The sequence below is a fragment of the Orbicella faveolata genome, unplaced genomic scaffold, assembly GCF_042242905.1.
Source record: "Orbicella faveolata isolate gen_17 unplaced genomic scaffold, um_ofav_v1 contig_3, whole genome shotgun sequence".
NCBI lineage: Eukaryota > Metazoa > Cnidaria > Anthozoa > Scleractinia > Merulinidae > Orbicella > Orbicella faveolata.
This window is the reverse complement of record NW_028301558.1, coordinates 18,555,580-18,680,000: the sequence shown is the minus strand read 5'-3', so window position 1 is coordinate 18,680,000 and position 124,421 is coordinate 18,555,580. Positions and strand designations below refer to the sequence as shown.

General features: G+C 39.3%; 9 protein-coding genes, 1 non-coding gene and 1 pseudogene across 15 annotated transcripts in view; 7 read left to right on the top strand and 4 right to left on the bottom strand.

The window, feature by feature from the left end:
• Positions 1–3,480: 3,480 nt before the first annotated feature.
• Positions 3,481–7,224, top strand: LOC149106743 (uncharacterized). The gene is made up of 2 exons (XM_089298198.1): positions 3,481–4,945; positions 5,172–7,224. Exons 1-2 carry the CDS (start codon positions 4,616–4,618, stop codon positions 6,954–6,956), a joined length of 2,115 nt encoding a protein of 704 aa, XP_089154324.1. The 5' UTR covers positions 3,481–4,615; the 3' UTR covers positions 6,957–7,224.
• LOC149106742 (uncharacterized) lies at positions 7,217–9,080 on the bottom strand. Its single transcript, XM_089298197.1, has one exon. It carries the CDS (start codon positions 8,795–8,797, stop codon positions 7,217–7,219), a length of 1,581 nt encoding a protein of 526 aa, XP_089154323.1. The 5' UTR covers positions 8,798–9,080.
• A 6,587-nt stretch (positions 9,081–15,667) lies between these two features.
• Positions 15,668–34,572, top strand: LOC110057473 (uncharacterized). The gene is made up of 17 exons (XM_020764063.2): positions 15,668–15,800; positions 19,002–19,023; positions 19,323–19,411; positions 20,957–21,013; positions 21,547–21,640; positions 22,647–23,084; positions 23,388–23,672; positions 23,940–24,119; positions 24,414–24,620; positions 25,069–25,470; positions 25,784–26,155; positions 26,715–26,918; positions 27,358–27,552; positions 27,749–28,141; positions 28,673–29,371; positions 29,677–29,697; positions 29,848–34,572. The coding sequence occupies exons 1-17, from the start codon at positions 15,798–15,800 to the stop codon at positions 34,266–34,268; spliced, it is 8,082 nt and encodes a 2,693-aa protein (XP_020619722.2). The 5' UTR covers positions 15,668–15,797; the 3' UTR covers positions 34,269–34,572.
• Positions 34,573–34,724: 152 nt separating this feature from the next.
• Positions 34,725–41,265, top strand: LOC110057402 (uncharacterized). The gene is made up of 3 exons (XM_089297499.1): positions 34,725–36,744; positions 37,411–37,492; positions 39,253–41,265. The coding sequence occupies exon 3, from the start codon at positions 39,262–39,264 to the stop codon at positions 41,056–41,058; it is 1,797 nt and encodes a 598-aa protein (XP_089153625.1). The 5' UTR covers positions 34,725–36,744; positions 37,411–37,492; positions 39,253–39,261; the 3' UTR covers positions 41,059–41,265.
• Positions 41,266–41,567: 302 nt separating this feature from the next.
• Trnat-ggu (transfer RNA threonine (anticodon GGU)) lies at positions 41,568–41,640 on the bottom strand. Its single transcript has one exon. It is a non-coding gene; the product is annotated as a tRNA-Thr (tRNA).
• Positions 41,641–45,626: 3,986 nt separating this feature from the next.
• Positions 45,627–49,716, top strand: LOC110057371 (uncharacterized). Its single transcript, XM_020763955.2, has 2 exons — positions 45,627–46,579; positions 47,257–49,716. The coding sequence occupies exons 1-2, from the start codon at positions 46,272–46,274 to the stop codon at positions 48,362–48,364; spliced, it is 1,416 nt and encodes a 471-aa protein (XP_020619614.2). The 5' UTR covers positions 45,627–46,271; the 3' UTR covers positions 48,365–49,716.
• A 4,524-nt stretch (positions 49,717–54,240) lies between these two features.
• On the top strand, positions 54,241–65,759 carry LOC110057453 (PC3-like endoprotease variant B). Its single transcript, XM_020764039.2, has 5 exons — positions 54,241–54,813; positions 58,501–58,726; positions 59,752–59,990; positions 60,349–60,654; positions 62,249–65,759. Exons 1-5 carry the CDS (start codon positions 54,432–54,434, stop codon positions 63,352–63,354), a joined length of 2,259 nt encoding a protein of 752 aa, XP_020619698.2. The 5' UTR covers positions 54,241–54,431; the 3' UTR covers positions 63,355–65,759.
• Positions 65,760–68,569: 2,810 nt separating this feature from the next.
• Positions 68,570–69,450, bottom strand: LOC110057459 (actin-related protein 2/3 complex subunit 4). The gene has a single exon (XM_020764044.2). The coding sequence runs from the start codon at positions 69,433–69,435 to the stop codon at positions 68,824–68,826; it is 612 nt and encodes a 203-aa protein (XP_020619703.2). The 5' UTR covers positions 69,436–69,450; the 3' UTR covers positions 68,570–68,823.
• A 24-nt stretch (positions 69,451–69,474) lies between these two features.
• LOC110057404 (CCR4-NOT transcription complex subunit 1-like) lies at positions 69,475–104,369 on the top strand. 2 transcript variants are annotated; one of them, XM_089298330.1, is made up of 58 exons: positions 69,475–69,821; positions 70,262–70,369; positions 72,687–72,854; positions 74,372–74,426; positions 74,578–74,634; positions 74,939–75,085; positions 75,473–75,548; positions 76,503–76,539; positions 77,308–77,363; positions 77,654–77,730; positions 78,668–78,717; positions 78,927–79,034; positions 79,192–79,359; positions 80,149–80,276; positions 82,022–82,154; positions 82,291–82,398; positions 82,895–83,011; positions 83,180–83,302; positions 83,449–83,597; positions 84,108–84,261; positions 84,691–85,159; positions 85,808–85,992; positions 86,675–86,799; positions 87,786–87,896; positions 88,054–88,189; positions 88,735–88,969; positions 89,411–89,583; positions 89,837–90,016; positions 90,107–90,223; positions 90,429–90,479; positions 90,617–90,754; positions 90,928–90,984; positions 91,066–91,153; positions 91,385–91,533; positions 92,127–92,267; positions 92,688–92,843; positions 93,528–93,668; positions 94,509–94,613; positions 94,819–94,971; positions 95,471–95,656; positions 95,943–96,091; positions 96,509–96,617; positions 96,750–96,845; positions 97,203–97,267; positions 97,590–97,767; positions 98,031–98,123; positions 98,209–98,313; positions 98,978–99,109; positions 99,500–99,663; positions 99,917–100,034; positions 100,262–100,363; positions 100,882–101,055; positions 101,356–101,439; positions 101,525–101,593; positions 102,044–102,224; positions 102,562–102,694; positions 103,432–103,566; positions 104,125–104,369. In XM_089298330.1, exons 1-58 carry the CDS (start codon positions 69,714–69,716, stop codon positions 104,201–104,203), a joined length of 7,389 nt encoding a protein of 2,462 aa, XP_089154456.1. In that variant the 5' UTR covers positions 69,475–69,713; the 3' UTR covers positions 104,204–104,369. The 2 variants fall into 2 exon arrangements, with proteins under 2 accessions (XP_089154456.1, XP_089154455.1); XM_089298329.1 differs by having other exon boundaries at positions 91,382–91,533.
• Positions 104,370–105,084: 715 nt separating this feature from the next.
• LOC110057457 (glutathione peroxidase 1-like) lies at positions 105,085–110,890 on the bottom strand (annotated as a pseudogene). 3 transcript variants are annotated; one of them, XR_016209918.1, is made up of 3 exons: positions 110,809–110,890; positions 108,810–108,971; positions 105,085–106,803 (listed from the first exon to the last, which is right to left on the bottom strand). The product of XR_016209918.1 is annotated as a glutathione peroxidase 1-like, transcript variant X3 (transcript). The 3 variants fall into 3 exon arrangements; XR_016209917.1 differs by having other exon boundaries at positions 108,810–109,022; positions 110,809–110,873; XR_016209916.1 differs by lacking the exon at positions 110,809–110,890 and adding an exon at positions 109,072–109,225.
• A 97-nt stretch (positions 110,891–110,987) lies between these two features.
• Positions 110,988–124,421, top strand: part of LOC110057405 (uncharacterized) — a 32,677-nt gene continuing 19,243 nt past the window's right edge. The window contains exons 1-16 of one of the 2 annotated variants that reach the window (XM_089298331.1): positions 110,988–111,627; positions 113,206–113,270; positions 114,216–114,454; positions 114,953–115,004; positions 115,328–115,422; positions 116,158–116,307; positions 116,710–116,805; positions 118,348–118,440; positions 118,822–118,942; positions 119,399–119,674; positions 120,059–120,166; positions 120,538–120,730; positions 121,775–121,822; positions 122,589–122,703; positions 123,875–123,969; positions 124,247–124,379. In XM_089298331.1, the coding sequence (XP_089154457.1) occupies positions 111,191–111,627; positions 113,206–113,270; positions 114,216–114,454; positions 114,953–115,004; positions 115,328–115,422; positions 116,158–116,307; positions 116,710–116,805; positions 118,348–118,440; positions 118,822–118,942; positions 119,399–119,674; positions 120,059–120,166; positions 120,538–120,730; positions 121,775–121,822; positions 122,589–122,703; positions 123,875–123,969; positions 124,247–124,379 (2,316 nt within the window). In that variant the 5' untranslated portion in view covers positions 110,988–111,190. The remainder of the gene's footprint in view (positions 111,628–113,205; positions 113,271–114,215; positions 114,455–114,952; positions 115,005–115,327; positions 115,423–116,157; positions 116,308–116,709; positions 116,806–118,347; positions 118,441–118,821; positions 118,943–119,398; positions 119,675–120,058; positions 120,167–120,537; positions 120,731–121,774; positions 121,823–122,588; positions 122,704–123,874; positions 123,970–124,246; positions 124,380–124,421) is intronic. The other variant, XM_089298332.1, reaches the window with a different exon arrangement.

Genomic DNA, 124,421 nt, shown 5'->3' with positions numbered 1-124,421 from the left:
TTCAACTACAAAAATTGAGATTTGTGTTTTAAGTTTGTTTGGGTAAGCGACCGGACGACGAGAGCGCTTTTAAGGAGGATATTGCTATTTAAAGTAGAGGGGAGGGGGGTGGGGGATACACATATCACTGGTCGCCATTTTGGAGGGGATACACATATCACTAGTGATATGTGTGCGGGGATACACATATCACGGGGATACACATATCACTGTGACACCGGTGTCACAGTGATATGTGTATCCCCGTGATATGTGTATCCCCGCACACATATCACTAGTGATATGTGTATCCCCCGTGGGGATACACAAAACACTGATACGCACCTGGACATTCAACGAACAAAATGGCGACTCGGTTGCGAGGTTCCGACGAGCGCTGTAAAGAGTAGAAGAAACCAGAAATGAATTCGCGCCCAACGGAGCAGATTAGGATTTCTTGAGTTTGGTTGAGTTCCAACCGACTCGATTGTATATCTGACTAAAACTTCGAACAGCGGATACGCATATCACTAATTATTTCATGGCGCAGTGATCTCAGTGTGTATCCCCTAAACACAGCCGTTAGATTGGCTATCTACCTGATCGAAGAAAATGGCCAATTATTGCCGAAACGTGCTGGCTGCTTACTCGCTACGACGTTTATACCCAGGTTGAGGTTTGCGGAGTTTGCAACTCGAATGTCTAAATATCTGAACTGAAATCGCGTGCAGGGGATACACATATCACTAATTATTTCATGGCGCAGTGATATGTGTATCCCCAGAAACACAACTGTTATAATATAGCGCATCAACCCTGTCAAAACTGCAGGCAATATTAGCACCCGACGTTTTTACACGGCTTGGGTTCACTGAAGTTTGAAACTCGATAATTCCACTAAGAACGCGTGCACGCGTGCACGGGATAATAAGGGATACACATATCACTGATTATTTCATGAACTAGTGATATGTGTATCCCCATGGACACAGCTGTTATATTGGCTTTCTACCCAAGAAGAAAAATGCCCATAACATTTGCATTGTCAAAACTGGCTTGCTAGAAATATTCACACCCGCATTTATTCATAGCTTGGGATTTCTGGAGTTTCACTGACCTCGGTTGTACACCGTCGCCGACCGCATGCAGGGGATACACATATCACTAATTATTACATGGCGCAGTGATATGTGTATCCCCTGAAGACAGCCGTAATCTAGGCTAACTGCCGAAGAATAAACGTCGAATATTGTGAAACGTGCTAGCAATATTCGCAGTATAGCAATGTATACAGCTTGAGACTTAACATATCTTACAAAAAGTCGAACTGAAAAGCGGGTGCAGGGGATACACGAGTGCCACTAATCATTTTATGGCGATCGGGTCGAAGCCGTGATATGTGTTTCACTCCACGAATAATTCAGATGCAAACAAGGCGATGAACAGTGGAGAATATGCGTTACTCGAGGGGTGAGAATGCACCGCACAATTAATATCGTCCTAGAAATCCGGTGCCGTGAAACTCAAATTGAAATATATCTAGATCCATTTGGTGTTCAACTTCAAATTCATTATATCCTGCTCGCAGAAAACCAGTTAGGATCAAGAACACAATTCCAGCAGCAGATACGTAAACTTTTTCAACTACAAAAATTGAGATTTGTGTTTTACTGAAGCCTGTTTGGGTTAGTCGTTCGTCCAGTAAGCGACCGGACGACGAGAGCGCTTTCAAGGAGAATATTGCTTTTTAAAGTAGAGGGGAGGGGGGTGGGGGATACACATATCACTGGTCGCCATTTTGGAGGGGATACACATATCACTAGTGATATGTGTGCGGGGATACACATATCACGGGGATACACATATCACTGTGACACCGGCAGCATGATCACTGATTCCTGATGGTTAGCTTTCTTCGATTCAGAGCTTTGTATCGTGCGCTGCGGAGATGAATTTGGCTTGGAATTTAACTGCAAGGGAGCGCTTAAACCTGTACTATGATTCTGCGGCGGAACTGGGGCGGCTGGCGGGATTTCAGTGTTTTTTTTTTTCGCTTCGAGCGGGGGTCAGCACAGAATCGAGTGTGTAGCCTTTACTCTTTCTTAGTAGAGGAAAACTAAAAAGCGACAACTTGCTTAAAAGGCTTCGGATCGAGCTGAGAAGCGAGATGACAATAGAAAAGGCAACAAGGCATTGAGGTGAGTCATTTTTATTGCAAAAATACCAAAATTTCAGCTATAATGTCGATTACCGTTTTTCCCCATACAAACCTTTATAAATTCAAACCGTTGTAACACAACACCACCACATACTGCAAGGCGAAGGTCACGTTTCGCGTAACCAAACTCGGTCGTTATGTAATAGTAGATGTCGGCGGTAACCGTGTCACGTTTCGCGCGCTGAACGTTTGCATAAAGATTAAAAAAAAAAAAACTCCTCGCATTGTGAGCTTGGGCCGCCTGTGTGTCAACCTATTATTTGGAGTATGGCCGCCGTGTTCCGCGACTCCGTCGTCGTCGTCGTCGTCGCCGTCGTGCGTACGCGCCCACGAGCAATACCGCTAGCCATGACAACCATGAGAAAATCAACTCATGGTTTCCTTTCTTTTCCTCCGCTTAGCGGCTCTTCGGGCCGCCGGAGCTCCGCTATTAATTATGTAGGTACTTGACTAAAGCAGCAAGGAAACTTAAATGCGAGAGAAATAATAGTTTCAGCGTAAGAGCGTAAGATTGAATTCGTTTGCGTGAGTCTCATACTCAAAGCGTGAGACTTGAGAGCTCTGTGTCAGTTTTTTCTTAAAACGAACAAAGATATTATGATGCATTATACATGTAGCTTTGTTTCAATCGAAAAAGGTCAAATTTCCCGACACAACTCCTCTGAGACGAAATTCCGACAAGCGCAATAGGAACCTTGAGACATAGCCGCTCACGAAATTCAGGCAGGGGAAATGGACACCACCACCACCCCCCCTCCCCCTAACAGGGCCTCTTTAACATGCCAGGATGTGATTCAGAGCGTAAATTTGTGGCGCGAAAAATGCGATTGGTATCCCATTTCTCATGCGTTCCGCGAGCGATTGTCACGAAATCAGACGTGACGCCCACGAAAACTTTTCGAGAGTGATCCCATCCCTTAGCTCGAAGGAGATTGTTTGTATAGAGTGCGGAGATGTAACATTGCAATACTAAAAGATCACCCCAATGCACACAGGCAACTTTTATCCCTGGGAAGGACGGAAGGGGCGTTTATTCACTCAAGCCCTCATTGAGAAGACAACACTATCGTCCATCTTTCTCAGTTGAATAAATATTGTATGATGGCTTTGATGGCTTTCTAGGAAGTGAAAGCCTGTCCCAGACACATTTCTCAGAAATGAGAACAATACAACCTCGTTCCCAGGCTCTCTCCCCTCTGCCTTCCATGGTTGCGGCGTGTCACGTGACCATCCAGACTCTGGGTGGTAAAAATTCTGTTGGGTGGGAGGAGTGGCAGAGTGTTTTGATTGTTGCTGTGACAAACTTTGTAGGTTTCAAAACCTCGAGCAGTCGCTAAAAACTACCCGCTTTATCGGGATTCAAAGTCGAATTTTGCCGATGAAGAATGCCACATTATTTCTGCCGTCTCAGAAATAGAAAATGCTTTCGCTCACAAAGAAATTTGGCAGCCAAATGGAGTACAAACGTCTCGACGATGAGCACATGTAAAACGTCACGTGTAGAATCGAAGTGAAATATTGAATCTTTGACTTCGGAGGTAATTTATTTTCTTCTTTGTGCGGTATTTTTGATGTTAAAAAGTATTTCTGTCACACGCGCGAGTATTTTGACTTACATTTGATTTACAGCAGTGCAAAATGATTTACAGTTTTGTTGACATAACCCCGCGCTGATATTTCATCTGCATCAGGTTTATGTAAGTTTATATTTAGGCGGATGCTTGACACGGTCAAGAATTATATTTTGCAAAGCAAATTGGTAAATAAAACACCGCTTTATATAGCGAACAATGTGCCGTGAGGATAATTCAGGCAACATGAAACAGCGAAACAGCTTTACTTCTTGAATTCGACTGACTGGAATTGAAATCATCAGAGTGATACTTCAATGCGCTGGATATATATGTAGTGAAAAACATGGCCGAGGGTTGATTAGAGTCGAACTGTTGCGATGCTTGGGCTCGCTCTTGGCTTATCGGAGCACACTCGCGGAGTGGAACACACTCAACTGCTGTACAATCAACTGAATCTACTTTATTGCTTGAATCAACGTCCTTATATACATGATGGTAGCTAACTAATACGTGATAGAAAATACAAAGGATACAAGGAGTTTCCTTTGGGATAATTTGGGATTTACGACATAGCGACACGTACTCAAATAGTTTCACGCCTACTTAACCAAGGATCAGACAAAGATCATATTACCGGTTATTATTGTGTAATCAATGTTGTTCTAAAATTATATGTCACGCTTCGTCACGCTTTCGTAGACTTTACTACATATATAAATATATTTCGTTTAACCATTGCCCAATTTCAAACCGAGAGAGACTGGCACTAATTTAATTTTATCCGGACGGAAGTGGCCTTTTGGCTTTTCTTTCGTGACCTTATGACTTGCCTTTTCTCGACAACATGGAAAGCAAATCAAGTAAAAAGACCGCGAAAAAGGAAAGCCAGCCCGAAATTTCCCTTGGAGAAGTTAAAACGAAGGTTATTTCCGAGGATCCATCGAAGTGGAGCGTAGAATGCCTTCAGAAGTGCTTACTTAAACTTGGGCAAAGTGTGTCTGGATCGAAGGAACTCTTGGTCAAGAGAATCGTTAACCTAAAAAAAAACCTACTGATCTTGGATAAGATTATATTAAGGAGAAAGAAATCCTTCAAGTTCAAATCACGGCTCTTAGTACGCAACATTCCGCCACCAGAAGCAACCTGGACATCAGATTCAAGTCATTATCCAAAGGTAATTCATTTTTGTTTTGTTTTGTTTTTTTTTCACTTTTAATGTTTGCGTGAACAAATGAGTCTTACCTGTTTCTTATTTTGATTTTTTTTTTCTAACCAAGAATTCCCATTGAAAATAAACTGTTGTAAGTTCTATTTAGACTGGTAATTTGCGAGCTGGGACTCAATGAAGTTTATTTTAAGTATAGCTGTTCAATGTATAATGGGTAGAATTTTTGTTTTAGGTTACAGGTGCCATGATCAAAAATTATCAAGCTCTCAAGCGCCAAGGTAGCCTAGGTCAGTACCGGAAAGCTCTCCGCATGTTCAACAGCAGGAAAGTTAAAACCGTTAAAGTCTGCAAAGAAGGAAGTTCTATTTTCGTAAAAGCACATATATTTAAAAGTTTTACACCTACAAACAATGGAGTAACAAGACCTGCAGTTGTTCTGTTCCAGGATGGTACACCTATTAAGGGCCACTGTGAATGTGCAGTGGGACTTTCAGGGTTATGCTGTCATGTTGTTTGCTTACTGATATATCTGCAGCATTACACCAGCCATGGAGTTAAATTTCTTGCTCTTACTTGCACTCAGAAAATTCAAAAGTGGCACAGAAAGGGTGTAACAAAGCAAACTGAGCTGTGTCATGTACCTCTGTCCCAACTCCGAAATGTGCGATCATCCAGAAAGACACTGGACAGTTCACGCCCAAAAAGAAAGTTGAATGTTTCAAATGACCAAGCCTTGTCAGATGAGTCATTGGAGAAAAATGATTGGTCGAAACGTGATATCGATGGAATGGTATCTAGAATCAGAAATGGGATTCAAGAAACTAAGGTTAACATTGAGAGCCATGTCTATGACCAGCTAAAGAAATATGATGTGAAATCTGGGCTTTTTGAGCAGCTGCATTACAATTATAATTACAGATTAAAACAAGCCCTTCAAGATCACAACTATGCAAAGGACTGCTTTCATGATGAGCAAGTGCTAAAGCCAAGATTTTCTGCGAATGATTGTGATGTTTGGCATGCACCTTTGCTATTGACTGATAACATTGTTGAAGATCCAAACACTGAAGATGATCAGCTTGTCACAGGAATGTTAGCCCCAGCTGAGGATCAACATGCCCCTGGTGCTTCAGTGGCAAAGAATCAAACTATGTATGAACATGAAACAGTACATTTGTATGTTAAGCAGTTAGAAGGTATTGTTGAGGCTGCTAAGGGTAATCTTGTTAGTGAGGGGGACAAAAATACCAAAGTTCTGTCCATATCAGTTCCTCCCTTGAAACCAGTTTATGCATTTGGCTTTAATTACCATGAAGTCAAACAAAATACCCAAGAATGGTTTCATCTCCGTATTGGAAAAGTAACCTGCAGTATAATAGGTAATCTGATTGGACTTGCTGGAGAGAAAGAGCACTTGCATTATTTATTATGTGTCAAAAACAAAATAGATCCTAATAAAGTTAACCCAAAGAAATTTGCTAGTTTTACCAGAGGTAGACAGTTTGAGGGTGAAGCTGTTGAAGCTTTTGTAACAGCAACAAAACTGCCAGTCACTTCATGTGGTTTTTTTGCCCACCCAAGTGATATTAACTATGGGGGAAGCCCAGATGGTGTTGGCCTGGGTTTTTTATTGGAAGTTAAAACAAGGGTGGCAGGGAGTGAGGGACCTCTCATCGCTATAACAGCTAACCATCTTCTCCAGACAAATTACCAGATGGCAATCACTGGAGCAACTATTGTGTTTTTGCAATCCTATCATCCTGAAACAAAAAGCTTCAATCTATTTTTAATACAGAAAAACAACTTGCTTCTCACTGTTACAAAAACCATCATTGATCACATGATCACTGAAAGTATTATCTGTGAATGGCCTCATGAAGAGAACAAACTCCTTAAAAAGCTGGGTGAGCTGAATGTTGGCAGGGTGCCAACCTTTCAAAGCACAAAACCATTGAGATCATGGGTAAAAGAAGAAGCCAAAAAAGTAATGAAAATCGACATAAATTCTTCAGATTAATAATCTCAAATTTGTCTTAAAAATAGCTGTGAAGGACATAAGCAAGCTGACAGAGATTATTGTTGGGTCACAAACATGAGCTCTTATTTGTTCTCTGACCATCTGCAGCTCATTTGCATTATGCTACAAATATAGTACTTGTACAAAATGTTAATTTAGAAATCAAATATTAAAACTGTAAAGTGTTTTCTGTTTATGAAGATAGCATGTCTTGTAACAATGCCTGTTAGCAGGATATCGAGTTGTATTTAAATGTCATTTTACTGCACTTTGCTGTCTTGTGTTTCCTTGGGACCAACAGGTTTCTTAGTCAAGTTAACAATGTGTGCCAGTGCAATCCAACAAATTCCAAGAAGGTCAACTCTCCCTGAAGGCCAGCATTTGTTCAAGATTGACCAGTCACGAATTCTCCCAATTGCATTTTCATTATAAATGCAAAGGGTTGCAATATCAAAATTTAGATTTATGTCATTTTCATCATACCGACAATTGTTCTTCAATGGTGGCCTGTTGTGATGTACTCCCATTTCATGACATAAATCACTAATTGCAAAGCCCTTATCAGTCATAACCACCTTTCCCTTAGGACAGTAGTCTATAACTCCAAGTTGTTCAGTGAGTTGTTCATCTGAGATTGACCCAGGAAAAGCATCAGAGCATTTGCATAAAGCACCATGAGGAAAAATCCACACAGATACTTTACCAGTTGTGTGATTTTTGTAATGGCTGAAGGTGAGGTTATTCAACTCAAAATTCTCCGATTGAGCAATCCAGGTCTCTGTGTTGTCCCCAAGAATTCCACAGTCAGCATACCCTGCATCAACAAAAACTCTAGGGAGGAAAGCTTCTATAAAGCCAGGCAATGGCTTCAGATTAACTTCGTCTAGCACACAGCGAAGGAAAACCATCCAAGCAACAAACACTCTTGAAATAGTTGAGGAACTTCCACCTACTAACTTGGCCATAATGACTAGATCCACTGCATGTCTTGCCACAGTCAGTGTGACAAGGAGTTCTGTTCTGTTGTCAAGAAGTTTATTATGTGAATCTAATTTTTCCAAAGTTTGAACACAGTCAGGATACAAAATCAGATGTAAGAAAGGAATCACACATGCAAAAAGACAGTCAAATTCATTCACAGTGAGTCCACACATGTCAAAGAATTCCTTTTCCCTGTTCTTCAAGCAGTCATAGGTGAATCTTCTCTTATTAAGGTCGAATTTCATTTCTTTTATTTTCTTTTCGAAAGAATCTATCTCAAACTTCATTTTGTCTTGTAAGGCTATCATTTCCGTTTGAAGCTTTCTTAGCTCTTGTTGCAATTTGTCAATACAACTATTTTTCTGCTCGAGTTCTTTAGTTAAACTCTCAACCTGGCATTTTAAGCTGGAATTCTCAGCTTCCAGTTTCTCTGATAAAATTTTCCTTTTCTTAACAGGGCGTGAAGGAAGCGGCGTCCTACTTGCAGGGGCTTTCCTCGGAGTACTCCTCACGGTATTGGCATTCGACGAAGCAAGAACCGTTTTTGTACAGTCAATCTTCCTTTTCAATTCCCTAGATGGTTTTTGGGAGTACTCTTTTTCCAGATTAGCAGCATATTCTTTTGTACAAATTATGTCTGGCAATTGATTCTTGTTCTCTCGTTTCCCCGAGCTCCAGTGAGCGCTACATATAACATGTTTTCTCCAGTTAATATTTTCGTTCATAAGAACTTTCCTATATCCTTTTTGAAGCTCAGGATCGCTGGGCAAAGTGTAGTACGTTATTCCTTTAGTTCTGTAATTATTCGTACACAAAGAACTGGCACAATTCCAATGCCAAGTTTTCGTGTAAGTCGCCATCTCTACGCCATCAAACTGAAGTGCACTTCCGTCCGGCAAAACCGATAACTTGTGCCAGGCTCCCACGGTATGAAATCAGGCAATTGTGAAAGAGTAATTAATAGCTGGTTTTCACATGACGTCATCAAAATTCGAACTACAAAACTATTGATCCTCCTGAGATTTTACTTAAATGATGTATAAGAGCAGCTGAAAACTAATATTCATACAACTTTTCGCTCCGAATGGGTTCTTGGTTTTGTGATACAGTACGCTTGAATTTCTAAGCTTTTGCGTAACGCGGCATTTACATGACCGTGATGACGGCCTAGAGAACTGTCGTGATGGTTAAAAAAGGGACTTATTTCGGGGAACTTGGCTACCTGAACAGTTTATGTCTTTAAAAAAAGTATTATTTTCATGTTTTAGAGTTCCTCGAGGGATAAATTCACGCTTTTGTGGCAAAACTCAGTGACAGATGTTTCTGTTGGTTTCCGGCGGCCATGTTGGTGCCCATACGGATGGGCACCATGGCGTCTCCATACAAATCTCTATAAATTTGGGTAAAAAATTTCTCCGCATATCTCGCATAAGAAAAATTGCCGTGACCAGAATTTTGGCGAGAGTCTTTGCATATTTACCTTCTTTCATTTCCCAGATTCTGGACTTCATCTATTGACCGGTTTTGATTTTTATTTTGATGTATTTTGAATTGCATGACCCTGAAAACCAGCAATAACTGGATAATTTCAAAGGTGTATTTGCCCGTGTGAGGTTAATTTAGCGATCTTTCGCGTCAGTTGAGATCGACAAAAATTATTCGTTGACTCTACCCTGGTGGAAAAGTTTGTGTCACAAGTGGTCACGTGACCAGCCGCAACCAGGGCCTTTCTCCCAACGAACAAGGGAGGCAGAGGAGAGAGAAGCAATAGACTGCAAGGCTGATACTACGTGAAAAACGCTTCGAGACACCAACATGACAAGAACCGATAAAGTAGGATCGCAACAGTGGACAGCTGTTTCGCCCTTCTTGGGGCTCGTCAGCACTGTGTAGCGAAGATATGTAACGCCAGCCCAGAGGAGGTTGGACACGCGCCGAACTGCATTATGGTAGAGGTAATTAACCAATCAGGAGCGTCTATTTTCTTGCAAGTCGATTTGGAAGGAATCGTCGCTCGGCGAGGGAAGAGGAGGATTTCTTGAGGTGTTTTCTCGGCATTAACGAGTTCAGTGATCCAGTGATAACAATGGGGTGACAGGCCTACACAACTCATATCCACGTGTAACAGCCGCTTTGAATTGAGAGTTTTGCCATGATCATAAACGTCATCAAATAGTGATGCGTAAAAGCCGAGCTGTCCCGTACGCTTTGACATATTACTCCAAAGAGGATTCTAATAACTGAATACTCGAACCTGGGCCTTTTAAATGTTTTGATCAATTAAAACGGTTCCAATTTTGAATAATTATCTCACACATGCAGTGGACAACAATGCTCACTCAGGCGTAAGACGCGCTGCGTGCCTTTGCTTTTTTGTTCGGCTCTGGATTTCAAACAGAAATGTCATTTATTTTCCCCTTCATCTTTCGAATAGATAAAGACCTGTGTTGTCTTTTAAGTCCTCGATCAACGACAGACTACGTAAACCGATCGAGTAAAAGACTACGTCTGGTGAACTGCTTTGACCGGTCGAGTAAAAGAGGACAACGATGAAGTAGAAGAAAGTTTTATGCGCACCGTTCTTTCAATTTGGCAACGCTTTGGAAGAAGAATTTTTTGTGGGAGAACTTTTGGCTCCCGCGCTCAAACCATTTCGAGTGTGACTTGTCAACAAAAAAAGTGAGAATGTCGCTGCACACGACTTTGTTGACAAAAGTCTTTGTGAAGAGCGCAGGCCGCCTTTAAATTAGAGCGCTTTTGTTAGCTTATTACACCTTGGGATTTACTTCACACATCAGACCGTTTGATTGACAGCCGCCGATTCATTGACGAGAGCAGTCGGAATACCGACAGCTAATATTTGTAATTATTATTCCGCGCATTGAAAAAATGAGCACTGCAAGTATATGTCGCGAAAGACAATAGAATTCTGCGCGATGCGAACTAGTATATCTTTGCGGATCTGCCCCTTTTGTATTGTACGATAGGGGGATCTTTGAATATTTCGCTAAGCAATAATCCTGTTTTTAGGAGGACATTTCACCAGAGTAGAGCCGTTAGAGGTCATAGGTCTGCGTGGTTTCCGCTGTCATCCGCATGTAATTTGTTGAGTTTGACACCTCTGTTTTTGGCCACGAGCTACTTTTTTTGGCTCATTTGATTGCAAGCTATGTTTTAAGCTCTCTAAATATTAGCTCTGGAGGAACAAAGTTTGAAATATTCCGTGAGCATGTTGGTTACTTGCATTCTGTATTATTACGCCGGGCCCGGCTGTTTGATTTACTGTTGCAAGTTATGCTGCTTGTTATCACGGGTGTCATATTTATCTTTGTCCGGCTTCGCCAGAGATAGCTGTAGCTTTCCTTGTTGAAAGCTATGAGTCTGTCTTAGAGAGACGTTCTTATGCATCTTGCATCAATTTCATCGAGCTTTTTGTCCTTCCAGTTTGTTCGTTCTGGAACTGCAAATGTAGGTGTTCACGCGCAAGTCTGTGGGCTGTTTTGCGTGTTGTTTATGATATTGTGTGATTTTGTTCAGGCAAAAGCTCTGAATTTAGGAGTTCTTCCTATGATTGTTCATCCAGCTCCACGTTGTGGTTGTCATTGCTTTTATTTGCGATGTTGTCAGGTTTTCTTGAGACTATTAATAGTCCCTCTTTTGTTAGGAGGCTCGTAGCCTTGTAGATCAGGCAAGACCGCGGTTTCGATCCTTCTGGATCTCATCAGTTGCCGATAACAGGGAGTGGTAGAGACCAATGCTCGGTAACACACCGCACCTGGCATATTTTTTCGGTATTATATACTCGTTCGGCGGATCGAGAATTCTTGATTGTGATTGGTAGTTTTGCCACCAGCGAATGGTGAGCATGAAGTCTTCGATCCTATTGTACACAGCTTGACACTGTGTTTTATATGATGGCTATACCGCTTATTTTCTCCAGCATGTATGATTTGAATTTGAGGATAAAGCGTAAGGTAGTTATGCGTTGCATTTATACGGCATATCCCCAAGTTTAGGAGGGTTGCGTAGAGTATTTTGCACGCATTTCGTGTGGTTATCCTGTGTACACCTTGGACTCACATGCTGTGATTGGATTAAGTTTGTACTCGCACGTGATAGGACGGGGCCCGCCTGGTAAAAATCATATGTCTCTATGTTGTAACTTTGTGTATGCTTGATGAGTTTTCCTTTATGAGGAGAAAAGTTCTAGTATCAATGATTTACTTTCATGTTGTGGAAACCTGTTCTCCAAAATGTTATAATTTTAGCATATGGTTGTTTAATGATGCATTTCTTGACTACCAGTTTTAGACTGTAATATAATGTTGATAATAAAATAATTTCAATTAAAGATATTGCTTTGTATTGTTTTGTTTCTGTAATGTACAGCTATTTGTTTGATGTCATCTGTTTTGCTTATGTGCATGTGTTATACACGTATCTCATATTGGTACAAGGCCCGCTGCAAAATCATCACTTTTGTGGTTGTCCAGAATCACCGAATGATTATTGATGTTTTCTGAAAGGACAGCCCAATTTGTCAAGGAAATTGAGGCCCAAGATAAACCCTATATAATAGTCAACTCAAGGTTTTTTGTGAAATACTGTGTATATCTTACAACTTTTTCTCATTGTTATGGTAACTATTCGGTCCTGAGTCTATAAACTTTATGGCATTAAACAAAGACAATGTGAACCCACTCCACAGTCAATATTGAAACTCTGCATTACAATAATGTTAAGTTTTCTTTCACAAGGTTATTCTTAGGCTCATCTAGACACAAAAATCGATTTCCAACCCTAATATACAGATAAAGTGGTGGGATAGCTTGTTCCAATAATTGTCTTTTTTATACTAAGAATGAACTGAAGTGTAAATGGGCCTTGAATGCGAGCATGATAATCACTGTTTTGTTGCAAAATTATTATTTGATGCCCTATTCTCTCCAAGGACGGACCAGGATTTTCATTTCAAAACAAAGTGACCATTTCAGAACTTTGGTGTGGTAAGGCTGCCTAGACTCAATTTTATTATAATATTATAACATTTTTTTAGCTACTGAAAGATGTATAATTTCAGTGCACCGATAATTGGGTACATGTAGTGATACACTAGTGAGCAACCAATCGTTGTGACAAACCATAATACCCTCATCATTTAGGAAAATATCTTCTGCTCATAATATATCAAGGACCACCCTTTGGGATGCCTACATGTCCTAGCTAGAGTGTGTTTGTCATCAAATTGAGCTTTCTCTCGCACACATTGTGAACTAACCAGCTATGATATTGGAATTTTGTGAAAATATGCAAAAACAATATTCATTGCCACAAAATTTGAAATAATTCGTAACAGTTAGATGTAAAGCCTGGTTTCTCAATTAATTAATTGAGTACTTCACTGCTGATGACCTGTTTCATAAGTATTTTTGCAAAGTGTTCCAAATCATACGAGAGTTTCACCCCATTGACCAGTTATGAGAGAGGAGTATGCAGACAATTTTTCGGTGGTACAGTAAGGTACTGCACTATAATCTCAGGCTATGACACAGATATGACATACGTTGACACAGTGCACAAAAAGTCTGACAAATTCCGATTAAATAAACTATATCTCTTCAGTTCACTGTAAAATAATAAAGCACAATTTTCAAGCCATAAGCAAAAATGTAAACAATAACACGCAGTCAGAAGAAGTTGCATTCAAGCTTTCGTATACTGAATATATTATTGGCTGAGAAGCGTAAAGCTGCAGTACTCGAGAGAACAATTATTCAAGAATCGATATAAGATGTTACAAGGAAGGATATATGGAGGAAATACGTGCAAATATCCATCTCTGTGTGTGTAGTATTGATCGATCGATCTCGCGTGGACTCATCTTCACTCTGGGACTCGATCGCAAAAAACCCCCACGTTTTCATAGTCTTTATCGATCATCATCTGTAGGTAAGGTAATCCATGGAGTTGAGGAGCAAAATAACGTTCAATGTTCAGTATTTACACCGAAAAGACGAAAGAAATTCAGCTTTTAACGGATCTTCGGTCGCCATTCCAGAGATCCGAACAGCATGAGAGAACGTGTAAACTGAAGCACATTGTGATATTTACCCAAACTGCAGTTCGGCGCGTGACCAACCTCCTCTGACGCCAGCCCAAAAGCCAACGCACATATAAAATTGCAAAATGACCCGTGCACTATATCAAGTTCCGTACTTTGAACTCACTTGCGCGTTGCCACATCATGTGTTTCGGGGCGCAAGGAGACAAAGTGTCAAGATTGGTGTCTCGAAAAGCAAAAGAATAAATGTGGCTGGACAAGGCACGCCTAAACATTTAAACATTCAACCGCATGGCCAGTACCATGCTTAAAAAAACGCAGCGTATCGGATCTGAAAAGACCTACGGTCCGAAAATAAATGAGAGGAGAGAGAGCCTGGGAGCGAGGTTGAGAACAATAGTTACGTTGTTTTACTTCTTAATGTTACGGTCGACTATCCAAGTCGAAACGTCCTCTAATTTCGTTTTCAAAATGCAGCTTTGAACTGAAACAATTTAACTTTCATAGCAGCTTATTTCAAGAGTAAATCACTTAATTAAAATCGAGTCTCTCGTGGCCCCGCGTCGGGCTTTGCTTTCTACTATTCATTTGCAGGTTCCTGCGAATATACACGAAGGTCAAAAATGCAATCCGTAGACCCAAACCATTAAAATGTTTTCGAGTATCAAGTCACTGAAGTCACGAAGATCGCATGAGTAGATCGTTTGAGAGAGACTGCAGTTATTTTGTCGAGTTGTGCATTAGTTTGATTGATACACTTCAGTCACATGGAGTTGCTTCAAGACGTATTTCTGTGCCCGCCAAAATTAATGAAGTCACCCAGCAAACAAACGCGTATCGTTTGGAACCTTACGGTATAGTTGTACTGCTGTCTTACAAAATAATGAAAATCATAAGAGAAAACCATTTTGTGTAATGTGCAAACTTGCCATTTTGATGAACTACTGTTAATAAACGCTGAGTGCAATTTCATTAGTTCCTTTCAGGGACTTGCATTGAGATTGGAGTTTCAACAACGCTCCTCATTTTAAGGCTTAATGCATTGCCGTGTTATGACGTAATCGGCATGAACCAATAAGAAACACGATACTATTCGAGACCCCTCTGGTATATTCTGTGCCAGAAGGTTCTCGAAAAGAAGTGGAATCTCACTAAAAGTGGTTTGTCACCGAGTATACAATAAATTGAGTTAAAACAGTCATATATCAAATAAATTCCCATAGTTTATACGCGATACAATGATTTTGAAGTACTCAAAATTCATATAATCTGACTTGTGGATGTCCTGAGTTCGTAAACTGTCTGGCAAATTAAACAGGGTTTTCAAGACGGAAATGTGCGGTTAGTGGAAACTTAAATTTTACTGATTCTTAACCTGCCTACCAATATCTTAAGGCTAACATTCCCAATCATGATAGAGTGAACTATATAGCGAGAAACTGATGCTTTATATCTCGAGGCTGTTCTGTGCTTACGGTTATGCTTTCGTGGCATGTAGATGAGATTGTGTTTCAAATCACGCGTGACTAAATCATTTTGTAGTGAACCTCAGACCGGTTTTCCGAGAAGACTAAAATTAAGAACATTCCGATTGGTTACTGGTGACATCATTAGTCTGTCAGTCCCATATTAAGAGAACGGGGAATACCCCACCAGAAAAAGTCTGATAACTAATTGCTGATGCAACCGATGGGTCAAGGCAAAGTTATTACTCAGCGACGGCCGCGTTAGGCTTCAAGAAAATGACGGATGAAAGAGAAAATACCATGGGCTGATGGCGTGATATTTTGGCTTAAGACATGGTGAGTTTTTGAAAATCACAATAACAACGGATTTCAAGGAATTAGGATTTCGTTTATAAGGGTTTCTTAGAATTCTTGTCGTTTGAACCATTCCAAATAAGATAGCTCAGCTGCACTCAAGGGCAAACAATTTTATTCGCCATATTAAATTAAACAGCAAAGATTGCTTGAGATTGTTTAAACACCTAAAACCACCACCGATTCTCGCACAGTTGCGAAAATCATTGTCACCTTCTGTATCAAAATGATTGTTCAGTAACGACAAAATGGAATCGTGCAATTGTTTATTTTCTGTCTGCATTAAATGTAAATTTCTCTATTTGTTGATACTCTGCGCGCTTGACTACCGTTGCATTGCATTCTGTTCTTTGAACGATACTGCATCATTTCCCTCATCATTCGAACCTCTATCTGAAAGTTTAACTGTCCATTCTTACTAAACTTAGAGGAAAGTTAATTTAATCAAAGTGGTTGTGAGCCACTGAACTTGGAAAATCGATTATGAAAGGGTGTAATGAGGCATTGCTCATTAAGGAACTACTTGTGATGTGAGGGCAGCCTCGCTTTCGAACAAGCCCGTTAATAAAAGCCTTCTTCCATTCAAGAGTGAGTTGTGATATTTGCAAAATGAAACAGTTCAATTTTAAGAAACCATTTGTTACTCAGGCCTGCCTACACGGTTTACATTCGCTCACCTTTTCTATACCAAATGTTATATTTGGAAAGTTTGAATTGAGAGTAGCCAAGTTAGATTTTGGTATTGAAGTTCTTACATTTAGAGCTTGTCAAGGTAACTTATGGTATTTCTCGAACAAGGTAAAATTCCCTCATTTTTGTAGGTCGAAACTTTCGGTCGCTCACGACTTTCAGGTACTGGTGCTTGGCCTAAAAGTACAATGAATCAAGAGCTTAGATATTTTCCTGCGCGGAGAACATAATGCACCAGTATGCACCAGCAGATTTCTGCCGTTTCCTCTGAACGAAAATTTCCTCTTTTTTTTACTGTTTAACGGCTGTGCTATTGAGGTCACACATGTCGGGTTGAGCATTCACGTCTCACATTTTTCAACTCTCTTTGAAAAATTTTATTTCTTGCTCACAAGAGGTTTAATTCTGTGTTCTCCTAGAACAAGGAAAACCCTATTTAAGACGACACGTTCTTGAAAGTTATCAATTGCACGTCAAAAGCATTTCAGTTTTACCGCATCGAAGGTGTTATTTGTTTGTACTGCAGTACTGATTCTGATGTCACAGTACGCGGTAGTTCTTTCAAATAATTTCTCTGCCTTTTTCATCCGTTTAGTTGACTTTAGTGACGAGATATGAGGAACTGCTATTTTTGGTCTGTGAATTATTTAGGTCCTGTTCTATCCCAGTGGAAGCTCATGAGGCAATAATGGTTTTCTGCCATGTTGCCAGGTTTGTTTGTTTTATATTATTTTCATGACTGTACACTGTAAGTCATATTGAAATGTTTTATTCTAAAACTGTATTTGTAGGCATACAGCTAGCTTAACATCTATAATTTTTTGGGAGGATTGGGAAGTTGGTGCAAAACTTCAATGAAGTTCAAATGATTTTTATTCATATTTGCAAGAGTTTTTTATAGAAGCATTTTATCAAAATCTGCCTGGCATTGGTAGTGGTAATATAGGTTCTGGCTATTGGCCATTGATGTCAAATTGTAAATGAAGATGTATTATGAAATGACACAATGTCTGTTTACATCTTGTACTTAATATACTTTTTCAATAACCTCAAAGAATTGTTGTTGCCGTATTTCAAACAATGTCACGACTGCATCATCTAAACAGTTCATCTTTAAAACTGTTCATATCCTGGCTGATCAAGCATCAAAGGGTAAGATTAAATTCTTAGTCTGACGAAAGCCTCCCAACACACCTTGTCATGTTACTTTCAATTTTAGCTTGTATCTCTGAATAAAAAACAAATAATTTGATTATAAACCGGTTCTGCTATCAGCGTGGTACCATTAATGAAGAGCAGTTAACTAACATGGTAGGTGTATATGTCGTAGGTCAAAATGAAATTCGGGTTAAAATGAAACATATTAAAAATTTATAAAATCGTTCACTGACTATGTAGAGTTAAAACTTCGGGCTTTCGGCTGTCAGACTACAGCCTTCGATGGATAACGAAAAAAAATAGGCTGTACTCTGGCAGCCAAAAGCCCGAAAGTTTTAACTCTATATAGTCAGTGAACGTTTCTATACATTTTTAAAAGAAATTTAAGGGCATCGTATTTAGCCAAGAATCAAGACGAGGGTTTCGTCATTGTTGCAGGCTGGATGCATTTACTTTCGTCTCACTCTATCCCACCGGCCTTCTTTCTGCTTTCTAGTTGTTGTGAAGCGGAGAAGACAATTGCCTGCTAAACTCGAGGCTTTAATCAGCTAATCTCATACTAACGTACAACACAAAAACACGAGCTCCTAACGAAGCATACATAATTTATACATTACATAATTATACCGCTGAGTGCAATCGCAAGCTCGTGAACACATGTGATGTAACCTACTTTACAATTTCCGTGAGTGCACACAATGTCTTCGACTTAGTTCTTGTTCTGGGGTTTAATTATATTACACTGGTCTCTTTCTCCATCTTTTGTCCAGGTAAAACGCACTTTTCACAAAAACCCTCCTTCCTCCATGCTGCCATTGCATAAAGTACCGCAGCGCACATCACTATGACAACATGTATACAATAATTCATAACAGTAATACGCAGATATGAACAGACGGATGGATGAATTTTCTTAGGGTCTTTTAGGAAGTAAATCCCAAAGCCAGTAGCCTTGTCACTCAGTCAAAGTTGGACTAAAATTCATTATTTCCAATGAAGACTAAATGTTTTGTCGCCAAAACACAAAAGCATTTAATTGCTTTGTTGTTTTTAAAAGTGCAAACTCTTGAAATTTAGACAAATTAAGTGCATTGAATTTTAATTACCGAAGAAACTAGTATTTCGCCGCTGGATCTTTTCTCGTCAATGAAGATAGCGGGAGGTGTTCAAAAATAGGTAACTTCCTTAACTTATCCTTCGACCAAGTGCCCTTACTTTGGAAATTACTTTCAACTCCTACACTTGCCTGAACGCACGAGAACATTATTAATAATTTTGAAGTAATTGATATCACGTTTGTGTAATAATAACTGAGTGACTTTATTTTCATTGTAGGAGTCAAAGAACCAAGAGTCAGGTAACCCAGTTTTTGTGAAACATTTGCATTTGGTTGAGGTGGAATAGACTCAGAAAATTCTCACTAAAACATCATACATAAAAAGGTTAAAATTTAAAATTTTGGAAAATTTTTGGTGAAGTAGAAGTTTAGTATTTACCTTTCGAAATCCAAGCGCTTGATTCGGAAACTTTAACAATGTTCAATTGACGAGAACTTCCGTTCGATCAAAACTCTGTCATAGTATGAGTAAATTTTATAGCATATCAGGCCATCCCTCACTTTTTCGTTGAAATTACTTGTCTTGTTAACTTCCGCAGATGATTTCGAGTACCAGTCGGCCTTTGCTGCCCTGGATGAACTCAGACTCGGTAGCTTAAAACCATTTTTCAAGGAGCAATTTTTGCAGGTAACTGAAATTATTATTTATGATTGATTGAAAATACTTTCTCTGGAATATGCTATTTGCCTAAGAGCTTCCTATAGACAAAAAAGGAAAAATTGATTTTTCCATCGACTTCTGCCACCCTATGTTTGACAATTAGAGAAATTCACTCTTAAGCGGTGTATATGCTGTTGTAAGTGCTATCAGTGTTAACCTTAAATGTGAGCCTCCAGCATTCTGAATTGAAGAAAGAATTAATAGGATTAGAATATTTCACATTTGAATCAACTCAATTCCAAATAGATCGCTGAATTTAGTCTTTTAGGCTCAGTGTCCATTACTTGTGATGACGGTTGTCTACTTAGTTAATGAAAATTTCATTTTTAGGTATTGTAATAAACGTGGCCTTTTTATTGGTACCGTTAGCTATTTACACTTTCTTACTTGTTTTTCTGGTACCAAAGTGCCTTTCAAAGTGGCTATCGACAAGACTGATTTCAAGTTAAGTTTTCAATGTTTGTCAATAGACAGTCATACAGTTGTACATTAGCTTCAATGGGAACGGTCTTCTTCTTTATCGCTGTGAGTACTAGTTTTTACTCTTCTGTGAACTCATACCGAGAAATCATTGTTCATATAAGTTCTTTGTTAGTTCTCATTACATTTCGTGCAATTTTTCAAAATATGGTAAGAGCAGGAACAACCAGTAGCGAGTGTAACCATGGTAACAGTTCAATCTCGAACGAGATTCATTTCCTCTTGAAAATGTCACATTTATAGCAGCCATGCCGATTTTCAAATGCCTTGTTTTATCGGTTTCTAACCTTTTTATTTCAAACTCTTTCTAGTACCGTGATATTTTTGTATTTATCGCCGGGTGAACTGAAAATTTCCCGTGACGAAACGAACCATATCGTGTTAAATCGTGAATTTCAGATTATTTCAGTCGGTATATCATGGCAGACTTTGGTAGCTAATGGTATAAGCTCAACTCTTTTTTTGTGTGTAGGTATCTGCTGCTTGAATGATTAAGTTATCCTTGTGTTATAGAATGAATGGTGAAGATTTCTCTTATACATGTATTGACCCAGCGTAGTGACCACGAAGTTAACTTAGCTGAAACTCATGCATGTATATTAGTAGCCTAAAGACCTAAGCAGCACGTCTATCAGTTATAAATAACATCATGAACTGAAATAAACACGTCTTGTATTGATACTGAGTGATATGACGTATGTTTCGGTTGCTCTAGCTAAGAGTAGACCTTCACTATTTGAAACAACGACAAGTCAACTACATACACCCTATGCAAATGTGGTGGACCTCTCGGTCGTCGCCCGGGACGAGTTGTATGAAAGCGAGACTAGTTGGGCCTCGCTGTTTTGTTTTGACAATGCCAACAGAAGGGAATGAAATCTTTCACAGGAGAGAAAGTTTTCTTTTCAGTGGTGAGTAGTCCGCCATATTTGCATATGGTGTATTACTGTGTTTTGATCAGCTGACTGGTAAGTCTACAAAGATGCTCTTGGAATGAATTACCATCATTCATTTTATTGTATTTCATTTTAGGATGACACTTTGTTTTTTATGAATTCCGAAGAAGAACTCAGAAACTTTCTTATCAAGGTAAGAAAACAAGAACATTTGCCTTAATAGCAAGTAAAGACTAATTCTCACCTGGGATGAGTTGAGCGGGTGTGTTTGAACTCACATTTCAAATTAATGAATTACCTTAGCATATTTTGGGTATACCTCAAAACAATACCTTACTTTGGAGCTCTTGGAGTGGGATTTTATCAGATAGTTTTCACTTGACCATAAGATATGAAAAGTTACAAAACTTGAGGGGTTGGTTTAGGAGTTATGAGTTTGTGCTTCCATTATGCAGATCTCTCAAAGAACATTTTGTCGTCGGAAGATCCGATAAAAAATAACCGAATTTCATACTTAATATAGCATTTTGCACCATATCGGACAATCGGGGCTTAAAGGGATAAAAACGTCAGAGTTTTACCGACAAGGCCGATAGTTTTCTTCAGAAGCTGAACGTCTACCAGCAACTCCGACTGGAACGGATCAGCGAGGGATCAATTATGCCATACAGTGTAATAGCTAGTATCTATCCATAACTAATTTATTTATTCCATTTCATGCGACAGGAATTAAGGTTGCCCTTTGGTCAAGGTTTTAAGTTCAGCAGATTTTGGTTCACCAAGTATCATAAACGTGGAGGTCAGAACGTTTTTCTTAGAGGTGACAAATATAAATTACGCACGTACAAAATATCAATTTGTTCGATTATTTGCTTTCCTTTTATTTGTTCTTTCGTCCGTTCATGCAATAATTCGTCCATTGATCTTTCCGGTCAACCGAAATAAATAAATAAAATAAATATACATTTATATAGCGCCATTTTCCACTAATTGTCCATGGCGCTTTACAATACTTTAAAATTAAAATCCTAATTCTTTAAAAACCTAAAATCCTAAATCCTAAAAGTTAAAATCCTAAGAATCAAATACGCTATATAATACAATTAGGCTACAAATAAAAAGTAAAAACTACAAATCAAATGCACGCTTAAAAAGATAAGTCTTAAGATTAGCCTTAAAAACTGCCTCTGATGATGAAAGTCTGATCTGGAGGGGTAGTTTATTCCAGAGCCTTGGTGCCGCCACGGAAAAAGCCCTTCACCATACGTTTTAAGATTTGCTCTAGGCTCATCAAGCAACCTGTTGTTTGAAGATCTTAGTGTCCGACCAGAAATGTTAAATCGCTGTAGGTCTCTAATGTAATCAGGGGCCAGTCCATTCAGAGCTTTGTAAGTTAACAACAATATTTTGAAAATAATCCTAAAATGAACTGGCAACCAATGTAAGCTCCTTAGTATTGGTGTGATGTGTTCCTACCTTCTAGTCAAGGTAACAAGGCGAGCTGCTGAGTTCTGTACAAGCTGAAGTCTATTAATCAGATACTTTGGGAGACCGTACAGTAGGGCGTTACAATAGTCCAAACGCGATGTTATGTAAGCGTGAACAATAGTCTCAGTAGTACTCTGGGATAGGTATCGCCTAATTTTAGCTATACTACGAATGCGGAAAAATGCACTCTTGCAGGTTATTTTAACATGTTCTTCTAACCGAAAGATCTGGTGTGTAATTGTACAGTACAGTATTGAATTGTACAATATAATTCACGTTATTCAGGAAGAGAACGCCAGCTGAAAATAAAGCAAATTTCTGCGTTTATATATCAACAGAAACGTTAGATGCCCCCACAATAGAAACATCCGGCCCACCTCAGGACAATGTACAGGTTCCTGTAAAGTCTGGAGATGTTACAACCTTTAAGAACGTCCCGAAGAAAGAAGACATCAGTGGTAGTCCATTTAACCTGGCTCCAGCCAGCCTAAAGAATGAAGACTCTACACAAATAAAAGAGCCTCCGATATCCCATCAGGTCACTGAAACTATCAGTGAAAGGTCGAATACTGCGACAACCTTGCGACAACCGGAAAAGGAAGATGAAACTGCCGTCCAGTGTACACTTAAAGAGACTAACAAAATTCCTCGGGAAACAGCACTGAGTGTTTCCATGCTAAGTCCAGCCGGACACCACCTTACACAAGAGCTTGGAGAGAATCAGCAAGACCTCACAGGTGTTCAACATGACAGATCCAACCAGAAGTGTCAGTCTGGTAAGTTGAATAAAAAAGCATACCGATAGGCTAACATTACGTAACCAAGCAGAGCCGTAGCTAGAGATGAAATTTAAAGTATAACTTGCCATCATAAATCAAGTCGTGCCTTTGTTCTGGGTTCGAAATACTTAGTACGTTTCCCTTCTGGGACACAGCTAGCATTGCATGCAACAACGGTCCATTAAAGTGTTGTTGCTTCAGCTACTGCTGCTGCTGCTGCTGCTGCTACTGTTACTGTAGGTGTTGTTGCTGTTGTAATGCGTTTGTTAAAACTGGTAACAAAACTTTTCTTATTAGCAGAACTGGAGGAAATGTCCCCTCCAACGACACCCAAAACAGACAGCACCTTAATCATTGCAAGTAGAAATGACGAACCTGAAAACACGCATTTTACTGGACACAAAACTCCCAACGAGGCTTTTAAAGATGGACATGAAACCTGTGAGGTTATTCAAGAGACTGATAAAGTCCTGTGTGACGAAAACAGCGATTCCATTGAACAAGAAAACGCTCATGGAGATCTTCTAAGTTCGTCGGCTGCTACAGAAGACACTGTTGCTGTTGACATGCTCACCCACCAGACAGGTATTTCTAATAGATACAGGAGTTTTGTATATGCAGGAGTTTGAAGTCTACAAATTATATTATATTCTCAAGTTGAGCCCTCTCTCTTGCAAGTGCAAGACCTCTCTATCTAAGCTTTGGGATAAATTCCACTAGTGTTAGTGAATTTGCCATTTAGCTGCCATTAATTACCATTTTCTTGTATTCTCTTGAAGGCTAACGAAATTATACCCACTTCAGAAATTGCAAAATTCCAGTTTGATTTCCAGTATTTTATTGACTTGATAGATCTCGCCATTCCAGCAGCAGGCAATGCTTACAAAAAAGAGAGCAGGGACGAAAATCTAACTAATTGTGCTCAACGTGAAGAGGCTGTCCTTGAAAGGCTTGAAGATGATGATCGGGCTCAAGAAGAAGCATGCAAAACGGAAGACCACGAGCGCGAGGTTTCCAGACTTAATAAAAGAGGTGGGTTGGGTGGGTATGGGAATCTCTTCACGAAGAAATATAGAGCAGAGCTACTCCCCTCCATCCTCGAGACCTCTTAAAATTTATATGACTCCTTGAATCAATGAGGAGTTAAAAGCACTATATTGCTGTGGTTTTTCACTATTTGTCCTGATGCCGTACCCACGTACAATAACAATTGAACTGAAAATGCCAGGCAAATTTGGTCGACGCAATTCACGGCCGCCGCGTATGCATCGCCTTCCCCCTAATGGGGTCTACATCTTATGAAAATTTTGTTGCTTTACACAACAGATCACAAAGCCCAAGATTCTGACAGTACAATTTCCTTCAGCAAATCCCAAGAAGAGACCATAGAGAAAGAAGCGCCATCTTCATTTCTAAAAGAGGGATTCTTGAAAGTAGAGTCTGTTGTTGTCGCCCACCCTGAAGATGAAACAAGTAAATTTGATGGACTTGATGAAGATTTCAAGACAGCAACAGACTGGAGTAATGTTCCAGGTTAGTTTCACTCATGAGAAGTTAGTGAGTTAAGCTGTGGTTTCCTCGGCTGAAACATGTCCTACTAGTTTCATTGCAATGGGTTCCACACAGGTGTAGAGAAATGAGGTCCAGCTCAACGTTAGGGTAGCGTAACAAATGTTGGAGAGTACCCTGCGATCGAGTACAAACCTATCCGTGATAAGGAGGAATACTTGATTCCCTTTAACTCAGTGCCATTTTAAAGCTCCACATATTCTTGCAAGCTATATAATTACTACTAAGCAATATTTCAATTTGGGGATTTCATTTTATCTGCTTGCCAACTGAATGTTGTCTTGCACAAGGAACGACTGACATGTTTTGATTTAGTATCATTCAGTCTAATTCCCTTATCGCTATGTAAGGCATACCCTTTAACGAAGGTTCCTTTCAGAAATAACCATTTTCGTTTCATATGACTTGATAGAGCATGCAGCCCTAAGTTGGAGCGATGCTACAGCAACTGAGAGTCAAGAAAATATCACAAAAGTAGACGTCGCGAATGAGCTCAAAGAAGAAGATATCAGTGACAGTCCATGTGCTGCCACTCCAGCCAACACTAAGGGTGGTGACAATGCACCCACAGAGAGGTCTCCAATATCCGACCAAGTCATCGAAACTACCAGTAGAAGGTTGGATACTGACAAATTTACCATGCGACAACCGGAAAAGGAAGAGGAAGCTGCTGTCCAGTCCATTCCTCGTGAAACAGCAATGAATGTTTCCGTGCTGAGTCCAGTTGAAAGCCGCCTTACACAAGAGCTTCTAAGGAATAAGCAAGACTCCACAAGTGTTCAAAATGACAGATCCAACCAAAAGTGTCAGTCTGGTAAGTTCAAAGAAATGCACGACATGCGATCGGTAAACTAACAACAACCAAAGAACTGACGTAACTACAGACTACATGCAGAGTCTGCATAATTTATCATCTAAAACCAAAGTGGTGCCATTAATTGTTGTGGGATCGAAGCACTTATTACGTTTCCTGCTTGCTACACTGCATTGCCCTTTACACTGACAAAACCGTATCGATGTTGCTGTTGTTGTTGTTATTATGGTGGCTGTTGTTGTTGTTGTTGTTGTTGTTTGTTGCTGTTGTAATGCGTTTGTTAAAACAGTTAACGATCCTTTTTAATCAACAGGACTGGAGGAAATGTTCACTCAAACAACGCCAAAGACAGACAGTATCGTTGTCACTGACAACATAAATGACGAACCTGAGAACACACATTTTTCTATACAACTGAGCCCCAAATCTCCGACCGAGGTTTTCAAAGACGGACAAACCTTAGAGGTTATTCAAGAGGCCTCTAAAGTTTTTCGTGACGAAAACAGCACCGTTGATAGCTGCATCAGTGATTCCATGAAATTACTGATCAAACCAAAGGAACAAGAAAATGGTCAGGGAGATTTACTGAGTTCATCGCCTACTACAGAGGACACCGATGTTGTGACAGCAAACAACGATCCTCCCCCATCAGACGATGATGTTGAAATACTCATCCATCAGACAGGTATTTCAGACAAGTAAAGTCTAAATGTATATATGTCTATCATGATGAAATTTCCAAGTAGAGCTCTCTTACAGTTGCAAGACCTCTCTTGTAAACTACGCTTTGGAAAAATTCACATACAAGTAATTTCAATCGCCCATTGGCAAGCATTTCTTTTCCTTTTATTCTTTCGAAGGCTAACAAAATTTAATCCCCCCAAAGTTTTATAGCTTGATTTCCAGTTTACGGACTGAACAAATCTCGCCGTTCCAGCAGCCACACCTTTTCAACGGGCCGCGTAGGGTGGCTATGGGAATCTCTTCACGGGGAATTATAGGGTAGCTCTGTTCCCCTCAATCATAAAGAACTCTCCTAATTTCTGACTTCTTGAATAAATGGAGAGATAAAAGCACTGCATCACTATGGTTTTTCAGTATTGTTACTTACGCTCTACCTACCTACAGCAACAATTAATTGAAATGAAAAATGGCAGACAAATCTACCGACGCAATTCACGGTCAGATATGCATCGTCCTATTGTTCATAAACTATATCAGAAGTTTGTTGTTTTTCCCAACAGATCAACAAGTCCAAGATCTTAAGGGTACTTCGTTCAGGAAATCCCTAAAAGAAAACCAAGAGAAAGACGTGCCACCTTTAGCTGTAAATAAGAGGTTTCTGGAAGTGGACTCTGTTGCTTTCGATCACTGTGAAGATGAAACGAGTAAACCTCATAAGGTTGACAAAGATTTCAAGGCGACAGTAAACCAGGCAGATCTTTCAGGTTAGTTTCACTAATGAGGAATTAGGGATTAAAATTGAAGTTTCCCCCGATGTAACATGCCCAACTGGTTTCATTGCATAATGCTCCAACACAGGTGTAGAAATGAGTTCTAGCTCAACACATGCCGAAGGGTACCCTGCGATCGAGTACGGAGCTATCTATCAGAAGTAGTAATACTTGATTTTTCTTCTTTGAAAACCCGTCTCATATTAGAGCTCTATATATTTTTGTAATCCATATATTCACTACGGAATATTTTAGTTTAGGATTCCATTGTATTTGCTTGTCCATGCACCAAAGGTTTTCTTGTAGAATAACGAACGACAATTTTAACTGATTAAGTTTAACGCACCGCAACTCAGTTTTCGCTGCGTAACGCATGACTGATCATGAAATTCTTTCACAAATAACCATTTTCTCTTTTTTTATGAATTGGTAGACCTTGAAGTCCAGAGAGCGGGTGATGCTGGAGCAAACGAGAGTCAGGAAAGTGCCGCAAAAGAAACCGAAGCTAGCGAAACGGTGGCTGCCGATAATGAGCCTGAAGATAAGACGTCCTCAGATCCGGAAACGGGCTCCTCCAATGGAACAATTGCAACGGAGCATCGTGCATTGTTGTCCGATACACGGCACGGTACGGTTTGGTATTGTATTGCATTGTTGGTGTTGGCGATCATGGCCAATTTTATTTAGAGCTCTTATTTAGGTATTCTTAATTCATATGCGTCTGATTCTGAACGTTCACTTTCTGATTGGAAGAACCGTTTTACTCTTGATTTACAAACGAATGGACGAATAAATGGGTATATTTTTTCCTATTTTTCACAAAGGCTTGGCAACGAATGATTCTGACAGTTTCGCCCAAGAACGTGAGAATGAGCTTGACATTAAACAGGAAGATAAAATGGGCGATATGTTAGGAGGGTACACCAGTTTGATTGACGAAAACGGCAATATTCCAAAACGTAACCCAACCACCATGACAAAGACCTCAGCAAGTGACGTGGCTATTTCCGACGTAGCGGAACCATTAGTTTCAAAAGAAAAAGATTCTGGTTCAGAAAAAATACAGCCTGGCAAATTGGTTTCCAGTCACAATGCAAAGGAAAGTAGTGGCACGTTCTTGAAACAAGAAATTTCCAACCAGGGAATCGGAGCAGAAGGAAAAAATGATTTGCTGGAGATACACAACTGTAAGGAGGTTTCTGAACCAGTTTTAAAGTGTAAGTATGCATATGCAATCATCCTTTAAAAGTCCTTCCCACGTATTACTAATTCTCATGTTTTCAGTTTCAAACTCAGAGGGGTCGGGATAATTTATATAATTAAGACAATACATTATATTTGGCGATGAACCTTCCGACTTTCTGACTGCATCCTAAGGAGAGCAAATGATGTCCAATTTAAATATGCTAGCACATAAGTAGGCGATTATATCAGGTGAAGACGCTTAATCGGGAAAACAAGTTTTGCAGTTGCAAGCTACCTTTTTTTTAGAAAAGAAAAAAAAAAGAATCAAAGCTAACTTTGATGTTTTGATTTTGCTTTGATTGGTGTATGTTTAATTAAAGACGTTCAAGCATCTGAACAAGCAGCAAAAACAGAAGGTCGTCACTCGTGTAAGATTATTTCATATCACAGGTTTTTCTAATTAGAAGCTTTTCTCGCGACTAGTGTACGTAAAAGTGACAAAATTTCTAATTTTATGCTACTAATTAAAAACTATATTTTAAATTATGTCAACTTTGATGCAGGCGTCCCAAGACCATTTGGAGTCAAAGGCAAGGACACATCTTATCCAAAGGGCTTTGTCCTCGATGCAGAAGAGAACAGGGAGGTGGAATTTAAATCTCTTACGAGTGCACAGCCTTCATCACTTCCTTGGAAAATCATGGACAAAGCAAAAAAGTTCATCTGCGCCTGCTTAAATGCTGATAGAAAAGGCATCATTTATTTTGGAGTTGGAGACTGTCAAGAACAGAATTCAAGGTTTAAACGAGGTGAGATTCTCGGGCTTGACGTGGAAGATGTAATAGATGACATAATGAAGGCTTTTCAATTCGTCCTTGATGATCACATTAAGAGTGATGATGGCCCCCTCAAAAAAGGAGGAGATCAGAGCTGCGTCAACATAGAGTTCATTCCTGTAACGAGTGAGGGAAACCGCACAAACTTGTGTGTCGTTGAAATCGAGGTCTCTCGTGACTGGAAATTGTGTAAAGACAATGTTTACTATAGCAAATGTTGGACTGAGAAACGAGGAGTCAAGATTGAGAAGGATCTATGTACAAAGAAACTCAGTGACTTTTACAAAGTGTACAAAGATGAATCTGATGACGTTGCCATTCGAACCAGTGGCGCATCCAGCAGTGTGAAGCAGCATGAAGTTAACAGACAGGTGAAAGAACCTCTGACGGCAAAGTATAAAGAATGGAAGAGGGAGACAAAACACGGTAAGTGTGTTTGCTTTCTACTTGTGATCTCATATGGTGGTTGGTGGATATATAGATGCTACACTCTAAGATCTAAAATGGTAGAACGGAAAAACCTACCAGTAGCAGAATTAAACCATGTTTTGGCAAGCTTTTTCTTTTATCCCAAATGTTCGATTAGCAACTAAATAATACGAGAGAGTTTGATGCCTAACAGTTTAAAGGCATTCATTCATGTAACAGTGCGAGTTATTTTCAAGATTAAATAGGTGGTTACCGTGGTTTCAAGTCCAAATCAGTGGTTTACTTTGGGTTTTTTCTTCTAGGTATCAGTGAATCACTCGAAGGTAAGCACATTTAGTAGTTTGTAAAGTCAAATAAATAAAAAAAACCGGTTTTATTTTCATATCTGTACAAATTACCTCTTATTACATTTCTCCGTAGCAAATTAGATTCAGAATAAAAGGTATTATCGAGTCGTCTTGTTATTGTCACAGGCCCAATCCCGGATATCGATGATTCTGACGTCAAGAGATTCAGTACATTGGTAAGAGACCGATTGCGTGACGTGAACTCTAAAGACTTCGGCTACATTTTAATTGCCAACAAGTTGCCTCCCCAGTACAGAGGAACACCACATCTGGCTTTCCTGCAAAACATCCCTTGGCTTGCAGTATTTGATTTGTTTGATGCTGCTTCCAAAAAGGATGGCCTGCACTATGTTTGGAACGAAACAACCGATGCACCAAGAGCAAAACTCAGAAGCCTCGATGACTTCAAAGAAGTTTCATCTGATTGGATATCTGGTAACGATTTCACCCTTCCAACAAGAGGGACCACCTGGATTTTGAATAACGAAGAAATGCAAAAAGGAGGCTGGATAAAATGTTGTAGAGACTGTGTTTATCAAGCTCTCTCCGCTTACAAACGTTGTTTTCCTCCCGGACGGCTTTTGTGCGTCTTTCTTGGCCTTAGTGAGTGCGCCGTTAAAGAGATGGTAGACATCATGGAGTGCTGTTTCAGTATCTTCGGAAATTCGGCAAGTAACTGTGTCACCATTATAAGTGAAAGCAAGCTTGTTGCAGAGGCATTTATAAAGTCTTCCGAACCTTCACTGCAGAAAGAACTTAGAGAATGTTCCGTTTCCGGAATTCCTTGGAGCCTGCTGAAAGAAATCGTCCGTGAAATGGTTGGGCCGACTAAGTTTGAAGAGAGAGGAGCAACAACTGAACTCCCGTATTTCAGTGGTCAGCTCAAAGAAGTCCTTAACAAAGTGATCCATTCATGGGATGATCTTGAAGTTTACATTCCAAATCCTAGACTGCCGAGTTCAGCAGAGGACATCGAGAAAGCAAGGAATGCCTTTTACAAGGGCGCCCAAGCAAGCCAAACCAACTTATTTCATAACCATTGCATCCCAAGAACACTTGAAGAGGAGACGAACCTGAAAATTGAGCATGCACTGAAGTCGTTGTCTAAACCTGGTAAGGACCCGGGCTGTCACGTCAAGACTGTCACTGTTCCCTATGAACCGGGATCAGGTGCAACGACCCTGTGTCGCAGAATCCTGTGGAACAAACGAGAAGAATATCGTTGTGCTGTCGTTAAGGCAATAACACCGGCTACAGATTATCAAATCGAGCAACTGCAAGGAATCATTTACGAAGAAAAGAACATTAACTTTTCACTTCCTGCTCTAGTTCTGGTTGATAACTTCCCTGAGAATGAAACCAGACGTTTAACGGAGAAGATTGAAAAAAGACAGACCAAGTGCGTCATTCTGTCAACTTTCCCGATTGGAAAACTGAGTACTAACACAGACTTCGACATAACTTCATTGCGACAATTAGATGACAAGGAGATGAGCCTTGTGAAAGATATCCTAATCAACATCACAAGTGACAGTGAACGAAGAAGAGGAGCAGAAGAAGTTCTTGAAAGGGAAAAGCGTTTCATTTGGTTCGGGTTGGAGCTTTTCGGACGCGACTATGACAAGATCGAGAAAAGGCTTCAGAACCATATCAACAGTACCCTCGACTTTTTGGGAGATTCCCAAGAAATTCATGAGATGGTCCTTAATTTCTGCTGCTTTCTGCATTATTACAGCGATGGACGCGCTATCCTTCCCCATCCAGTTGCCAGTGACTTTCTTTATGAAGCTAGTGATGAAACAGGCGAAGAGTGCGCGTTAATGGAAAACATTCACAGGATCTTTGGAGGACTTCTCCTGGAAGGATACAATGAAACAAATGGTTACCACGGCTGGAGGCCAGCACATTCTCTGGTCAGTGAGGTTGTAAAGTCTAGAATAAACATCGAAGACACTGCGATTCTACTTTTGGAAAAGATTCACAAAGGAAAAGCCTACGTGAACAAATTCTTGAAGGAGCAAGTTTTCAAGCTATTCTTGGATCGCAAGAGAATTTCCGATACAGTTGTTCTGGAGGATCTGGCACAAGATGATGGTAGTATTGATTCTGATATTGAGGCCGAAGTTGTTGGCTTCTATGAAGTGCGCACCAGGTATTCTCCTTTGATAGTGGACATCTTGGAGGGGGACAGTGGTATTCGAGGAGCCCTCCGATTACTCATCGCAATTTGCCAGAAGGCATCCCAAACTGAGGAGAAGGCATATGCTTGGCAACAGTTGGCTCGGTTCATGGGTTATGAGATGCGTGCGAAAGAAATGGACTCAAAGGATGACCTGCATCATCGTCTCTACTCCACTATGAACAAGGAAGCAGACGTCAAACTGCCAATGCCAGAAACATGTATCGAGGCAGCACACGTTGCGGTAGATATCGCCATAAATCAGCAGCCTAAGTACAGTCATCACTACGTGACAAAAGGAGTTCTGTACCTTCTGCAGCTTAGAGACTTCAAGCCAGAGGAACTGCCTAACCTTCCCTGCTCGTTGCCTGTAGTGATCGATATATGTCGAAAAGCACTGGAAGTGTATGACAAAGCACTTAGCACGACGAATACTCTCAATCACTACTCCATGATTGGAAAAATTCAAGCCATGGTCTCCCTTCTTGAAATTGTAAAAGGATTACCATGTTTTCGTCTCGAGAGTGAAAGATTCACAAGGTATTTAAAGAAATTCGAAATTCCAAGAGAAATGGAAGACACACTGAGGCAAGAAGAACACAGCTATGTCCAGGAACTCAGTACTGGCACACTTGCTCTCTTCAACGAACTCTTCCGAGATGTTAAGCTCCGAATGACCACGTACGACGAGAACGAGATCAGAGGCCTAAGTAATGCAAAAATAAGGGCGTCAAAACTGCGGCGAACCTTTTACGAAGTTACCGGTTTCGACAGAAGTGAGCTCAGTGAAGAGGACGTTCCGATCCTTTCATCCCCTTTGACGAGAGATGCACCTGCTCTTTACCAACAGATTGTTCAAGACATTCTTTTCAAGCACGATGAGACTCCGTACAGCTCCTGGGCCAACTTAGGAGATGGAGATGTGTCACTGATTTACAATCTGCTTAAACCACTTTGTCTTCGTGGTTTTGGGAGCCAAGACGATCTCCTAATTTGCTGCAAGGCCTGCTTGCGTATGAAGGAAAGACCATCCGTTGATGAGCTTGACAAAATTGTGAGCAAATGGGTTGTCAGGTATCCCAGTTCGGAATGGGCTCACCTTTTCAACTACATGATCCACTTTCCTACTCCTAATGGAAGCCTTGCTGCTTTCAGTCATTCTGCAAAGTTGTCCATTAAAAAGTGCGACAAAATTGTACGAGACAAGACGGGAAAAGGATTTCGGAAATCGGCCGCTGAGTACTTCCTTGGAAAGGGAATCGGGTTGTACGCCTTTGTAACCAGCCAAGAATTTCAGACAAAGTGGGAAAATAAGACCGACTTTTGGAGAAGTAAGGATATCTCTGAGAAGCTGGAACGAGTGTGCGGTCAAAAAGACGTCAATTTCAAAGGTGTCATAACGTACCAAGGAATTCAGCTACGCTTTGACGACACACGTTATCCATATGAAAGCAAAGATGACTTGTGGTTCTACATTGGCTTTTCTGTTGCCGGTCCTTATGCGTATGATCCCGTCGACAACGACACCTACGCCATTTTGAGCCGCGAGGCGGCAAATCACAAAGACAACTATGGCACGCCTGTCTCTAAAAGGGGAAAATTCCGTGAGCCGAAGTATTCAGCAACGAAAAGAAGTCAAGAGCCAGATGTGACAAAAGCTGAGAACCTAGATGTCCTATCAGCTGACTTTTCCGGCTTTCCTTGCAGTATTCCTGTATATCAAGAGGAAAAACCGATCAGCTCGTCCATGCCACATAACCTTAACGCTGTACCCAGTAGCTGTCGTGACAAACCAACAATGGTCCCAAATCCCAAGTTGTCTTCAAGTTCCGAAGGTTTTTCAACTAGTATGCTATCGTGGGCCAGTGTTGATGACCTTCATCACCAAACTGTACCAAAGTGGGCGTCGTACGCTTCTGCCCTACAACTTGGAAGCTCAAGACGAGAGGAACAAATGACAAAATCTACGACTAAACAGCAGCAGGGTGTAGCTTGCAATTCGTTGCCTACAAAAGGTCGCACCTGGAAAAGCGTACAAGGGACTCGTGAGAGAGGAAAGCAAAAACAAGTATTTAAACCCAGGTACGTTGACAAAACAGGAAAACTTCACCATGGTTCATGGGTTCTTGGTGTTGAGAAGTCGAGAGAATGCAAGATTCACACAAAACGAACCTGTGACATTAGATCAACAAGTCGCTGTCCCTTTGCACATTCGTGGAGAGGGGATACTCTCCAGTATGTGTGTACCATGTGCACACGAAATACCAAGCCTGTTTGCAAAGAAAGGAACAATCACGAAATGTATATTTGGAATTTAGGTCCATACTATAAGGAGGATGGGACGATTTGGAAAGACCCGCCACAATAACTCCTGAAGTTTGCACTTTGACTTTGAACCATTGCACAAGATGGGTGCATAAAAAAGTCATTTGTCAGACAGAATTCAAATTGGATTAGTATGACCACGAATTAAATGAAGTATTTTAAGCATACGCATTTTTAGAACAATTTTTCTGGTTGTTGGTAAATTCATATCTGTTCCTTGAAATAATCTATGTTAGATGTCATTGAGAAACATTTTGTGTATTTTGACACACTTGGTAACTATTTTGTCACTACTAACAGTGGTTTTGCAATTTAAAATAAACTTTACCAAAACGGGTGTTAAAAAATACCGTAGTTGCAGTCAGGCATGATAATAGTAAGAATTAAAAATTGTTGACACTCACTAAAAACTCTTTGTGTGAACGTTTCGGTTAAAAATACAATAACCTTCTTCAGCATAAATGGGTGTTTACGTACATTTATTCATTGAGCCTAACCATTGTTCATTATTCATCTCCAAACTGGATGCTTTCGACTTTGCTAATTCACAGCATGCAGGACCCGTTTCAATATAAACATAGTGAATAACTTTGCTCACCGACAGTAGCTATAAGTTTCTCACTCCCTTCATAACTCAGTCGGTATCTGGAAGTCTAAACATTTGAAGGACAGAACTGAGGAAGAGCATATGGAAGCCCGCAATCCCGAAGAGTAGCTGCTAGAGATGGCTGGTAGATTAACCTGCATTGTTATAGCGTAAATATCTGCTCCCTCAAAGCTTTTCGCTCTGTCGCGGGTCAAGCTGACAAACTCGATGCGATGAAGTCGATTAAGGCGACGGAGTCGATATTCCCATGTGTGTACCGGAGCAAGACTTCCTGAAGATATGACTGAATTATCGCAGGTATGTAAATGACTTAATTAGGCAGTTGTGAAAATAGAGCCTGACAAGAATCTGTCAGGAGGTGTTTCTGGCAGACATCGAAGGATACTCGTTCGACTTTGCAATACGGGTGAACTGACGAGTCACAGACCATACTCTGTGCAGTGTTACACCAGTTGATCTGACGTCCTTTGCAAAGTGATCCTGGCTTTTGTAATCGGATACTTTTTCCAAATCGAATACAACTCCGTCAAAAAAAATTCACTTTGTCTGTTTTGTGAATCTCGAATACTTTGAGGAAGGAGAAAGACTGCAATTATATGAATATTATACTTAGAACAAAAAAAAAAACATTCAGTCCAGCTAGCTTGAAATTCCTTTCTTTTGGAAGTCCCACTCCAGTCACCCTGATAACTTGACTTTCATCAATCACCGAGCGACAACTGCATGGTAATTAATGGCTACTGGAGCTGTCAATAACTAGCGAAGGAATTGTGCTAAAAAACAACTAGTTTTCAAATTTTTAGCTGTACGTTGTTGGCAACATCCTATAGTGTTTGTTGTTGGCAGTTTTGGCGCCAACACATGCACTGACGATCCCTAGTTGCCACAGCTCTCGTGGAAGAAAATTAGTTATCGATAACTTTGGTCTCCAGTAAATAGAAAGGTTCTATCGAACTTCGATATGATCTCATGTTTGATTTCAATATAAATTATGGTACGTAGAACTTCGCTAAGGTGAATTTAAATAATGTTTGAATAATGTTTTTTTTTTATTTAACTTTTTACATTCTGGTCCTTGTTTTCGCTGTCTTACATGTAAGGTTTTCCTTCTTAGGTTCTTCTCTTCAAACACGCTCTTCAGGCACATATGTACATATCGTCCTTTTCACCAGCGCTCGGCCGAGCATAATGATGTTTCCACGTCTATTAAAATAAATATTTTTATCTAAATCTTCTACCATAATTTATATTCAAGCCGTATTTTCACTACAAACACAGAAGACGTTTTTAAATTTACAAAAACCACACGATGTGTTTTGATAACCTATACGGTCAGCTTTCTTGCCTAGCGATCAAAGTGTTTTGCATCTTCAACAGTAAACACGTCTCGACCTTTTTTAAACACTTTTCCATTTACGGCTGGGAGTTGACAGTAGACTACGAGTAGTCCCTCTTTCGCTTAGTCCGTCGTACGTGACGCGAAACAAACTTTACTTCGCAATTGCTTCCACCGTCAATAGCTTGTTGCTATGTATGCGTAACCTTGGAAACACGGGATACATTTCCGCCTCGATCTTACACTATGTTAGTTTAGAATCACTTATATAGCCGCAGTGATTAGCCTGGTGAAAAAGATCTATTATTCGAACCCAGCTTCCAAGTGCGTTATTGGCAACTAAGAGAAAACTATTAACTGGACAAAGAAATTAACGATGCAATTTCATTTCTTGACACTTGTAAACAATTCCTTTTAGTCATTTAAATGCATCAGAAATTTCCATATGGTACTCGTCTTGACATCGCGAACGGAAATAATCAGCCATGTTGGATCGTGAAAAGTGATCGAGTCGAGTGAAAATAGCGAAAAGAAGAATTTCTACCTCTTGTAAATCAGCAGTGAATCATTGAAAAGGTAGGTAAAGCTAGAATCTTTTTTTCCTATATAGTTAATAATATATGTTCCATTTCTGTCCGGGATTTCTGTGTCGTTCTTTTGAAATAATTGTATTTTGGAAACGACGTTATAAACACGAATGCATGTAAATTGGTTACAAAATTATAGGACAGCATAGTGAAAATTATTGCCTTGCATAGCCCTCTCACAAACCTAGGTTACAAGTTCACTTGTATCTGCTCCACACCAAATAAAAATGGTTAAATTTGAAACGAGAAGGATTACACTTGTTGATTTATTACTTGGCAAATCGCAGTGCAATAAGTTCAAATAACGACCGCTTCGTGGTGATCAATCATAATGGATGATGTTAGTGTTTTCAAGCGTATACTAAAATAGAACAAAAATAATTTTGACGTTGCTTTCTTTCCGGTTAAAGGTCCGGCCAAATGATCGGACTTCCCGTCACAAAAAAAGTAACATTACGGGAACAAATGAGAATATTGATGCTTTGCTTGAAATCGACTGCACTTTATAAATTGTGTTTGCGGTCAAATCGTTTTTCGTGGAACAGCTGAAGAAAATCTTTTTTATTACGTCATCACCACGGTAACATCTCTTTATCGGTAGGAATTCAAAATCGATAATTCAATTCACTTTTATTTTTGTTGTCATTTTATTTAGCTTGCCAAACTTTGAAGCCGGAGACCGTTCAAACACGCCGGCTGACAAGAAGGAGAGATTTGGTGCTTGGCATTCGGACAAGGTAAGTGTTCAGTTAAGCTTTAAGTTACGCCAAAATAAAAACATCGGTGAATTTGCATGGATTGTTCTTAATAGCGCTGCATCTCCACGAATCAAAACTGGCATCGGTTGTCATTTGGTTAACAGTGTAATATATCTTTTCCTTACTAAATAATTAATGCGGTCAAAACGCTTGTTATGAACATTTTCCACAGGAACATTAGACTATTGAGACTTACGGAGGGATTTGTAAACTACAAATTCCCTTTAGGAGTCAATTAAACGATTTCAACTACTCATTTAGCTTCATTTGGGTTTTATTTCATAGTAACGCACTAGAGAGCTTCCATTAACAAACTGAAACTGTGGTTACCCGGTGAGAAATTGCTCTTTTAAAACCTGTTGATAACAACCTTTATTCCAAGGCAGGTAGAACTTTGTTAGTGAAGTTTAAAATTCCCTGCTTCGTCATCTGTTATGATTAAACTTTGCTTGGAGATTCAGGAACGAGAGAAAACAGGCTGTTTACACTTCCTATACGGCAAATGTCAATCAGGCAGCCGAATATTTATTTGTTTCTAGCTCTCTGAACAATTTTCAACAGCAAAGAAACTCACCTAAGGGCGCAGGATTGACTGCAAGTTACTTGAAGAACTCTCAAAAGATCGATCGTCGCCTTCATCATTGATACAAAACTATTTGACTTCAATGTTCAGTCATGTCAAACCAGTTTTCAGTATCACAAAGAGTAACTCAAGAATATTTGCATAACACATAAAATTGAGTAGTAAATTTGAACCACTTCAAATATCATAGTGCTCCAATGTCGGTTTGCTATAACATTCTGCTTTCGTCATTCAAGAGCTTGCTCTCTCAAGTTAGCCAGTTGGTTCAGTAGTCGTGACATTTTAAAGAAACTTCAGCGCTAAAACAACTGTTTTAACTTTTAAGTTTCAGTAAAACCACTTCAATTTAACTCTAGCAGGGGAGAGCGAGTTGAGAATAGTTCCTCTGACATGCGCAATACCTCTTCACTCGCACACTCGGCTGCACACTACTTGTGTTGTAGTGTTGTATCTCTGCCATTCCTGACAACCGGTTAAGGGTCGTATTGATCAAAAGATCATGTCTGATGGTACAAGTGCTACAATTTACAAACAATTTACGAGAACCAGGCAAGTTACTGTTATTTGCTTGAAGGAATATTGATGGAAGTAAAGGAATTGCCAAGCGTCCTGAGAAAGTCACTGCCTGAGAAATCACTGTTCATGTGCTTGTACAAAAGTCATTTGTAGTATGAAAATTTTGGTATTCACAAACTGTATAGCCTCGGATTAGCTTTGTTCTAGAGAAACCGTGACAAATCAAGATGTGGGTTTTGCGGTAACCCAGATTACTTGTCCCTCACGTGACATGGGCATCATTGCAGATTTCAATCAAAGCGCACGAATTGTATAACACACTGAACATATTTTGCAAAAGCAATACGCACTCAGTAAAATCTTACCATGGCTATCTTGGTAGAAGAAACAACTGTTACCCTTCTTTTAGAGTAAAAAAAAGAGTACTTTTATCAAAACGGCGGCCACTATGTGTATAACTTTTTCGCTACTTGGGATATCTACACAAAATCTTGGTCCCATTGTTTTTACCTATGAATAACCTGCTTACAAATACGAAACGCGCTCAGATTTAGAAATAGACTTTATTTCCTTTCCATGTCTTATAAGCTGAGTCGAGTTTGCTTACTGATCAATATGCATTGAACCTCTCTCTTAACAGACACCCAGAATGGCAGCAGTTGCGTCCAATTTTGCTCCGACAGTCACAGTAAAAGTGTACAAGAATGGAAACCGCAACTTTCTTGGTAAAACGCTTGTTATCAACAGACGTCACATCCGGACAATGGACGCCCTGTATGATGAAGTTACGGCGCACATTGCGGCGTTTAATGCTGTGAGGAAAATTTGTACACCCATCGGCGGTCGACCAATCCAGAGCTTGGAGAATATTCAAAACAAGAGCGTCTACGTGGCGGCAGGACGAGAAGAGTTTAAAAAGCTGAACTACGCCGATCTGGGCATTTCAAAGCGGCGTCCGCCTCGTAAGACGAACAATTCTCCAAAGAAAATGGTCATTGTGACGGAGGGAAGACATAAGATGGATTACGAGTGGGGCAAACGAGAGTTGAAAATCATTCACGTGTTCTGTAATGGAGATGTGTTCAGACCGAGTGTGAAAATCGTACTTCAAAAGCGATTGCAGCAAAGTATGGAACAAATTTTAAACATTGTGCAAGAGCACGTTTTCGTGGCGGCCGCCATCGCTGCGCTATATACAATCGACGGCAAGCTGCTGCTAGCCCCCTCGCAGTTAGTCTCGGGACAAAATTACGTGGCTGTCGAACGAGGGAAGTTTTTTAAACGAGCCAATTATGGCGGTGCAGCGTCTTCACTATCAAGGAGTCCCCGAGCACCATTTTTACCTCAAATCGGTAACGGTCAATTGACCAACAAAGAAGGACGATTGCCAAAGAAGAATAACTCGAAACGGAAACCAAGGGTTCATCTTGCAAAAACTAATGTCGAAAACAAAAGCAATGAACTCTTGCCACGTGACCAGTCAAAAACTGTCAAAACTGAGTCTGTCGAGTCACCGCGTGACATAGTATCCAACTTGTCCCCAGACCTCACAACCTTTACTCGTGGGCTCCGAGTATCTCAAGATAATTTCACAATATCTGCTTCGCCGCCTACACAGCTTGAAAACGAGACTCCAGTACAAGAATACGCAGGACTTAAAGAGGAAGATAACAAGGAAGATAGTTTAACAGTTGGTAATGTGTTTAAGGCCAGCGGCTTGCTCCAGGAGAAGGCGGCTGAAGTGAAAGACACACATCAAACAAAGGAGGAAAAGCCAATCGATCTACTTCCGGCGGAAGAAGTTTTGGAGGAAGTACTTGAACAGGTCGAAGACTTAAGGAAGAGTTCCGGCGATAAAGACCAGGACACCGAAGGCAGGCATGAGGGAAATGAAGACTTTGAAGACATTGAGACTGTGGAAGATAATTCAAAGTTGAATCAAGCCAAGGACAATAAAGAGAAGCCGCAAATACAAGCCTGGCAGCATGAAGATTTAGAATCACGGGCAGCTGCGGAGAGCTCCAAAGAGACGGAGCTGAATTCTCGGCTCTCACCCAACGATAAACGCCAGGAACCTTCAACCTCGTCAAACGTGGACGATGATAAATCTACCCATGTTGAAGCACCGAGTGAGGAAGAGAAAAAACAAGATGATGGTTCAAGGAGAGAGACTTCATCTCCAGAAAAGGCAGCAAGTCCCGCGGCCAGAGAGAAGGATGAAGACACGCCACCAAGCTCCGAGCCAGAGAAATCTGATGAAGAAGATTCTGAGGATTCTGAGGAAGATGATGACGATGATGATGACGAAGAGGAGAAACAAGAAAACCAAAATGAGTCTGACAATCCAGCAAACGAATCAGAATCAAATAATGTTGATAAAAACTCTGCGGCTGATAAAGGTTCTAATGATGCGCAGAACAGTGACAAAACCAGCTACATTTCATAAAAAAGTGACCTTAAGTTTCATACGTCTGAGAGATCATTATTGTGAAATAAGGATATAGATGTGATTTGATTTCATATATATTTTATGTGTACATTATTATATGCTTGTTGTTCCATAGCAAATGTTTCGAAATTAATTTGTTGACGCATTTGTTGTATCTGTTATGGACTAAATGAAGAGAATTATACGCATTTCCTGAACAAGAAACGTTTCAGATTTTAACGTCTATGATTTTTTTTTTCGAGCTCTTGAGGGCTACCAGCCATCAAACGAGGTCATTCTTTGTGGTATGAATTTATGTTTTATGCTGACATGTGATGAGAGCTAAATAGCCCCAATTTCGGGTTTTGTTTTTTTTTTTGTTTTTTGTAGTTTATGCCCGAAACTGTCTCGCATCCACGTTGAATTACATTGTAATGCAAATAAGAAAAGTTAATGAAAGTGAAGAATGATCATCACAGTAAATTTTCCAATTTAAGCAATTGAAAAGAAGAAGCCTGAAAAAATCATGGCTTCAACGGGATTCGAACCCGTGACCTCCGCGATACCGGTGCGATGCTCTACCAACTGAGCTATGAAGCCACACATTGGGAGCGAGGTCAATTAATTGAGTTCATATCTTCCCGTGAGGAGTGAAATGATGTGAAGTATATACGAAATAATTCATATTTGAAGCCCTGATTTTTTCAGGCTTCTTCTTTCCAATTGCTTAAATTGGAAAATTTACTGCGATGATCATTCTTCACTTTCATCTACAACCGTAGTTCAAATATGAATTATTTCATATATACTTCACATCATTTCACTCCTCACGGGAAGATATGAACTCAATTAATTGACCTCGCTCCCAATGTTTGGCTTCAAAGCTCAGTTGGTAGAGCATCGCACCGGTATCGCGGAGGTCACGGGTTCGAATCCCGTTGAAGCTCTGATTTTTTCAGGCTTCTTCTTTCCAATTGCTTAAATTGGATAATTTATTGGGATGATCAATCTTCACTTTCATCTACAACCGCAGTTCAAATATGAATTATTTCATATATACTTCACATCATTAAGAAAAGTTAATCGTGAAAAGGTTTTGATCACGGCATCCAGCCATCCCCTGGCAATAATTCATTACAAGTTGCTGCTTGAGACTTTACGTTTCAGTTCGAAGTTATGGCCTCAATAATCCAGCCCGTTTTTGTGTCGTAGTTCCAACCTTGCGTGCAGTTTTGATTATTAAAGCCTGGTTTTCACTAGCGACGCAAGCACAAGCGCTAGCACAAACGCAAGCAATAGATAACCCAAGTGAAAACGAAATTCGACGCAAACACAAGCACAAGCAAAATCACCAGAATCTTCCGCCACTTTGGAAAACTGTTTAGGCGCGAGGTTACGACAAAGGAAGAGAGGGGCACTGTGAGATTAAGATGTCTTGCCCATGAACACGTCGCAAAGACCCGGAATCGAGCAAGCGAACTAAAGATTTCGCATCTCGCATGGTGAATCAAACTCATTTATTATGTGGTGGTCCGATTGGGTCCCGGTCGAGTTCTTATATAGACCTCTAAGAAACATATACATTCTTCAGAAGTCAGGCTATTTTTTTATATATATTTTGGCTTTGGTACAAAAATGACGAATCGAATTTTCGTCTTGATTTGTTAAAAGTGAATATTTTATTTGAAGCGCTTCCGTTTATAGAATATGCTTCAAAGAAATCAGTTAAAAGGAGGAAAATACTGCAAAATAAAATAATTATCAATGTTATTCAAATCAAATTTGCGTAAAAAACAGAAGTAGACGGCAAAATAAACATGACAATCTTTTCTCTGTAAGAATGATTACAAACTTTCCCAGAGAATGCAGAACGAAAAATAAAACAAAATTGTTTTGAAAAACAAGGGAAACCTTTTCCTGTCATGTTCGATTTTCCTAATTTACAGAAATACTGTGTTTATCAATCAAGGACAGCTGGCTTGGCTATTTCGAGGGATTTAGTCGAAAACAATAAACATCTTGAGTGGTTTGGCTAATAAATTTCGATTTTAGTTACATTTACCTGTTACCAAACGAAAACAGCTCACTGTGACGATGCCACGTAAAGAAAGCATTGAACTGTGCGTTACCTCTACTGCACAAAAAATGCGTGCATCAACAGTTTTTAGCGTGAAGATAACAAAAGAAAATGAAAGTCGCTTCAGAGAGGAATCAGTGGATATATTTAGAGTGAAAAACGCTGCAAAGCGCTCATTTTTGTGCAAGGATCGACGCGAATTTGGTTCACTTCAATCCACATTAAGAGATCTCCAAAAAACTAGCGAAACCAGGATAAAAGAATATGAAGATAACAAACGGAATCTGCATTGGGTTCTGTACAATCTACGCCACGAGAAAACAGGTAAATAGGCAACTGGTTCATAGAGAAAATGCATCATGCAAACTATGGCTCCGTCCACAATACGCCAGAGAAATATCAAAACGCAGCTTTATTTGCACGGTTTATTTCTACACTAATTCTTCACGAAAACGGAGCTTTTCGCAAACTTTCTTCAAACCAGATTAAACCATTTTAAAGACGGAACTTTTCGAAAACGACGATGTTACGATTACCATGTGAGTTTTCCCGAAACACAAATCCAAAATAACCAGTGATTGTTGCGTTTTCAAATTTCTCCGGCTTACGTAGTGTGGACGGAAAACATTTGATGCGCGTTTTCAGAGTGAAACCTCCGTTTTCAAATTTCTTGGGCAAAGTGTGGACGCGGTCTATGCCGTCTTTTATGGATAATTCAGGTGACTAAATTCTTCAACGAAATTGTGGTCAGGTTTTAACCAACAGACTAACTAAGCAATTTATCTTGTTCCATTGTGATGTACTGAGAAAAAAATCAAACTCTCGCGCTTTATAAGAAGCACGGTTGAGCGAAATGACTTTCGTGCTCAAAAGTGAAAGATTTCGGGTTAATTAGTTATTCCGGTGGGTGTTAAGTTTGTTAACATCTTTCCCAAATCATGATCCAAAACCATTTCCGATCCATAAACCCATGTACTGATTTGCATCCAACGCCAAACACTGAAACATTTTAAGCCCGCCAAGTCTGATAGATAAAAGTTACACCTACATTATTGAGCTTAAGGAATCTGACTGACTCGCGCCCTGTTTACAATAAATTGTTTTTCTTCAATGCTATACCTGAACCCATTCGACACAAAATCGGAAATTGAATTAGCAGGATAAACGAAATCGCAAGCAACGGAAGCTCGGCAGATCTAGGGAGATTTGTTGCGGAATTCTCTGCTGTCTTAATATGCGAGAGGCGGCGACATATTCTCGTTGCACGCTAAAAGCCTTTACTTGTTTAGTTCTGAATGTTTACCGACATAACAGTTTTTCCTGATATTATATATTGCATGATTGCATGTATGGAGATGAGTAACAATGCAATTGAAATATTCATGAATTCAATCTTAACACTTAACCTTAATTACCAAAAGTGTTACCATTATATTAATTCTAAATTTAAATTTACTCAGTGAGTCAGTGAAAGAAATGATGAAATGGATAACTCTTTCCCGTAACTAATGACCATTCCGTGGTAAACATGTTGAAAATTTTCGCGTCTATATTAAACTTCGGAGTCCAGGGGTCCTTTTATCGGAGTGCTACTTTAAAACAGCCATTACGCATGTTTGGGTCCCGTCGATTTTTGCACTTACCAACACCATTCAAGTGCTACTTTCAATCCACATACAAAAGAGACATTGTGTACCTCATTAAATTAGCGATAATGGAATTTCCACAAGCCGTATATAAGAATCTTACCCGGCTCTCTGGACTAATTTGCGCAAAGCATATAGAGACGAGTATTTATGCTTAACCGGTTCTAGAATCAGTTTTAAACTCACATTTCCTGAGGGATTACTCAGAAAAAAGTGGTGACAGAGATTGAAAAGTGTTTTATGTTGCTAAAAGCTTGCAAAATTCACTCCTTTAAGCTGAAAAATCCACGCGTTTATAATACATGTAAATAGATCGAAGTGTTTTCATTATTTCAATTAAACGCTTTTAAAAAGTGTTTTTGCGATTTCTTTTCTCGCTTTCCACGCTGCTTTCAGTTCAGATCACAAAACAACACATACAACTATTCAACCGGCCAATCACAATATAAACGCTTTCTTCTCTCTATGAAGCAAATTAGCACTCTATGGGACAAGACTGAAGTACATCTACGCGAAAATTTTCAAAACTTATCAATGCTGTTTGAGTATGTCTTCCAGTAGACAAGCGTATGTTCTGCCTAGCGACAGTATCGCTGACACAACAAGAAGGCTATGTTATGGGAAGATTCGTAGAGAAAACACTGCCTTGCTACGAACCATTGAAGGGTTGAACGAAGAAGAGGAAATCCGTAAGAGGAGACATAGAGACGAGAAAAGCAACCTTCAACAGATAATATATCACTTGAATTATCAAAGAGAAGGTAAAGGAGAAAACTTAAACTGGCACGGCTTAGGTCAATTTCTAAAACCGAATGGTGTGAGACCAGCAATTACGGGTGTAATTTTTAAAAGGCTTAGTAGTACTTAAAGGCATTCGGTTCGCCTCGGGAAATGTTATGTTTCGAAAAGCCGTGCTTTCTCAGCAGGGATGATTTGATCAGTAGTGTGTTTAGAAAATGAGAAAGCAGAAAATAAATGGAATAGTAGCTAGCAGCTTATGACAGATTAACATTTCGAGGTATTACGCAAGACTAGAGCCTTAAACTAGCTTACTATGATAAACTAGGGAAGCTATTTCTGTGACCTTTTGCCGTAAGGAATTCGAAGTTGCCTTTTTTTCCAGTTCCTCATTCCTATTCCATGCAGAAGATACGCCCAACGTGATTTTTTGTTCAGTTATTTTTTTTTTTAATCAGTTGGCAAGAATTCCAGTCGGTGCGTAAGGCCCTACCTCAATTTTAGGGCCAAGATTATGGTTCGCACAAATGGCGAACGATTCAATTGCACTCATTACCAAGCCAATTTGATAACTATGTACTAAAACCAGGAACGCTAGTAAAGACCCATATCCGACCTTAAAATTTCTCAAAACGAATTTTACAAGAACTGCATAGAATACAGAGAAGAGCATTGGAATTGAAACTGACCTTACCAAGTCCCCAACAGGTTTGTCTCCTTCAGGAAGCATAATTGCTGGTGATACACATCGCCTCGCTTCCACGCGCGGAATGCAAGCTGAGAGTGACTGTCGTGAGATAAAGAGCATACGCCGGCCCCTTGCTCCCCAGAGCACTAGAGATCATGGAAACAGACCTGCTTTGCGACCTAACCTGCAATCCAAGGAGGGCTCCGTTATTCCTCGAACAGTCGAACGCGAGATTCTCAAACGACAAACTGTGCGTTTGAAAACCAAAGACCAGGAGCGACAAGAAGGCGTGAAACAAAGAGAAATGCAGCTGGAAGACATGGTGGGTGTGTACACCAGGATAAACATGGTGAAGGGAAGTTTAAACTACAACGGAAAGCCGAGACGTAGGTATGTGAAGTCTAGAAGGTTCACAGTTTAAGCTGTGATCCTCATTTTGATGATCACCGCTGAGATGAAATTTGGATCGTCATCATCATTATCATCATCATTATTATCAACTTCATTGAAGTGTCGGGGGTAGTTAGCTAGGTGGCTAATTGGGGACACTAAGGGAGATCAGACTGGTCAGGGCGATCTTGGATTTGAATCTGGAGAAAAACTGACAAAACCAATGCAAAATGCACCAAAGTTTGGATCGTACCCACAAGCAATATTCCTTACGTCGTCTTTGAACTCAGCGTCCACACTTATCTCACTGTCCATGTTTATCAGTTGAACAGTACGGATATGCAAACAAACGTTGTCTTGTCTTGCATTATTCAGTCAGTTCTGTCTTGTCCATGAGATAACTGCAGTAACTGCGTGGAAAATATGGACTTTAACTCCTTACAAATGGTTTCCAGCGAAATAATTCAGTTCCTTAAATTACGGACGAATCGTCATCATCAACGTTTATTTCTCTTAACGGAATTAAAATAAAATTTATATTGGCTTAGACAGGGCTAAGAGACCTCAAGGCATGTCAAGACGCACTTGCGTACTGATACTTTATTGACCCATTGAGTGTACGTTAACTTGTCATTAAAGAACGAAGTGATATATCATTTCTCTTTTTTCTTTCACAGCACAGATGAAACCAAAATAAGTGGTGCGTATATAACATCCGGCTGGAAATATCGGTATAATTCAAGTTCTGTAGAAGTCGAGCAGGCTGCAGAGAGCTTGTCGACAAAAGAAGCTGGTTGGGACCTGCGCGACAGCACTTATAAAGTATTTCTGACAAATGGTAGCAAACATAAGGTTGTTCCGTCAGTGCAAGATAAGGTAAAGAAAGTGTCCAGTATTATTCCAAAAGAATCTAGAAATAATGTGAAACGAAGATTAGCAATACCCAGAGTAAACAACGTGGTTCATGAAGCAGCAAACCTGAGTGATTATAAAGATAGCGAAATAGAGGAATTGGAGCACTCTGAAGGTTATAAGGTGCTTCCTTGTGAAGAATTGAAGGAAAATCGAAAAGGAACATTTGAGAAGATTTCTGCGCGAATTGATGCAGTAGAGGAGACCTCCGACGAAGTAAACGATACGAAAACGAGAGGAAACGGCCACGAATTTGCGAGAGTTACTTCAGAAAAAACACCAAACTCCTCGGGTAAAGCCTTTGGAGAAAATGGTGCTAAAAGGTGGGTTTGTGCTGTCAAGAACAAAGTCCTTCTGCCGTTGAGATTTCGGCCACAAACAACTGCAAGGCGTGGAAACAGAACGGATTTACAAGCTTCAGATCGCAGGGATAGTTATGTCAAAGATAGCGACAGTATCACGAAAGCAAATATAAGGGAAAAGACATTAATGCCTCCAACTGAGGAGCACAATGCTATGGTTGAGGAGAAACCCAGTTCATTAAGTGCCGGCAAGTTGCAAAAACTGATAAGAGAGAAAGTGCTCAGCCAATCACAGAAGAGTAACAAGCGAGCCAATAAGAAATCAGTGCTGCTCGGCGACTACATGTGCACGCTCCAGAAACACATGGGGATCAAAGATGAGGTCCTAGAAAGTAATTCCCCTGATTTCAGCGGAACGCCGTTCATAGCGGCAGAAAAGAGATCCAGGTATGAAGACAAGCAAGATAGAGAACCTCGAGCGGTTGATAGGCGGTTAGAAATCCTACAAAGGCAGATTGTCAGGCTTCCTGGCTCATTCACATTACTAGATAGTGACTTGCTAGAAGATTGACGAAAATTATTCTGTGACTTGCACCTGTGTATAAAGGCATCCTAAGGCTGGAGGAAAAAGACCATTTGAGATAGGATTTTGTTTAACTTTATATGTGCAACATAGTTTGGATCGTACGCGCTCTGTATCGCATCCGCTCAAAGTAATCAGTGCTTTCGGAGTACACCGTAAAACACTGAAAATCACTTTCTATTTGTTTCTGTCGTACTGTTTTACGCGTGAAAACAAACCTAATATAATGAAGCCAAAGTCATGTGTTACTATCATTAAACAATCCAGTCATTAATTTCGTGAACAGCTACGAAATGTAGGAAACACTCGACTACGACGCGCAAGTATCACACTGCGTTTTACGTTTCCCTTAATTTTGTTCTCAACAGCTTCTACTGCACATGTTTTGTTTAAAACAGCAAAATATATTTATGGGGGGAGGGGTACTCCCATATAAAAAGGACAGAGTTGCTCGTCAGAAATTTTGATAAGAACCTCTAAGAGGTACCAAAATCTTGTTAGTGGGCGTGGCTATTTTTTTTTTTTTTTTTTTTACCTCTCAGAAGTACCAATTCTAAAACAACAAATTATCCTGTCATATTTTTTTCGGCTCAGTACCCTAAAAGGTACCGCAATAGTTACCGCTGTAGACTTTTTGAAGCGGGACACCCTAAGAGGAACCAAGCCGCGTTTTCAACCCCTGAAAGGTATGACGAGCACCCCCGTCTTTTTTATATGAGAGTCTCCCCCCCATCCCCCTCCCCCTCCGCGCGGGAATACATTGCGGCATAGAGCAATACCTCCGTTGTTTTTTTTTGCATGCATCGTTTGATGATTAGTTGGTGTAAAATTGACCTAATTAAATTGCAGTTTTAATTTTTTATTAATAATAGGTTATAAATAAAAGGCATAGCGGTCATTCTTAGCCCATATAAGTCCAAAATAGTTCGAATTGTTTCACGCACAGCCGTTTACAAAGATATGGCAAGATCACACATAAGCAGCTGTCCACTCCAGATTAATTACAAATTTGCCTATTTAGTCATTACTGACTTACTTAATTTTAAGAGCATCTTTCTTTTTCTTTTCTTTTCTTTTTTTTTTCTTTTTTTTTTTTTTGCCCTAACAGTACTTCTTTTCAGTATTTCTTTGCGAATTAGCGTGGTTGGGTTTTTTTAATTAGCTGATAGGTGAGACCTGAGATCTGCAAAATAGTTGAGAAATGGGCTAATATTTTAACTAACGAATATCTGTGAAATCACCGAAAATTTTACTGATAACTGATTTTCTAGAACCCTATCTAGACCCTCTTGTATGTATTCCATGAATATGCTGCAAAATAAAGGTCGATAAACAGTGAATTAGATTAAAGTTTTGAATATATAACATGCCCTCAGTCCATGAAGTTACCTCTTTTAGAATTCGTTTGTTTGTTTGTTTGTAGAAGGAGCTAGTTGGGTCGGAGCCAGAGGAAATAGATGAACGTGATTATGGTGTCTTTTGGTTTTCATCCGTGTTAGTGGAGAGCATAGTAGAAAATTCCAAACATGCAATTTAGACCGTTCTAGAAAAAACATTACGTGATCGACAGTCGGTATTGCACAAGCGTCGTTTTCGAATGATATCGCTTAGTCAGTGAAACAGGTTTCGTATTGTAATTTGCAGTGATTGGATCAGCTTACTCTTGTTACGTCGATCTGTCATCGGACGAGATTTGTAGTAAAATCCAAGTTATTTCGAACCAAAAACAAATACAAGTCGCAACACACAACTGATGTAACAAACACAGCTGAATACACGTTCTGTAGATCACTGCAAGAGTACTCTGGTGTGAACAAAGTATTTATAAATACTTCTATCTTTAAGACCCCTCAGCGACGAAACAGTCCAGCTGCCAATTTTAACCATGAAGAGCCTATTCGCATTCCCTGAGCCTCAAGTACAGTTCACTTTATCGGTGAGTCAACTGTACCACTGAAGCCTTCAATTGTCATTGCTTCACGTGCTGATTGCACAGAAAACATCATTACGACATACTGACTCCCTGTTGTTCCAGTGAAGTTATCTGATTGAAAACCCACAGAGAACCTGCGGACACCACCAAACGAAAACTAGTCGGGCAAAATATGTTTACGGGCAAGCAATAGAAACCTTGCAAACAGTAGAGCAGGCGGCAAAAAATAATCTGCCCAAATTTTAGTCAGTTGTGTTGTGATTCTCATAACCAAATAAATCAGTGGAATTAGAAAATTGGAAATTTCGGCTGTTTGATAGCGGGGCATAGCGACTGTCGTCCGAAGTTCGAGAGCACCAGAACTTACAGAGATTGTTCCATCGGCATTATTGGTTTTCTTGATGTTGCTTGTATATTTTTGAGATATTGAAGAGTTTTCAAAATAATTTTAAAGCCGTTGATTTATTTATGTGTGTGTGTGAGAGAGATAGCAAGTTGAGCTGAACCTAGCAACCAACTTAAGAACATTTCATCTCCACAACAAAGGACTAATTGCGTACCAACCATATCGCAACAAAGTGTTTTTTTTTTTTTTTTTTAAGATTCGTATCACTGATATCTAGAACTGGACTGTATCAGGACGTAACATTTTCACGATGACGTTTGACGTTACGGACCAATAACTTTCTCGCGTGGTTCGGAAGCCGCTGACCAATCGTTTCGTGTCATTTTGAGATACAGGTCGCCCATCCGAACTTAATTATAATAATTTCTTTCACATCCTCGACGAATTTTTTCAAACTGAAATAATCTATGCCAATTAACCAATCTCGACAAGCTGCCCTCTCATGGTTATTGAGTTTAAGCAAAATACACCCTTAATTCCCTTTACATTTTCGACATTTTTTTTTCAAAGTGAAATGAAATAATCTAGTCCAATCAGGCTTGAAAGTGATGGCAAAGATCTTGCTTCTCCTGTATCTTTATTTTATTCCTTTTTAGACGCGGAAATTAGCGCTGATTTCCGGGTATGAAAATGAAATCAAAACATCTCTGGGATTTCCAGAGAGGGATAACGCGAAACAGCTTTACAATTCAAACTTACAATCAGTGCTGAAATAAATCTGTTTAGAATTTAGAAAATTCAAATCTTCCTAGATAATCTAAGATCTGGAACCCGTAATTGACCATAATTGAATAAAGGGAGTAGGGAGAAAATAAATGTGGCTGTCTTATTTAAAACGTTGAAAAGTTTAACTGCATGTGATAAAGTGTAGCTCTGTCGCTTTACGCCTGTTGTTCTTCGGGGTTCTATTTTACAAGATAGGCTCACAGATCCATGTAGGTCACAAAAAAAGCTAACGTTCGTTTTCTGCCGACGAACTTTTCAACAAAGTCTGGAGTAAATATTATGGCCCAGAACAATGTAGCGTTCAGGCACTGCGTTCAGGTTTTCTCTGTTATTCTGTATTGAAACCTGTATTGTCAATTATTTCTTATCGTACCAAGTTTCAGCAACATTGGTGCTAAATAAATTTGGTTAAATCAAGTTCAGCAGCGTTGATTCATTTAGAAAACAGATTGGTAAACCACGTCAAGGTAACATGTAACCGAATCAAAACTCCAAAGACAAAAATAAACTTTCCTGTTTTTAACATAGAGACAGTTCCTTCAGCCAGTTTTAATATCTTTTCAGTCCTATTTTTATGAATGCGCAATATTTCTTGCGAGCTGCAAAATTATCGCCTCATCGAATAACTCCCTTCAAGAGAGTTTTGTGTAAGATGCGCCCGTGTGGGTTATCATTTCGGTTCAGCTTCCCAGCTGTGTGTAGGAAGTCTACCTTTACTCTGATGGGAAATATAAATAGCTGGGTCAGTCTTGTTTACTAACTACCAGAACGTTGTAGCAGATACCCCGAGGCACAATATAGATATTGGTCAAAACGTCTTAGCATGGCACTTCAATTTAAGAGCAGGCGCAAGACTTCAAGTTGTAGTTAAAATATCGTGATTTTTATTTGCCCCTTTGAATAACGATGAAATAGCAATTTCAATCTCTGCGCATTAAGAACAGTTAGTCAACGCAAACACAATTAGAAAGGCATATATCGGAACCCAACTGAATAGACAATTGAATTAACAGCTCTCCCGCGCTGGCCCAGGAGAAATTTCAAAGGGAAAACGTAAACATTTTTAGGGGTAATGAAAACCTTTTCATACCGTCTTCAAATCAAAAAGGTCTCAGAACAATGTTACATTTTGGCAAAAGGGATGCGAAAGGCATATGGTTGTCATGTTCGTATCAGCATCTCTTACCAATGAGGTATAGAATTTAGCCGGCAATCTCACGGCCTTGACCTTGTGACGATCACAAATTGCGCCATGGGTCGATGGATGTTTTTAATTCATCAGTGTCTATTTAAAGGTACAAATCCCTTCCTCTTAATAACATTCACCAAAACTGCTATTTTCGCTTTCCACTGATCTCATTAGTTTGAGTTTTATGGAATGAATTTGGTCCACATTAAGGAAATATTGTATTGCGCGCAACTTTCATTAGAACATTGGATGAGGAAGATAAGAAGAGCAATTTATAAATTCCTCGGGCAGTGATCTTCGATCAAGCCAATAACTGTTTGAAGACTGAACTAATTACTGTTACTTCGCCGTGCGATAATTTCTTATCAGATGACTCGTGCCTCCATTTTGCGATATCGAGCTTAGCGTGCACGGAAACACAAAATGTAAGAAAAAACCTTGCGCCGCTCTTTTGAAGGGAGGATTAAAAACCACTGTATATTATCAGTTGATTCCTTTCAGCATGACAACACCATTAAACTCTGGACTCGGTGGTTAGTATCCTCGTCCCACGCGTGATATCAACATGAAGACCCGAAGGGTAAAAACACGCGAGAAAGAGTCAGGGATGTACCCATGGATCACACACGGACCCGCGAGCGTCCCGCCCACGCCCGTTTCTCCTCCGCTGGGCTCGCCAGTCTGGTGCTCCAGATCCAGCTTTCGAAACACAAACCAGGACTTGGCGGTTACACCGCGTGAATTTAATTTTTATCCGCTTAGTTATAACTTGCGCTTCTGGGCGGGGTTAAAAGCACGTATCTCGTTTTCCAAAACCGGCAAATCTGATTAAATATAACAAACGTGCTTTTATATCTCACTTAGCACCTTCCCTAAGGCCCAGAGATATCGCTGACTTGTTTATTTTGGGTTTATTACACATAAGAACAGCGACCGGCCGACTTAAGGGTTATGCCGTTTATTTGTTCAGTGGAGACACGAAATTCAAACACACACAAAGGATCAAGTGGGCCGCCACATCCCTAAGAGTTTGGAATGTTAGTTTTTGTAAAAAGCGCCGTTTTGTGCGCTCTTGGGATCATACCACCGCTTTCGGTTTGTTTGTTCGGTCGGTGTACTTTTGAACTGAGATGAACTTGTGATCAGAAGAGGAAGTGTAACCAAATGAAGATCGTTTTATTCTCCACGCCGAAAAAAGATAAATAAAGTAGTAAGAGCAACTATTAATTGATGCTTGGAACTATGTGCCCATGGATCTCTCTTGAGTCGGGCTTGGCGGGGGTGACGAGCGGGTTTTAGGAAGACGGATGTGGAGAGAGCCGCGGCGAAGGAAATACAGCATCGCGAATAATATGAAAGGAAATCGCATTTGTTTGTTAATTTGTGTCACTCAGCGTACTTTGACAATCTTCAAAAACGAAAAATTAATTTACACGTTTGTTGTGGAGCTTAGTCACAATAATTCAACCTTAAAATCTTTAAAACGAAAATGCTCAGCTTTTTATACGCTTTGAAAAAACACGCGCGTGTTTTGCATTACTCACGCGTGGTCGACGATATCATGTCGCATTGCGTGCGTGGGTGTCAGATGACAGGCAAGAATCATGGGAAGTGTGTCGCGAATCTGCGGACGGTTTCTTTGTGCATACTAAACGCAGGATTTTATTTGTCGCTTGATGCCGAAGAGGCTTAGCTAACCATTACTCTCGTTGTCTCTTCTCGATCAGAAATCACCAAATCAACCATGACTCTTTAGAAACAAGCTGCTAAAGTGCCATATAACTGCGTGTATTTCAAGAAAATGACTTTTGCTTTCAAGGGAGGGCTACTTTTAGCGTGTGTTGTTTTAAACTCAGTAGCCTTGAAGCCGAGAAGTAGAAGAGATGTTTACGGCAACTCATGGGTGGTCTACGTCGAGAGAGAAAAGCGATTTGTCGACGATTTAGCAGAGAGGAATGGTTTTATAAACAGAGGAGAGATTGCAGGCTTCAGCGGACACTATTTGCTTGAACACAAAACTCTTGGAAGGCGCCGCTTTCGACGGGATACTGCGGAACACACAGGCAATCTCTTGCGTGAGCCTCATGTAAAATTTGCTCTGCAGCAGAAGATTTTGAGAAGAACTAAACGGGGATATTTTTTAGACCCTTACTATAAAGATCAATGGTATTTGAACAACTCAGGTAAGCGAACCACATTTATAATTTTCTGGTAATTTTTGGCAGGGATGTAGGTTGACTTATCGTAGTTTACGGTGGAGTTAGATTGGGATATTGCTGTGTGGGTATTGTTTTGGAGCAGTATTCAACAGAATTATGTTGGGAAGGATCACGAAAGTAAAAAAAAATCAAGCATTAGAGAACCTTGTCATTCACTTCTGTGGGAAGAAATCGACTATTAGTAAATTGTTAATTATTTTGTGTGAAAATTTCACGTTAGCTATCGAGTATTGATGTAAGCTTACGTTTTGTTTCTTCACATCAGGCAGCGCATTTCGTTTGGGACGACTCTAAGCTTTCTAATACACTGGAAATTAGTACAGCCTCTTATTCAATCAAGTAATTGAACATTTATTCAGGAAAGCACTGAATATCAAGTGTTTGAAAAGTGGAACTCGCTTGTAAGTTGTCGAAAAATTTTGTGCGATCCCGCGAGTGTAATTTAAAATCTGTCATCTTCGATCAAAATCCACATAAAAGGAGGTGAAGCATAAAATTCCACGAGTATTTTATTCTGCTTCCTGTGCAGTTAATGTAGTTGTTATTTAAACTTTGACGTCGTTATCCGGTCGTTTACTATATTGCCTGTTTTTTAGTACGAGCTTTTCTACAGAACGAATTGATGTTAGCGCAATTTTCATTTCATACATGTATTCAAATGTGTTTTACAGGCGTTTTGTCAGTGGCTTCAAATTTCAGTCCTTGTGATTCTTTATCTTATCGAGGCTGTGCAGTTACGTACCGGAGATTGGATTTTGCTGGTATCTGTCTTGAAGGAAAGACATTCACACAACCTCTCGAGAACACAAAGGGAGTTGTTAGCATTTAATTATCGACATAGCGAAGTATCTTTATTCGTGTTTTCCCTATTACTGTCAGCTGCGCTGTTGTAAAACGAAACAAAAACCGAAACCAATGTAAAGTTCACTTTTGAATGCAGCTGTATATATTTAAGTTGAATGTCAAATGTTGTGCTCTGTCACATTTGAAAATGAATTTTCTCTCCCAGTGAAGTGCTGGGTATATAGTTTTCACCTAAAAAATGTAACATTTTGCTATTCTGTTTACGACTGTCCTGTCAATCAGTTGTGATCAGTGGATTAGAGGATGTGAGCAATGATGTCAAAAATTCTTTTGAGGTAATTTTGTTAAAGATTTCCCTGGCCTTGGCTCAAGGGTGAAATTTGATGTGGTTATACATGTATGGTATCTATGTCCCTCATTTGGCAAAGCCTTAATGTAGCTCGTTTGAAGTGCCTTTATGTGCAAATTTGTCCCTCTCTGAGGAATGCACACATTTTCTTTAGAAAGCTCGTAATGGCACTTTAGCAGTAATTAATGCCCTGGTGTTCTGAGAAGATATGGATCAATGCTCTGGGATAATTGTTTTTCTTTGGCAGCCCCATAATAACTTGTTGGTTAATGTTGTCTTATTTGTGACAGGCAACATTTTCCAATAAGCAGATGTCTTCAGGCAGATAACAGCTGTTTAACTTCAGGACGTATTTATCAGCTTACATCAGTCATGCAGGCATTGTGCTGTATGAATTTTCTTAATCCATTTCAAAGTATGGTTGTTTTTGTATGCCATGGCATATTTGTGTAGTGGAATTCCTTCCTTATTTATTATTTGGCTGAGAACTAATTTTTGCAATCATAGAGCTACATGTACCCTTAATCTGTAGATCCATGCGGCTATGGAATAAACCGTTTACCTTTATGATTATTAGTAAACATGTATTAAATACCTATCTTGCCTACAGCACAATATTATGATAGGGAATTTGCTACATCATAGTCTGATCTAATACACAAGAAAAACACATGTAGAAAAAGGAAAAATTATGCAAGTGAATTAAAAGTAAAGTTAGCGATTTAACAGTACCTAAGTCACTGTTATCACAATGAAAAATTTTAATCCTCTTTTCTCTATTATTCTGCTCTTTTTTTATATTATTATATTCGATTCTCAGTGAATTTTTTTTGTGTCTTGTAAGGCATTATTATTATGTTACTGCTTCTTGATGGCACATACTGGCTAGATCTTGACGATAAATCTTGCTTGCCTTGAACTGTGAATCCTTACGACAACCAGTGAAACAATATCACTGTGGTTTCATAGCTATAGCCTGTCAATAAAAGCAATCTGGAATGGGAGCTATATGCAGCTACATGTTTTTTAATACTTCTTGAAATAACCAGGCAGTTAAATATCGTGGAAAAGGCGCCTGCTCCTTGAGTTTGAAGTCTCTTTCTGGCACCGACTGCTTTCTGGTGAAATTGCTGTGGTTAATAAATATAATATGTATTGCTTTAGCCAGTACGTATTTTGACAGTTTCTGAGATTTGTGCTGCTCATAATCCCTGAACAGTTCTTATCTGATGCCCAATTCAGATGGTTGATCTTAAAATGGTACCCAGTAAAAAGAACAGTTTGGAGAACTCAGAAAAGGAATTCCTGGATATTTTTTTGTGTGTCCTAAGGGTTTTTTGGTCTTCCATCTTATCAGCTCTTTTCAGCTAATTATTACTTTCAGGTGATATTGCAGGATGATGTGTGAAATGTTTACATGTGTACACATGCCATGGGCAAATAAGTGGTCCTTGAGATAACATCAGTCAATACAGTGAGAAGTTTCATGGCTTTCTGTTCTGTTTGTGTTCTAACAATGCAATTGACCACTTCAATCCTAGCTTTGTTTCTTAAGTAACAGCAATTATTTGTAAGCATTGGTTATGTTAAACAAGCAATTTTCATTGATGTTGTAAGGATTGGTTATGTTAACCAAGCAATTTGCATTGATGTTGATTTCTAATTCAGTAGACAAATACAATGTAGCTTCAATGATAAATATATTTGCCCTTTTGTGTATAAGAGAATATTCTCTTATCTTTCAAGAATGTTTTCAATACTGAGCAGCATCACGCACAGAGCTGTTGGATTTAAACTGGATTAAATTGAATAATTAAGAAGGATTAAAGTTGTTCCTTGTGCTAAAGTTATGTAAAATGTAATGCCTAAGTCCATCAAATGCGAAAGAAATTAACAGAAGTTCAAATTTCATGCTTCCTGTCTTGCTCTTTCAATGATGTTCATTTGTTCATTCACATTACAAGATTGAAGTAGTAATAAAACATTAGGTTTGTGGAGTAAATCTTGTGTAAGCATCTAAGTACATAGTATTGTGATATTTTAATTTACATCACTGAAATAACAGACAAAAATGACTGATTTTTTTAAAGGCTTGTGGCTTTCACTTCCTTTGAACAACTCAATTTTTCTGTAACCTTGAATTTTAGAACACGTGAATAAAGGCATGCAATGTAAAAATGATCATAGGATTGGCCACAGGCCATTTCTGTTTCATTTCAATCAAGTTCTCCTGTTAATCCATTTCTGCAATGTGAATTCCTATGATAGTTTTCGCCGAAATTGAAGTGGGCAGGAAGAGCTGGAATAACAGCCAGACATGCATTGTGTTTTTACAATGCCAGACAGAATTTTTTCTATGCCACTTGAGACAGGGTCATTGTACTGGTGTGTGCAAAGTGACTTACAAGATGCACATAAGTATGTCACTGTACATAACATATTTTTCCTTAGTGAATTAAAACCAAATAATAAATTTGCAGTATCTCTATCTTCTGCAGGACAAACTATAGGTCCACGAGGATTTGACATTAATGTTGGTCCAGTATGGCGTAAAAACATCACAGGGCGTGGTGTTGTGGTAACTATTTTAGATGATGGTATTGAGTACACTCATCCAGATCTTCGGAACAATTATGAAGCAAAGGCTAGCTGGGACTTTAATAGTCATGACAGTGATCCAATGCCTCGTTATAGCAGAGATAACCTCAACAAACACGGCACAAGGTATTTGCGTTTTCCTATAAATTATTCACAGTCGGTGTTTACTGTAGGTCTGAATATGGCAGCCTGTTGGTTAGTGCATTGAGTCCTGGATAGAGTGGTAAGAATTCAGGTACTTCTTAAAGTTGTTTCACTCACATGTCAGGGTTGTCAAAATAGTCAGATGTTGTCAAAAATCACCCTCCACTTGATGATGGTGATAAATTTGGTTAACTATATCTCTGCTTGGCTATTCTTTGAGTTTTTTAGAAAAAGCTAAGACGGCTAAATCAGCTGCCTACTTCCACAGTAAAACCAGCTACATGTACGTGAAAAATGGGAGATCAACTGAGCAGTACAGTACATGATCACATTCCTACTCCCACAATAGAATGACCAAAAACTTAGGACATCAACATTACTGTGCATGTACAGTACATGATTGTGCTCTAGGGAAGACACTTGCAGTGTCTCTATTGACTGGATTTGGTGCTTGGGATATCCAATGGTTCTTCTAGTCTGTTAGGTCACACTACAACAGATCATGCTCTATTATATAGACACAAGTGTTTTACTGGAAAATACACCACTCATAAAACTTGTATGAAACCACATCTGGGACTCGGGTGGCGTATTTTCCATTCACTGATGTCATATTTGACACTTAAATTTGTAGGGGGCTATGATTCAAACATCTTCTGACCTTTCATGAAAGTCTTTGGAAAAGTTCGGAAACATTCGTGTGGCCTTCAGACAATTTTTTGAGAATCTGGGTAAATCTTCGGAAAATCATCAAAAACATGTTATCAGTATGTATAATTTAAACAAAATAATATATGGTTGCTTGTAGACATGGAATATCTGTTCTCTTGTTCAACTTTATATCTCACTCGTTTGCTGCACTCACTGCTGAGATATTGAGGTGGACACTCAAAGAGACATTCCGTATCTACAGTATGTGCAGCCATGTATCATTCTGTACCAATGTAATTTATACTTGTGACATAGTAATATCACAGTAAATGCTAATGACTTGTCTTGTCTGATAGATGCGCCGGTGAAGTCGCAGCCAGTGTCAACAACAACATGTGTGGAGTAGGTGTAGCCTATAACTCGCGCATAGGAGGTGTGCGAATGCTCGATGGTGATGTCACCGATGCCATTGAGGCGTGGTCGTTAGGCCTGGCTAGAGACTTCATTGACATCTATAGTAGCAGCTGGGGTCCTGATGATGATGGCCGTACTGTAGATGGCCCTGGCCCTATGGCCAAGAAAGCCTTTAGAGAAGGTATCAAAATCAAAATTCTATTGCTAGAAAAAATCAATGTACTTTAATAAAGTTCATGCCAAAGGCCATTCTACTGTATTGATAGAAACACAGATTTTACAATAGGTACTGACAGTAATACTGGCAGAGGCCAAGAAAATCATTATGCACATTCAATTACTAAGTGATTTTCTGTTCTTTTCCTTGCAGTGTTTTCTTAAAGAAATAGTGAATATTTTGTCTATGTACAGTGTTGTGGATTAAAGCACTTGAAAATTTTGGGAGAATTACAATTACATGTGTTTACGTTTGTTAAAGTATTTTGACAATCATCCGAAATCAGCTGCTGTTAACTCAGAAAATTTTTGTATTGTAACAGGTATCAGAAAAGGACGTGGTGGGCTAGGAGCCATCTTTGTCTGGGCGACAGGTAATGGTGGACATTATGATGACTATTGCAGCTGTGATGGTTATATCACAAGCATTTTCACTGTGTCTATCGGTGCTGTCAATGATCGTGGCAAGTCTCCGTGGTATGCTGAACCTTGTCCATCAACTCTTGCTGTTACCTACAGCAGTGGCGAAACGCAAGGCCGACAAGACAAGCAGATTGTTACAACTGATTTACATCACTCTTGCACAAAAAGCCACACAGGGACTTCAGCCGCTGCTCCTTTGGCTGCAGGTTTGTCACTCTCCAACTGTCTACCCTGTTATGATGCAGGTCTGTTTTTCTCTCTCAGAATTCACAGATCAGCCATGTTTACCTGCATCTGCTATATGTATGTGATGCTTTCAAGTTGAGGGGTGGGTGGAGGAGGGGTATTCTTTGTATGATGAACAGTATACAGGAATATGCTCTGGAGTAGGGCTAGCCAGAACACATTCCATTATCTGTAACGTAGAACATTTTCTGGATTGAGAAAAGAAATTGGAAAGAACATACTTATAAGCAATAGGTTGCACAGAATATAAGAAATACTCTTGCAAGAATACATGTAGATACAAGACTATAAAATACTTTTTCTAGGTGTATAGGATTTGTTCTTCTAAGATCTGTTCTTATGTTTATGCTCCTGGTCTGGACTCTTCCAAAAATGTGATGAGACTTTACAAAGTTCTGTATTTTGTCTTGAATTCAATTAGTCCAGTGTACATGTACTTGTAGTTCAGAGTTTAGTGTACATCATTTTCATTGCAGTCCATTTCTGAGCTAGTGTGACATTTTCAAAATTTGGCCACAAGTTTATTGTGTTACTCGGTAAATATATAGCAAATTGGAAAGTGAACGTATTGTAATATTGATCATTGCTGTCAATATTAGAAAAATAAATGTTTGCTTGAACACAAACAGCTTAAAAATAGTTACTCAAAAGAATATAGGAAAGTATGTACTGGTGGTTAGAAAAAAACAGAAGCCATCAGCTTGTTTCTTGTGACCACAGTGTTCTTTATAACTCTAATGAGAAATTTCTGCATTATGTTTGTCTGTATATATGTACAAGGTCTGATGTTAGTATTCTCTATTAGTACTCTAACACAACAGCTTCAAACAGTTTTTTTTTATCAATATCAGTACTTGCATCTGCGGAATTTGAACTGTAAGATTAAATTTTTGTTGTGCCTGAAATTAAAAATAGTGCAAACTATATTGAGTCTATCATATTTTTTAAACATAGAGGGCCAGGCCATCACAAATTTCAAAACATTTCTAATATCTTACAAACAAAGCTCTGTACTGTGAAAAGCAAGGCATCCACTGATATCCTCAGCCTTTAGTTTAAATAAAGAAACAGCTTTGGATTAAGAATCAGCAGTTCAGAAGTCAGAATATAAAATTTATCATTTGCACTGCATTTGCTGGTAAACTGATTCTTCTTCTGTACACAACCTTGATATTGCAATTTAAGGCATGGAGTGCACCATATCTCAAGACATAAATTGATTGAATCTCTTCACGTATGATGTTTATAGTATATTACCTGTGTTACAAAGCTCAATATAACCATTTATCATATTTTTATATTCAAAAAAAATCATTTTGGGGGTCTAACAGTACGGTTAAATTATGTGGGAATTTCTTTTTACATTATGCATCCATCTGTGACTTGAAAATTACAGTCCATTACATCCAGGGGAGAAGTTATTTAACAGCTTGTATACCCGTTGTTGCTTAATGCTTGGGCTTAAAAGTCTTAAGCTAATTTACTGTCCTATTTTATTTTTGTTCCCTTAACTTGTACACATTGTAAATCAAAGTTGCATTCTTTTCATTTCAGGTATATTTGCCTTGGTGCTGGAAGCTAATCCAAAACTAAGCTGGAGGGATCTGCAGCATCTTGTAGTCAACACCTCACAAATGACTGATCGCACAGACAAAGGTTGGCAGAAAAATGGTGCTGGGCACAATGTTAACCACAAGTATGGTTTTGGGGTTCTAGACACTGCTGCTCTGGTAACAGCTGCTACTTCTCCCAGCTGGAAAACTGCTACTGAGCAGCACATGTGCCGAGAGCGAGATCATACTGACAACCTGAAAATTCCTGCTCGAGGGACTTTGACATCTTCGATTGTCAGCACCGGTTGTGCAGGAAAGACAAACTGTGTTATGAAACTTGAACATGTAAGAGTGTATGTCACGCTGAATCATAAATCCCGGGGATCATTGCGAATTGTTTTAACATCACCCGCTGGTACTCGGTCGGAGCTCTTGGCTCCTAGGGATAGGGATTATTCAAGCGATGGCTTCCAAAACTGGCCCTTCATGACTGTGTTTAGCTGGGGTGAAAACCCAGTGGGAACCTGGAAGATAGAGGTTACTGATACCAAGGGTGTAATGGGAGAGTTTAAAAAGTGGTCCATTAGGCTTTATGGTACTTGTGAAGACCACCGTAATATCACTCCAGCTGACTCTGAACTGTGTAGCAAGAATTGCAAGAAAGGATGCCAAGAACCTTTCAACAAATTTTGCCCCAACTGTTCAATGTATTGTCATTGTGATGGTGGTGAATGTTTGCCACTGTGCAACCCTGATGATGAAGTAAATCAAGAAACAAAGGAATGCCGCAAGAGTTTAACGTTTGCACTTGAAGAGGATGAGGAGCTTGGTACTTCTGCACCCACCAAAGATGTTACTTTACATCAAGAGGGTATATCTACATTCATGAAGTTGCTCATCATCTTCATTCTTGTAGCTGTCATTTTAACTGCTGTGTTGATTGTGTGGCACTTTAAAATAAGTCGCAAAGTTTGCTGGGCAAATCCCGATAAGATTGCCAAGCACAGCCGATCAACCTCCCAAACAAATGTTGGCTATTGGCCAGTCTCTGTGACACCGGAGGTGAATAATCAGAACTTAAAAGGACTTGGAAACATACAAATGTAGTTTTCTAGTTTTATTGCAAATTATTGTATAGCAGCTGAATTGTGTTACAGTGTACTTAGCAAGGGAATGAAAGTCAAAAGTAATTCAACCACACTGTCAGGGAAATTGAGAGTAGATTCAGCTTCTGTTGACTTTTTCACTCCCATGACTTCCAAAGTTCAAACTGAAAAAAACAAGAATCAATTTCAGCTTTGAATTTTAGCTTTGAATACTACAGGGATAGTATGGTTGACTTTGCTATCTTGAATTCTTTAGGGAAGCATAGAATAGTTCTAAAAAGCAGGGTTTGAGATTGAAAAAGAAAAGTGCATGATCGTGTTATATTTGAGATAGGTGCAGTTCATCATAGCCTAGGTCAAGATAACATGGTTCCACTTTACTGCTTAACATCTTTGCTTTGAATAGTCACGCACACTACCTTCTCTTACAGAGTTCAACAGAAGTACCACATTCTTTGAATATTTCATTATTGAGATTGGGAGTGAAACCCAAATTTGGGGACAGTTTAAGTCAAGTTAAAACCTCTCTCAGATTGATGTTTGTGGTCAATGTTGTTGCTTCTCTGAAACCAAAAATAAGAATAGACTTAATCTTTTATGACATTATTGTAGTTACATTTATTTTGGCTGTACATAACATTTTTTGCAATTATGTGATTTCTTTTTTTATACAGTGGTTGAGAACACTGATTTTGCACTTCAAATGGTTAATATCATTGTTACATGTATATTGTGACAAAACCAATGAAACAAATTATCGCTTCAGAATTTTACTTCTATGATGTTCCTTGTGACCATTCTTTCCAAATGTTACTGTTAAAAATTCTTTCAGTATACAGGTATTGTTGAGGGGGGAGGGATTGCTCCAAAAAGTTAAAAAGTAACAGGTTTTTCTATCATCCATTGCCACTTTTTTAAAGATATCTTTCTTTTAATTTCACATTTACCCTTGAGGAGTAACCTGTGCTGTGGACCTTTGCAAATTAATGTCTGTAAAATTGTTCCTTTCCAAACTGAAGCGCTACAGGTCTATCTTTACAGTACTTGACAATGATTGCCTCAAAGACTAATGTTGTTGACCTCTGGAATAAGTAAAAAATATTGGCTTTGTAAATACCCTGCTAGATTTGTTATACATTGTAGGTTTCAGATGAATAATTTTCGTTGTAGCTTCCTACATATAGCTTTTTTGAAAAAATACTGGTAATAATGCAAATGTAATTCAGTAAAGGACAGAATCCATTAGCTAGCCTGACTGTGAAATCCAGTAGCCAGGGCTATCAGACACGACTTGCTTTGCATGGGGAATGATACAGCTTGATTATCCAAGTTTTAGAACATCACCACCTTCACTTCTTTGTGATACTGAATGATGGAAATGATAGCTTACATTGTGAAAATATTGGACATTACATTTTTTTGTATAGTTTTATACGTAAAAAAGGTAAACATATTATGTTAAGTGGGGAAACCATAATGATTATTGGAGAAGTAGGTGCATGTACTGGTAGCAAGAACAACCTTGAAAATTATGTGTTTTCTAATTTCCATCCAGATTCAAAGACTTTGATTATGATTTTCACTGCATCCTAAGATGATTCTCAAGTATAATTGATTGGGAGGTTTAAAGAAATTTTTGGGGCTTTGAAATATGGGATCTGTGGACGTACCTTTCTTGGGGTGAAAGTTTTTGGTCTGGACCTTTTTGGAGATCTTCTCATTTTGCTTGCAAACACTGTTGTGTCATTTTCATATAAAGACGTCCTGGACAGGTGCAAACCACATGCAAATGACCAGGATGTCGATAAGACTTTCCATTTTAGCAGAACTGTCTTGATTTTGTTTTCAAGCCGATAAAGAAAGGATGATTTGGGAGTCGAGTTCAGGGGCTTCAGAGGTTTTTTGGGTCTTGTTTACCCTGATGGAACCTTTTTTGGGTCTGATGATTTGGTTTCATTTGCATCTCCCATTCACTTTTATATCTGAGTACTTGCTGGACATTGCATCCCTGCCATTATAATTGTAATATAAAATTATTTCAAGCACCATGCAACAAAGCATGGCCCATTCAACTGTATTGCGCATAATTTTTGCTAGACTGTTTTTTTTATAGATCGTGTTATTTTATATTTAATGGAGCACCAATTCTCCACACTTTGTTGGAGGTGTAATTGTAGAGGTTTTATTATCATTAAAATAGCAGTTTAATAAATACGTAAATGCCAAATTTATTATTAATTTTGTCCTATGCAATCTGGATTTTGATACTAGCAGTTTTAATATGTATAAATTATGTATTCAAATTTTTCATCTTGGTAAGATGGTGTTTTTTGTCTTTTATTTAAAACTTAACACTGTAAAAGTAATCTGACACTCATCAAAACTTAATAAACAAGAATTAAAAGAGATCTGTTCACAGTTGATCACAGTATGCAACTTCAGGCTGAGGTGTTGTAGGGTTAATCAAATACTTTGCTAGATGACGAGAATAACCTCACCTTTGCAAGCTTACAACTCTCTTGCAAAGGAAATTGAAACTTCAGGACGTCACAGAACACTTTGAGATGGGGGGACCCTTGAAATTCGACTGAAATTCTGCGACCATTAACTACCCCTAATAAGCCTTTTGCAACAGTTGGTCAAATGACCAATAATTTCTAAACTTTTATCTACAGCCAAATGATTTTCAGAACTGGAAAGAGCATTATTGTTTTAACACGAATTTTCAGACTTAAAAAGGTTAAGATTTAATGACAATTTGATTATTGCAGAAATAAGAAGGGTTTGTATGTATGGACGCAAGGAAGTTTTGCCCTCCAGAAACCTACCAAAGGAAGCTACTGGCATACAACAATTGGAGGTAGAAAGAGGGATAAAATATAAGGAAGAATGGAAAATTGTTAGCTCAAACGGAAAGGCAAAGATTTTATGACCATTTAAAAACTTTCAAAATACAAGGATTTGTATGGAAAACAACTGGAGCATGACTGGAGGTGAAGTATCTTCCCACACAACCAGACGTACTCAATCAATAAAAATCGATATCGGAAATAAATTGATTCAATCAATATCAATTTATGATTGCTATCGGTTGATATCGATTTTCAATAACAATTGAACTCGTAGAAAACGAATTATTGATCGCTATTGATATTTGACAAAAATCACTGACAATCGATAATTCCTGTTGTCAATAACATCGATTGTTATTGACTGAAAACAACAACAACAACAAAAAAACAATAGACAATAACCATTTAACCATCAATTTTTTCAGACTATTCAAAGATGGCTTTGTTGTTACGTAAAATAATACCTGGAATACATATCTGGATGATTTTCCAAAGACATTCCCGTATTACTATCAGCATACATATCCCGCATTACTATCAGCAGTTGATACCAATCGAACTGACAACTTTTTTTGTTTATTGATTTTCATTGATTACTATCACTAATTGATAGAGATATTGATAGTGATTGTTATTGATTGATTTTGATTATCGGTTTATCAATTGACTACGTCTAATTCCTTGAATTGCATGTAAGCTTACTTGTAAAAGTTCTTTGCATTTCTGACAACACGCATTACCAATGATCTGACTAGAACAGTGTGTTCTTAAAAAGCACATCACATGACTAACTGTTGCTAAAGGCCTATCGAATATGACTAAAAGGTTTCAAATGTGGTGGAGTAGATTGGTTCATACTGAAAAAGGCAAACTCAATATCTTGGTTTTCACCAGATTGGTGTAATTTCTCCACATGGGGTGGCCATATGGTTAGTGCACTCGTCTCTGTATTTAGTGGTCTAGGTTCGAGCCCTGGGTACTGCCGAATTTAATTAATGCTGGGGATAACGATGGACTAGCATCCCACTCAGGGGGAGTAGAAATACTCCTAGATGCTTCATGCTACAAAAACCAGAGATAAGCACCAGCCTGATTGGCCACTTGGCTTGTGTGCAGACTTCACCTATGGCTACCTATATTAACTATATTAAAGGAAATCTTACCACAAGAGTTTAAAGCTATTAATTTCTTATGAAACTGTTGGGCTGTATCAATTTGAAGTTGTCTACGGCAAATTAACTGCTATTAATAGTGATTTAGTCAAACTCCTCAGAACTTTGGCCCCTGATGAAGGGCAAAGGTTTGACATTAGAGCTTCACTATCAGTTGATACATGTATGGTGGTGAGAAGCCAGAGCTTAGAAAGTCTGAAATATAGGACTAAAAGAGAGCTTTCACATTTCCCCATCACTTAATTTTCTCGGAATGGGTCTGAATACCACACTTGATGATATTCCAACTTAGTCTGTGCTCGATTTTCTGTAAACAAACCCTGCACTTACAATCAAAGGAACTTGTAACTTGTCCCTCATCTTAGAAGTTTCAGGTAAGCTAAAATAAGGGTGTGTTCCTTCGGGGTGATCTAGATCAGGATATATCAGTGATCCAAGATCACTCGGTTCTTAGTTCATCAAAGGAACCGATGAATCCGTGACAAGAGTGGATTCATCGGTTCCTTTGATGCACCGTGATCCGAGTGATCTTCGATCACTTATATATCCTGATCTAGATCACCCCAAAGGAACGCACCCTAATTGTGAACTTGGATAGGTCCCATTGATAGTACTGGGCTTTTTAAAATTTTCTTTGTTGAAACCCATCTACATGTAATCAGGGTCCTCATTAAATTAGGGAGTGGATGGGTTGTTTTATGAAGAAGGTGGCTGGCACCGATTCATAAGCTTAAGTAACATAACCTGCGAACAGGCTCCTGGTCTGGGGAGGCCTGGGGGCATGCTTCCCCAGAAAGTTTTGAAACTGAGAGGCTCTGAAATGCTATTTTACCCTTGGAGATTATCATTTCCTCAAAAATCAATTTTGGAAAAGGTCAAAATGCAGAGAATAATAAAGGATTACAAATACTTTCTTCCAAATTATCCTACAGCACTAGCATAATCGAAAATGTACACCACACCCTGAACCCATGGCCCTCTCTAGCTAAAGCCTTGACTGTCCTGAGATGGAGACAGTCAAGATTTAGTCCCATTCCAAAAAACCTGTGTTTTCCCTAAAATTTACAGTTTACAACTCGCACACGTATATTTCACAAATAGTAGGCAGCTCAGAAATCAAAGTAGACAGTTTATTTTGCTGGTGGCCAACACTTAATGAGGGCCCTGTGCAATATACACTTAGAATCGAAAGGAACAAACTCTAGGTCAAATTTATTTCTAGACAGTCAATAAAAACAACAACATTGACAACAACAATATAGCAACTAAACAATCAGATCAACTTTAATTTTCTTGTAATGAGTCCAAGGCGACTGAAAGTTTGAGACAATCCATAACTTTACAAGATTACGCTGTATACATGAAGATTACAAAACTAAATATTAAGAACTCTGTATAAAGTTTCAACTTGTTCAACCTTCATGGATGCAGTACAAGTTTTTAAATCTAGAAATTCTTTAGGAACTCTTCGGCACAGATACGCGCCCTTGCATTAACAGCCAACTTCATTTCACTGATCTCTTTGTCTATTTCTTCCATGAACTGAATCACAAAGTCGACGAGCTTGTGCTTAAACATTTGCTCCGTGTGGAAATTGGTGATGAGGAAGCTAATGTCGTAGCCTTCAACGGGCTTCCTTCGAAGGATGAAGAAGTTCTCGGCCCGCATCATCATAAAACGCATAAACTTCTTGCACAAGATCTTTTCAATCTCGTCAGCTTGCTTCACTGCAATGCTTATTCTCAGCGAGTTGATTGAGCCTTCGATGAGCACTCTTTCTTTCTCATTTCGGCTGATGGTCACTGGTGTTAAAAGCAACTCCTTGCTGCTACGGACCTCTACTTCAGGTTTGTTGTGCCTTTCCACCACTTGGGAATCGAAGTTTTCCAAGCACATCGATGCTGTGAGCGTTGATCGTACGGCGTTAAGGTAAGGACGTAAAGTTGCAGCCATTGTTCTGTCCAAAACGAAGACAAATTCAGCTAAAAATTCAGAAGACAAATTCCAATGGCGGAAACGATCTCCTCCCGATCTCTCCTCCCTCTTACTAGTGCGCATAATCACATGACTTACCGCTGGTCAACATGCATTGACATAACAGGAAATCGTAGTGCATTGTGGGATCACATCGTGCTTGTCGGCCATATTCCGTTTTCTGTATTGTCAACCCTATCCTGTAAAATTGTGTCAATTCTTTTGGCGGTAGCGCAATAGATGCTGTCATAATGACGTTAACTTTTTCTTTCTGCAATGACCAAAAAAGATGACAGTGTTATTGTTGTAAAGCTGCAACAAAAAGATTTAATTCGTAAGGGTGTGATTTGGTGTTCTGCAAAATGAGTACTTGCGTGGACTCTTTGTCTCTAGCTCTTGGGCAAATTAGCTTTGCAGTTAGCGATTTAACAAAGAAAAATTATAAAGCGACTTTGAAGGAAATACACGAGGTAAGTTTCAATTGAAAAGGCCTCTCGTCTTAATCGTGCAAGTGACATATATAATGTAACAAGCTTGTTATGCATAACTGATGGTTGGATACTGTACATGTAAGCTTATTTGTTGATAAGTCAGGAGTTATTTAGGACACAAAAGTAATTTTTTAGATCTGTAGCAAAGCAGCCAGAAAAAAGGCTGAACATTACAGGGTGGATTTTGTTTCACTTTTCAAGTAAAGATGAAGTTAGTATATGGTTTAAGATCACCAATTTTTTAAATTGAAAGTTTAATAATTATTATGTATTAAAAACCTTCCTAGGTAGCAGAGATACACATATAGTACAGCAGTTATTTTGAAAATATGTCTATCCAGCAGACAGTGACTATATTACTGGAGCATTTTCAATATTGTAAAGAAACCAATTTTTTTAATCCTTGATTAATTTTGCAGCTGATTGAAAAGCATGGTTATGAAGCAGAGCGCCACTTATTTCGTTGTTTATTTTCATTCATTGACTTTGCTGGTGATGGCAAAAATAATGGCAAGGACTTTCTGCAGGTGATTATTATTAAGGTCAAGTGGTTAGGTAGTTGGGCAACTTTATATACTCATTCTTAAGGTTAGAAACATTTTCGTGTTGTTTTCTTTTTTGCATTTTTGAACTAATAATTTATGGTCAGTCACCTTTGTGCCATGTATACATCTCATCTCTAGGACCTTATGCACCTATCAATGGTTTGTCTCGGGATCGGAGGGAGGGGGGGGGGAATTAGACTTTGTAAAGTGCAAGTGGGTTGGGATTTCGACATCCACAACGGTCCCCAGGGTGGGAAATTTGACTTGACCGCCATCTTGAAAAGTTGAGAGGATCTGGGAATGGGTGATAAGTGGTGTGCCATCTTGGAAAATACCCAGGATTCATTTGAACGAGTTTCCCATGTCCAAGGATGGCTGAACTATAGGTAAGGAGTATTGTGTTGCTTTTTTAAGCAAAAATGTTTTTTTTTCATGCCCATCAGTGCTCTGTCTGTAAAGTTCTGTAACATAAGGTATTTTTCCCTCAGCTGGAGGAGTGCTGCAATAAACTTGGTGTAAGTGCCTATCATTTTATTGAACATACTATGCAAGGTCTGTGGTCCCCAGGGGTGGGAATTTGAGACCCAAGAGTCTGGAAATTTACATTTGAAAACCTGAAAATGTCAGATTTCCCCTGGGATGCCCAACCCCCCCATCCTGGGGCAAACCATTGATAGGTGCATTACTATCACTGGCTTCTACATTCCTTTATTTGTTTTAAACAACCTGGTGCCATTTTTCAGCTTGGTTTTCACAGTTTTGTACTTAGTGTCCTTTTGACAATAATTGCTTCTTCTTTTCACTACGTGGTTTTGTAAAGGGCTAATTTGGGATCTTGTGTACTAAAGCATTAGTGGTCGAGTGTTGATCGATACTCTTGATTGATACCCTCGCTCGACATCTCAATCAATGCTCGATACACATCCCGATTGATACTGGGTCGACACTCTATTGACACTTGATCAACAGTTGGTTGATAGTCGGCCGAGTGTCGACTGCCTCATATAAATTGATTGAAAATTAGTTGACACTTGACTAACTGTAAACGAAGATGTCGATGGAGTGCCAACCGAGTGTCGATGGAGTTGTCGATTGAGTATCGATTTAAGGGTCGATCGAGGATATCGATAGAGGATATCAGTTGACACTCGACTGCAGATGCCTTTAGCACACATGATCCCTGATTCATACATGTTACAGACTCGATATCATTTATACTTCATGTGCCCGCAGTTGCCCTGTTGGGCACAATAGACTCTGATGTGCATTAGATTTTCCATAGGAGCCTGGCCCCTCTCTCAAACAGGCAGGGATGAATTCAAGGGCAAACCACTGGGCACATTGACCATCTATGAGGATAATTTTGCCCCCCTCCCCCCCGTCCTTGGATTGACTATCAAGAGGAAAGTTCTTTTTCTAAAGAAATCAGGTCAAATCATTTTGCCTGCCTGTGAAAACCAACTGCCTTCCTGCTGAAAATGTTATTAAACCCCTGTGTTGTACTGTTCACTGCTATAAAAAGTAATCTGATGGTGTAACTGGGTAACTTCCGTACGGAGCTTATATAATTGACTGGAAAGTCAATACAGGTCTGCAAAAACTCTTGGGTTTTCACATTACTTATCTTCTCTGATCTATCTGTATGCTGATATTATTATTAGAATCTTTTCCCTTTGGCAACTTAATTATCATGACCAAAATAATATTAATTTAGTGCAGATCTCTAGTTAAATTATGTGGAGGTATACATAATAATACTTGTATGAATAAAATGATATTTATTTGGAAAAGAGGGTAGCTTTTGAGCAAACAGTTGTAGTTAATTGTAGTATCCTTAGCAAATCAAATTGAAATTGCTGAAGGTTAACGTTCCAACCTTAAGATGAGGAAATTTTTCTCTCAGATACACAGATTTTTACTAAATCTATTTTTACTGTTAACACTGTTACATGTATTATAAGATATAATTCACAAGACAGATGTCCGGAGTCTTTTGCATGAATTTATGTAAATATGTAAACTGTGACTATCAGTTCTAAAATCAGTACTTCAGTTTAATAGCTTCAATCAATACTAAATGTATACAACATGTAGACAATGAATCCCTATGTTATCATTCAGTTGGTAATCATTTTATCTACTTCAGATAAATGATTCCATTTTTGTTAGGATGAATAACTTCTTCTATTCAGTGCTTTGACAGGATTGATGAAAGAAATAATAAATACAATAGTAAAAGACCTAATGAAAAATTCATTGTCTGGAATACTGTCTGAATGACTTCCTGTTCTTCCTTTAGTGCCAGTTCCTGATTCAAGAATGCCAGATGCTTGTTTCAAAACCCAACTTTTCCTCCATTCTGTGTTATGCCATTGAAACACCGGAGCACAAGCAGCGCACCTTGAGACCTTCTGCTCAATTGCTTCCGAATATCAGCAGAGTTTTGAAGCTAAACAAAGTGCAAGAGGTAGGATTGATGATATGAAAGGATTTTCCTTAAGTTAAAATTCAGATCGGGTGCTTAATTATTGAACAGTCATACATAAACTAAATAATACAATCTGAGAAAATTATTTAATCTGAATCTTTTATCCTCTGTTTATAGATCTATGTTGTATTTAACGATTAATATTCCTCAGAACAATTTTGCAATTCTAAAATAATACGTGTAGCTTGTGTTGGATACAAGGTGATACACCGTAAATAAATAAATTAGGTCCTATGTACTGAGTTTGCTATAATTCATATCCTATTGATCTAGGGCAGATGGAATAACTGTTTCATTAGATTATTTGCACAACTGGATAACGTGGACATTTCAGTTTGATCCAAACAAAGTGATGGTGTGAAAATTTGCAACTGGTTTTCACAGGCGGGCAAAACTGTTTGAACTGAACATCTGTATAATAGCAAATTTCCTTTAGATGGTCAAACCAGGTTGGCAAAATTGTCCTCACAGCCAGTAAATTTGCTAGGTGCCTGGTGCCCAACCCTTAATGAAAACTCTACAAACAGGAGTAACTTACTAGATATTTTGGTGAAAGTATTCAGTGATTCTTACATTGCATACATGTGTACATGTATCTATTGCTTTATATTAAACGTGTAAACCACGTCAGGAATAAAATAAATAAACATTAATTTATACAGTACATGATCATGTATTCAATTATTGTTCAACAGCACCCACTTGCCACTGTAGTTTAAATTTTGTCATAGACCAAAATACTTGCCTGATCTGGAAAGTAAATTTTTGGTGAATTCTGGAAAATAAGTTTTGTACAGGGTTAAGTGGAAACTGCATGTTCAACTTCATGTATTTGAAATAAAATTTAGTAAAACAGACCTGAGACAATAGTTTCTTTGTAAATCACAAAAAGACAAATTTCTATGATCTATTATGGTTTTTTGTGATGACTTTGTGATGGTTAGATAGATTGAAAAATGTTTGTGCAGCATAGCATTCCATTTTGGCGAGTAAAGTTCAGAAATGAGTAATAAGATTTGAAATCTATTTTCCGAAGTGCAAAGGTGTGCTGAAAGGTTGTGTCAAGGTTTGAACATGCATTTTAATGTGCAGCTGTTGCATAGTATTCAATATGTTGTAAACCTTTCAAGTTATAAAATTAAAGTGAGTCTCTGGCAACCATTTAAATGCTTGCAGTCATTGTTTTGATTGACAATTTTGCATTAGCACCAGCTGCTATGGATCTTTTGATTATAAATTTGAAACCTCTCAGTAAAGGTTATTTATTTCCGTCAGGTAGGAATATATATATTTTTTTACCAGAAGAAGTAATCATCAATTTAGCCAGGAGAATCTCCACCTTGTCTTGAGAATTAAGGGGATACTGCACCAAACTAATTATTCCCTCTATATAAATAAAATGTGGTGTTTGAAGATAATTTATTAGTTGGTTGCTAACTGTACTTTCTAAAGATTGCCTTGCTCATGCTTGCTTTAATTTATTGTCTACTCTGCAGGTGATCTTTGGGCTGAGTCTTTTGAGTTCCTCAAATGAAGAGTTAAAAAACCATGGTATGGAGTTAATGTGGCCCACTGTTATTTGAAGATTTCTGAGTACTTAACGTTAAATTTTTATGGTGACTGTGCATGTTTTTTTTACATGTATGAATTTGTGAACACATTATTGGTTGTTGACATCCATTCCTGTTAAATTCAATTGTAGCTGGCCAGTTTGTGAAGCACAAGTTGCCTGATCTTCTGAGGTCATACATAGATGCTGGTAAGTCAAGTGCATTTAAAGTGGCAGGTTTTAAGTAAAAAAATGAAAATAATGAATTGCTTTGACTGTGTAAAATTGAGACAACATTCTTAAACAGCAGTTGTAAGAGACTGAATGTTTTGAATAAATTTGTAGTAAATTATTTATGAAATATATTTATAGATAAAGATAAGCTGTAAAATTTAGGGCTATCAAATTAAAGATGAAGAAAAAGCCAGTGAAAAAGTTTTCTTTTAAATAAAAGAATTGCATCACCTAAACTTAGTGCCTTCAGTTTCACTAATCTCATTTCTTTTTTTGTCAGATGTTGGTGGTGTTCAGGAAGGAGGCCTCACTGACGTCGCCATAGAAGTGTTGCATCGTCTTCTGTCGCACGTGATCCATGGCGCAAGGGATCAGGTTGGAGTAGGAGATGACCAAGTGTCAGCCTTCATGGAAACACTGAGAAAAGGTTTGTATCGTAAATTACTTTTTGTGCATGCATGTGCAACACATATCTTCAAACAGGAGTATAAATGGGTCTTGGCAAACTGCTTACCACAGGGGAACCTTTTTGTGGTGGGATGCTCCCGGTTCTTTCATGCCACAGAAGCCTAGAAATGTCCTGCATCTGGTGATATGTGACATGTTTTTTTTCCCAACCAGTGTAATCTTCCCATGTCTAATACTGTAGATTATGAAAGTGAATATCATTGACATACAAAAAGGTGAAATTAAAGTGGGGCAAAAAATTTTAAACCAAAAATACATTCAAACCGTATCATAGATTGTCAGATACGGTTTGTAGCTAAACCTGGGTGACTCTGGGTGTTGATTTTTTAATTTTTCCTCTTTACAGATTTTCCCAAAGAACGTGTGCCTGTTGTTCTTGCACCACTGCTTTATCCAGAAACCCAGGATATTTCACCAGAAAAGTAAGATTGATGTAACTGAAGAGTATCTTTCAAAAGACAGTCGACAGTTGACAGTTGATTCCCCTCGAAGTCACTTGTAGTTTGACTTAGCATTAGAAATGAAGTATAATTATCCTTTGCACTCTTACAATAAAACCTGATGAGGCTAGACATTAATATTGCAGGAAGTATTATATCAAGCAAGAAATACTGTGTTTGACCACATTCCAAATACTGAAAAGAGAGTATCACGCATAACAGGGTATTTTTGACAAACTTCAAGGGGTTTTGTAGTGTGGTCAAACACTGTCTTGAGTGTTTGATACACATTTATCTTAACGTCCCAGTCAAAACTAAAACTAAGGAGAAAATGGAGAAATAAATCATAAAATTCTTACTAACTAAGATTAGATATCCATTGGAACACCTTCTCGATTGTGGTCTCCTTTGTTTATTCTTGATGAAATATTTATGAGTTTGAGAATGTTACAGTATCAAAAAAATTATTTCTACCAGAGGTGTTATGAAACTGAAAGGGGAAAGTCAAAATGGGTGTTAATTAAAGATTAACAGCTGAGCTATAAAGAAACTCAGAATGTCTGCTTTGGACAAAGTCGCTCATTTATGACCATCTTCCACTTACATACATGTACCTTTGGTACCGTAATAACAATGCCTTCTGTGGATACTGTGGCCTACTTGATTTAATGTCAAGCTGAACACTTGAATGTATAATGTAAACATTCATCAGTCACAAAAAAATGTTATAAAAGCTGTAGAATATGAATAATTATTATAAATAATTTATAATATTATTGATAACAAATATCAAATAAGAAAATGACTTGGCTTTAATTTCTCAGACAAAGTACATTTCACTTTCCATTATTGTTGCAGGTAGTGCTATATAAGAAGCTGTAATAAATATTTACTACTGAAATATAGAAACATATAGACCTCTGTCATATTTTTCAGCTTAATTCCAGAGCCTTCGACTCCTTCAAAAATAGTGGTAAGGTGGTATAGATCTTGTAATTGTTAGATTTTAAAGATTTGTTATTTAAGAGCAATCTCTGTTACAGTACATACACAATTATTAACATGGTGTACATTTTGGATTGTGAAGTTTGCTTGATGAAAGAACAGATACCTGTAAATGATGACACATGATTTAAAATCTGTGCATTCAAAGCTTATTTATGCTGTGGAGTTTGAAGGGATACTGGTCAAGTAGGCTGTGCCAACAATGCATTTGAAATTTGCAAATTTACAGACATTTGTTTTCCTGTATGTGCCATAACCTTAAAAACATCTGTAAGTTAGACATTTTTTAAAAGAGGAATAAATTATTTTAATTATCTAGTTCAGTATTGTACACCCGCCTTTTATATTACAGTATTTGGTACAGTGACTAAAAATGGCATAGATGTTATCAAATTATACTTCATATCCTATCACGCCTGCAATTGTCAGAATTGTTTGTTTCAAAATCATTCTAACATGGAGATCATAGAACACCTGTTGTGAGGAAAGATCGCTATCAAAACCCAAGATACATACAACAGTTTTGTTGACATACATGTACATTTTGCTGCACAATGGTAGCTATTTGCTAACAGTTTTTTAGGTATAATTTGAGTAATTATCACCTATTTCTTAGTTCTGCATACTGTAGCTCAAAAATGGTGTTCAAACCAGTAGAGAATTTGCTAAAATGTAGCTGGAGAAAGAAATATTTTCTCTTGACATTAATTAAAATCATTATTTGTTTTATTATCAGATGGAAGATGATTTGGCTGATCTTATGCAAGAAATAGGGTATTCTAGTTGCTCAAGGTAGGATTACACATTCATTTGTTGGCATTCTTTTAGGGCTTTTTTTACTTTTCTTATTGGTTTGTCTACAGATAAGGTCACCACTCTTTTCTTCCATTTTTAAATGCTTTGGTTGGTTAAGTTTGTCTTAAGTAGAGCAGTCCAAGTGTTTGCACTGTAATTTTTAGGTGTTTTTTTGTGTATTATTGTGTAATAAATTGTGACATTATTAGTCAATGTACAGTATCTAGCCAGAGAAGTTTAACTGTCGTTTAAATTTTTTACAATTGACATTTATTTCTTCACTTCAGTTTTGAAGAGTGTCGAAGTACCCTAGCTCAGTTTGGTGTTCAGGACATCACCCCGGCTGCAGTGGCTCGAGTTCTTGGTAAAAATTCTCTTTACTGATTTCAACACATTTCCCTTGAAGCTAGGTGTGAGAATTTAATGGTAGATCAACACAGTTCTCTAATATATTTTTGTCACCTTTATAGTAGTAAACAATGTAATTGAGAATCTTTTGAGAAGTTTAAGATTTAACCCTAGTGACAATCAAAGGGTTCAAGATTGATCTCATTTGTCCTTTATGTTCTTGCTTTGGGGGAGCTTTCACATGATATATACTTGAGAATACAAGACTTAAGATCATTCCACTGTAATAGAACCTGCACTGAGATTTTTGTGAAACTTTGCCTGTTGATTGTTTATATTACAGGAACTTAAATTTTGAAATAACAATGAACGGTCCCCATGTTCGTTTAGGGGCAACAGCACCTTGTTTATATCCATATAAATCCTTATAATAGCACCATGATTGTAGCCATGATTGCTTGCTAAATTCACGTTTCCAACGATTGCTTTTTGTTCTACACTGAGAATTGGTCCATATTTATTTTACACAGATGAATTTATTTCTCAGTTTAAAACAACAGAAAAAAATGATAGGTCACCATACTCGTTTGCGAGAAAATGATGATTTACCTCTATGGCGAGGTCCAGCTGTAAAGAAAAAGCCACCACTTTTATGCGTGCGCGCGCTAATCACGCGTGAAATTATGCGCAGTAGGGATGCGCAATGCAATACTGGGGAATAACCTTAACCGCATTTATTAGTATAAATAATGAATAGAAATAATTCTAAGGTTGAGTCTTCTCATTTTCATTTAGCTTTGATCAACAATCTTGAGAGAACAAAATGTACCTTTTCCTCCAAGAGAGGACATGTTTACTGGTTATTTAACCTGAAATAGTTTTTTATTGAGTGTCAGTAAAACTATCCTTACTGATATTCTGAAAAATAAAATTCTGTTGCTTGTTTGTTTTAGGTATGATGGTTAAAACTGTGTTTGGCCTTGGTGAACATGTTACCATACAGGTAAGCTCTTACTTGTGTTGAGACAGCCGCCAGTAATCCTCAAGACAGGTAGTTTGTCGGTTGTAGTGTGTGTAGTTTTTAGGTTCACCAATTTCTGTGCATCTTGAAAATGAAGACAAAAATAGCTGATCTGAACCCTACAGCATTTCCCTAGAAGAAAAGGGTTGAAAACATGCATGCAAGTGTTGATGGTGAGATTGTTTTTATAGAATTATGGAACTAGTTCAGTTTCTTTGGACAAACTGGGACTCAGTGAGCTAACTCCAGGGCCAGTTACATGGAATGTGGAAGTTTTTGTCCAGGCTTTGAAGGAATTGGTAAGTGCTGGAAATGCAGACAATTGATTATGTTATTCATGGGTGGATTTAGGAGCCAAGGCTCTGCCCCCTCTTTTTGGATGTTATCTACATGTAAAGAAGGTACATGTAACTTGCCATCTTTCAAATATAGTTATATTATTTTTTCATCCTCAAGATTCCTTTATTAAGTTGGCGTCAAGTGATTCAGGAGTTGGACTACCCTGAGTTTCATGTTGCAACTCGTGAAGGGCTTCAGTTGCTATTTACAGCCTGTCACAGGGGATTGATGGAGATTTTTCCAGTGGATGTTCTCTACAGGACGTGGACTAACACTGAAGGCCAGGTAAACTGAGGCTATTTTGGTATACATAGAAGTTTGCACTTAGAGTAGCTGTGAAACAGTTGACACATGTGCAGCGAGAATGGGGTAGGATGCAAATTCAACTTCATGTCCAGTTGCAATGCCATGTGGGGACAAACCTTGTGACAACATTTTTGAGTTTCAAGTATACATGGACAGTGCTTTATTTGTCTTGCAACATGCAGTATGTATGACTACTTAAACTTTAAGCCAATTGAAATATCGAAGGTTAGGTGCCAGTAACAGAGAGGAAGGGCAGCAATCTCCTCTGCAATAAGGAGGTCCCCATGGCAGTCCAGACACAGTCCACCAGGCACCTGTCAACACAACACTGGTGAAACTGTGTGTGGAAAAAAGTGGGAGAGAGAGAGGGGAAACCAAACAATGAAGCCAGCAAGCAAGCAGTACACGGCAAGCAAAGCACATACGGCATGCACAACCCTATAGTAACTTATAGGAACCCTATAGTAATGTAAGGTTGGCAAAAATAACTGAATTCCATCTAAGCATTGGCTCTCAGAAAGGAAATGGGTGACCACACACAGCAAAGAAACCATCCTTTTGACCTTGGTGGGATTCCAACCTATTCTCTACTGACTGAGCTATGAACCCAAGGGGTTTTTATATTGTGAATTGCACTGACTTAGAGTCCTGTCTGATTTTAAGTGGTATTGAATTTAGGTCAATACTTACCATCCATAGGACATCAGGAGTGCTGTAATTATCTTCTTTCAAAGCTAATTTGAACATCTTTCATTTTCCCCATTTCAGCTTTCCTGGATCCAACAAATCTTGTCCAGTCCAGATTTGTTCTGTTTTGCTGACTACCCTTGTCACACAGTAGTGATAGACTTGCTGAAAACAGCACCAGAAGATGATAACAGAGAAATTGCCACGTGGTAACTACTGTTCAGTAACTTATAAGCTCATAAGTCTTTTAAAGTTCCCCAGTGAGTTGTCTGTGGAGCACAAAGTCTAAGTACAAAGAAAGTAGGCTGAAAACAGTTCACTTATAACTAATTGTTTTTGCTTCAGGAAAAGCATTTTATGAAAATGAAAATACAGGAAAGAGGAATGGAAGATGTTGGAAACACCTTAGCCTGCAGAACAGACGTAATTTTTTTTGCGCATTTTAGACAAACAGAGGTGAAAGGGAGGCGAGTGCGAGTCGCGTGCGAGTGGAAGAGTGAGAAAAAATAACACCTGTACGCATACCATTGTTCAAGCTGTTCCGCCCCCAGATACATCCTAAATGACCAGCCAATCACTGCGTTACAAAAACAGTGGTAATCCTGTTGCTTTGTGGGCCAAATCTACAAACTTCCAAGGTCTTGTTTTCATCCCTAAAACGGAGAAATTACTTCTTTGGGACTTAGAATGGAAAGGAAAAACACAAATCAATGTTTAGGTGGCCTCAGACTGGAATGTCAAGGTGTACAGAGTCCTCAAACCTTTCTGGTGAAGAATTTTTCCTTCAACCACTGTGAAAGCATGACAATCGGTGCGCTTTCAAGTGAGTTTTGATAACAGATTGTGGATTTAAAGCAGCTTCCTGCACTTAAGAAAGCAAAAATAGTAATGTGCAGTATTACTTGGAAGTTGAATTCAACTTCTGGAATGATGGGTAAGGCCACAGCTGATAAAATGACTACAAAAGTTGTCGGTAAAAACTCAATCTTTCGCTTTAGTGTGAGAATTTATTTGAACATGGATTTCTGCATAATTGATTTATGGGGACCTCTACGGTTTGTTTGTTTAGTTTTTTCGCTTCATTCAAATATATTTGTTTGAGTCTTATCCAGCTATTACAGAACTCCTGAGAAAAGAACTAAGTGGGCACTAATTTAACACGGTTGAAATTTGATTCACCTTCATAAAACTGGCTTGTTTTCTTGTCTTTTTGATTGTCATTCACTGCACTGTATTATTTTCAACGCGCAGCCAAGAAATTATCTGATTTCTTGTTGTGAAGTAAAGTGTTGACAGGCCAGACATGACTCATAAGCTTGTGGCGTGAAGAGTGACCTCTAGTTATAGTGACCTCTCGTTATAGTTTTGCTCTCACGAGTATCTCTTAAAGATTTTCCTTTTTTATATGGGATAAGAGGAGGTTCTTTGAATATTTCTCTAAGCAATGGTTGGTTTTGAATTAAATGCCATTTGCTCAGCAAGATGTTTTTGAAGTTAGGCAACGTTAGGTGGTATGTTGTTACAAAAGGCAGAATTTTTGTTGTAAAGCCGACTTCCATTCAGTGAATTTGACCTCAGAGGTTATTTTTATGATGCGATTGTCATGTTGTATTTGAAAAACATTTGAGGATCACGTGATGTAATGCCAGAACAGCTTGAACAATGGTATGTGTACAGATGTTATTTTTTTTGTATTCTTCCCCTCACGTGCGACTTACGTTTCGCGCTTGCCTCCCTTTCTCCTCTGTTCGCCTAAAATACGCAAAAAAAAAATTACGCCTGTTCTACAGGCTGAAACACCTAGTACATAGTACAGTAACCCAGTACATATTTCATGCTAAAAATACAATATCTGAAATCCCCATACTTGTACATGTACTGGATGTATGAACATTTATTATCATTATTATTATTTTTTAATTTAATGTTTGTAACAGCATTATAAATCTTGCAGGAAATCTCTCAACCTCTCAGAAACCCTTTTAAGGTTAGCAGAAGCTGGTCATTATGAGACAGTGAAATCCTTGTTCAGTTTTCCTCTTAAGCACTGCCCTGATGTGCTGCTCCTTGCTTTACTGCAGATCAATGTAAGTAATAAAACAGATTTTGTAGATCACTTGTTATAAACCATCTCTTGTGATATAGCCATTTCTGCATTGATAACTTCCCTTGGATTACATCAGTCGTAAATAGACTTATTTCTGTTTTATTCTTTCTGCACAGCCTCTGTGGCATTCATTACGGAATGAGCTTGTGTCACAACTCATCCCTGTGTTCTTGGCCAACCATCCCAACTCTGGCAGTGTTTTACATTATGTGTGGCATGGACAGGTATGTAACAAGTTAAACGACTCAAGAATGTTTTTTTTTTTTTTAATTTTTTTTTTTACAAAGTAGGGTAAGGTAATGACAGCCATATGTAAAGTGTTCTCAAATGCTGAAATCTCTATCTTTGGGGGATGACTTTTTGTTCACTGTAAACAAATGTCGCTCACTATTTGTTTACACCATTAAGATTGCTGTGATGATGATGTTAAATGTTGATGTTAAAAACTGGCATTTCATTCACAAAAGTTCCTCCTCTGCTGCCCATCCATCCATCTGTTTGTCTGTCCATTCTGTCCAGCCATCTTTTCCAGAATCCTGCCTCACTCTGTCTTCTATGATACTATCAGTGTCATACTTTTTCTTAAATTCTAGGCAGACGGTGGCCAAAAATTGCCAAGATGTTACTGCTTAGCTTTCAATTTGTGTCTGTGACTCCTTCCACTAGTGATATTGAAAGCACTACTGTTGATATACAGTGTAATGTTTTTACTTTTTGTAGGGTCAGTCAGCATCAATTCGTCAACTTGTGATGCAGGCCATGGCAGAATGGTATGTGAAAGGAGACATGGACCAAGGAAGACTGTCCAGAATCTTAGATGTTGCTCAAGACCTTAAGGCAGGGATCATGACGTTTTGTGCTCACTGTAGAGTTTTATGCAAAGCTTGTTTTTAATTGTAAAGGATGTTGTTGCAGTGTTTTCTGTGTGCTTTTCCTTGAATACCAAAGTTACATGTACAATGTAAGGAGTGCGGGTTCAAACATTTTTATGTCTTATTATTCAAGGCCTTGTCCATGTTACTGAGTGGCTCACCATTTGTGTTTGTGATTGACCTTGCTGCTTTGGCCTCACGTCGGGAATATCTGAAGCTGGACAAGTGGTTAAAAGATAAACTGAAAGAACATCAGGTAAAATAGAGATCATGAGGATATCATTCTTGATATTCAAGATGATACACTAACTTATTTTCTGTTCTCTCTGTGGGAGGTAGTGTCTGAACTGATGGCTGACTGATAAATCACATGGTAATGTAATGTGTGATCTTGTTTTTCAGGAGGACTTCGCTCAAGCCTGTATCTCCTTCTTGAGGCGTCGTTGTCCCCATTTGCTGGGAGTATCCATAGAAAAAGAACTTCCAAAGAGTGTCCAGTTACCTCAGGAGACAGTTGTTACTATGCTCTCTTGTCTTCAGTCATTTCTGAGGTTAGACATTCTGAAAACACATTTTCAACACACTGCAATCAATATTTTTATTCAAAATCATTTTAAAGGATGAACACTCATAAGGGTTGTGGTGGAAAATATCAAAGTGGAAAGTCCAGCTAGGGTGATTTTTTTAATTTATAGCTTTGTGAATTTTTGCCTTTAAGAATTGACAGCTAGTGAGATTGGCATATGTATTGTTTGTCATGAAATGAAAACAGTAGGCTCAATACAAATACGTCAGCCAGAGTAAAATGAAAAATTAAAGCCTTGAATAAAAATGTGGTTCTTTCTTCGACTGTTTCAGATGCACCTAAGGTCAGTTTGTGGTCAAGTAGGGACTAGTCAGTTAGGACCACTTTCCAAATTCTCAAAACCTGCTGCTACATGTGCACATTTGTTGTAAAAGACGATCAGAATTTATTTTTTGAGTGATTTTTTTTGGCCATTGTTGGGCAATAGTAAAAGCACCAGTACAAACGGAATGGAATTTACAATTTCATTTCGCAGTCAAGCATCTCCAGAATTAGCAGAAACCATCAGTCAGATGTTGACAAACCATGGTCCCCTAGTTAAGGCTCGCCCCAGTGCTGCTGTGGTGGGAATTCCATTTAAGAGACAAGGAAGCTTGGATGCAGGTCTGCCATCAGGCCTGTCTGGCCAGGTAGGTGAAATTACACGTACAGTGTAAGCCTTCCCCTTATGCTACAATGCACCTTAATAAGTCCTGTCACTTTCTAACAAACATCAAATTTATTACACTTCATGGATGAAACCCTTGCATGTGACCATTCAAGTAGAGGCTACTGTTTTTCTTTTTCATACAGTATTGTTTATTATTCTGTGTAACAAAGGTCTAACTAACAATTTCGCAGAAAAAAGTCAAGTATGCGACCATTCATATGTGGTGCTGTTTCGTATGTTGTACAAGGATGATGCACTACTTGGGTGCTCTTTGGAATGCATTTGAGTATGTTCATCATGATAGAAGGAGGCAAACATCACCTAATAATCCTTTCAAGTCCTAAGTTAAAATGTTAGGTCACATAACTGATTTTAAGAAATTTAACTTAAGTCTTTTTTTGTTTTCCAGCTTGATCCATTGACAGGACTCAACATTCCCTCATCCTCACTGCCACCCACACCAGCCACACCTACGACCCAGCTACCCTCCTTCCCACCCCATCCTCTCACTGGCACTGTACTGGGACCATCAAACAACCTAGGAGCTGTTGGTAGCATAGGCTCAGGTCTGTCACAGGCAGTACAGAAGCCACAATCTCAGCTTGGACAGCTTCCTCTTACCACGCCAGCCACCTCAAGTTCTGGTATGCAGTCGCCAAGTTTCAGCTCCTCTCAGAACCCCTTGTTGCAACAATTTCACCAAGCAAGTGGGCTAGGACAATCACTTGGTGGATCAGCAATGGACAATGCTAGGTTATTGGCTGGTCTTGGCATTCACAAACAGCTTGGGGGCTCTTTATTGCAACAGCAACAACAACAGCAACAGCAAACAGCACTCTTGTCCCAGTCTAGGAATCAAGCTGACAAATTGCGTCAAGGTAAGACAGCACGAGACAAACACTTTCAGCTAGAGAGTATGACATGGATGAAGTAAGAAAAACAAGCCAATTGGCCCATCAGGCCGGTGCTTATCTCTGGTTTCAGTAGCATGAAGCAACTAGGAGTATTTCTACTCCCCCCTGGATGGGATGTTTGCCCATTGCGGTGTTACCCCCCAGCATTAAATTTGCCAGTTCCTAATTATACACGTGGGTGTAGAGAGGCACTATGAGAGTAAATTTTCTTGCCCAAGAACACAACACAATGTCCTTGGCCAGGGCCCAAACCCAGACTGCTCGATCTGGAGATGAGCACGCTAACCGTGAGGCCTATGGCACCTCCACACATGGCAAGTATCATCAGTTTATTCTAGCACCAGACAGTGTTGACTGATGTCCAGTTTGGTTTTGATATGTCACTTTACCAACTCTGCCACAGGAAGCTAGAGTTGCTCTCAGCTGTTCCTCAAGCAACTCTGCTGGGTCTTTCTTGCTCTCCAAACTTCCTGCATGCATCATATTTCAGTCATGCATACTGAGAGCATGAATCGTTCATTGTTAACTGATTAAGATTAAGTTAACTTCAGCTTGAAGTGTTGTAGTTTTATACTTCACACTACGTATACTTTTGTTAACTCCTGTTATCAGCTTCCACAGCAGATGTATCTCAAGTGTGGCCAGGTATGGACCAGTCATTTACAAAAGAGGTGGAAGATGAGGCAAACTCGTACTTCCAGAGGATTTACAATCACCCACCAAATCCCACTATCAGTATTGATGAGGTGCTGGAGATGCTGAAGAAATTCAAAGATTCACCTGTAAAAAAGGAGAGGGTAAGTAACAGTAGCATACAGCTGAAGAAAAAAATATTTTTTTGTTTTACACCAAGACAAGGGATTATACATGTACATTGCACAAGATTTCTTTTCAAATGCTAAGAACACTTCAACTTTTTACCAACTAATGATCTTTGCCTCTGCTTGCCCCCCTCCCCTCCCCTTCCTCTCCCTTTTCTTCCCATGCCTAACATACTTTTATGAGAGGATGAGTGGGAGGTGGGGGGGGGGGGGGGGGGATTGATAGGTGATAGTTTTTAATGCGTTTCAAGGACTTTTTTTGACTAACATTATACATGTCGGTTTGTCTGCAATTGAATCATCAAAATTAGTGTGACTGAAATCTAAAGTTACCGAAATATAATTGACAGATCTTTTTTTGAAGAAAAAGAAACTGAACATGCAAGCAGATTCCATTTGCGCAAAACTCTTTACCTGAATGTTTTCATGTCCTGTTTGCTAATTTATTTTCTCCCATATTAAATACTATAAATATGCGTTGCCGTTATTTTTAATTTATTCATCCGACGATGATGACCTGAAGTCTTCAAAACGTCATGTAACTTTACTGACGTTAATTTTCTTGCTTAAATGTTTTTCGAAATCGTTTTTTATTAGATAATTTTCTACCTTATTTATTCCATACATCCACCATTTTCAATGCAACTTGTTTTTTCAGGACATATTTCTGTGCATGCTTCGTAACTTGTTCGAAGAGTACAGATTCTTTCCTCAGTATCCAGACAAAGAGCTTCATACAACTGCTTGCCTATTTGGTGGTATCATTGAACAGGGACTTGTTACGTAAGTGAAACATGACCACTTATACTGTAAGTCGAACTTAGTTGCAAACTTAAGGCTTTTTTGCTTGTATGAGGGATTGAAACTATGTCTGTAATATGGAGAATTTTACCTTGTAAAGAAGTGGGATGGAAACTTAGTTCCATTTATTATCAAGTACAGTGCATGGAATTTCACTAGACCAAGCCAAGTACATTTGTGACAACGAAGGAAATGGTATTGATAGTAATAATGACAGAGATTTACAACTTGTGCTGGTTCTAACATTCAGGAATCTAAAGTACTTTTGCCAATGCCTGGTTCACCGGGTTGGTAAAAGTGCGTTTTCTTCCTTTATGTCAATAAACGTAACAGTAGCAGTAGTAGGAGAAGTAGTACATGTTGTAGACTGTAGTAGCAGTAGCAGCAGCAGTAGCAGCAGCAGTAGCAGTAGCAGTAGCAGTAGCAGCAGCAGGAGCAGCGGCAGCGGTAGTGGCAGCGGCAGCGGTAGCGGTAGCGGCAACAGTAGCAACAGCAGTAGCAGTAGAAGTAGCAGTAACAGTAGCAGCAGCAGTAGCAGCAGCAGTAGCAGTAGCAGTAGCAGTAGCAGCAGCAGCAGCAGCGGCAGCGGTAGTGGCAGCGGCAGCGGTAGCGGTAGCGGCAACAGTAGCAACAGCAGTAGCAGTAGAAGTAGCAGTAACAGTAGCAGCAGCAGTAGCAGCAGCAGTAGCAGTAGCAGTAGCAGTAGCAGCAGCAGCAGCAGCGGCAGCGGTAGTGGCAGCGGCAGCGGTAGCGGTAGCGGCAACAGTAGCAACAGCAGTAGCAGTAGCAGTAGCAGTAACAGTAGCAGTCGAGTAGCAACAACAATGGCAGTAGAGAATTTCTCGATCACCAAACTCTTAAAAGTAGATCCTTGTTTATTTCTGTCAAGAAATAAAAAACTGTAAACATGCATTTTTAAAACATTTTTTTCATACTGGTTCCGCAAACGTTTATTAACATCTTTTTAGATACATGGCTCTTGGAATTGCCCTGCGGTACGTTTTAGAAGCTTTGAGAAAACCCTTTGGCTCCAAGATGTACATGTTTGGAATAGCTGCACTGGATAGATTCAAGACAAGGTAGGTGTCCTTAGTTTGCATAGGTTGAATTAACAGAGTTTTTCTCCAAGTGTAACTACAATTTTGAGTATGCTAGCTTGTTATTGAGTCAGAGGGTATAGTATTTTCTCCTCTGATCTTTTCATTGCTGATGTGATGGTGGCTGTTTTCTTCACAGGCTCAAAGATTATCCACACTACTGTCAGCATCTTGCTTCAATCCCTCATTTCATGGAGTTTCCACCATCCTTGATAGAGTACATTGAATATGGTCAACAATCCAGGGAACCAATTCTAGGTGGCAGAAATATTCAGGTAAGTAACAGCAAGAAAGGAAATATTTCCTTGGGTCGTACAGTACAGCTGCGCCAACCACTTTGCTCTAACAACGGGTAATCCTGAAGGAGTTTCATTAAGGACCAGGCACTGGGCAAATTAACCAGCTGTGGGGATGATTTTGCCTGCGTGGTTTGACCATCGAGTGGAAAGTTTTTCATATAAAGAAGTTCAGTTCAAAACGTTTTGCCCGCCTGTGAAAATCAGTTGCCCTGCTGCTGAAAACGTTAATGAAACCCTGGGGGTAATGCTGGAAACTTTAATTTACCTTTTGAGAAATAGCTAAGTATAAAAGTAATAAGGTGCTCTTTGACTAAGGACTGGGATCTAAGTATGTGATACAAGGGGAGTTGTAATACTCTGAGTTGCTTCATACGACAGAAAATCGTGTTTAGCATATAAAAGTCCACCAGACCAAGTCAACAAACGCTCTTTTCATCAACAGCAGTAAGGGTATATTTATAATTAATTATCCAACAAATGAAAATGGATTAGAAGCTACGGTATTTTCTCATTTTATGCAGGACCCTCTGACATCACGATTGCTGAACCGCGCTACGCCAACTCTGACAAGTGTATCAGGTACCTCAACCTTCACCAGCACGGCAGTGAGCAGACCTGTCCCACTTGGGCCTTCTATTCCATCCATTCCATTGGGTCCAAGCTCCGTGCCTGCCTTGGGTTCATCATTACCTCTGGTTCCTACTGTCACCTCCAACAGTACTGCAGTGTCGACTGCCAAAACCACCACGACAACAGGTAGGAGTTCTTGGAAGCTTCTCACTTAAATTTTGAACTCCAGACATTGGGTGTCGATGAGACAAAGGAACTGTTTGTTTTCAGCTACATCTGTGGACCATAACATGAGTTCTTTGTAAATTTTTTCCTTTAACCTCATCGCCAACTGACGAGCGTTGGGAACTGTGAACTGGGATCCTAAGCAGTTCAGCTACAATCCTTCCAACGTTATGTCCAACCTAAAAGCCCAGGGTTTGTTATCAGAATTCCATGGTTAAAAATTACAATATTTAGAGGGGAAGCCACATCAGTCCTGGCTGGTTTTCACGTAGGTCCTCCATCCAGGTTGAACTGGAATTTAATTTTGAATGATGTGACAATGGTAATTCGTTTCATGTTTCTATGAAGTACGTTATTTCTGGGATGTACCAAGGCAATGTCTTTTTCATCATTCCTTCACAGATGTAGGAGCATCGCCTGTGAGAGGCAAGGAACCATCCATCGCTACTGCCAACAATATTGACACATTGTTAGGTGCGACGGAATCCAGTGAGATAGTTCAACCACCAGAAGCTGTTCAAGATAAAATACACTTCATCTTCAACAACATTTCTTCAACGAATCTACAGCAAAAGGTAAGATAAAAAGAAATTGTTTTAGAGTTAGTCTGTCACGTTTTATTGCAAGCGTGTTGAAGGCCTTGAGTAGCTTATCGAAAGCTTTTATGTGCTGAACAAAGGCGAGGTAGGTATTGCAAGCCAGAGCAATATAAATTCTTAACAAGAAAATACCAGAATAAAGTGCCTATAAACTGACACGTACACCAAATTCTGGGCTAAAAATATTGCCTGTACCAATGTTGAATTTTGTTCTTCATTTTCACCAAAGGCTGAAGAATTAAAAAGTCACATCCAAAATGAGCACATCATGTGGGTGACACAGTATCTTGTCATGAAGAGGGCCAGTATTGAACCTAACTTTCACCAGCTATACCTAGAGTTCATGGAATCACTAGAGCTGACAAACTTTGCAAGAGAAGTGATGAAGGAAACCTACAGAAATATCAAGGTTTGTAGATGTGAATATTTGAGTAAATAGTAAATATATCAGTACCGGTAGTGTGTCATAATTCTTATGTTTCTTCTGGTGACGTCTCAGGTGTTATTGCAATCTGACAAAGTTCCAGCGAACTTCTCTGATCGCTCATTGTTGAAGAATCTTGGTCACTGGCTGGGATTGCAGACATTGGCAAGGAACAAGCCGATCCTTATGAAGGTAAGAAATGATGTCTGTTTTGATGATTATGGAAGGTTATACATGCTCTCTTGAAAGCAAACTGTAGTTTTTGATGTTTATTCTAGGACTTTATAAGAAACTTTACGGGTAATTGCAGGTAATTCTACTGGCAAGCATAGCATTGTAGCACAAGTTATGTTGAGCTTTGCGTATGGTCTTGAAAGGTCATTTATCTTTCCTGTAGGATCTTGATTTGAAGTCACTTATTATTGAAGCTTACTTCAAAGGGCAGCAGGTTTGTCATCAACCTTTTTAGTGCCATAACTGCTTTTAACACTGAACAAGGATCTTGGCAGCGTTTGATTAATTTTCTTAAATGTGAATATCTCTCTCTTATATTTACGAGACCTTTGTATGTCACTCCCTTTGTAGGAGATGCTGTATGTTGTTCCATTTGTTGCTAAAGTAATAGAATCATCAGCTAAGAGTAAAGTGTTCAAGCCACCCAACCCTTGGGTCATGGCTATCATGGCTGTGTTAGTTGAGCTGCATCAAGTGCCTGACCTGAAGGTAAGTTGACATTTTTAGCCTACTCACTTGTGTTTTGCTATTCTACCTCTCGTTATCCCTACAATAAAATGTTGAGTTATTTGTTTCCGTCTCAGTTTGGTTTGGTCAGGGTTTTATTTCCTATCAACATAACTATTAATCTCGATTTCTTTCGTTGACATTGTTTCTTGCAGTTGAATCTCAAATTTGAAGTTGAAGTCCTGTGCAATACACTGTCACTTGAGATGAAGGTAAAAGCTAATCCAATCTAACTTCTCTTGTTTGCAATTTGTTAGTAGAGATGTTTCAACATTTTCGTTTTTTTTTTCCAGGAAATCAAAGCATCTGAACTGTTGAAGGATCCAGAAAAACTGAAGCACATTCCTCACCAGTTATCTTCCCCAGAGAAAGACAAGCAACGTAAGTTTCCATTCTGTTATTTGGCACACTGCCACTTGCAGAATATCAAGGGATCATTCATAATTGTTTTTTTTTTTGCTTTTGCCGTGATTTGCAAGTGCTTACATTTCGTTTTGTGTGTTAGTTAGTGAGTACAATTTAGTTGAAACCTTGAGCGAGAAGCTAATTATAATTAAATATGGTATGAACTGACATGCTAAGAAGTTCTTTATGTTTGTTTCCCTATAGCAGCTGTCAGCAGCAGCTCCACCCCTACCCCCACAGCATCCTCCCAACAAGGACAGCCTCCCGTGGCACCTCCACCCCCTCAGTATTCGTATCAAGAAATCAATGTAGCTTCTCTAGCTGGATTGGCACCTCACATTCAAGTCAATTCACAGGTATGTCTACTGGGCTATAAAACAGTGAGAGAAGAAACAAGTACGTTAGCGATCCTGCACTTTTCCTGCTGTGATTGTTGAACGAAAAAAAAAAAATCAGATGTAACAGAAAAATGGCAACGTATTTTGCCCTACCCCAGTCTTTATGCAGCCGCTTATCTCTTGTAATTTTTCGTCACTTGGTAGATCTTGGTTATCATACAGCAATTCCTGTGAAGAACCTCACAACATTGTTTCACACTCCGCCGTTCAAATATATGAACTTTCATATATTCACTAGTATCTTCACCATCTACGGGTATATTACTAACTTACAATGTAACAGGCTCCCAGTTGGCTTAATAACTCAGTTGGTAGAGCACTGCACCGGTATCGCAGAGGTCATGGGTTCAAATCGCGTTCAAGCCCGAATTTTTTTCAGGCTTTAATTTCACAACTTCTTAAGCTGTACACGTATATAATTGCGCTGATCAATCATGTCTTCATATGGTTTCGCACTATCACTCTATCACTATAGTGTTTACTATGACGACGATTTTTTCAAGTACACAAATAGGTAGGTGCGAACATTATTTTTATATCTTTTTCTGCAGATCCCACTGTTTCAACAACATCCTCATCTGAAGCAGTTTGTGCGTCCAGCTATTGAGAGAGCTGTACAAGAACTTGTTCATCCTGTAGTTGAGAGATCCATTAAGATTTGCCTTACCACAGCAGAGATGATTGTGAAAAAGGTGAGATTTTGACAACAAGAGTCTAAAACGCTTCTGCGTGACTAGCTAAGTATAGCGACCAGCGGACGAATCTTTTTTTTTTTTTACACCAAGGGGAATTTAAGTAATTTCAAGTCATGATGGTTCGTAATTACTGCAGAGAGTATGGGAAATTTTTTACATCAGATGGCTAAGCGTTTTACAGATCTTTATATACTCCAACGTCTCCAGCGGATACTTTTTGAATCTCGGGACGTACTTGTCAGGGCAGTATGAGAAATGGAGTTTTTACGCACAACGAGAAGTATAAATGACAATGTGAACAGTGTACTACAGCTAACCGTTTTCAGAACAAATTGAAGCAAATCTATCATTAGATTACTCTTTTCTTTTAGTATAATCAAGTTCAAAGACGTATCGTTTTGGTTTTTCTTTTTGTAGGACTTTGCCCTGGATCCTGAAGAGTCCCGTATGAGAGCAGCTGCTCATCACATGGTACGCTTCATGACAGCTGGCATGGCGCTGATCACGTGCAGAGAACCGCTTCTAATCAGCATCAACAACAATCTAAGATCGAACTTCCTGGCCGCTCTCAGGGTGAGGAGAAAATAAATAACTATTTTTTTTAATTAAATTTCTGCTGACAGTAAGCCTTGAACTCTGACCTGCATGCAGCCGTCTAATATTTGCCTCGTTTCACATATGCACCTACCTCCCTTGCCTTTGAAATGATGCAACGCAAGGCAACTCCTGAACAGGATGAAGGTTTAAATAAACGATGAAACAGTACATTTTTACACCATACTAGACAACGTCACGGAGTTTTAGCCCGAACTGAAGCTATGTTTACATTACGAATTTTTAAAAAAAAAACAAAAAACAAAAAACAATGAGAAGTGGCAAGGTTTCGTGGTCTAAAATGTGACCACAGGTCTTCATTGCGTTATTTACCTTCCCTGGACTCGATTAAGGTGTTGATTTTTACAACAGGGCTGGGTCGTTCAAAGTTCGATTATCCTAACCCAGAATTAGCGATTACATTGATTTCATTTTTGTAACTCCTCGATGAGGTTTTCTGTTTATGTTGTTTGTCCTTCACTTTCGAGTTTGGATAATCTCAAATTACACGAGACAAAGCGCGAAAAACATTTTTATAGCAGAAAAATTCATACTTCGGTTAACTTTTAATCCTATATTGACCGGCTTTCGAAAAACCCGGCCAGGTGTTAAAAGAGGCTTTCTATGGCTTGCTAATCGGTGGTTCTCAACGTTTTTCTCCAGGGTGCAAACCCGCAGCAGAAGGATATGATTGAACAAGCTGCATCAGTTATCAGTGAGGATAACACAGAACTGGCTTGCGCGTTCATTCAGAAAACAGCTGTGGAAAAGGCGCTACCTGAGATGGACAAACGTCTGACTACAGTAAGATGGTCGTAGATTTATAGGAGCAGTTGCGCTTCAAAGTCTGTAACATAGTAAATGGTTTGAACCCATGAGTATCAGTAGTTCATATATTGTGATCGTCTAGGTGAGGATAGTTCTGAAAAGAACTGTAGTTGGTGACATCAGATCTACCCTCACCTTGACGATCACACTGTACGAACTTAAATCTCTGTGTGACGGGTTATTGTGTGTGCTTTGTAACGGGTATTATCAGTTTTGTCTTTCATTGCATTTTCCGCTTCAAAGATACATGAAAATATTTGCTTCTCCAAACCTTAAGTTTGATAAGGAAGACCCTAGAGCTATGGATAATTTAATTCCTAAAAGATGGTATTTATTGGTGGACTTTGCAACTAAATTGTAATCTCTGAGACGCTCCTTTCTCAGGGAAAATTATGAGAAGAAAACTAATGGAATTTTTTAACTCTTTTTATTCGTAGTATGTTTGAAATTGTAAGTCCAGTTTATCATTTGTAACCATTTTTAATAGTAACTTAATTAAGTATTTTATTGTAAATAATATCGTATTTTAGCATTTTATTGTAAATAATATATTTTTAGCATTCTAATTATTTTAAGCTGAGGGCCCCAAGTTTATCAGTAACTTAAGTTACTGTCACGGGTCACCCTCATTAAATAAAGTCTTTCACTTCACTTCACTTCACAGATGGAAGAACGACTTAAATTTTTATTTATACAGTAGTTTCACCGCAAAAATGTTTTAGTATCTAAGATGGCAGTGGTAGTCAAGAATAAGGATCTTTATTACTAAGTTCAGTACTAAAGTTTGTAACTAAATATCGCTGATGGCGTCTTTAGGAGTTTGATGTTCGTCGCCATGCCCGCAGTGAAGGACGGCGGTACTGTGATCCAGTGGTGTTAACATACCAAGCAGAGCGCATGCCTGAACAGATCCGGTTGAAGGTGAGTTCTCTTATCTCTCGCGCTTCAGATTGGGCGAAACTTTGTGATCACAAAGCCTAATCAACAAGCACATTTTAGCAGACCATAGTAAAGCTCAACGTGTCTTTGGAAAGTATAAATTATGAACGCGTAGTTGCATTTTTTTTTTACTCGAGAACATTTTGGATCGAGCGTCTTTTAAACTGTTGATACTCATCCATGACAGGTTGGTGGTGTGAATGCCAGCCAGACAGCTGTGTATGAGGAATTTGCTCGCAGTATTCCTGGCTTCCAGCCACCAGCTACAGGGGAGGCTATCACCACCCCACCCCTGCCAAAACCAGTCCAGTATGAACATGGAATACTGGGCAATGCTGAGGTGAGTTGACTGCCTTCTGATATTATATTTACTTATGTTCTGTGTAAAGTAACGTTACTCCTGAGTTGCCTCAGGACGTGATACACCTTTTACTTTGTTATTCAAATAAGACAATTTAAAAAGTGCCAAGAAACCACGAAAAAATCGTTAGCCAAATGTAGGTATATCGAAGACAAGTATTTTATGAAATGAAACATCTTTTTCAAAGAAAAAAAAAACTACAGAACAGATGGTCATAATTTATGTTAGGGATCGTACATTTGCATAGCCAGTAAGAGACCGGATTTTGGTTGGGTATCAGGGAACCTGCTTTCTGATACTAGTGCTGTGTTTCAGAAATAACCTGTATGTAAATCTAGTCAATAAGTGTTGTGTATACACTGTTTATAAAGAGATATCCAAGCCTGTTCAGCATTAACGTCGTTAACTTGTTCCCTAAAAGACAAAGAGCCTTACTATCTATTGAAGGCCCACATTTGATTGTTATCTTTGAATACAGGCCTTCATGCCTGAGGAAGTGGTACAGATTCTCAGCAAGTGCGCAGCAGAAATTGAACAGCATCTTCACGCTATCATCGCACCTCCTACCAACCAACATGTCGTCACAATACACAGTCTGCTGGACGCTGTAGTGCAGGCGCGCATATCAAGAGACAACATGGCTGCCTTGAGACTATTACACAAGGTCAGTGGAAGAGTCGTTCGTTTAAAGCTGAGTCGGTTATTACGTTGTTGGTGTTCGTTCGTTTAGTTGTTCAGTAGTCTGACACTATTGCCATTATCATTCACCATAACTATGCTTTTGAATCGTTTGTTATTTTGTGTAAAACCTAGTAAAAACAACACGACTTTCTTGCCGTTTTCCAGTTGCTATTTATCTGTTACAGTCAGTTGTGGAGAACTTTCAAAGCGTAAAATGAGGTTTAATTTCCTTGTATTTGAATTTGATCTATTTGATGTTTCTGTCCTAGGCTGTTGAAGGTCTCCTTGAAGGGGTTGGCCCACTGGCTAGTGATGCTGAGCTGTCGTTGAGATATCGTGATTGTCACCTGATAGTACTGAGAGGACTACAGGACCCGAGGGGATACGGACCCATGTGGACCGCCAGACACGTGACCAAGTTAGTAACAAGACATGAGAATGTGAAATTAAAGCGCTGTTGTTCATTTCGCAAACCAAGACCTCCACCTAGAACATGATAAACCAAAGTACAAATAAAAAGGCAAAACATGTGATAAAACAATACAAGTGACCGGCAGAAGCACGCGGAAAAAAATGGATGTCTGATGAGGAGGAAAACACATTATCGATGTCAAGCGCGGCAAAACACGTAATTGATGCTAAGGGCGGGAAATACGTAACCGATACCAAGTGCGGAAAAACACGTGACTGATGATTAGAACAGGAAAACATAAACGGATGCTTAGCGGGGGAAAACGGGGGATCGGGGTCGGGGGTCATTTAACTCGCTGAATGCTGAAGTTTAATTTTCACTATATTTCCTGTGATATATCAATAAATATCTTCTGTTTTCTAGGTTCGTGTGTGATTGTCCACCCGAGCTGAAGTTTAACGTGGACGCCATTGACATTATGATTCGCAGTCATTTGCTCAACATGAGAGAATTTGATCTTCACCTCGTACAGGTATGAAACTTTGTGCCTTTTATCTCTAAACCTGGTCCCATTGGCGTTTACCACTGTAGAGACACAGAGATTCGTCAGTGTTCCCTGTTAAATACTTTTTGTCATTGTGTGCTTTTTTTGTGTCGTTTTCAGTGTATAGACAACGGGCACAATCTGCAGGCGCTTCACTTTGCCATCCAGCTTGCTAAATACGTGACTGACGAAAAACACAGTCCACATGTCACAGAGGTAAGCGGCTCGATGCATAAGTTCTCCTCACTGAGTACCTATGTTTCTCATTAAATGCTACTTCTGAGAATTTGCTATTACATGAGGACAACATCCACTGGTTGATGAATTTCTTTATTCTCCTCACTTTTCTACTTGGCAATGTATCGATATTGTCAAGGCAAAATTATATATCAAACTTCTGAAACGAAAATCATTGGCTGCTTATCGCGTAGACCATTGGTGTACTTAACTTCCTTTCCCGCTTCGAGAAACAAGGGAGTTCGTTTTTTTTCTGCTCATGTGGATTTCGATTTTGTTCAATTAAAGTGGATCAAGTGTGTTTTTATGTGCTTTTTTTACTCCTTTTATTTGTAGAATGATCTTTATCACACCATTGAAGCTCTGACGAGAATAGCTCACAGCAGGCAGAATTCTGAAGGGTACGTCCAGCATGCTCCAGGATTTGTACTGTCTGCTTGTTGCTGAATATTAGAATAAAATACGGTCTCGTCTGAATACACAGTTGTGGGGTAGTGACATTGTTAGGTTAATTTCTAGAATTCTGTGGATGAGTTTTAATCCATCATTTTTAACACTATTTGCCTGCAAATAAAAACAAACTGAAGTGTGTGTACTCTGGCAGTTTGAAGTGAGACGTGTTCCTTAAATTGCTCACTGATTCGTCATACAACTCTCTGTTTCCTGACACTATCCTTGTTAAATAAGTATTCCAATAATGTTTTATTTTATCGCAATCTTTAGTTTGTCGTCGTTATTGGAAGCCACACACAATGGTCCTGTGTCGCAGTCTGTTGGTGCACACCATGAAATGGGTGACAACAAGGCGCCTGGAGGGCCCACATCTCTGACGTCAGGGGTGTCCTCAGGCGTCAGCAGCACCTTCCATGGTTACGAGGATCCACCTGGTTTGCACGAGAAGGTACCTTGGACAGTTATTGTTCCGATTGTCATGAATGAATGATAATGATTGATGCTTGGAGCTGAGGTTGAGAAAGATAATGTTAAAATAAAGGGAACTAATTGTTAGAGCATTTTAAATCTATTTTTCTTCGACTCGCAGAAACAAATCCCTCAGAGTTCTCGGGGAGTTGGTATCTGTTGGATAACCTGTGACTACTATTTCCTTGTTGGTGCTTTCGTTAATCGATCGTTGACTAATTATTTTATTGATTTATTTTGTAGGTTGAGTACTTGTTGAGAGAATGGGTTCGGCTGTGCCACCAGCCTGGAGCCGGAAAAGAAAGCGAAAAGGCCTTCTCAACCTTCGTTGCTCTGGTGAGAATCCCTCTATATTGTGTGCGTGTGTCGGACCTCTGCATTTGATGCAATGTTCTAATGTGTTCTTTTGTGTTCATTTCAGCTTCACCAGCAGGGAATTCTTCGAACGGATGATCTGATCACGAGGTTTTTCCGCATCAGCACGGAGTTGTGTGTGGAGGTTTCATACAGAGCTTTGGGAGATCACGTAAGTTAATAGATTAAATACGCGGGAACATGACTGTCGGCTTTCAGTTTCAACTCGCTATATGTGGTTTTCATTGTCAGTCCCAGCGTTTGTATCCTCCTGATTCCTGACACTTTGGCGTGTCCCGTTAATTTTGGTGCTACTTGGAAGTTCCACTCAATAACTTTTATATAAATGGGCACACACTTCGACTTCATGAATAGACTTCTAAGTAAGAGCTTCTTTGTACAAATTTGAGCATAAGAAACATTAAGCCCGGGTTGTCCAAAGGGTCTATAATGCTATTCACCGAGTAAATCACTATCCAGTGGATAGCGTAGTTTGTTTTGTCAACTCTTAGCCACTGGATAGTGTTATCCACCCTGTGAACAACCGCGCCCAGCCAACGGCGCAGGAACGTGTCGGTCAGTAGCTTTCATTGAATAGCTCAACACCAGGTTCTGTCCACAGACTTGAAAGCTAGACCCACTGTAGTGGATTTGGCCTTTTGAATCTGGTGGTGCCTTCGTAACCCATCCTTGTTGTCCTCTTTCCTTCAAGATATTTGCCTCTCGCAGAGTAGTCGGGGTGGGCGGAGAAACCTGGCCCTTTGGTATCAACTATGAGTAATATTATCGCGATTTCTACTGATTGGCACTTGTTTTCCTGTGTTTTGGTTCCTCAGCCCAACAGTCCAACCATGGCACGTGCTAAGTGTTATAACACCCTGGATGCGTATTGTCGGTTAATAGCTCTTCTGGTGCGTCACTCAGGAGATGCCTCTAATAACGTGACAAAGATTAATCTCCTCAGTAGGGTGAGTATAATTACTGTCTAGCCTGCTGGTACACACAGATACGCAGATGGTTCAGGGCGTTGAGCAAAACACTTCAGGGCGCTGTCACGAAATCGTTTTATTTTCGTAAGTGTGATGTCCATACCCATATTGTTATTCTAAGGTTTTTCAATATTATCCTTTTGTCTTTGTCGTTCGTTATAACATTGTTACGTAGTTTCACTTGACTCGACTTTCAGCTGATTTATCGTGTTAGCTGCATGGTTGTGATAGAGTCGCTTAAAGTTGCGCGACAAATGCTGTAACATAGCACACAAAACATGTTTACCGTGACAGAATTGGGTCGTGACAAAATCAGTTAAACCACTGTAGCGTGACCAATAACATCGCGTACGTTGTGTTGTGTTACAGGTCCTTGGTACAGTCGCCACCGTGTTGTTTCAAGATCACGAGATTCGTCACACGGAGTTTCAACAGCTGCCTTATCACCGAATATTTATTATGCTGCTGGTGGAGCTCAACCAACCAGAACCCATCCTAGAAGCCATTAACTTCCAGGTCCTACAGACATTTAGGTGAGACTAGAGCTCAAAATGTTAATTCTCCCTATTGATTACCATACATTTCTTGCAATGCTAATACTGAGAATTTGCAAGTGCATAAAGTTAACATCCACACCCCTACATGATGATGCAGGGCGTTTTCATGCAACTCGCTATTGTAATTGATATAGACGTCGTTAATTGATATTTTTGCAACCTGTCATCACTAGATAATTAAATTCAAGACATCATTAACTAAACTTGTTAGTGCATGATTTGTTTGCAGCACTGTATTCCATGCCCTTCGGCCTTCCCGTGCATCAGGGTTCGCGTACGCCTGGCTCGAGCTGATCTCGCATCGTCTCCTGATGTCCAAGCTTCTACTGAACACACCTCAGCAGAAGGTAAGCCTGTGCTCACCCCGCCGCTTTATAGGTTAGGTTAAACAGGGACGGATCGATCGTATATTCATAGCAAGTAGGGCCACAATGGGTATCGGACAGGGCGGTCAAAAATGATAAGCAGGTCATATCCTCTCGTTGTAACTTTGTGGCACTTACTCAATTTCATTTAATGTTTTTTCCAGATCGAAGGTAACCCGCCAACTAATCCGCAGTTTTTGTTTTTGCAGGGCTGGGTTTTGTTTCAACAGCTGTTGATCGACCTGTTCAAGTTTTTGGCTCCATTCCTGAGGAACGCAGAGCTGGCTAAACAGACACATTTGCTTTACAAGGTTAGTAGCAGTCTTGCACGTCTTCGTGGAAAAAGGAAAAGAAACTAACCTTTTAAATACGTATTATTTCTAGACACAAAAGCCGAACAGATTTAGAGCAGAAAGAAGGCTTTAAGGGTGCACAATTGTGCAGGGTTTTGGCTTTGGTTTTGTCAATTTTATAAATTTGGTGGGACACCATTCCATGCTTTGTGAGTTGGCGTCTTAGGCTTCGAATCCTGCCGTTGGAGCCCTGGTTGGGTTGTTGTGTTGTGTTCTCCGCCCAGGAGTGTAAATGGGTACGAGCGAGTTGTTAGAGAAATCTGACTTAAACACTGGGTCGTAAGCATCCCCTTCACTTTATTGATCAGGGAAGTAAGAAGAACAGTCTACTACTATACGTTACGTACTGCAGATATCAGAGTTGTATGCTAGCATTGATGAATTACATAACTAGTTTTGTAGTTCGATGTCACTTTTGTAAAGGATTGATTGAGACTTTCGATGTCATAACCTGTTGTGTTGATTTTTGTTCCCAGGGAACATTGCGCGTATTACTGGTGCTACTCCACGACTTCCCAGAATTCTTGTGTGATTACCACTTCAGTTTCTGTGACGTCATTCCTCCTAACTGCATTCAGATGCGAAACCTAATTCTCAGTGCCTTTCCACGGAACATGAGGCTCCCAGACCCCTTCACGCCAAACCTCAAGGTACGGTTTCTGACTGATTGAAACTACATTTTCTCGGTACCGGGCATTTATCTCGGGTTTTTTTTTTTTTTTTTTTTTTTTTTTTTTCCAACCAAAGCATCTGTTAATTCCTTTTTTTCCACGAAGGGTCGTGTATTTTATTGTTACGCTTGTCAGGGACGTGCAGTTAACCATGGAAAAAATGCTTGTTATGAACAAAATATATATATGATCTTTCATATATTCACTGGTAAAACATTTTCGTTTAACCAATATTGATAGTTAACAATGGCGACGATGACTTTTTTTTTTTCAACCCAGGTTGATTTGCTGACCGACATCGCCCATTCACCGCGCATTCTGACCAACTTCGCGTCGGCTATCCAGCCCGCCAGCTTTAAAAAGGTACAGTTCAGTGATGCTCTCGATCGACACAACAAAACGTGAATGTGGTAGTAGAACAACGGGTGTTCTTTTTATTTTTCGTTAGGATTTAGATTCGTATCTGAAGACTCGCGCTCCAGTGACGTTCCTGACGGAATTGAGAACACACTTGCAGGTAAACTGTGCTGTTTCTTTTTATTGTTATCATTATTTCTTCTTTCAAGTGAAAAAAATAAAAGCGAGATCATAAATGTAGAATCTAAGCGTGCTGAACGAGATTTTTACTCTAGAGACGAAGGGGTCAGTTCACCAGCCTGTCATGATGGCGACCAGATTTTGATGTTTTACAGTGAGGCAGTGATAGTTATTTTCATATTCTTAACTGGATTAGTAATTCTCCTGAACGTTTATCATGTATTTCTTTTAAATTAATTCCGAGAATTTGGACGTATGTCAGGAAAAGGTGCTTTTGTCCATGATTTTCTTTCAGCTCTTCGGCTGCTTGAATACGCATTGATAGCAGATGGACAAATTAGCGTTAAAATCATGAACAACTGAATGAGTTTTCTCCTCAATTCAATCTTTGTTCTCATGTTAATTTTTAATGTTCTCTCTGTTTTATCAGGTATCTAATGAACCTGGAACACGGTACAACGTGCCTCTGATGAACGCGTTAGTTCTGTACGTCGGCACACAGGCCATCACCTACATACACAGCAAGAGCGGCACCCCCTCCATGTCGACCATCACTCATTCGTCTCACATGGACATCTTCCAGAACTTGGCTGTGGACCTGGATACTGAAGGTACAAAGTCACCAACAAATCTGGCAAAATAGCGCCGACTAAACCGTTGTCTTTTGTAATATCTTCGACGTTTAGTACCGCTTCATTTCCACGCTTTCAGCAAAGGGGACTCCTTGGTGTAGAAGACACAGGACAAGTCACAATAAAACACTGTCCAACAAACCTATTGTTGTTATTGTTTTCCTCATTCTTTTGTCCTTTTGTTCTCTATTGTTTTACGTCAACTGTGTCTTCTACACCAAGTGACAGCCGCAAAGGGTTAAATAAAAAGGATGGTAAGAGAGAAGCGAGAAGCCTTGATGGTTCTTTCAGCGACCTTATTGTCTGTCATTTCCAGGGCGATACCTGTTCCTGAATGCAATTGCAAACCAGTTACGCTATCCAAATAGCCACACGCATTACTTCAGCTGTGTTCTGCTGTACCTGTTTGCGGAAGCCAACACAGAAGCCATTCAGGAACAGATCACAAGGTAAGGCGTCCATAAGGTTTAAATCCAAAAATTAATGTCCTTCACCTTCACTTAGATCGGGCTTCTGACCCAACAAACTGCACATTTTGGTTTGGCTTCGCGAATCGCGCGTTGGTCTCGGCCCGCTGTCTTTGCCTGTTTAGCATGTACTGCTCGGCTACGTGTCGAATGGCCTACTCTTAATGTCCTACTCTCTACAAGGCTATTTAGGCAGCATCCACACTACGCCGGAGAAAACGCAGCTTTATTTCTACGGTTTGGCCTATCGTCCACACTAATCCGTCACCAAAACGCAGCTTTATTTCTACGGTTTGGCTTATCGTCCACACTAATCCGTCACCAAAACGGAGCTTTGCGAAAACGCTCTTCAAACTGAAGGAATTTGAAAACGCGGGCTATTCGTAGTCGGGTGGACGGAAAACACTTTGAAAATTAAACGAAGCTTTTCCCTGACCGAGTTTTCGTCAAACACAAATCCAAAATGGCCGGTGATTGTTGCGTTTTAAACTTCCTCCGGCGCACTGTGGACGGAAACATTTGATGCACTTCCGTTTTCAAATTCCTCTGGCGTATTGTGGACGAGGCCTTAATGCCACTAAAATTCCAAGTTCAGAATGTTAATTCTCCCAAGAAGATTGACTTGAATTTGTTATGGTAGTTATGAGAATTGGGAATTGGTAAAGTTATCTCTTCATTCATCTTGCCATTTCTGACTGTCGTTATATGTTTTCTTGTAGGGTTTTGTTAGAGCGACTGATTGTGAACAGGCCTCATCCGTGGGGTCTTCTCATCACCTTTATCGAGCTTATCAAGAATCATCAATACAAGTTTTGGACGCACGAGTTCGTCCACTGCGCTCCTGAGATTGAAAAGTAAGTACAAAATGCCTTGCTGAAATGTTTGGGTGAACACCACGGTCTACTTCATTTGATTACATTGAACGCTCTCTTTGTGAAGCAGAACAAAACTTGAAGTCTCGCGGGTTAGAATTTTAATGATTCTTCTTTAAGCCATTCCTGCCTTTTCGACTCTAGACCTGTAACGAAAGTTAAAGAAGGCATGTAAACGCCAGACTCCTTCCCGCCGGATCGCTTCTTTGCTCCTCGCTGTTAGCGTGCGTGACTGAAAGGTGAACCTGCTCGCAGGCTAGAATTGACGGAGCACACAATTTGACGTTACCTCATGGTCACAACTTTTCAAGTGCGAAACACCCTCGCTTTCAAGGCCCTTTCTCTCTACCTCAAAGGAAACTCTGGAAACCCAATTGAATGCGAGCCATCGTGCAAGTTTCTGATTGGGCAAAATAATCCTAAACCGATGATTGGGCAAAAGGAGAATGTGATATTTGTTCCTTTAGCAAAGTAATTCAAGTAGAAATTACTGAGCTAATTCCCACCATGTCATGCTTTATCTTTGCCTTGTCTTTGTAGGTTGTTCGAGTCTGTTGCACGGAGCTGTATGCAACAGAAACAGGCGCCTCCCAGAGAAACCACTGAAAGCAGGGAGTAAAGACACTTGTATCTTATTGTAAAATTTGTACATGAAACGACGCTAAACGCCAGTAAACAGACGCAGTCAAGTACTTCAATTTAGCTGTTAGACTGTTATGAAAAATTTTTGCTGAATTTATAATTTTTTATCGTGGAATAAACGAACGCCTTGGAGTGCATTCTGAGTTTTTTGCGTTAGATTCATTAGTTACTGTATTGAAGTTGTCTGCGCGCTGGCTATTTTCAGTGTAATTTAAAATTGGAAGTGGCAATCATGTCGCTAAGCAGCATGAACAAAGTCTCTTGAAACCACCTTGTATTCAAACATAACTCACGGCATCACCTGCAACCGGACCAACGTCTGCCTTGTCATTAGGTGTAATTTACTCGTGGTCAACGTAATGAGAACATTGGACTGTTCACAGCCCTTTGCTTTCTCGTATTTTTATTCAATCGTTGAACGCGCGGATAAAATCGCGAGAGAAATGGATGCCAGTGCAGAACGGGAGACTTGACAGGGTAATTATTGAAGCGCCACCACGCTAGCCTGTGCCAGACTCTCGGTCAGTGGGAACGATCGAAAAAGCGGGCGGGCGACAAGAGGGGTGGTTGATCCCGCTCGTCGCTGATCCCGCTTGTCGCCCGCCCTTTATTTCGATCGTCCCCACTGACCGAGAGCCTGGAACAGGCTACCACCACCCCCACGTGCTTCGGGCTCGCTTTTTCTTTCGCGTGCGTTGAAAAATAGAGGCTGTGAACAGTCTATGAGAACATAAGAGAGCGGGAAAATAGCCTAATGACAAGTCAACCAGAGTTTGGAGTTTTCCTAGCCTTTAAACGTTTTACATCTTTCGATCGACAGTGCGTATAAACTTTTATCCAGTAAGGCAAACACAAACGTCCAAAACTTTTCTTTAATATTTTTTTACAATCTACGGGGAACTGACACGCCCACTTTTCGTTTTTCACCCAGCAAGTTCCAACCTCACCCCAAACGGACGAGTCCATGCTTTCCTTCAAGATCTGACAACTTTTTTTAAAAAACTCTTTCTATCAGCTCCATCATAATGTCACGCAAGGGCGTACACTTGCTGGCGTCAGGCTCTCCAAAACCGCTCTAAACATACATGGTGTGTTTTAACATCAAGCGTACACTAACATTTTTACGTGTAAGCCGTCATGCACAACACAAACCCTAACAGTGAACTTCAATTCTCTTATCTTCAATGACCAATGCCAGTGGGCGTGTTGTCCCGCAATTTACGTGGTGAACCTCTAACCTGATACAATACATTTTTCCATAACGTTTCACTGAATGTCAAAGAGGGAGTAATGACTCACTTCCAGATAATTTGTATTCCCTTTTCTCATTTTTAAACACAATTTTGCCAATAACTTCTTAATGTATTAGGTACATCTCTCGCTAAAGCTGAAAAAAAACTTAATCGTAAATACGTGTTGGGTGAATGAATATGGCGTTCTGAAGGTAATCAAGAAAGTTCTGAAAGTAATCAGAGAACTTGGCAGATGACTTCTAGCAAGCCTGTCCCAGATGTTCGGTTAGTACAGGCAGCAAGAAGAATTACGAGAGAAAATAGGGGAGGGGATCGGCGCGAAAACCTTTCCAACATTGCACATTCTTGTCCCCAGAACAGTCTGTTCAAAGCCCCTTCAGCTAAGAGGGACAGGCGGCTCTGGGGAGGAAAAAGCGAGCTGCAATCCTTCCCTGTTTTTTCTCTTGCAGTTTTTCACGCTGCATGCTCCTCAATGAGCCAGATACCTGGTACAGGTCAACTTCTTGCTCAAAATGTGGACGTTTCTTGGCAACACATCCCTGAACGTACGTGCTGTGTCTGAATAAAGTCTCTCGAAAGTGCCACAGAGCACTCCGAATCCAGTTTTGGTGGGCTAAAATATCTGGTATCCAGATCCCTGATTCGTGACTTACAGCCTCGCTCGCTGGACTCACCTCAATTTTTCGTTCGTCTTGACCCTACTGAATATGTTCTAAACACAATTACTAAATGCTTGCCTAAAAACGTTTGTGCTACGCAAAAATTATCCTGAACGCCTTATAACAGACATGGAAATATTTTGAATCTGATAAGTGGTCATTTCTCCCTGGTGTTTTTTTTTTCCTTTTTTTTTTTTCACAACATTCTCAGGTTAACGTACGTTCCTATATCTCGGAAGCTACTTCTTGGACAATAGAGTTTCAATATCGCGCGTAATGTCCGCTGTGAGGAAGTTTCTACTGTATCGCTTAAAAGGTACACCATTTGAATCGATAAGAAACTTCTCAAAATTCCACGACACGTCAGATCTGAGTACTGGATTCCATATTATCAGTTTGGTGTCACCCATCAGATGTTCCTCGTCATCGACTGGGTGTGGCAGTTTCTTCTTCAGGAAGACAAACAGAGGATGAGTGTCTTTGCCGTTGACTGCGACTTTACTGAACAGATCGATCTTGGGCACGAACCCGTTCCCAGGCCGTACATACTTCAGGGAATTGAGAATCTCACTGTTATTGCAGTTCTCTTGGTGACCGAACTGATTGCAGGGAAAACCCAGAATAGCGAGCCCCTTCTTACTGTACTTATCCATAAGCTCGTTCATCTGAAGAATAAACAGATATATTTAAAAACTAATGAAAGAGAAAAGGCTCATTCAGCAGATCACTTGCTAAATTATGATGGCAATGTTGGTGTTGGAGAATTCGATGCTCTAGTCCGTCCACAGATCCCCTATGTTGTCTTGAACTCGTCAAATTAACAAATTAACCTTCGTTTTTCATGCGTCTGTCCTGCTAGCTATTGATCATGAATTTCGTCATAACATTGCCAAAGTAGCTGTGGATCTATGAGATGATAGCTGAGTGGATCCGCAGACTACTTCAGTTGACAATGTTATGATGAAATTCATTGCCAATAACAGGACAGACACATGAACAACTGATGTCAATTTGTTTTTTATGATAACAAATGGTCAAATTCTATGCTCTCACTTGTTGACACATTGTATAAATTATAAATAAATGTGCCTGTCTGCTTATTGACAATGAAAATTAGCCAACGACTGTGCAAGAATTTCTGCAGTTATCGTAAAAATCGAGATCGGAAGCAAAAGTATTTAAATAAACATCTGTGGACAGACTATCAATGCTCAGCTACCAGGGAACTTTCAAAGTGTCCCTAACGGACAAGGAATGTAAAGGCCGTTACTATATTCACTTGTTCGCGGCACTTAATGTCAACTGGACTTTCATGGGGCAGGGGGTAATGAACATTAGTGCCTGTGTGGGACATTTTTGCCGATAAGCAAAATGATCAATTAAGTAAAGTTTGCTTCACGTTCGGAAGGGAACACAACTAGTCTAGTATTGGTAATTAGGTCTTGAAAAGAAATTGGCTCCTTCTCCTGCTGAATGCAGTCACATGTAGTTACCAGAGTACAGTGACTCTTTGGGTAGCAAAATTCCAAGACAGGGAACAAAGGAATATGCTGACGGTACCTAACACATTTCAATAACACGTCAATAAAGATCAAGGAATTGTCTACACCCCAGAAAGAATGTTCCTTATCCATATGTGGGTTCTTCAGACTGACATTCCTTTCCCAATGTTTGCCAGATTTTCTACACGGACCAATCAGCGCATATGTATTGTATACGCTGCACCAATCATAGCATAACTTGTTGCCTTGAGTTTTTTTTTTCTATGAAAAACCTGACCATTGGCCATTGACTGGTAGACATTTCTGGAGTGAACCAAGATATCATGTAGCTCTAGACAACACTGTTCTTTGAAAAGTGTTGGCTTGAAAAGAAAGGCCTTCACTAGCATTGTGTTCGGTTTGAAAGTAAATGTTAAGTTTTACTAATGAAAACTTATCACTTCTGAGTTTAATAATATACAAAAACAAAATTTGGGACAAAGTGGAACAGAGGGTGGAATTTTGTCTTTTCCTTTTCTCATATTTGTCTGTTGAGCAACCGTACAACTCTAAGGTAGGGCAATTGCAGACCATTTTTGGTCCAAGGGATGGAAATTTCACCACCTGAGATTCAAAATGTCAGATACCTGGGTGTTGTCTGGGTGGAGGTGAGAATAGTGAGTGGGGGGGGGGGGGGGGGGTTGGGAACAAAAATTTCAAATTGACTGGCAAGCCTAGGATGGCTGGTTTTTGTTGAAAATAGCGATGAAATTTCGCAGTACATAAATCTTTCACTGGTATGTACCACTATCTGTTCATGTTATTTAGCACTCCACCACGCAAATAGTGTTGTTACAGGGTGCAGTGGGGTGGTGCCTGACCCATTTGTACTCACCACCGACCCCATTATTTGAGTCTAGCTATGAGCCTGTTACTATCAGCATAGTTAGTGGAGGGGACACTAACTATGCTGTCAAGTACTGAACAACTAGAGCATTAGTACCAACAAATCACTGGTTTAAAGTACAAAACGCAGGGTCACTTTGGACCACCTCATTTACATGTGTCAAAACCTTTTGTAGAACGAAGCAAAACAGAGTAGGCACTTTTGTGATTCCATGAGATGTCTGATAGCCCTGCATTCTGTAGTTTAGCTCATAAGGAGGTTTATGTTCTAGTATATGACATACCTGGGTGTAATCCCTGACAGTTGTACCTCAGAGAGAGGCCACATTTTCAATCAGCACCACTTTCCCTTTGTACTTTGACAAGCTGACCTCATCCCCTTTCAGGTTCTTAGCGGTGAAATCATAAATCGACTGACTCATTGTTCTCACTTGTTTCTGAAGACACTGTCGAGAAGCAGACAACACAAAACTTGCCTGTGAGCACTTTAACATAGACTGCAGAGTAAAGCGACAGAGAAAATGACAGTAATGTAGCATTTATCACCGTAAGGTTTCGAAAATTATGACCCCCGAAAGAAGCGATGATCTGAAAGTGGCGGTGAAATTTCATGGTCGTAAGAAAATCCTGAAAATAGCGCCCTTACAAACTAATTTGACACGAACAAAATCCTTAACTAGAGCAAAACGATCTCGTTGTAAGTACGTCATGTATGGAGACATATATTGTAGCAAGCTCATGTTCAATGCCACGTGATTGTTGCCGGGAACGAGTGAAAAATGACCTGATTGGTTGACTGCACTTTTTTTGCGGTTTAATCTAAATGAAGTGTGTTAATGATCGTTAATCTTTTAGGGTGCGTTCCTTCGGGGTGATCTTGATCAGGACCAGTGATCCAAGATCACTCGGATCATGGTGCATCAAAGGAACCGATGAATCCACTCTAGTCACGGATTCATCGGTTCCTTAGATGAACCATGATCCGAGTGATCTTGGATCACTGATCCTGATCCAGATCACCCCAAAGGAACGCACCCTTAGTGAATTGTTGAAGTCAGCACGTTAACTTGCGTTTTATTTATGTTTTATCAGTTGCGCTGTCAAATATCTCCAGGGTAATGGCTGTAAAGACTTGTTACCCTGCAAGCAGAGCCCTTTGATCTTCCTAGAAAAGTCGGGAAGAGATCTCTTCCTCTTCCCGACTTTTCTAGGAAGATCGAAGGGACCTCTGCTTGCAGCTGCAGGGTAGAAACTTGTGAGTGAGTTTTTTTCTGCAGGTGGTCTGTTTCAATTTCAAACTTCCAAAGATTATCAACTGTCATGCCAACATCACGTGCAGAGAGCAAGGTCTTTTGTTGTCTCCGCGTGTCACGTCAGCTGCTGTGATTGAATTATCAGATAATATTTTACTTATCAAGATATTCGATTCTGATTGGTTCTCAACATGTGCTATTTTTTCACAAAGTGTCCAATAAGCTCCCTGTCTGTTTTTATGACAGACAATGACCGTGCGTCATGTTTTGTTCGTCCTTTGACACAATATTTGTTCTCAAATACTGGCTAAGTAAAGAAAAAAGACATGAGCGAAAAGTTTTGCTCGTCCAATAACAAAATTTGTTCTCAAATAATGGCTAAAATCAATAACTGTTAGTTGCATTTCCTGTCAAAATGACACAATTAATTCAAAGAATTTGACAGCAAAAGTGTTATTAGAAAATACCCTGCAAAGGTACAACAAAAGCAGCCTAAATAACGGAACAAAGACAAAATTATTCACTGCACATTAAAAACTCACATACGTTCTGCAGGGACTGAAAACAGATCAGTGATGTCTTTCGTTACCATACATTTCGAAAAAATTTGTCTTTTCATCAATGAAGCAGGGCCGATCTCTGGACTCTAACATGAACCAACCACTCTACAGCTGCCTTCGCGCCTCGGTTGTTAAGCAGCGTGTAAACTCCCGTGTGACTCAATAATCATCCACTGCGTTCGGTTTTGGAATTATAGTAAGCTATATAATCAATTAGCTTTTCGATGATCGAGCTTGATCGATTTTAACACAGCACTTAATTTACGCCATCACTTGTAACGTCGCGCAGATCAGTTCTCAAGCGTCATCTCAAATTTTACGAACCGGCCATCTGTTTACTAGCAGTAGGGCAAAAAAAGGTTCGGTACTGGTCGTTTCTAGCTCCTCCTAGGTTTCTTTCTATCTTGAACAATTAAAGATACGAACCGAGCTACTGGCAATTCAGTTTTCCATACAAAAGACAAACCTACCTTTCTGAGCCAAGACAATTATTGATTATTCTCGCTTTTCAAACGGAAATGTTATTTATTCGGGGAAATAATTACGTAAGTAAGCACCCCTGTCTGCACCTTTGTTTCGAACGTTAACCGAACAATAGACGAGCAACAGCCGATTATTTGTCGTGAATATTCGTTACGAATCGGATCACGTGGCAAAATAAATCTTCGCTGGTACGAAAAATGGCGGTATTTTGTTGTTTTGTCTGATTTGGTTTTCCGCTTTTCTATTAATTATATTGAGACAAAAGTGACATATGCATTAGGATGCATTAAGACACCTGGTTATTGTAGACATCTCCCGTTGGTTAATAATAATGAAAACCAAGCCTTCAATCTGGCTAAACATTCAACGATGACTGACAACGAAGACCCTTCGGCACAGTTTTCTTTTCGACTTTCCACTTTGCAAAATGCTTCTTGTGCGGAAGAGGAAATTCTTGCTTTGCAAAAGTTGAGAGAAGCTCTTCTTCCTGCTGGCGATGAAGCGTCTTCAGATGAGGACGACTGTGAGAAAGAATGGCTGCGGAAAGGTTTGAACGATGTTAGGAATCCTTTCCCGAGTGAATCGCCGGAAAGTTTTATCCTTTTGCAAGAAGACCTGGATTCATTCACCTTTTACCTCTTCGAGCGGCGATTTGGCTGGTCGGAGTATACTGCGAATTTGGATGATTACTATTCTGTAGCAGATGAACATTTAGGTCGGAGAGGATCATCAGGTTCTTTACGAATGCAGGATGAATCCAAATTTAAAGGAAAGTTGAATGAGTTGCTGGACGAATTTCTAAAGTGGTAGGTAGTATTTGTATATTTGGTTCTCATAGCAGTAGCGTTCGAGGTGACAAAAGATTGTTCAGTATCTTCGACATCATCAACCTAGAGTAATCCTTTTGTTTATTTTGTCCTGTGATGATCGCTTTGGTTATCAAGGTCTTCTATATAAGTTCATTGACATCTGAGATTTTTAGCTTGAGCGAGCGGGGTGTTCTGGTAAGTCTGTGATAAACAGACCGCGACATAGATCTGATAGATAAGCCCCATGTTCATTTAGCGACTTCGATTTACATGTAACTTGATTTACTACACATTTTGAATCGACCCTGCATGGTTTAAACATTTTACATACGCAGTACATCTAAATAGTTCGACACTCATTCATTTTGCTACTATACATGAAGAGTGCGTGTTTCTTAGATGTACACAAACACAATCTGTACCAGTTTATTCGTCATCTGCATTTCACGGCTGGTTTAACCAAATGCAGTTTACAGACATCCAAGCCTGCAAATAATTTTGTCTATTTAAGCAGGTCATTTGTCAGGTCAAGGACAAGTTTTTGACCTGACAAAAAGCCAGTCTGGTCTGACAAAAGTTTTCTTTTTGTCATTAGAAATTAAAATTACAGGTAAGAGACATTTGAGACATTTTGGTATTTCAGGGTAGGACAAAAATACTCTAAAAACCCTACCCTGTGCGGGACAACATCCTCTATTAAGACCCTGTTTAGGACAGGAGATGAAAAACACACTCTCATTTCACAGGCATTTAAACTGTTTAATAAGCCATTCCAATCAGAGAAATCGTGTTTGATACGTCTAAAACCCAGTTATTGTGTCTGTACACTTGAACTAAACAAAAGACCCTCAAGCGTTAAGCTCTAAATTATTTAAAATAAAGGATACCGACAACAATAGCATTCTTGTCCAGAAATGATTTGATGTTGATTGATAACCTTGTAATGGCTGGTCAATGTCTCTCGGCTCGTAAGACCATACCCTGTTTAGGACAGAGGCGAGTAAAATTGTATACCCTGTTCAGGACAGGGAGGCCAAAACACCATACCCTGTCCAGTGGCACATCCCCATATATGTAGCCCAAATAAGGGAGTACCCACCCCTCCCTCCCTCCCTCCCCACCCCCGAGCCCTGTCTGAAGTTTTCTCACTTTGGAGTTTAAATGGGCACCGGCAAATTGTTGAGACAACTTTACAGAATGATGGGGAGAAACCCACAATGGACTAGCATCTGATCCAGGCTCTTGCTACAGAAACATCATATTAAAAAGCTTTACGTCTATCTAGCCACTGTCTGCAAATATTGTTTTTTTCACATGCCTGCGCAAATGAATTTTGCTCTTTGAGTAACAGACAGCAGTGTGCCTCAGGTTGTTGCATGGTATGAAAATGTTTCACACAAGTAACAATCAATCCCAGACACTGCACAAATCTTGGTAGGGCTAGTTCATCAGGGCAAAGCTAACAGAAATGTTTGTTTTAGTTAGACTGCATATACAATGTAATTAACACCAGACATTGCAAGATGTTTGCTGTTTGCGTAAAATGAAATCTAAAATGAAATTGTTTTTCACCAGGTTCCTTGCTCAAGCTAAACTAACTGAACATCTGCTGAAAAGCTTTAAATATACAGTTGCTAAAGGTAAGTAAGGTCTGAAAAATTGGTTAGCTGACGCCAGCCATCCATTGTGAAAGTAAATTTAGAGTGTGGAAAGAGGCTAGCGCATTGTATGTTGAGTTTTAAGTTAGAATAAATTACATGTACTTCCAGGATGTCACTAAGAGGCAGTTGATATGCAAGGTGACCAAAGGGTTTGCGATCATGGCATCCGATACCCATTGATTGACCCTTAGTCGATATCTCGATCAATTCTTGGTCAATACTTGATTGACATCTCAGTCGACAGTCAGTCCAGAGTTGACTAATTTTCACAGATACACGATCAAGTGTTGGTTGATACATATGAGTCAGGGTGTGTCGATCAAGATGTCAATCGAGATGTGGATCGAGATGTGGATCGAGATGTCGATTGAGGGTCGATCTAGGTATTGATCAATACTCGACCACAGATGCCTTTAGTACACATGATCCATGGTTCAGACTTAGGCACTCAGGCCAAGACCTTTGTATCGAGTTCTAAGAGCATGAAACCCTACTCTCACAGTGTTTGTCTCTAGCTTGGAGTATAAATAGCTACAAGTGAACTGTTAGCTAAAGGGCAATCTGAACAGGGTTGTCAAAAGTTAACAGTAGCTGGCGAAAATTATGGTATATAGGTACTTCATGATCTTGGAAAGTAAGCTGTGTACTTCCAACAATAAAGCCACCTGTGAACACTGTACTTGAGTTAAAAAAAACTTTGGGACAACCCTGCTGAGAAATGCTTCCAAGGGGTAGCATGCAACAGACGTGTACATTGTACATGTACATCTATTAAAACCAGGGGTGTACAGCAATGCTCTTGATTCCCTCAAGCTACAGAAAGCGAGATAAGCTCTTATTACAGTCACTGCATCAGTGAAGTGGGGAGAATCACAGTAGTATCGTGCATACAGGCATATCAAAGGTATCCAATTCGTTTTTCAGCAAACAACATGCCAGTGGTGAGGAATCAAACATTTGTTCACATTATGGACTGGTTGAAGCTGGCTAGCTCTGAAAATGGAGTTAATAGTAAAGTGTTTCCTCTAGTGATGGACATTATTATTGCTGGCATTACTGATATTTGGTCAGCTATCAGAAACACATGTGTAGCCAAGTTGTCAAGGTTTTTGGAACTGTTCACACTGCCTCAACTGGAGGATTTTTATGGAAGCTTGGTTAAGGTACTATTATGTAATTTCCATTAACTACCTTTAATAAACTGTGCAAAGTTATTATTGAGTTTCTAAAGAAACTGTTTCGCTTTGTCAGTGTAACAGTTACACTGCTTTTTTTAATGGTTTCTAGCTTGTTTGGTGGGTTACTCCATAGGCCCCAAGGGTGAGAGAATCTAATTAAACTGTCTTTGAAATTCAAGTGAACATTAAAAATAGGTCGTGCACGCCTTGCTGCCTAAATGTTTCCATCTTGCGTACAACATAAAGTGTTGTGGTCATCATTCTTATATGGTACATGCAGGACTCGAATAAAACTTGAAGTCTGGCTTGCCCTTTGGACAGGCAGCTCTCAAATGTTGCTTTCCCAGACAACTTGCCAGAGCCCTTGCCCATGGGGCAAGTGAGAATGAAAAGTTACTTGCCTGACTCTCCTTGTCCAGGATGACTAGACAGCACTTTTTTGGAGCCATATCATGTGGTTGATTTTTGTTGGTTTGGTTGCAGATGTGCATTGGAAAGGAAACTTCCTGGCAGGCCAAAGAGGGTGCAGTCATGTGTAAGTCTTTAGAATTACACATTTTCATCATTTTGACACAATACGGACTGTACTGAGGGGCAGACCATCCATTATTTATTTTTACTTTTTTTACCTTAATAATAAGTATGCACTGGTTTTTTTAAAAGTAAAAATTGCTTTTTATAAAAAATTAACGACATTTTCCCATGGGCAGTGTACACTCTTTTTAACCATACTGTACATTGTTCAATCATGGAACTGCAGGATAGACTTTTTGTTGTAGAGTCATACATCAGTGTAATAAAAAAGAGAGTATCAGTGATGTTTTGCTGCTTTTGTTTTGTTTTCTGTACATTGAACAGGCATGACTGCTATAGTGTGCCAGTTTCTTTGGAGTGGAATAGCACCATCTGGTGAGGACAAGTCACAGTCTACAGGACCTCAGTACATGCTCAAGGTCAGTTGCGATGCTCTGTAGCTTTGGGTCATATACAGTAAATGAACATACATGTGCATATGCTTCTGTGGTATTTTACGATTACAGAAACAAGAAACATTTCTCCCCAGGCATAAAAGTAATTTCCTTGGGAAGTGTAGCATTTTTCGCAAGATGTTGGTAAGTTTACTTTTGAGGGGAAAAGTACATGGATATAAATGTACATGTTATTGTAACTAAAACTTTTCTCTGTTGTGTGGCTTGCTTTAAGCAAACTCTTCCCTTAACCCTTACAGTCCCAAGTTCAAAATTTTGTTTTTTTCGTAGTGACAGCCATGCAGACCTGTTAATGTCAGTTCTGATAATTTGGTGACTGTACATTACGACAGTATCACTGAGTTGATGATTTTCGTTTACCCTTTCACGTGCCTGCTTGATAATGTATTGATCTTGTAACAAGAAATTTCATTTTGATCACTTCTGGTAATTAAAGGTTTTTTATTCTTTTAGTGGACATCTCCTACAAAGTGGATACAATGTACCTCTCCTTTATGTGTACCCTGTAATGTCTCTCTAGTATTTTCTCAATAATAATTTATTAATGTAAGCATTGGATGTGTTTGTTTTACACTTGGCCTTGTGATCCTGTATTTATTTGAACCCTGGTACTTGCTTCGGGGCCCAGGATTTAATCGTGAAAATAACATGTATGGTAGTTTACATTTGAGTTGAAATATTTTACATTTCTTCTTTCAGTTTGGCCTGAAAGCACTGACAGCGCTGCCAGGTTTCATTACATCCTCTGTGCACTCTGTTCTCTTCTCACTGCTCGCACACCCTCAGCTGAGTATCAGGGAACATGCTACGAAAGCACTGTCAGCTATCTTGTCAAGATGCGAGTTTGAGGTGAGGCAGTCACTACACATGTACATGATGGATTGTATGAGCCACATGTTGACTAGATTGTAATCTGTCTTTCTCTTAAGTAAAGAAGTTTGAGCAAGAGGCTCTAGGCAAGAAGAGATTTGGGCAATCCCATCTTGTGTCCATACTGCCCTTTTTCATTCTCCTTCATGGATAAACACCTGTTATACATGTACATGTACCTACATGTAAGAGAAAAGACCAGCTGCAAGCAGTGTAGCATTAATTTATTTACAGTTGTTCACAAGCTAGGGAGTAATGAAAAAAGACATTGTACATAACAGTTCTTATAGCATTTACATGTAGTCTTTGAGTCTCCCAATAATAGGAAAATGACTCAAAGGTATCAAAAACTGAAAGTTCACTCAAATTATTTTCATGAAGGTTGCACTGTCTTCGTTCCAAGAAGTTATTAACAGACTTTGTCATGGAACACAAGGGGATGGCCAGGGTCAGGAAGTCATTGAAAGCATCGACAAGGTAAAATTATTTTAGAAACTATCATGATCTAAAATAGCGCATACATCTGTATGATTTCAACCATGCTAGTAATAAAAACACGGAAGTAGTGCAAGCTGTTGACAAAATGGTTGGATGTCTTGAGAAACAAGAATTTACATTGTACATCTTGATTATCACAAAAGGGTGTTATTTCTGTATTTTTTTGAATTGGAATTGCATAGCAAAGAAGAAAATACTTTCTTCACTTGATGATGACAAGATGACGATGTGTTTTATTCAAGGTGACAAAAGTAAAATATATGAAAAAGCGCATCTTGAAAAGGAAAACTAGAGGTTGACCCTATGGCGTTTTCCTAAATAAAAGTATAAAACAGATATAAACTACATGTATGCACAATGAATTCAAAATATATAAAATAGAACACAAATAACTATTGTGACTGTTTGAAAAAATTCAAGAAAGCTGTGGAAATTCTTATCTATGGCTTTTGTTCTATTAAATTTGTACATGTAACTTCAGAGAAACAAGGAAAATGTTTTTCCATTTAAATTTTAAATAGCTTAAATTAAATGCTGTATATAACAGTAGCATCTAAATAAAAATGTAACTTGCTATGCAAGCACATTAAATGTGTTAATATTAAACTAGCGACTTGGGCGTTGATTTAAATTATTTACATGCTACTGTTATATACAGCATTTACTTGAAGATACATTTAAATTTTAAATGTATCTTCAAGTAAATGCTGTATATAATAGTAGCATGTAAATAATTTAAATCAACGCCCAAGTTGCTAGTGGAGAGAAGGTGCCTAGGAAGCCCGGAGACTGCAACTGCAGTCACATCCCCAAGGCGCTAGAACACCCAACTGGCCTGCCCAACCTGCAGGCAAGCCACCATTCCCCCGCGTCAGGCCCCCTACAGGCACCCGTCACACTCAAGCCAGATGCTGAATAGAGGGGGGGGATAGGGAGGGAACGCCGAGAACTGCTAAACTACTATAATTCAATCCACAATGCCACACTAACAGAGCAGCGAACACACTGCAAGCACATGGGATGACAACGCACGTACTAACCAAGAATACCGCTGGACGATGTCAGCCCCAGGGCTCCCACGACCATATGACTGCTGCAAACGCTACAGAACACACCAAACGCTTAACAAACACCAACAGACAGCCAAGACACTATCAAACGCCTACAAAAAACGCTACTGACCAGACTAGCTCCTGGTCATTAACTATGTAAAATTTTATTTTACTATATCAAACGCTACAGAACGCACTAAACGCTAAACAAACGTTAACAGATGGCCAAGACGCTAACAACCACCTACAAAAACGCTACTGACCAGACTAGCTCCTAGTCGTTAACTATGTTAAATTTTCATTTAACTATATTATAACTTGCTATGCAAGCACATTAAGGTAAATGTGTTAGTGTTAAACATCATCTTTTATAGTACAATACACAAATTTTGTACATTCAAGCAAGATACAGCTGCACTTGAATTTTACATTGTAGCACCTAAAAAAGTTGAGTTTATTCTAATTCCAGCTACCTCACCATGCTGTGTTTAGAGAACATTTCAAGTTCCTTAAAGCTCATGAGGCTGAAGGCTTGCTAGGAGTCTGTATTTTCTTGATTAAGGTGAGCATTACTACCAACAATTCAGTTATCTCTGGTTTCTGAAGTGTGAAGTGACTAAGATTATTTCTACTAGTTCTTACTGGTTTTTCAACTGGGAGTTTTACAATTAGGGGATACCCCTGCTCTAGTCCATCACAGTGTTGTATGTCTGATATGTAGATTGTACCCCCAACATTTAACTCACCTCTACCAACTTAGACACCTGGGTGGCTAGAAGCAATGACTCTCATTATGGGGTTATTTTAGCCAGTTATGGGGTAAGTTTCTGGGTATAAATACCAAATGATTCTCTTGCAAACTCTACTTGTACTTTGGTGATTAATAGTTCCCTTCTAACAGGTGTTGAGGTATCATCTTAGAGTTGAATATTTTTATCCTCAGCACATTCCTCCAGGGTTTCTGTTACCCAAGTGGCCTCTTTACTTCTCAACACTGAACCTCTATCTGATGCACCCAGCCTCCACTGTGCGACAAGCAACAAGTGTTGCTTTTAAATATTTAGGTAAGGTTGACCCATTTCCTATGATTATTAACATATTCTTTATTCTGTAATTGCATTTGACAAAAAGGAGAATGCAGTCCTAATGCAGAATGGAGTCATGTGAGATTTTATGGAATGGTTGATTTTGGGATGCAAAATTGGCCTCCCCACAGCAGGAGCAAAAACAAATGACTACTGTTCAAATCACATGCATACCAGACAGTTTTGGTTTCTCTATCTTTGGCTCATTTATAGCCATTATTCCAGACCGTGGAAATCAGCACAAACAGGGCTTGTTTTGTCAGGGTTGCGAGATGATGTGCTTTTGTTCATGAACTCGCTCTGGCTTTGGGATGCCAACCATGGGAACAGTTACATGTACATTTCATTGGCTGTATTTCGAGTACATTAATAAATTTTGTTGATTGGTTCCAGTGGTGAGAAATAGTTATTATTGCTTGCTTTGCTTGTTTATAGTTGCCAAAGACAGCAGTAATCCTGTGTTTCTAAAGCTAGTCCTTCAAGGTCTTGCTGCTGACTGGAAGGTTGATAAGGACTTGTTAGTGGCAAACTTAAAATCATCTCAGGGTTCTACCCAACTAGAGCCATCTACATCAAACATTTCCCACAGCTCTGATGATGGTGTTGGCAAACATGTATCATCTGAAACCCAAGCTCCATTTCAGCGCAGTCCAAGTCCAGCTTTAAGTCCTGATCTCTGTTATGTCTCAGCTGACTCTTTAAGCAGTTTTGGTGAGTTATGCATCTTGTCCTTTCTTGTTTGCCTAGTCCAAAGTGTCTGTTGATTTTGGTCATTTACCAAGCAGCTGCTGCACACACTTACATATTATATGTATTCACTAACATAAAAGGGTCTCATTGGAATTCACATCCTTGGATAGGTTACTGTCTGAAAGATCTAAAGGGCTCCAGAGTTCTGGAATGAAAATAAAGTATTAGGGCTTCATTATACTGCCTCAAGGTCTTTTGAAAACTGACATTATTATATAATTTTGTGCCCCCACTCAAGAAAGAGAAAAACTTGGGCTCAGGTCTCTAAACAGCACTTTAATAAAACCCAGCTTCAAGATGATGAAGGTCTTATTTTTAATGCTAATATTGATTTTGGCTTTCAAGGAACTGAAGTCCATGGAGCATTATCTGTTGGTCACAGTAGAACATCACCAATACAATCTTACAAATCAACAAGGACCAGCATTCGTCAGGTTGCAAAGGCACTTGCAGGTAAATGTAAACGTTTTATTCTGTTTGAACCACAGTAATGCAGCACATTTTGTCTTGTCTAGATTGTTGACAGCCTGTATTTTTCTCATATCTTTCTCATTGATTGTTGAACGTGTGAAAAACAAAATCATGAAAAACCTGGACCCAAGTGAAAAAGTCCGCACTCCCCTGAGCTCCACGAGTCTGCCAGCTCTGCTTGCTGTTTCTCATGCATTTGTTCTTCAATGCTAAAAATAAAGATGCTGTGAATGATGCAGTATACAGAATCATGCTTTCAGTACATTCTGTACATTTACTCGCCTTTTAAATTTATGATTAGCGCCAACATACATTGCATGTTTTGGAGCAACATAATTTCTTTTCTCGGTCAGAGGGCACCTCTTCCTCTGCTGATGTCTTGATGTCAGAGAGCTGGGAATGGAGAGAAGGAAGACTTCTGGCTTATGAGCTCATATTGAAGTTTTTAATAACAAACCACATCCACTATGTGTTTCCCACGTATGTGCTACCAACGTCTAAAGGTTCCGCAACATCATCTTCAGTCGACGAAACCCTGATTAGTAGGTATGACAGACTTAATCATTACATTGGGGTTGGTGGTGGTTTTTCTTACATAAACCCCCATCAGCTTTAACATTTTGTATTTAAGATGAATTGTCTTGGAGTAAATGATAATCAAGAGACCAAAAATCTTAATAAAATAGTGAAATTAAGAAACTGAGGTCTGTCCTAAAAAGACAAACATGTAGACCACATGTGTGAACGTCTACGTGTGCTTGTGCATCTATGTCTATGTGTTCATGTAAATGTGCGTTAGAGCAGATTTCACTTGCATGTGGAAAGTAATTCATATTTGCTCTGTTTTTACATTACCATACAATGTGATTGGCTTAGAAAACTCCCACCACCTTGTCATTCAATCAGTAGTGAAACCAACGTCAACTGTGATTCGCTCACGGTCCACGTTTTCTCGTGCTTCTCGTCAGCTTCAACTGTACAGGTCATGTGTTTTCTTGGAGTATTGATTGGTTCACTGGACAGTCTGATTTTATGATATGCAACTGAAATCTGCTCTGTTGACATGTACCACAACTGGATGGAAATGTGTTTAGTCAATGTTTGGAACATTTTGTTAAATGTGTTAATTTTTTTCTCTGTGAGATTGAAAGCACAATAATTTTAAAAATAACTGTAGTATTGAGTGGTTTTGTTAATCAATTAGCAATTTCTAGTTGAAATTTGCTTTTAATGAGTTTGTTTATTTGGTTACATTTTAAATCTTGTATATTTTGTACATGCTAATTTGTGTAGCTACAGTAATACATACACATCTGCATTGGGTCATCAAGTTGTACTGTTCAGTTTCAATCAGAGAAAAGGTCTGTTAAGTAATGAATTTCTCAAGGCTCTGCTGTTGATGTTAGCTTTCTTCCCAGTAATGTTTCTAATTGATGCACTCTAACTGTCCACAGTATTTTCCCTGAAGAAAATGCTAGGCATCAATTTTGATGCACAGTGCCTTTTACATATTGACATGCTGACCATTTCTATGCATGTAACCATCTAACTTGCACCTTTAATGCTTCTTGCACATCTTTTTGCATCTAGTTTGTCAAACAAAGGTGCTGCTAATCAATCTTTGTTTACTAGAGACAGGTAAGTAAACACAAATAAATTATATGTATCTAGTCTTCCTGTTACTATTTGGCACAGAGAACAAGGGACTAACGGCAGTGCTGGACATGACAACGGGTCCTCGGACATTGTTCAACCATCAGGGCTGAGCACCAAAACTATTTAGCTTTTGGTCGTGAAGATCTTGTTCCTAGACTATGTTTACATTGAAACATGTTAAAAATCACAAATCTTACGGATCCATGGGTTGTTTTGCTTTCATAACAACATTTGCTTTGAAAAATGCAATGCTAAGGGCACATATTGGTTCATGCATGCCTATGGATTCAGTCATCATTTTGTTTGCAAATTACGTAATGTCTGACCAAATTGGCAGTATGTCCAGCCAAAATAGAGATTTGAAAGCACACGTCTGCTAGGTAATAAAAATTATTTCCAGCACTGCCATAATGGTGAAAAATTGTACTTTCACTAATTAATGGCAAAGGTAAAAGTAAATGTTCGGTCGTCTTATCTTCTGTTTTTCATCTTGTAACTTGCCTAGCTTATTTATTGTATGCATTGTTTTCAGTACCTGTAAGGATAAAAACCCAATTTATAAGAGTTGTTGTAACATGTAAAAGTCCACTTTCTCTTTTCATTTGTTGTATGCTCATTAACCCGAGTTTCATTTTCCTTTTAATACATTGTTTGTGACAGGTGGAAACTGAAACCTGCAATGTTTAAGTAACTCTGAATTTGTTATTACTTTAATCTCTCAAAAACTGAAAGATCAATTTTGTTATAGGTCCAATTCTGACATCTTAACTGCTAATACACACTCATTGTGTGCAAAGAGCAATAGTATTGGCATCATTAACTCCACTACATCTGGTACACTCTACAGTACAACAACTATTAAGGTATGGTGAAGGTTACTGCCATGTCTATGTGCAAGTGTCTACAGTAATTGAACCATGCCTTGCTAAGCAAAGATGACATCATCTGTTGTGGAGGGGTGACAACAGGGGAAACTAGTGGGTATATGGAGTGGGAACTCAATAGGAGGTGGGAGAAGAGAAGGCAGGAAGTAGTATTCCTAAGGCAGCATACAAAGAAAGGCTTGCCAGGATTTGTGGACTTTCCAGTTGGGCTAGTGAATTCTGTCCACTTTCTTGGAAAATGCTTGGAAAACGGAAAGTACTGCAGGAGACAAACGTTTGGGGGGACTAGTGATGAGGATTTTATTTTCAGGCTGGTACATCATGGTTGGAGTTTGCCTGAGGAGCAAGCCTGAAAATTTGTTTTCTTTTCACCCTGCCAATGTGGCGGGAACTATCAGAGGAACCAAGAGAAAAAAAAGGAATAAAACTATGATAATATTTTTCAAAAGATAGAGCACCAAGCCTGGCAACCATTTAAGAACTGGTAGGAGCTGGCAGTAAAGGGTACAGGAAGGGGCTACCTCTGTTGTAGGATTTTGAACTTATGGGTACTGGTGAATTGGCTGTTGGAGTAGTCTGAGAAAATGCCGGCCAGGGACGGTTAACCAGGAATGGAGTGGCATCCCACTTGTGCGAGAGAAACTACATTGCTAATTATAATCCAGTAATATTATACTTCTAGCCTCTTTGTGCTATGCCTTAAGTAATTGAATGCCTGGAAGAGGCTATTATATTTCAAGCGCACAATTGTTCCAAACTTGTGACAGGATCCAGCCAAAACGGGGATAAATCTGGTGATATCTCCGGAATTATATTCCCTACAATTTAAACTTTGTGTGACAGAATTGCTCTGAAATTTATCAAAAATATTTACGTATATTTGTCCTTGGACGGTATCTGTTTCTCATCTGTTCCTTTGTGAAGAGGTAATGTTTGAGGGTAAGTATCAACCAGTCATTTAGCCAGGGTCACTTGTTGCTTTATAACCTGTTCATTTTCAAGAGCAGACCCTATAGCACATTTTGGATGGCCACTTTCAAATCCTGGCTTAAAGCCTGGTATCAACCACTATAGGAATGCCTCAGAAAGACTTATCTCTCTAGGGGCTAACAAGGTAAATTTCATGTGCTTTCTTTTTTTTTACTTTTAGGAAGGGGAGAGTGGTGTCACTGACAACAAGCACACACCGACGGAAACGATACATCACAGCAGAGAAAGCAACTTTACATTGAGGAGGAAACCAATGTATGTCATTACAGCTGAACCCCGCCTTACGACCACTCCATTAATACGGTTACCTTGTTATTACCGCCACTTTATTCTGGCGCGAAAAAAGGCACAGTCAGTCATTTTCTTATTTACAGAACCCTTTTAATACGACCACCCCGTTGATACGGCCAGATTTTTGTGGCCCGTTGGTGACCGGATTAACGGGGTTTCACTGTATTTTTAGTCCAACAAGTATAGGCCAGTGACAATTTTGCTTTTAAATGATTAACACGTTATTTTACTTATGACACAGGAGAGCAGCTTCCTGTGCTGCTGTTGATGCTGACACACATACAAAGCAGCTGATAAGACAGTACTCTGTAGCCACACCACAAATCTCTCCAAAGAGACCATTTAGACTTCCACGAACAAGCACGTTTGCTCTGGTGAGTGAATTGAAACAGCTAACCACACATAAAAAAAAAAAA

Bases quoted from the DNA above. Each gene is read 5' to 3' on its own strand.
- LOC110057402 (XM_089297499.1), top strand. From the start codon at position 39,262: ATGGCAGCAGTTGCGTCCAATTTTGCTCCGACAGTCACAGTAAAAGTG.
- LOC149106742 (XM_089298197.1), bottom strand. From the start codon at position 8,797: ATGGCGACTTACACGAAAACTTGGCATTGGAATTGTGCCAGTTCTTTG.
- LOC110057371 (XM_020763955.2), top strand. From the start codon at position 46,272: ATGCAAGCTGAGAGTGACTGTCGTGAGATAAAGAGCATACGCCGGCCC. The intron at 46,580-47,256 runs GTATGTGAAGTC...TTTCTTTCACAG, and splicing joins AACGGAAAGCCGAGACGTAG to CACAGATGAAACCAAAATAA.
- LOC110057459 (XM_020764044.2), bottom strand. From the start codon at position 69,435: ATGCGCACTAGTAAGAGGGAGGAGAGATCGGGAGGAGATCGTTTCCGC.
- LOC110057404 (XM_089298329.1), top strand. From the start codon at position 69,714: ATGAGTACTTGCGTGGACTCTTTGTCTCTAGCTCTTGGGCAAATTAGC. The intron at 87,897-88,053 runs GTAGGTGTCCTT...TTTTCTTCACAG, and splicing joins CTGGATAGATTCAAGACAAG to GCTCAAAGATTATCCACACT. The intron at 89,584-89,836 runs GTAAGATAAAAA...TTTTCACCAAAG, and splicing joins CAACGAATCTACAGCAAAAG to GCTGAAGAATTAAAAAGTCA.
- LOC110057453 (XM_020764039.2), top strand. From the start codon at position 54,432: ATGACTTTTGCTTTCAAGGGAGGGCTACTTTTAGCGTGTGTTGTTTTA. The intron at 54,814-58,500 runs GTAAGCGAACCA...TATCTTCTGCAG, and splicing joins ATGGTATTTGAACAACTCAG to GACAAACTATAGGTCCACGA. The intron at 60,655-62,248 runs GTTTGTCACTCT...TTTTCATTTCAG, and splicing joins CGCTGCTCCTTTGGCTGCAG to GTATATTTGCCTTGGTGCTG.
- LOC149106743 (XM_089298198.1), top strand. From the start codon at position 4,616: ATGGAAAGCAAATCAAGTAAAAAGACCGCGAAAAAGGAAAGCCAGCCC. The intron at 4,946-5,171 runs GTAATTCATTTT...TTTTTGTTTTAG, and splicing joins ATTCAAGTCATTATCCAAAG to GTTACAGGTGCCATGATCAA.
- LOC110057473 (XM_020764063.2), top strand. The intron at 23,673-23,939 runs GTATTTCTAATA...TTGACTTGATAG, and splicing joins CATGCTCACCCACCAGACAG to ATCTCGCCATTCCAGCAGCA. The intron at 29,698-29,847 runs GTAAGCACATTT...TTATTGTCACAG, and splicing joins TATCAGTGAATCACTCGAAG to GCCCAATCCCGGATATCGAT.